The 136,548-nt window shown below is 45.1% G+C and overlaps 2 protein-coding genes across 6 annotated transcripts; both read right to left on the bottom strand.

Annotated features, from left to right (window-relative positions):
• Positions 1 to 30,905: 30,905 nt before the first annotated feature.
• LOC142908211 (uncharacterized) lies at positions 30,906 to 51,478 on the bottom strand. Of its 2 annotated transcripts, none has more exons than XM_076058552.1 (6): positions 51,358 to 51,478; positions 35,223 to 35,347; positions 34,130 to 34,202; positions 33,371 to 33,482; positions 33,213 to 33,264; positions 30,906 to 32,658 (listed from the first exon to the last, which is right to left on the bottom strand). In XM_076058552.1, exons 1-6 carry the CDS (start codon positions 51,421 to 51,423, stop codon positions 32,346 to 32,348), a joined length of 741 nt encoding a protein of 246 aa, XP_075914667.1. In that variant the 5' UTR covers positions 51,424 to 51,478; the 3' UTR covers positions 30,906 to 32,345. The 2 variants fall into 2 exon arrangements, with proteins under 2 accessions (XP_075914667.1, XP_075914666.1); XM_076058551.1 differs by having other exon boundaries at positions 51,334 to 51,475.
• A 2,083-nt stretch (positions 51,479 to 53,561) lies between these two features.
• LOC116958350 (dual specificity tyrosine-phosphorylation-regulated kinase 4-like) lies at positions 53,562 to 105,303 on the bottom strand. Of its 4 annotated transcripts, none has more exons than XM_076058555.1 (6): positions 105,185 to 105,303; positions 78,675 to 78,752; positions 71,501 to 71,561; positions 70,341 to 70,452; positions 66,961 to 67,012; positions 53,562 to 55,102 (listed from the first exon to the last, which is right to left on the bottom strand). In XM_076058555.1, the coding sequence occupies exons 2-5, from the start codon at positions 78,702 to 78,704 to the stop codon at positions 66,988 to 66,990; spliced, it is 228 nt and encodes a 75-aa protein (XP_075914670.1). In that variant the 5' UTR covers positions 78,705 to 78,752; positions 105,185 to 105,303; the 3' UTR covers positions 53,562 to 55,102; positions 66,961 to 66,987. The 4 variants fall into 4 exon arrangements, with proteins under 4 accessions (XP_075914670.1, XP_075914668.1, XP_032836800.1 ...); XM_076058553.1 differs by lacking the exon at positions 66,961 to 67,012 and adding an exon at positions 78,840 to 78,900 and having other exon boundaries at positions 105,185 to 105,277; XM_032980909.2 differs by lacking the exon at positions 66,961 to 67,012 and having other exon boundaries at positions 105,185 to 105,293.
• Positions 105,304 to 136,548: the final 31,245 nt, after the last annotated feature.

Here is a 136,548-nt window from a genome sequence, read left to right on the forward strand (position 1 = left end):
TCCGAGGGATTTCTGTACGACCCTAACAGCCCCGTGACCCACAAGAGAGACATCCCCGCCAATTTCTAGCGTTTGACGGGGTCTATCCGTGAAAAATATTAAAGTTTTTGAGTGCACATGCATTTCTGCTGCAAATGTCTCTGGAAGATTCATGCGGTTCGTATGCAATGTGGCAACACGAAAATGACCCGTTTTCCCATTCCGAGGGATTTCTTTGCGATCCTAACAGCCCCGTGACCCACAAGAGAGACATTCCCGCGAATTTCTAGCGTTTGACGGGGTCTATCCGTGAAAAATATTAAAGTTTTTGAGTGCACATGCATTTCTGCTGCAAATGCCTCTGGAAGTTTCATGCCGTTCGTATGTAATGTGGCAACACGAAAATTACCCGTTTTCCCATTCCGAGGGATTTCTGTGCGACCCTAACAGCCCCGTGACCCACAAGAGAGACATCCCCGCCAATTTCTAGCGTTTGACGGGGTCTATCCGTGAAAAATATTAAAGTTTTTGAGTGCACATGCATTTCTGCTGCAAATGCCTCTGGAAGTTTCATGCCGTTCGTATGCAATGTGGCAACACGAAAATGACCCGTTTTCCCATTCCCAGGGATTTCTGTGCGACGCGAACAGCCCCGTGACCCACAAGAGAGACATCCCCGACAATTTCTAGCGTTTGACGGGGTCTATCCGTGAAAAATATCAATTTTTTTAACTGCACATGCATTTCTGCTGCAAATGCCTCTGGAAGTTTCATGCGGTTCGTATGCAATGTGGCAACACGAAAATGACCCCTTTTCCCATTCCCAGGGATTTCTGTGCGACGCGAACAGCCCCGTGACCCACAAGAGAGACATCCCCGACAATTTCTAGCGTTTGACGGGGTCTATCCGTGAAAAATATCAATTTTTTTAACTGCACATGCATTTCTGCTGCAAATGCCTCTGGAAGTTTCATGCGGTTCGTATGCAATGTGGCAACACGAAAATGACCCGTTTTCCCATTCCGAGGGATTTCTGTGCGACCCTAACAGCCCCGTGACCCACAAGAGAGACATCCCCGCCAATTTCTAGCGTTTGACGGGGTCTATCCGTGAAAATTATTACATTTTTTGGGTGCACATGCATTTCTGCTGCAAATGCCTCTGGAAGTTTCATGCCGTTAGTATGCAATGTGACAACACGAAAATGACCCGTTTTCCCATTCCGAGGGATTTCTGTGCGACCCTAACAGCCCCGTGACCCACAAGAGAGACATCCCCGCCAACTTCTAGTGTTTGACGGGGTCTATCCGTGAAAAATATTAAATTTTTTGAGTGCACATGCATTTCTGCTGCAAATGCCTCTGGAAGTTTCATGCCATTCGTATGCAATGTGGCAACACGAAAATGACCCGTTTTCACATTCCGACGGATTTCTGTGCGACCCTAACAGCCCCGTGACCCACAAGAGAGACATCCCCGCCAATTTCCAGCGTTTGACGGGGTCTATCTGTGAAAAATATTAAAGTTTTTGAGTGCACATGCATTTCTGCTGCAAATGCCTCTGGCATTTTCATGCCGTTCGTATGCAATGTGGCAACACGAAAATGACCCGTTTTCCCATTCCGAGGGATTTCTGTACGACCCTAACAGCCCCGTGACCCACAAGAGAGACATCCCCGCCAATTTCTAGCGTTTGACGGGGTCTATCCGTGAAAAATATTAAAGTTTTTGAGTGCACATGCATTTCTGCTGCAAATGTCTCTTGAAGATTCATGCGGTTCGTATGCAATGTGGCAACACGAAAATGACCCGTTTTCCCATTCCGAGGGATTTCTTTGCGATCCTAACAGCCCCGTGACCCACAAGAGAGACATTCCCGCCAATTTCTAGCGTTTGACGGGGTCTATCCGTGAAAAATATTAAAGTTTTTGAGTGCACATGCATTTCTGCTGCAAATGCCTCTGGAAGTTTCATGCCGTTCGTATGTAATGTGGCAACACGAAAATTACCCGTTTTCCCATTCCGAGGGATTTCTGTGCGACCCTAACAGCCCCGTGACCCACAAGAGAGACATCCCCGCCAATTTCTAGCGTTTGACGGGGTCTATCCGTGAAAAATATTAAAGTTTTTGAGTGCACATGCATTTCTGCTGCAAATGCCTCTGGAAGTTTCATGCCGTTCGTATGCAATGTGGCAACACGAAAATGACCCGTTTTCCCATTCCCAGGGATTTCTGTGCGACGCGAACAGCCCCGTGACCCACAAGAGAGACATCCCCGACAATTTCTAGCGTTTGACGGAGTCTATCCGTGAAAAATATCAATTTTTTTAACTGCACATGCATTTCTGCTGCAAATGCCTCTGGAAGTTTCATGCGGTTCGTATGCAATGTGGCAACACGAAAATGACCCCTTTTCCCATTCCCAGGGATTTCTGTGCGACGCGAACAGCCCCGTGACCCACAAGAGAGACATCCCCGACAATTTCTAGCGTTTGACGGGGTCTATCCGTGAAAAATATCAATTTTTTTAACTGCACATGCATTTCTGCTGCAAATGCCTCTGGAAGTTTCATGCGGTTCGTATGCAATGTGGCAACACGAAAATGACCCGTTTTCCCATTCCGAGGGATTTCTGTGCGACCCTAACAGCCCCGTGACCCACAAGAGAGACATCCCCGCCAATTTCTAGCGTTTGACGGGGTCTATCCGTGAAAATTATTACATTTTTTGGGTGCACATGCATTTCTGCTGCAAATGCCTCTGGAAGTTTCATGCCGTTAGTATGCAATGTGACAACACGAAAATGACCCGTTTTCCCATTCCGAGGGATTTCTGTGCGACCCTAACAGCCCCGTGACCCACAAGAGAGACATCCCCGCCAACTTCTAGCGTTTGACGGGGTCTATCCGTGAAAAATATTAAATTTTTTGAGTGCACATGCATTTCTGCTGCAAATGCCTCTGGAAGTTTCATGCCATTCGTATGCAATGTGGCAACACGAAAATGACCCGTTTTCACATTCCGAGGGATTTCTGTGCGACCCTAACAGCCCCGTGACCCACAAGAGAGACATCCCCGCCAATTTCCAGCGTTTGACGGGGTCTATCTGTGAAAAATATTAAAGTTTTATGTGCACATGCATTTCTGCTGCAAATGCCTCTGGCATTTTCATGCCGTTCGTATGCAATGTGGCAACACGAAAATGACCCGTTTTCCCATTCCGAGGGATTTCTGTGCGACCCTAACAGCGCCGTGACCCACAAGAGAGACATCCCCGCCAATTTCTAGCGTTTGACGGGGTCTATCCGTGAAAAATATTACATTTTTTGAGTGCACGTACATTTCTGCTGCAATTGCCTCCGGAAGTTTCATGCCGTTCGTATGCAATGTGGCAACACAAAAATGACCCGTTTTCCCATTCCGAGGGATTTCTGTGCGACCCTAACAGCCCCGTGACCCACAAGAGAGACATCCCCTCCAATTTCTAGCGTTTGACGGGGTCTATCCGTGAAAAATATTAAAGTTTTTGAGTGCACATGCATTTCTGCTGCAAATGCCTCTGGAAGTTTCATGCCGTTCGTATGCAATGTGGCAACACGAAAATGACCCGTTTTCCCATTCCGAGGGATTTCTGTACGACCCTAACAGCCCCGTGACCCACAAGAGAGACATCCCCGCCAATTTCTAGCGTTTGACGGGGTCTATCCGTGAAAAATATTAAAGTTTTTGAGTGCACATGCATTTCTGCTGCAAATGTCTCTAGAAGATTCATGCGGTTCATATGCAATGTGGCAACACGAAAATGACCCGTTTTCCCATTCCGAGGGATTTCTTTGCGATCCTAACAGCCCCGTGACCCACAAGAGAGACATTCCCGCCAATTTCTAGCGTTTGACGGGGTCTATCCGTGAAAAATATTAAAGTTTTTGAGTGCACATGCATTTCTGTTGCAAATGCCTCTGGAAGTTTCATGCCGTTCGTATGCAATGTGGCAACACGAAAATTACCCGTTTTCCCATTCCAAGGAATTTCTGTGCAACCCTAACAGCCCCGTGACCCAAAAAAGAGACATCCCCGCCAATTTATAGCGTTTGACGGGGTCTATCCGTGAAAAATATTAAATTTTTTGAGTGCACATGCATTTCTGCTGCAAATGCCTCTGGAAGTTTCATGCCATTCGTATGCAATGTGGCAACACGAAAATGACCCGTTTTCACATTCCGAGGGATTTCTGTGCGACCCTAACAGCCCCGTGACCCACAAGAGAGACATCCCCGCCAATTTCTAGCGTTTGACGGGGTCTATCTGTGAAAAATATTAAAGTTTTTGAGTGCACATGCATTTCTGCTGCAAATGCCTCTGGCATTTTCATGCCGTTCGTATGCAATGTGGCAACACGAAAATGACCCGTTTTCCCATTCCGAGGGATTTCTGTGCGACCCTAACAGCCCCGTGACCCACAAGAGAGAAATCCCCGCCAATTTCTAGCGTTTGACGGGGTCTATCCGTGAAAAATATTACATTTTTTGAGTGCACATGCATTTCTGCTGCAATTGCCTCCGGAAGTTTCATGCCGTTCGTATGCAATGTAGCAACACAAAAATGACCCGTTTTCCCATTCCAAGGGATTTCTGTGCGACCCTAACAGCCCCGTGACCCACAAGAGAGACATCCCCGCCAATTTCTAGCGTTTGACGGGGTCTATCCGTGAAAAATATTAAAGTTTTTGAGTGCACATGCATTTCTGCTGCAAATGTCTCTGGAAGATTCATGCGGTTCGTATGCAATGTGGCAACACGAAAATGACCCGTTTTCCCATTCCGAGGGATTTCTTTGCGATCCTAACAGCCCCGTGACCCACAAGAGAGACATCCCCGCGAATTTCTAGCGTTTGACGGGGTCTATCCGTGAAAAATATTAAAGTTTTTGAGTGCACATGCATTTCTGCTGCAAATGCCTCTGGAAGTTTCATGCCGTTCGTATGTAATGTGGCAACACGAAAATTACCCGTTTTCCCATTCCCAGGGATTTCTGTGCGACGCGAACAGCCCCGTGACCCACAAGAGAGACATCCCCGACAATTTCTAGCGTTTGACGGGGTCTATCCGTGAAAAATATCAATTTTTTTAACTGCACATGCATTTCTGCTGCAAATGCCTCTGGAAGTTTCATGCGGTTCGTATGCAATGTGGCAACACGAAAATGACCCCTTTTCCCATTCCCAGGGATTTCTGTGCGACGCGAACAGCCCCGTGACCCACAAGAGAGACATCCCCGACAATTTCTAGCGTTTGACGGGGTCTATCCGTGAAAAATATCAATTTTTTTAACTGCACATGCATTTCTGCTGCAAATGCCTCTGGAAGTTTCATGCCATTCGTATGCAATGTGGCAACACGAAAATTACCCGTTTTCCCATTCCGAGGAATTTCTGTGCAACCCTAACAGCCCCGTGACCCAAAAAAGAGACATCCCCGCCAATTTATAGCGTTTGACGGGGTCTATCCGTGAAAAATATAAAAATTTTTGAGTGCACATGCATTTCTGCTGCAAATGCCTCTGGAAGTTTCATGCCATTCGTATGCAATGTGGCAACACGAAAATGACCCGTTTTCACATTCCGAGGGATTTCTGTGCGACCCTAACAGCCCCGTGACCCACAAGAGAGACATCCCCGCCAATTTCTAGCGTTTGACGGGGTCTATCTGTGAAAAATATTAAAGTTTTTGAGTGCACATGCATTTCTGCTGCAAATGCCTCTGGCATTTTCATGCCGTTCGTATGCAATGTGGCAACACGAAAATGACCCGTTTTCCCATTCCGAGGGATTTCTGTGCGACCCTAACAGCCCCGTGACCCACAAGAGAGAAATCCCCGCCAATTTCTAGCGTTTGACGGGGTCTATCCGTGAAAAATATTACATTTTTTGAGTGCACATGCATTTCTGCTGCAATTGCCTCCGGAAGTTTCATGCCGTTCGTATGCAATGTAGCAACACAAAAATGACCCGTTTTCCCATTCCAAGGGATTTCTGTGCGACCCTAACAGCCCCGTGACCCACAAGAGAGACATCCCCGCGAATTTCTAGCGTTTGACGGGGTCTATCCGTGAAAAATATTAAAGTTTTTGAGTGCACATGCATTTCTGCTGCAAATGTCTCTGGAAGATTCATGCGGTTCGTATGCAATGTGGCAACACGAAAATGACCCGTTTTCCCATTCCGAGGGATTTCTTTGCGATCCTAACAGCCCCGTGACCCACAAGAGAGACATTCCCGCGAATTTCTAGCGTTTGACGGGGTCTATCCGTGAAAAATATTAAAGTTTTTGAGTGCACATGCATTTCTGCTGCAAATGCCTCTGGAAGTTTCATGCCGTTCGTATGTAATGTGGCAACACGAAAATTACCCGTTTTCCCATTCCGAGGGATTTCTGTGCGACCCTAACAGCCCCGTGACCCACAAGAGAGACATCCCCGCCAATTTCTAGCGTTTGACGGGGTCTATCCGTGAAAAATATTAAAGTTTTTGAGTGCACATGCATTTCTGCTGCAAATGCCTCTGGAAGTTTCATGCCGTTCGTATGCAATGTGGCAACACGAAAATGACCCGTTTTCCCATTCCCAGGGATTTCTGTGCGACGCGAACAGCCCCGTGACCCACAAGAGAGACATCCCCGACAATTTCTAGCGTTTGACGGGGTCTATCCGTGAAAAATATCAATTTTTTTAACTGCACATGCATTTCTGCTGCAAATGCCTCTGGAAGTTTCATGCGGTTCGTATGCAATGTGGCAACACGAAAATGACCCCTTTTCCCATTCCCAGGGATTTCTGTGCGACGCGAACAGCCCCGTGACCCACAAGAGAGACATCCCCGACAATTTCTAGCGTTTGACGGGGTCTATCCGTGAAAAATATCAATTTTTTTAACTGCACATGCATTTCTGCTGCAAATGCCTCTGGAAGTTTCATGCGGTTCGTATGCAATGTGGCAACACGAAAATGACCCGTTTTCCCATTCCGAGGGATTTCTGTGCGACCCTAACAGCCCCGTGACCCACAAGAGAGACATCCCCGCCAATTTCTAGCGTTTGACGGGGTCTATCCGTGAAAATTATTACATTTTTTGGGTGCACATGCATTTCTGCTGCAAATGCCTCTGGAAGTTTCATGCCGTTAGTATGCAATGTGACAACACGAAAATGACCCGTTTTCCCATTCCGAGGGATTTCTGTGCGACCCTAACAGCCCCGTGACCCACAAGAGAGACATCCCCGCCAACTTCTAGTGTTTGACGGGGTCTATCCATGAAAAATATTAAATTTTTTGAGTGCACATGCATTTCTGCTGCAAATGCCTCTGGAAGTTTCATGCCATTCGTATGCAATGTGGCAACACGAAAATGACCCGTTTTCACATTCCGAGGGATTTCTGTGCGACCCTAACAGCCCCGTGACCCACAAGAGAGACATCCCCGCCAATTTCCAGCGTTTGACGGGGTCTATCTGTGAAAAATATTAAAGTTTTTGAGTGCACATGCATTTCTGCTGCAAATGCCTCTGGCATTTTCATGCCGTTCGTATGCAATGTGGCAACACGAAAATGACCCGTTTTCCCATTCCGAGGGATTTCTGTACGACCCTAACAGCCCCGTGACCCACAAGAGAGACATCCCCGCCAATTTCTAGCGTTTGACGGGGTCTATCCGTGAAAAATATCAATTTTTTTAACTGCACATGCATTTCTGCTGCAAATGCCTCTGGAAGTTTCATGCGGTTCGTATGCAATGTGGCAACACGAAAATGACCCGTTTTCCCATTCCGAGGGATTTCTGTGCGACCCTAACAGCCCCGTGACCCACAAGAGAGACATCCCCGCCAATTTCTAGCGTTTGACGGGGTCTATCCGTGAAAATTATTACATTTTTTGGGTGCACATGCATTTCTGCTGCAAATGCCTCTGGAAGTTTCATGCCGTTAGTATGCAATGTGACAACACGAAAATGACCCGTTTTCCCATTCCGAGGGATTTCTGTGCGACCCTAACAGCCCCGTGACCCACAAGAGAGACATCCCCGCCAACTTCTAGTGTTTGACGGGGTCTATCCGTGAAAAATATTAAATTTTTTGAGTGCACATGCATTTCTGCTGCAAATGCCTCTGGAAGTTTCATGCCATTCGTATGCAATGTGGCAACACGAAAATGACCCGTTTTCACATTCCGAGGGATTTCTGTGCGACCCTAACAGCCCCGTGACCCACAAGAGAGACATCCCCGCCAATTTCCAGCGTTTGACGGGGTCTATCTGTGAAAAATATTAAAGTTTTTGAGTGCACATGCATTTCTGCTGCAAATGCCTCTGGCATTTTCATGCCGTTCGTATGCAATGTGGCAACACGAAAATGACCCGTTTTCCCATTCCGAGGGATTTCTGTACGACCCTAACAGCCCCGTGACCCACAAGAGAGACATCCCCGCCAATTTCTAGCGTTTGACGGGGTCTATCCGTGAAAAATATTAAAGTTTTTGAGTGCACATGCATTTCTGCTGCAAATGTCTCTTGAAGATTCATGCGGTTCGTATGCAATGTGGCAACACGAAAATGACCCGTTTTCCCATTCCGAGGGATTTCTTTGCGATCCTAACAGCCCCGTGACCCACAAGAGAGACATTCCCGCCAATTTCTAGCGTTTGACGGGGTCTATCCGTGAAAAATATTAAAGTTTTTGAGTGCACATGCATTTCTGCTGCAAATGCCTCTGGAAGTTTCATGCCGTTCGTATGTAATGTGGCAACACGAAAATTACCCGTTTTCCCATTCCGAGGGATTTCTGTGCGACCCTAACAGCCCCGTGACCCACAAGAGAGACATCCCCGCCAATTTCTAGCGTTTGACGGGGTCTATCCGTGAAAAATATTAAAGTTTTTGAGTGCACATGCATTTCTGCTGCAAATGCCTCTGGAAGTTTCATGCCGTTCGTATGCAATGTGGCAACACGAAAATGACCCGTTTTCCCATTCCCAGGGATTTCTGTGCGACGCGAACAGCCCCGTGACCCACAAGAGAGACATCCCCGACAATTTCTAGCGTTTGACGGGGTCTATCCGTGAAAAATATCAATTTTTTTCACTGCACATGCATTTCTGCTGCAAATGCCTCTGGAAGTTTCATGCGGTTCGTATGCAATGTGGCAACACGAAAATGACCCGTTTTCCCATTCCGAGGGATTTCTGTGCGACCCTAACAGCCCCGTGACCCACAAGAGAGACATCCCCGCCAATTTCTAGCGTTTGACGGGGTCTATCCGTGAAAAATATCAATTTTTTTAACTGCACATGCATTTCTGCTGCAAATGCCTCTGGAAGTTTCATGCCGTTAGTATGCAATGTGACAACACGAAAATGACCCCTTTTCCCATTCCCAGGGATTTCTGTGCGACGCGAACAGCCCCGTGACCCACAAGAGAGACATCCCCGACAATTTCTAGCGTTTGACGGGGTCTATCCGTGAAAAATATCAATTTTTTTAACTGCACATGCATTTCTGCTGCAAATGCCTCTGGAAGTTTCATGCCATTCGTATGCAATGTGGCAACACGAAAATTACCCGTTTTCCCATTCCGAGGAATTTCTGTGCAACCCTAACAGCCCCGTGACCCAAAAAAGAGACATCCCCGCCAATTTATAGCGTTTGACGGGGTCTATCCGTGAAAAATATTAAATTTTTTGAGTGCACATGCATTTCTGCTGCAAATGCCTCTGGAAGTTTCATGCCATTCGTATGCAATGTGGCAACACGAAAATGACCCGTTTTCACATTCCGAGGGATTTCTGTGCGACCCTAACAGCCCCGTGACCCACAAGAGAGACATCCCCGCCAATTTCTAGCGTTTGACGGGGTCTATCTGTGAAAAATATTAAAGTTTTTGAGTGCACATGCATTTCTGCTGCAAATGCCTCTGGCATTTTCATGCCGTTCGTATGCAATGTGGCAACACGAAAATGACCCGTTTTCCCATTCCGAGGGATTTCTGTGCGACCCTAACAGCCCCGTGACCCACAAGAGAGAAATCCCCGCCAATTTCTAGCGTTTGACGGGGTCTATCCGTGAAAAATATTACATTTTTTGAGTGCACATGCATTTCTGCTGCAATTGCCTCCGGAAGTTTCATGCCGTTCGTATGCAATGTAGCAACACAAAAATGACCCGTTTTCCCATTCCAAGGGATTTCTGTGCGACCCTAACAGCCCCGTGACCCACAAGAGAGACATCCCCGCCAATTTCTAGCGTTTGACGGGGTCTATCCGTGAAAAATATTAAAGTTTTTGAGTGCACATGCATTTCTGCTGCAAATGTCTCTGGAAGATTCATGCGGTTCGTATGCAATGTGGCAACACGAAAATGACCCGTTTTCCCATTCCGAGGGATTTCTTTGCGATCCTAACAGCCCCGTGACCCACAAGAGAGACATTCCCGCGAATTTCTAGCGTTTGACGGGGTCTATCCGTGAAAAATATTAAAGTTTTTGAGTGCACATGCATTTCTGCTGCAAATGCCTCTGGAAGTTTCATGCCGTTCGTATGTAATGTGGCAACACGAAAATTACCCGTTTTCCCATTCCGAGGGATTTCTGTGCGACCCTAACAGCCCCGTGACCCACAAGAGAGACATCCCCGCCAATTTCTAGCGTTTGACGGGGTCTATCCGTGAAAAATATTAAAGTTTTTGAGTGCACATGCATTTCTGCTGCAAATGCCTCTGGAAGTTTCATGCCGTTCGTATGCAATGTGGCAACACGAAAATGACCCGTTTTCCCATTCCCAGGGATTTCTGTGCGACGCGAACAGCCCCGTGACCCACAAGAGAGACATCCCCGACAATTTCTAGCGTTTGACGGGGTCTATCCGTGAAAAATATCAATTTTTTTAACTGCACATGCATTTCTGCTGCAAATGCCTCTGGAAGTTTCATGCGGTTCGTATGCAATGTGGCAACACGAAAATGACCCCTTTTCCCATTCCCAGGGATTTTTGTGCGACGCGAACAGCCCCGTGACCCACAAGAGAGACATCCCCGACAATTTCTAGCGTTTGACGGGGTCTATCCGTGAAAAATATTACATTTTTTGGGTGCACATGCATTTCTGCTGCAAATGCCTCTGGAAGTTTCATGCGGTTCGTATGCAATGTGGCAACACGAAAATGACCCGTTTTCCCATTCCGAGGGATTTCTGTGCGACCCTAACAGCCCCGTGACCCACAAGAGAGACATCCCCGCCAATTTCTAGCGTTTGACGGGGTCTATCCGTGAAAATTATTACATTTTTTGGGTGCACATGCATTTCTGCTGCAAATGCCTCTGGAAGTTTCATGCCGTTAGTATGCAATGTGACAACACGAAAATGACCCGTTTTCCCATTCCGAGGGATTTCTGTGCGACCCTAACAGCCCCGTGACCCACAAGAGAGACATCCCCGCCAACTTCTAGTGTTTGACGGGGTCTATCCGTGAAAAATATTAAATTTTTTGAGTGCACATGCATTTCTGCTGCAAATGCCTCTGGAAGTTTCATGCCATTCGTATGCAATGTGGCAACACGAAAATGACCCGTTTTCACATTCCGAGGGATTTCTGTGCGACCCTAACAGCCCCGTGACCCACAAGAGAGACATCCCCGCCAATTTCCAGCGTTTGACGGGGTCTATCTGTGAAAAATATTAAAGTTTTTGAGTGCACATGCATTTCTGCTGCAAATGCCTCTGGCATTTTCATGCCGTTCGTATGCAATGTGGCAACACGAAAATGACCCGTTTTCCCATTCCGAGGGATTTCTGTACGACCCTAACAGCCCCGTGACCCACAAGAGAGACATCCCCGCCAATTTCTAGCGTTTGACGGGGTCTATCCGTGAAAAATATTAAAGTTTTTGAGTGCACATGCATTTCTGCTGCAAATGTCTCTTGAAGATTCATGCGGTTCGTATGCAATGTGGCAACACGAAAATGACCCGTTTTCCCATTCCGAGGGATTTCTTTGCGATCCTAACAGCCCCGTGACCCACAAGAGAGACATCCCCGCCAATTTCTAGCGTTTGACGGGGTCTATCCGTGAAAATTATTACATTTTTTGGGTGCACATGCATTTCTGCTGCAAATGCCTCTGGAAGTTTCATGCCGTTAGTATGCAATGTGACAACACGAAAATGACCCGTTTTCCCATTCCGAGGGATTTCTGTGCGACCCTAACAGCCCCGTGACCCACAAGAGAGACATCCCCGCCAACTTCTAGTGTTTGACGGGGTCTATCCGTGAAAAATATTAAATTTTTTGAGTGCACATGCATTTCTGCTGCAAATGCCTCTGGAAGTTTCATGCCATTCGTATGCAATGTGGCAACACGAAAATGACCCGTTTTCACATTCCGAGGGATTTCTGTGCGACCCTAACAGCCCCGTGACCCACAAGAGAGACATCCCCGCCAATTTCCAGCGTTTGACGGGGTCTATCTGTGAAAAATATTAAAGTTTTTGAGTGCACATGCATTTCTGCTGCAAATGCCTCTGGCATTTTCATGCCGTTCGTATGCAATGTGGCAACACGAAAATGACCCATTTTCCCATTCCGAGGGATTTCTGTACGACCCTAACAGCCCCGTGACCCACAAGAGAGACATCCCCGCCAATTTCTAGCGTTTGACGGGGTCTATCCGTGAAAAATATCAATTTTTTTAACTGCACATGCATTTCTGCTGCAAATGCCTCTGGAAGTTTCATGCGGTTCGTATGCAATGTTGCAACACGAAAATGACCCCTTTTCCCATTCCCAGGGATTTCTGTGCGACGCGAACAGCCACGTGACCCACAAGAGAGACATCGCCGACAATTTCTAGCGTTTGACGGGGTCTATCCGTGAAAAATATCAATTTTTTTAACTGCACATGCATTTCTGCTGCAAATGCCTCTGGAAGTTTCATGCGGTTCGTATGCAATGTGGCAACACGAAAATGACCCGTTTTCCCATTCCGAGGGATTTCTGTGCGACCCTAACAGCCCCGTGACCCACAAGAGAGACATCCCCGCCAATTTCTAGCGTTTGACGGGGTCTATCCGTGAAAATTATTACATTTTTTGGGTGCACATGCATTTCTGCTGCAAATGCCTCTGGAAGTTTCATGCCGTTAGTATGCAATGTGACAACACGAAAATGACCCGTTTTCCCATTCCGAGGGATTTCTGTGCGACCCTAACAGCCCCGTGACCCACAAGAGAGACATCCCCGCCAACTTCTAGTGTTTGACGGGGTCTATCCGTGAAAAATATTAAATTTTTTGAGTGCACATGCATTTCTGCTGCAAATGCCTCTGGAAGTTTCATGCCATTCGTATGCAATGTGGCAACACGAAAATGACCCGTTTTCACATTCCGAGGGATTTCTGTGCGACCCTAACAGCCCCGTGACCCACAAGAGAGACATCCCCGCCAATTTCCAGCGTTTGACGGGGTCTATCTGTGAAAAATATTAAAGTTTTTGAGTGCACATGCATTTCTGCTGCAAATGCCTCTGGCATTTTCATGCCGTTCGTATGCAATGTGGCAACACGAAAATGACCCGTTTTCCCATTCCGAGGGATTTCTGTACGACCCTAACAGCCCCGTGACCCACAAGAGAGACATCCCCGCCAATTTCTAGCGTTTGACGGGGTCTATCCGTGAAAAATATTAAAGTTTTTGAGTGCACATGCATTTCTGCTGCAAATGTCTCTTGAAGATTCATGCGGTTCGTATGCAATGTGGCAACACGAAAATGACCCGTTTTCCCATTCCGAGGGATTTCTTTGCGATCCTAACAGCCCCGTGACCCACAAGAGAGACATCCCCGCCAATTTCTAGCGTTTGACGGGGTCTATCCGTGAAAATTATTACATTTTTTGGGTGCACATGCATTTCTGCTGCAAATGCCTCTGGAAGTTTCATGCCGTTAGTATGCAATGTGACAACACGAAAATGACCCGTTTTCCCATTCCGAGGGATTTCTGTGCGACCCTAACAGCCCCGTGACCCACAAGAGAGACATCCCCGCCAACTTCTAGTGTTTGACGGGGTCTATCCGTGAAAAATATTAAATTTTTTGAGTGCACATGCATTTCTGCTGCAAATGCCTCTGGAAGTTTCATGCCATTCGTATGCAATGTGGCAACACGAAAATGACCCGTTTTCACATTCCGAGGGATTTCTGTGCGACCCTAACAGCCCCGTGACCCACAAGAGAGACATCCCCGCCAATTTCCAGCGTTTGACGGGGTCTATCTGTGAAAAATATTAAAGTTTTTGAGTGCACATGCATTTCTGCTGCAAATGCCTCTGGCATTTTCATGCCGTTCGTATGCAATGTGGCAACACGAAAATGACCCATTTTCCCATTCCGAGGGATTTCTGTACGACCCTAACAGCCCCGTGACCCACAAGAGAGACATCCCCGCCAATTTCTAGCGTTTGACGGGGTCTATCCGTGAAAAATATTAAAGTTTTTGAGTGCACATGCATTTCTGCTGCAAATGTCTCTTGAAGATTCATGCGGTTCGTATGCAATGTGGCAACACGAAAATGACCCGTTTTCCCATTCCGAGGGATTTCTTTGCGATCCTAACAGCCCCGTGACCCACAAGAGAGACATTCCCGCCAATTTCTAGCGTTTGACGGGGTCTATCCGTGAAAAATATTAAAGTTTTTGAGTGCACATGCATTTCTGCTGCAAATGCCTCTGGAAGTTTCATGCCGTTCGTATGTAATGTGGCAACACGAAAATTACCCGTTTTCCCATTCCGAGGGATTTCTGTGCGACCCTAACAGCCCCGTGACCCACAAGAGAGACATCCCCGAAAATTTCTAGCGTTTGACGGGGTCTATCCGTGAAAAATATTAAAGTTTTTGAGTGCACATGCATTTCTGCTGCAAATGCCTCTGGAAGTTTCATGCCGTTCGTATGCAATGTGGCAACACGAAAATGACCCGTTTTCCCATTCCCAGGGATTTCTGTGCGACGCGAACAGCCCCGTGACCCACAAGAGAGACATCCCCGACAATTTCTAGCGTTTGACGGGGTCTATCCGTGAAAAATATCAATTTTTTTAACTGCACATGCATTTCTGCTGCAAATGCCTCTGGAAGTTTCATGCGGTTCGTATGCAATGTGGCAACACGAAAATGACCCCTTTTCCCATTCCCAGGGATTTCTGTGCGACGCGAACAGCCCCGTGACCCACAAGAGAGACATCCCCGACAATTTCTAGCGTTTGACGGGGTCTATCCGTGAAAAATATCAATTTTTTTAACTGCACATGCATTTCTGCTGCAAATGCCTCTGGAAGTTTCATGCGGTTCGTATGCAATGTGGCAACACGAAAATGACCCGTTTTCCCATTCCGAGGGATTTCTGTGCGACCCTAACAGCCCCGTGACCCACAAGAGAGACATCCCCGCCAATTTCTAGCGTTTGACGGGGTCTATCCGTGAAAATTATTACATTTTTTGGGTGCACATGCATTTCTGCTGCAAATGCCTCTGGAAGTTTCATGCCGTTAGTATGCAATGTGACAACACGAAAATGACCCGTTTTCCCATTCCGAGGGATTTCTGTGCGACCCTAACAGCCCCGTGACCCACAAGAGAGACATCCCCGCCAACTTCTAGCGTTTGACGGGGTCTATCCGTGAAAAATATCAAATTTTTTGAGTGCACATGCATTTCTGCTGCAAATGCCTCTGGAAGTTTCATGCCATTCGTATGCAATGTGGCAACACGAAAATGACCCGTTTTCACATTCCGAGGGATTTCTGTGCGACCCTAACAGCCCCGTGACCCACAAGAGAGACATCCCCGCCAATTTCCAGCGTTTGACGGGGTCTATCTGTGAAAAATATTAAAGTTTTTGAGTGCACATGCATTTCTGCTGCAAATGCCTCTGGAAGTTTCATGCCGTTCGTATGCAATGTGGCAACACGAAAATGACCCGTTTTCCCATTCCGAGGGATTTCTGTGCGACCCTAACAGCGCCGTGACCCACAAGAGAGACATCCCCGCCAATTTCTAGCGTTTGACGGGGTCTATCCGTGAAAAATATTACATTTTTTGAGTGCACGTGCATTTCTGCTGCAATTGCCTCCGGAAGTTTCATGCCGTTCGTATGCAATGTGGCAACACAAAAATGACCCGTTTTCCCATTCCGAGGGATTTCTGTGCGACCCTAACAGCCCCGTGACCCACAAGAGAGACATCCCCTCCAATTTCTAGCGTTTGACGGGGTCTATCCGTGAAAAATATTAAAGTTTTTGAGTGCACATGCATTTCTGCTGCAAATGCCTCTGGAAGTTTCATGCCGTTCGTATGCAATGTGGCAACACGAAAATGACCCGTTTTCCCATTCCGAGGGATTTCTGTACGACCCTAACAGCCCCGTGACCCACAAGAGAGACATCCCCGCCAATTTCTAGCGTTTGACGGGGTCTATCCGTGAAAAATATTAAAGTTTTTGAGTGCACATGCATTTCTGCTGCAAATGTCTCTAGAAGATTCATGCGGTTCATATGCAATGTGGCAACACGAAAATGACCCGTTTTCCCATTCCGAGGGATTTCTTTGCGATCCTAACAGCCCCGTGACCCACAAGAGAGACATTCCCGCCAATTTCTAGCGTTTGACGGGGTCTATCCGTGAAAAATATTAAAGTTTTTGAGTGCACATGCATTTCTGTTGCAAATGCCTCTGGAAGTTTCATGCCGTTCGTATGCAATGTGGCAACACGAAAATTACCCGTTTTCCCATTCCGAGGAATTTCTGTGCAACCCTAACAGCCCCGTGACCCAAAAAAGAGACATCCCCGCCAATTTATAGCGTTTGACGGGGTCTATCCGTGAAAAATATTACATTTTTTGAGTGCACATGCATTTCTGCTGCAAATGCCTCTGGAAGTTTCATGCCATTCGTAGGCAATGTGGCAACACGAAAATGACCCGTTTTCACATTCCGAGGGATTTCTGTGCGACCCTAACAGCCCCGTGACCCACAAGAGAGACATCCCCGCCAATTTCTAGCGTTTGACGGGGTCTATCTGTGAAAAATATTAAAGTTTTTGAGTGCACATGCATTTCTGCTGCAAATGCCTCTGGCATTTTCATGCCGTTCGTATGCAATGTGGCAACACGAAAATGACCCGTTTTCCCATTCCGAGGGATTTCTGTGCGACCCTAACAGCCCCGTGACCCACAAGAGAGACATCCCCGCCAATTTATAGCGTTTGACGGGGTCTATCCGTGAAAAATATTAAATTTTTTGAGTGCACATGCATTTCTGCTGCAAATGCCTCTGGAAGTTTCATGCCATTCGTAGGCAATGTGGCAACACGAAAATGACCCGTTTTCACATTCCGAGGGATTTCTGTGCGACCCTAACAGCCCCGTGACCCACAAGAGAGACATCCCCGCCAATTTCTAGCGTTTGACGGGGTCTATCTGTGAAAAATATTAAAGTTTTTGAGTGCACATGCATTTCTGCTGCAAATGCCTCTGGCATTTTCATGCCGTTCGTATGCAATGTGGCAACACGAAAATGACCCGTTTTCCCATTCCGAGGGATTTCTGTGCGACCCTAACAGCCCCGTGACCCACAAGAGAGACATCCCCGCCAATTTCTAGCGTTTGACGGGGTCTATCCGTGAAAAATATTACATTTTTTGAGTGCACATGCATTTCTGCTGCAATTGCCTCCGGAAGTTTCATGCCGTTCGTATGCAATGTGGCAACACAAAAATGACCCGTTTTCCCATTCCAAGGGATTTCTGTGCGACCCTAACAGCCCCGTGACCCACAAGAGAGACATCCCCTCCAATTTCTAGCGTTTGACGGGGTCTATCCGTGAAAAATATTAAAGTTTTTGAGTGCACATGCATTTCTGCTGCAAATGCCTCTGGAAGTTTCATGCCATTCGTATGCAATGTGGCAACACGAAAATGACCCGTTTTCCCATTCCGAGGGATTTCTGTACGACCCTAACAGCCCCGTGACCCACAAGAGAGACATCCCCGCCAATTTCTAGCGTTTGACGGGGTCTATCCGTGAAAAATATTAAAGTTTTTGAGTGCACATGCATTTCTGCTGCAAATGTCTCTGGAAGATTCATGCGGTTCGTATGCAATGTGGCAACACGAAAATGACCCGTTTTCCCATTCCGAGGGATTTCTGTGCGACCCTAACAGCCCCGTGACCCACAAGAGAGACATCCCCGCCAATTTCTAGCGTTTGACGGGGTCTATCCGTGAAAAATATTACATTTTTTGAGTGCACATGCATTTCTGCTGCAATTGCCTCCGGAAGTTTCATGCCGTTCGTATGCAATGTGGCAACACAAAAATGACCCGTTTTTCCATTCCGAGGGATTTCTGTGCGACCCTAACAGCCCCGTGACCCACAAGAGAGACATCCCCTCCAATTTCTAGCGTTTGACGGGGTCTATCCGTGAAAAATATTAAAGTTTTTGAGTGCACATGCATTTCTGCTGCAAATGCCTCTGGAAGTTTCATGCCGTTCGTATGCAATGTGGCAACAAAAAAATGACCCGTTTTCCCATTCCGAGGGATTTCTGTACGACCCTAACAGCCCCGTGACCCACAAGAGAGACATCCCCGCCAATTTCTAGCATTTGACGGGGTCTATCCGTGAAAAATATTAAAGTTTTTGAGTGCACATGCATTTCTGCTGCAAATGTCTCTGGAAGATTCATGCGGTTCGTATGCAATGTGGCAACACGAAAATGACCCGTTTTCCCATTCCGAGGGATTTCTTTGCGATCCTAACAGCCCCGTGACCCACAAGAGAGACATTCCCGCCAATTTCTAGCGTTTGACGGGGTCTATCCGTGAAAAATATTAAAGTTTTTGAGTGCACATGCATTTCTGCTGCAAATGCCTCTGGAAGTTTCATGCCGTTCGTATGCAATGTGGCAACACGAAAATTACCCGTTTTCCCATTCCGAGGAATTTCTGTGCGACCCTAACAGCCCCGTGACCCAAAAAAGAGACATCCCCGCCAATTTATAGCGTTTGACGGGGTCTATCCGTGAAAAATATTAAATTTTTTGAGTGCACATGCATTTCTGCTGCAAATGCCTCTGGAAGTTTCATGCCATTCGTATGCAATGTGGCAACACGAAAATGACCCGTTTTCACATTCCGAGGGATTTCTGTGCGACCCTAACAGCCCCGTGACCCACAAGAGAGACATCCCCGCCAATTTCTAGCGTTTGACGGGGTCTATCTGTGAAAAATATTAAAGTTTTTGAGTGCACATGCATTTCTGCTGCAAAGGCCTCTGGCATTTTCATGCCGTTCGTATGCAATGTGGCAACACGAAAATGACCCGTTTTCCCATTCCGAGGGATTTCTGTGCGACCCTAACAGCCCCGTGACCCACAAGAGAGACATCCCCTCCAATTTCTAGCGTTTGACGGGGTCTATCCGTGAAAAATATTAAAGTTTTTGAGTGCACATGCATTTCTGCTGCAAATGTCTCTGGAAGATTCATGCGGTTCGTATGCAATGTGGCAACACGAAAATGACCCGTTTTCCCATTCCGAGGGATTTCTTTGCGATCCTAACAGCCCCGTGACCCACAAGAGAGACATTCCCGCCAATTTCTAGCGTTTGACGGGGTCTATCCGTGAAAAATATTAAAGTTTTTGAGTGCACATGCATTTCTGCTGCAAATGCCTCTGGACGTTTCATGCCGTTCGTATGCAATGTGGCAACACGAAAATTACCCGTTTTCCCATTCCGAGGGATTTCTGTGCGACCCTAACAGCCCCGTGACCCACAAGAGAGACATCCCCGCCAATTTATAGCGTTTGACGGGGTCTATCCGTGAAAAATATAAAAAATTTTAACTGCACATGCATTTCTGCTGCAAATGCCTCTGGAAGTTTCATGCCGTTAGTATGCAATGTGGCAACACGAAAATGACCCGTTTTCCCATTCCCAGGGATTTCTGTGCGACGCGAACAGCCCCGTGACCCACAAGAGAGACATCCCCGCCAATTTCTAGCGTTTGACGGGGTCTATCCGTGAAAAATATCAATTTTTTTAACTGCACATGCATTTCTGCTGCAAATGCCTCTGGAAGTTTCATGCGGTTCGTATGCAATGTGGCAACACGAAAATGACCCGTTTTCCCATTCCGAGGGATTTCTGTGCGACCCTAACAGCCCCGTGACCCACAAGAGAGACATCCCCGCCAATTTCTAGCGTTTGACGGGGTCTATCCGTGGAAATTATTACATTTTTTGGGTGCACATGCATTTCTGCTGCAAATGCCTCTGGAAGTTTCATGCCGTTCGTATGCAATGTGGCAACACGAAAATGACCCGTTTTCCCATTCCGAGGGATTTCTGTACGACCCTAACAGCCCAGTGACCCACAAGAGAGACATCCCCGCCAATTTCTAGCGTTTGACGGGGTCTATCCGTGAAAAATATTAAAGTTTTTGAGTGCACATGCATTTCTGCTGCAAATGTCTCTGGAAGATTCATGCGGTCCGTATGCAATGTGGCAACACGAAAATTACCCGTTTTCCCATTCCGAGGGATTTCTTTGCGATCCTAACAGCCCCGTGACCCACAAGAGAGACATCCCCGCCAATTTATAGCGTTTGACGGGGTCTATCCGTGAAAAATATTAAAGTTTTTGAGTGGACATGCATTTCTGCTGCAAATGCCTCTGGAAGTTTCATGCCGTTCGTATGCAATGTGGCAACACGAAAATGACCCGTTTTCCCATTCCGAGGGATTTCTGTGCGACCCTAACAGCCCCGTGACCCACAAGAGAGACATCCCCTCCAATTTCTAGCGTTTGACGGGGTCTATCCGTGAAAAATATTAAAGTTTTTGAGTGCACATGCATTTCTGCTGCAAATGCCTCTGGAAGTTTCAAAAAAAAAAATTCGTCTCCCCCCTCCTCTTTTCAGAACATAGATGGACTAGTCCTTATAAATAAACTGCGAAATCGCTGCGCGTGGCGCTAACGTTTTTTATAAGTAAATAAATACACCGTTTAAAAATAAATAAATTTATGCAAACCGACACACCTGAAGACGACCGTTTGTGTTATGGTCGAAACGTCGTGAGAATTTTTATTGTTTTATATATATTTTATTATTTTATTGTTTCACTTCAACGTGACTTTACCGAAATAACTAAGAATAAGTTTCATGCCGTTCGTATGCAATGTGGCAACACGAAAATGACCCGTTTTCCCATTCCGAGGGATTTCTGTACGACCCTAACAGCCCCGTGACCCACAAGAGAGACATCCCCGCCAATTTCTAGCGTTTGACGGGGTCTATCCGTGAAAAATATTAACGTTTTTGAGTGCACATGCATTTCTGCTGCAAATGCCTCTGGAAGTTTCATGCCGTTCGTATGCAATGTGGCAACACGAAAATGACCCGTTTTCCCATTCCGAGGGATTTCTGTGCGACCCTAACAGCCCCATGACCCACAGAGAGACATCCCCTCCAATTTCTAGCGTTTGACGGGGTCTATCCGTAAAAACTTAATAAACACAAGATCCAGGTCCGATTCAACAGAGTACATAAAATCCGTGATCTGGTTCCATCTGTAAAAGATGCTGTTCCAGACATACAGTACCCGGGCGTTTATAAACTAAAGTGCCTCTGTGGTAGTAGCTACATTGGAGAAACCAAACGACATATCTCGGACCGCATCCGCGAACATAAAGCAGACTTGAAACACGGCAGAACGAATTCCTCTGCCGTGGCAGATCACTGTTATAATTCAGTGGGCTCACATGACATTGACTTCTCCAAGACAGAGGTTCTTTGCAAACCAACCGGCTACCATGAGAGATTCGTTCATGAGGCCATCCACATATACAAACACAGAGACAATTTCAACCGAGAAGATGGATTCTGGCTTAGTAACCATTGGAAAGATGTTTTAAATTGTATTTTACGAGGACCTTCAGACTGCAGCTCTTTCGCTGGCACTGACTCTTAATACCTCTCACACCACGGTTAATGGTATGGTTTATAACATGGAGTATAACAGCGCCTCGCAGCTGTTTCTCCCCTCCTTCCATGGATGGACTCGTCTGTCTGAACAGGGCTCGTAGCTGTCCGTGGTGCTGAAGTGGAAGGTAAGAATCCACCCGTTTTTCACTATGTAACATTGTGATATAACATTGAGGTAGTTTATATTTTAGTTTTTATTGGTTTACTATATGTTATTCTTTATATAGTGTAGTGTATACCCAGTTAATGTTAATAGCTCAGCTTATTGAAGAATATATTGAGTACATTTATTATATTGATGTAATTTAGAATTAGGTTTTTCACATCGGTTTACTGTATGACAGTTGAGTTGTTGCAGCCCCCTTTGGCGTCCATGTACGAGGTGCCTCTGTAGATGTGTAGGCTTTGACTTTAACATCTATTTCTGTGACCAGTCACAAGCTAATCCCTTAGCTATTTCAATGCTAAATTACTAGTTGCCTCTGTGGATGTGTAGGTTTTGACTTTAACATAGCTATTTCCGTGACCAGTCACAAGCTAATCCCTCAGCTATTTGATATGCAAACCCCCTTTTGTCAAGGGCCTCACTTCTCCCAACCAGCTTAAAGTCGCTATGAATCTTAACAGCGTTCATTGAAGCTATGTGGATGTGTAGGCCTTTACTTTAACATTTATTTCTGTGACCAGTCGCAAGCTAATCCCTTAGCTATTTCAATGCTAAATTACTAGTTGCCTCTGTAGATGTGTAGGTTTTGACTTTAACATAGCCATTTCCGTGACCAGTCACAAGCTAATCCCTCAGCTATTTGATATGTATAATAACCATAAGTGTCCTGACTTTTGGGTCACCCTGTACAATAATAACCGAATGCGTCTTGACTTTTGGGCCACCCCATACAAAAATAACCCGATGTGTCCTGAATTTTGGGCCACCGTGTATAATAACCTTAATTGTCCTGACTTTTGGGCAACCATGTACAAAACTAACCCGATGTGTCTTCACAATTGGGCCACACTATACAATAATAACCCAATGTGTCTTGGGCCACCCCATACAAAAACAACCCGATATGTCCTGACTTCTCAGCCACCCTGTACCATAACTCTGTCTCCTTACTTTTGGGCCACCATGTACATTAACTCTGTGTACTGACTTTTGAGCCAGCCTGTACAATATTCCAATGTGTACTGATCTGTGTCCTGACTTTTGTGCCAGCCTGTACAAAAACTCTGTGTACAGACTTTAAGTCCATCCTGTATAATAACCGTGTTCTGACTTTTGGGCAAGCCTGTATAATAACCGTGTCCTGACTTTTGGGCAACACTGTCCAATAATAACCTGATGTTTCCTAACTTTTGGGCCACCCTATATAAAAAAAAACCCAATGTGTCTTGACTTCTGGGCCACCCCATACAAAAATAACCCGATGTGTCCTGACCTTTGAGCCACCGTGTATAATAACCTTAAGTGTCCTGACTTTTGGGCAACCATGTACAAAAGTTACCCGATGTGTCTTCACAATTGGGCCACACTATACAATAATAACCCAATGTGTCTTGACTTTTGGGTTGCGCCATACAAAAACAACCTGATGTGTCTTGACTTTTGGGCCACCCCATAAAAAAAGAACCCGATGTGTCCTGACTTTTTGGCCACCGTGTATAATAACCATAAGTGTCCTGACTTTTGGGCCACCATGTACAAAACTTACCCGATGTGTTTTGACTTTTGGGCCACCCAATACAAAAACAACCCAATGTGTCGTGACTTTTCAGCCACCCACTACCATAACTCTGTGTCCTTACTTTTGGGCCACCATGTGCAATAACTCCGTGTACTGACTTTTGGACCAGCCTGTACAATAACTCTGTGTACTAACTTTTAGGCCACCCTGTATAATAACCGTGTCCTGAATTTTGGGCCGTACTGTCCAATAATAACCTGATGTTTCCTAACTTTTGGGCCATACTGTACAATAATAACCCTATGTTTCCTGACTTTTGGGCCAGCCTGTACAATAACTCAAGGTGCCTGGACTTTTAAGCCACCCTGTCTAATTACCCTGTGTACTCACATTTGGGCCACACTGTACAAAAAAACCCTTGACATGTCTTGACTTTTGGGCTACCCTATACAAATATAATCTGATGAGTCTTGCCTTTTGGTCCATCTTGCACAAAAATAAGCCTGTGTCCTGACTTTTGGGCCACCTTGTACAAAAAAACCCGTTGAGTCCTGACTTTTGGGCCAACGTGTATAATAACCATAGGTTTCCTGACTTTTGGGCTACCGTTTACAAAACTAACCCGATGTGTCTTGTATATTGCGCCACACTATCCAATAAGAACCCAATGTGTCCTGACTTTTCAGCCACCCTGTATAATAACTCTGTCCTGACTTTTGGGCCAGCCTGTATAATAACCCTGTGTCTTCACTCTTGGGAACACTGTCCAATAATAACCTGATGTCTCCTGATATTTGGGCCACCGTGTATAATAACCATAAGTGCCTGTTGGGCAACCCTGTATAAAACTAACCCAATGTGTCTTGACTTTTGGGCCACCCCATACATTAACAACCCAATGTGTCCTGACTTTTGGGCCACCCTGTACAATAAATGTGTCCTGAATTTTGGGCCATCCTGTACAATAACTCTATGTGTCCTGACTTTTGGGCAACCCTGAACGATAATAACCTGATGTGTCCTGACTTTTTGGGCAACCTTGTACAAAAATAACTCGATGTTTCCTGATTTTGCACCACACTATCCAATAATAACCCAATGTGTTTTGACTTTTGGGCCACACCATACAAAAACCCGATGTGTCTTAACTTTTGGGCCACCCTGTAAAAAAAAGCCCGATGTGTCCTGACTTTTGGGCCACCATGTACAAAACTAACCTGATGTGTCTTAACAATTGGGCCACACTATCCAATAATAACCCAATGTGTCTTGGGCCACCCCATACAAAAACAACCCGATGTGTCCTGACTTTTCAGCCATCCTGTACCATAACTCTGTCTCTTTACTTTTGGGCCACGATGTACAATAACTGTGTCCTGACTTTTGGGCCACACTGTCCAATAATAACCTGATGTTTAAATTTCGATTCAAAGCTTTCATGACTGCAAGGATTCATCTTCTTTGGTTCTAGCGGTAAAGCCACGTAGAATGAGAATAAAATAATAAAATAACACAATAAAATTCTCACGACGTTTCGGCCACAACGCAAGTGGCCGTCTTCCGACCAGGAACACATTACCAGTGAACTCAAGCACGTACACCAGGCTCTCAGAGCTAATGGTTACTCCGACTACACAATCCGCAAAGCCATCACTCCAGTCAGAAAGAAGGATCCTCTTGTGGAGCCACTCAAAACCATCACCTCACCCTACATTGCAGGGGTCACTAAAAAGATCTCCAAAATCCTGAATAAACACAAGATCCAGGTCCGATTCAACACAGTACATAAAATCCGTGATCTGGTTCCATCTGTAAAATATGCTGTTCCAGACATACAGTACCCAGGCGTTTATAAACTAAAGTGCCTCTGTGGTAGTAGCTACATTGGAGAAACCAAACGACATATCTCGGACCGCATCCGCGAACATAAAGCAGACTTGAAACACGGCAGAACGAATTCCTCTGCCGTGGCAGATCACTGTTATAATTCAGTGGGCTCACATGACATTGACTTCTCCAAGACAGAGGTTCTTTGCAAACCAACCGGCTACCATGAGAGATTCGTTCATGAGGCCATCCACATATACAAACAGAGACAATTTCAACCGAGAAGATGGATTCTGGCTTAGTAACCATTGGAAAGATGTTTTAAATTGTATTTTACGAGGACCTTCAGACCGCAGCTCTTTCGCTGGCACTGACTCTTAATACCTCTCAAACCACGGTTAATGGTATGGTTTATAACATGGAGTATAACAGCGCCTCGCAGCTGTTTCTCCCCTCCTTCCATGGATGGACTCGTCCGTCTGAACGGGGCTCGTAGCTGTCCGTGGTGCTGAAGTGGAAGGTAAGAATCCACCCGTTTTTCACTATATAACATTGTGATATGACATTGAGGTAGTTTATATTTTAGTTTTTATTGGTTTACTATATATTATCCATTATATAGTGTAGTGTATACCCAGTTAATATTAATAGCTCAGCTTATTGAAGAATATATTGAGTACATTTATTATATTGATGTAATTTAGAATTAGGTTTTTCACATCGGTTTACTGTATGACAGTTGAGTTGTTGCAGCCCCCTTTGGCGTCCATGTACGAGGTGCCTTTGTGGATGTGTAGGCTTTGACTTTAACATCTATTTCTGTGACCAGTCACAAGCTATTTCAATGCTAAATTACTAAATTACTAGTTGCCTCTGTGGATGTGTAGGTTTCCGTGACCAGTCACAAGCTAATCCCTCAGCTATTTGATATGCAAACCCCCTTTTGTCAAGGGCCTCACTTCTCCCAACCAGCATAAAGTCGCTACGAATCTTAACAGCGTTCATTGAAGCTCTGTGGAAGTGTGGGCCTTTACTTTAACATCTATTTCTGTGACCAGTCGCAAGCTAATCCCTTAGCTATTTCAATGCTAAATTACTAGTTGCCTCTGTGGATGTGTAGGTTTTGACTTTAACATAGCCATTTCCGTGACCAGTCACAAGCTAATCCCTCAGCTATTTGCACAAGATAATCCCTTAGCTATTTCAATGCTAAATTACTAGTTGCCTCTGTGGATGTGTAGGTTTTGACTTTAACATAGCCATTTCTGTGTCCAGTCACAAGCTAATCCCTCAGCTATTTGCACAAGCTAATCCCTTAGCTATTTCAATGCTAAATTACTAGTTGCCTCTGTGGATGTGTAGGTTTTAACTTTAACATAGCCATTTCTGTGTCCAGTCACAAGCTAATCCCTCAGCTATTTGCACAAGCTAATCCCTTAGCTATTTCAATGCTAAATTACTAGTTGCCTCTGTGGATGTGTAGGTTTTGACTTTAACATAGCCATTTCTGTGACCAGTCACAAGCTAATCCCTCAGCTATTTGATATGTAAACCCCCTTTGTAAAAGTGCCTCACTTCTCCCAACCAGCTTAAAAGTCGATACTAATCTTAACATCGTTCATTGAAGCTCTGTCGTCCCGACAGGTCTGTTCCTTTAACCTGAAGACGGCCACTTGCGTTGTGGCCAAAACGTCGTGAGAAATATATTGTCATTTTATTATTTTATTCTCATTCTACGTGGCTTTACCGAAAGAACCAAAGAAGATGAACCTGATATTTCCTAACTTTTGGGCCATACTGTACAATAATAACCCGATGTGTCCTGACTTTTGGGTCACGGTGTATAATAACCATAAGTGTCCTGACTTTTGGGCCACCATGTTTAAAACTAACCCGATATGTCTTGACTATTGGGCCACACTATCCAATAATAACCCAATGTGTCTTGACTTTTGGGCTACGCCATACAAAAACAACCTGATGTCTTGACTTTTGGGCCATCCTGTACATAAATAACCCAATGTGTCTTGACTTTTGGCCTACCCCATAAAAAACAGAAGCCGATGTGTCCTGAAATTTGGGCCACCGTGTATAATAACCATAAGTGTCCTGACTTTTGGGCCACCATGTACAAAACTAACCCGATATGTCTTGACAATTGCACCGCACTGTCCAATAAAAACCCAATGTGTCTTGACATTTGGGCCACCCCATACAAAAACAACCTGATGTGTCTTGACTTTTCAGCCACGCTGTACAAAAAAAACCCAATGTGTCTTGACTTTTGGGCCACCCCATATAAAAATAACCCGATGTGTCCTGACCTTTGAGCCACCGTGTATAATAACCATAAGTATCCTGACTTTTGCGCCACCATGTACAAAACTAACCCGATATGTCTTGACTATTGCACCACACTATCCAATAATAACCCAATGTGTCTTGACTTTTGTGCCACCCCATACAAAAACAACCCGATGTGTCCTGACTTTTGGGCCACCCTGTACAATAAATCTCTGTGTCCTGAATTTCGGGCCATCCTGTACAATAACCCTATGTGTCCTGACTTATGGGCCACCCTGTACGATAACCCTGTGTCCTGACTTTTGGCCCACACTGTACAACAATAACTCGATGTGTCCTGACTTTTGGGCCACCTTATGCAATAACCCTGTGTCCTGACTTTTGCCCACACTGTCCAATAATAACCTGATGTTTCCTAACTTTTGGGCCATACTGTCCAATAATAACCTGATGTTTCTTAACTTTTGGGCCATACTGTACAATAATAACCCGATGTGTCCTGACTTTTGGGCCACCATGTACAAAACAAACCCGATATGTCTTGACTATTGCACCACACTATCCAATAATAACCCAATGTTTTTTGACTTTTGGGCCACCCCATACAAAAACAACCCGATGTGTCCTGACTTTTAAGCCACCCTGTACCATAACTCTGTGTCCTTACTTTTGGGCCAGCCTGTACAATAACCCTGTCGTTACTTTTGGGGCACCATTTACAATAACCCGTGTCCTGACTTTTGGGCCAGCCTGTACAATAACCCTGTGTGTACTGACTTGTGTCCTCACATTTGGGCCACACTGTCCAATAATAACCTGATGTTTCCTAAGTTTGGGCACACTGTACAATAATAACCCGATGTGACCTGACTTTTGGGCTACCTTGTACAAAAATAACTCGATGTTTCCTGATTTTTGGGCCACCGTGTTTAATTACTATAAGTGCCCTAACTCTTGGGCCACCCTGTACAAAACTAACCCGATGTTTCCTGATTTTGGGCCACACTATCCAATAACCCAATGTGTCTTGACTTTTGGGCCACCCCATACAAAAACAACCCGATGTGTCCTGACTTTTGGGCCACCCTGTACAATAAATCTGTGTCCTGAATTTTGGGCCATCCTGTATAATAACCCTATGTGTCCTGACTTATGGGCCAGCCTGTACGATAACCCTGTGTCCTGACTTTTGGCCCACTCTTTACAACAATAACTCGATGTGTCCTGACTTTTGGGCCTTGTGCAATAATCCAATGTGTCCTGACTTTTGGGCCACACTGTACAACAAATAATGCGGCAAGGAATCATCCTAAAGTGATAAAGTAGTTTAGAAAGACTCAGCATCTTAATCAGATGTACCCTGTTATAGAAACGAGAAAGGGATATCTGCCCACATGTACAGGGAAACACTGATCTACTGGAGCAAGGGGGGGGGGGGATTCTTCCGGAAAAACAATCCCAAGGAGGAAGAAATCATCACGCCCAGGTATTTGCTGGAGACCACTTGAAGGCCACCAAGCCATCCGGGGACTGGGGGGACACAGATGATTGGGGCATCAACTCTGATTTAATTACATTTAATTTGTATCCCGAAGCACATCCACATTCCGTCACTAAGACCAGAACGGCCCACGCTGTCTGGCACCCACCTCCCACCTTCACGGAGCTCTGGAGCCAAGGAAGCCTCCAGAGAAAGATGCTGAAGGAAAGCGCTGGCGCGTTCACGGAGGATCGCAGCTTCCCGGGTCCGCGCTGCCAGGGTCACCTTGTAGGGGAAGTGTGGCCACCGAATCGAGAACTTGGAAACTGGTGAGACGGAGCGTTGTGGGAGCGGAACGCAAGGAGGGGGATGGAGGTCAGACGTTCCACGAGAGGAGGCGAGTCACGTCTGAATACCCACGGGACGTAGAGCATGAGGCTCGCTGAAACGGGGGCTTCCATGCAAAAGAATCGACGAGAAAAAAAAACAAGGAAAGAATCGAGCGTGTTGTGAGCATTGATAGACAGTGGAAAAGTATCAAGAGGCGTGAGAAGGGAGGGTTGCTTGCTACAAGGGGTAGAAAGAGGTCCCTTCATCGCTCCTTCTCTTGTGATTAGCCTGCTCTTTCTCTCCATCGCGACGCTCAATGTTTACTTTCAGCCGGAACGCATCGGATCGCTGCACCTGGAAAAATTTTGCCATGCCACATCCATCTCTCTTTATTTGGTCTTCAAAATTTTGTATAAATCTTTTTATAGACTTATAAGATCATGAGGACAATAATGAAACATTATTATGGATAGGCATACCTTACACTCTAGCCTTACGCCAATATTTCCCACTCCGAGCCAGCCTACAGTAGCATCCTGGAGGGAATGTAGAGCGAGGAATGTGCAAAACGTCTCGAGGCTGTGAAATGGAGAATTGGGGGGCGTGCCTGGCGCTGTTTAAAAGATACCCCCCCCCCCATCAGAAACCTCTTCCCTGCAGCTGCCCCATGACAGTGCTATGGTGAGCGAGTGGATGACTTGAGCACCTGCCAGCAAAGGGATTCAGAGAAGCGTCATGGCAAATGTAAGAAGGGAGGACTTGCGCGTGTGACAATACTTGTTTCGCACAGTACAAGTACATGGTGCAATACGTGCGTTTGGGAAGCGGTGACGCAGTGTTTAGTGCATCATGCTACAAACCCGGCGATCCAAGTTCGATTCCCATCCACGGCACGCATCAGTGGCGAGCGACATTTGGACCGATCCCCCAGCACCCATGCTTTGCTAACTCGCACTCACCAGCGTGGTGAAATATGGTCAAATTACCCCCATTACTGACGCAACATACGGGAGGGGCCTTCGTCTGTTGTTGTGCTGAGAATAACTGCAATGGATTTTATTTTGACGAATGTTGCAATATCCTGCATTCGGGGAGCGGCGGTGCAGTGATTCGTAGTCTCAAGTTGCATCTCCAAGAGGGTCCTGAGGGCGAGGGCAGGAGCTGAATTGGTCGTCGTGTGTGGCAGGAAACTGGAGTGCCCGAAGAAAGTCTACGCATATGCAGGGGATAACACTCAAGGAACTCATTTTATTTTTTTGTTTATCACAGACAGTCCCAAAGACCTAAATACACAAAACAGCCAGCGAAAAACATGACTATTAAATGTGTCACCGATATGAGTTAATAAGTGTCTTGAATCGAGCACGGTTATAGAAATATTGGAAAGACAGGGGGTAATGTTGCTGTGTATCTGTGCGTATATTGTAGCGTTCCAAATTTTAATCAGGAAGAACCTGTGGGTGTGTGAGGAAATTCCACTTCAGCCTTTGCAGTCTGTCGCGAGAATGATAAAATGCACCACGTGACACCCAAGTGTTCACCCAAAGGTGGTAACGAGACAATGACACAGACACAAATCTGCAGCCTTCTCAAGTGATATCATTTTGCCGAGTTCATTCCGAGCCTACGTCGCTCCCCCATTGGTTGTGTAAACACAGCGGAGTCTCCCAAGAACTTGTAAACAACCCGCCGAGCCCTCCCAGCCACCTAGGGAGAGAAGACGCCACCGTCGTGTTTTCCGAACGAGCCTGGCGACACACAGCTCAGCGACGCGAGCCTTCGATTGACAACAAGCCGCAGGAGCCCAATCAGCGGACTCCTTCACGGCATCGCAGCGATGACTACAGCCTCAAGCTAAACAATCGCAGAACCTGCAGACCGCTGTGAAATGGAAAGCGCGGTTCATCGTAAAGACGAAACCGTGCACATTTTCCTTGGATTAGCCCTCGTTTACAGAACATAACTACGTGTAATGCACGTACAGGAGAACATATGTCCGTGTCTCTCGAGCACTTTGAGCATTGTGTTTAAGGAACTACCCTCCTCGCGGCGGTGTGTATTAATTTAGAAAAATGTCAGGATAGTTTTTCAACTGGTTTTGTGCACGAGTGGTTTTAGTCAAATCCATTATCTATACAATAGTTTTGCGTTGCCAGACGTGACATGTTGCCTCCCCCACGAGCAGCTTCCATTTGGGAAAGATGAGTGCACAGACACTCCTGGGCTTAAACACGTTTATAGCAAAGTAATGGCAGTGCTGCCTAAACGCGGAACAAAAATACATTAATTTATAACACCGGCCCATCCTTCATAGTGGAGATAGCCTGGTGGGACAGTGGGTTTGTGGATTATTCAGTCACCTGGTCTTGAGTCTGAGCCTAGCTGGCAAGGTTATAGGGTTATTTGGTGGATCAGTATGTTGGCAGCGAGTTACTAGGTTAGAGTGTTTATTGGATCAGTAGGTCAGCTGGTGATCCGGTGGATTGGCTTGTAGTCAAATGGGTCGATTGACAGGTCAGAGTTTCACCAAGTCGGTGTATTGTATTGGCCTCGGTGTCTTATAGAGTCAGAGGGTGGGCAAGTTGGGTGTCGGGTTCATATATATAGTCGCGTTGCGAAAGTGTTTTATTGGGTCATAGGATGGGGTGGCGAGTTATCGGTCTGTAAGTTATTTGGTCAGTGGGTCAGGATGATGCATGTCGGGTAATTTACTCGGTGGGGGCACCCGTAGGCTGGCGGTCGGTCGGGGGTCGTCCGTCGAGTCGGTGGTTCGGCGGTTCGGCGGTTCGGCGGCCGCGACGTCATCCAGCCGTCTGTGCGAGCGTGGGTCTCGGCACTCCTCCGAGAGCAGCACGTGAACATGGAGCAGCCCGTCGGCGAGACGGGTCTTCTCCTGCTCGTAACTCTGTACCAGCCGCTTGCCGGAATTGACCAGAGCCTCGGCTCGCACTGCCATCTCCTCCTCGTAGCGCTCACTCAAACTGCGGAGATATGCCAGTGCTGGTGTCACGAGCGTGGCGGCACCGGCAGCACCCCAAACCGAGCGGAGCCCAGACTCTAAACGCACTTGGGCCGACCGGACCATGGCCCTGACTTTAATAAACAACACAAAACTAGCTCCGACCCTAACCACACGATCGTTACTCACGCCACGCGATACGCACCTGATAAAAGCGCCAAGGGTGCGTGCGTGAGAAATTATTTCCGACCGTTTTTTTTTACATTTAGGCACATGGTGGCGATGGTCAATTAGACACTGGTGCGACAGGTTGGTTTGCGCGTCATCCCTACCATGCGAGACCGGGGCTAACAGAGCACACAAATTGAGAAACGATACGAATGATAACGAGACCATACAAACTATCTAATCCGGAATCGAATAGTGGCCTCGCATTGAGAGTAGTTGAGTTGCTGGAGAGGGAGTGGGGTGGAATGCCGGACCCTCATGAGCACCACACGAAGCCGAGAGCAGAATAAAAGCGCGATACTGCCGTCGGTAGCATCAGCGCAACTGGCTTCACGACCAAGACCGCACCTCATGGGTTGCTTCCACTTGCTCAAGAGGATGCCGAGCGTTTCTTGACAGTCTAATTGGGGACAGGGAAAACACAGGGGTTGTCAGAAGTTGCTCCACTCGGAATGAGGAAACTGAGAAGTTATGGGAGTGGAGTGGAGGGGGAGGGCATTCGTTACCAAAGAGGACGTCGCTGATAAGTTCCATTTCCTCATTGGGGTTTCCTTCCGGCTCTCCGTGCACAACCGCGAGGCTGAGCTCACCCGAATCCTGGGCCGTGCCACCCGCGCTCTGTGGTGGCGAGGTGTGGGCAGGGAGCCATGTCACTCAAACGATCGCTCAGTCACCAACTCAAGAGGACAGATTCCTCCTATCACCTTAAGAGACCGCCGGGGCAAATGCTGTGAGCGAACATCTGTTAAGGCCAGGACGGCACACGAGGGGGTGATGTGGCCAGCACTGCCCCGATCGCCTTTCTCTCTCCGGGGCTGATGTTTACACACTGCACTGGGTATTAATTTAAGGCCGAGTCGGCCAAGGGAAGGCCCAGGACCGGTTCATATAACCGTTGTTGGTGTTGACCGTGAGCGGAAATCGAACTCGGGTCGCTAGGTTTGTAGCGCAGTGCTCTGCAATGCTGGTCTCCACTCTTACACGCACAAAGGCACTACTTCAACATACGGTCAATCGCATAAATTAATTCACTTGATCCCCTGCACTCGCATAATTACTCACACTTGTCCACTATCACACACTCCTTCACATGTCGCTCACATAAGTGAGTGATGACTGGGGATGGAGTTAAGTGACTGATGATGGTGAGTACTGTAGTAAGCCATGTATGGGGCTGGTGATGATGAGCCAAAGTGATCGATGATGGTGATGAGTGGTATCTATAGGTTCAGTGATGTGTGCCACTGTGCGGTCATCCACTTAACCTCCTCCAATGGCTGGACGTCCGTGCCATCGTCCGTGTGTGTGAGCATTGTCTTGGGGTATCCTTGATCTCCCCTGTTATTTAGCACATAAGGAAACACAAAGACAAAGATCCCCTCTCTTTCGTTCTTTCGGTAAAGTCACGTAAGTATAAAATAAATCAAGATGTTTCGGGCGCAACACAAGCGTCCGTCATCAGGTGGGAAAGCATGGTCTGCTGCTGAGGCAGACTGGTTTAAAAGGTTTGAAATGGGTGTAGCCCAAGGGTCATAATGAAGTGGCCGGGGCTAGTGATGTTAATGTGAGAAATTAGCATGTAACTATAAGATAGGAGAGCGGCTTCCTCGACGAGGGCACGGAAGTGGCTATGCTAATGCTAATTCCTCACATTAACATCACTCGCCCTGGCCACTTCTTTATGACCCTTGGGCTACACCCATTTCAAACCTTTTAAAACAGTCTGCCTCAGCAGCAGACCATGCTTTCCCACCTGATGACGGACGCTTGTGTTGCGCCCGAAACGTCGTGATTTATTTTAATTTATACCTACGTGACTTTACCAAAAGAACCAAAGAGATGGATTCCTGCAGTCACGAAAGCTTCAAATCAAAGATCCCCTGTATAGTCTTAACCAGACTGTTGGGGCAAGTGCTATTAGCAAGCACACGAAGGGAGTGGGTGGCCAGAACTACGTCCGGCTGACTGTCTCCCCAGTGACCAACCCTTGCCTCCAAAGAGCTGATTCGGACGAATGGCCAATTGAGAGAACAGCTGATGGGGAGCAGGTGACCAGGGTGGGTAGCTGAACGGTCAGCTGGATGAGTTCTGAACATGCTGCAGGTTGGTGTGTAGAGACAAGGGTGAAAGGGTGATTGATAATAACAAAATGTTAAAACTGCCTTCTGTTTACCTTACTGAGTCTCAAGTCGTCAAGCGGGTATCGTGTACAATGCACTAGAAACCAGTTCTGAACCGTCACACTGGTGGCAAGAGGCTGCCGACTTAGGGACGTTTTCCCCAGCTCCAATTCCGAGTTGGGCCAACTGTAAGAAGGGAGGAAGCACACTCCATTTGGGCCGGCCGCGACCGTTTTACCAGTGGTCGAGATCCTCCCGCGAGCTCAGGGAGGCCAGCTCAGGGCGCTGGGAGTCGGCCACGGCGAGGGTCTGGAAGTACGGGGACCCCCGCCGTGGGCGGCCGCCAGATGGGACGCTGGATCGCTGCAAGGCAACAACGACGACAGGGAGGACGATGATGAGGGTGACAGGTGCGAGCAGCAGCGGCAACAACCGCGACAGAAACAACTGACGGGGAATTGGCGCTCGCGTAGCAGATAGCGCACCATGCTTCGGACCTGGCTTATAATAGTTGCGCATTTACAAATGTACCAACTTACTTAGATTCAGATGTATACGAGAACCTGGCGTGGCGTGTAGTGAACATCAGCACGGGGGAGATGAAGGCGGCCGGCCGTGGCGCTGGCCAAACCACCTTCCTTGTGTGCAGTGCCGTCCTTCGTAGGTGCTCACTAATAGCACTTGACCCAACATTCTGTGTAGGCTACAAGACCTTTGTCTTTATGCGTGTACATGTGTGCGAGTGTGCACGTGTGTGCAAGTGTGTAAATGTACAAGTGTGCCAGTATGTGTGTGTACGTATACAATGTAGCATTTGTAGAGAGTGTAAAGTGGAGAGTTTTCCATATCTGGGCAGTGTGCTTATTACCAGCTCCGGTTTGACAGCAGAGGTCTCACTCTGAATCAGTCAGGCGGCATTCTCTATTAATCGGGTGTGTAATGCTGTGTGGAAGCTACCTGGTCTGTCGCTCCACATGAAACTTTGGATCGTTTCAGCCACAGCCATGCCCTGCCTTCTCTGTGCTTGTGAAATGTGTACCCCTCTAATGGAACATCTGCGCCGGTTAGAAACATTCAGGCTGGCCTGCCTACGGTTCATCCTTGGTTTAACTAGGCTGGATTGTGTGAGGAGCTCACAAATTCTTGAATGATCTGGACACAGTCCCATCAATGAGCTCCTCCGGCAGGCAGCGTTGCATTCGCTGGGTCATGTAGCCCGCATGCCCCACCACCACATGCTCAAGCTGCTTCTGTTTGTCCATATAGAGGGGGCTAAAAGAGCAACGGGCTTGAGCAGAGATGGATTGATGCAGTACGGGAGGATGTGGAGCTGAGCGGTGTTAAGATCGGCCTCTATGCAGGAGGCTCGCGAAAGACGTTACTGTGCAGTTGGAGGCAGTCGTCCTAAACAACATCTCAGGGCAGAGGAGCGACGCTCACAACAATTAACGAAGCGCTGGGCAGCTAAAATGCAGCAAGTTGACACAGTAAGGGACACAGCTGGTGCATCTACCAGTCATCTCAGTCAACCCATGGCACCTGGGTCTGTCCCGTGACCTCGTGTCAGCGAATCTTCGACACTTCACGTGGCCTCAAAGTGCACCTAGCCTGGCACAGGTGCCGTGGTGACATCACCGCCACTTAGTGGGGAATAGCGGCTGTTGTTATTGTTGAGTGTACATGTGTGTATGAGTGTGTACGTATGAGTGTGTACGTGTGAGTGTACATGTGTATGAGTGCGCACGTGTGTGTGTGTGCGTGTATAATATTTGGCCGTGATGCGGCCAAGCGGTAGTGCTGTATTAACCATAGTAATAATAATAACACTGTGGTGTGGTAGTAACCGCAGTAGTTGTAATACCGCTGTGGTGTGGTAGTAATGGTAGTGCTAATAATAACACTACGGTGTGGTAGTAACCACAGTAGTAATAATAACAACACATGACTTAAAGCTTTTGTAACGGCAGGAATTCATATTCTTTGGGTCTTTCGGTAAAGCCACGTAGATAGAAAAATAATAAAAATAACAAGCAAGCGTCATCAGGTGAAAAATATAGTGGGAGAGCTGCTGAGGCAGGAAAAATATATATGGCGGGAGCGCTGCTAAGGCAGGGAGTTATAAAGGTTTGAGATGGGTGTCGCCCAAGGGTCAGTGGGCGGGGCGAGAGATTAAATTTGCATGTAAATGTAAGATCGGAGAAATCTTGACAAACGAAGCTGTGGGGGTGGCCATTATAGTGTGAGAGATTAGCATGTTAATGTAAGAAATTTGCTTGTAAATGTAAGCTCGGAGAGAGCTCGGAAAGAGCCATCACCACATGGAGGTGGAAAAGGATGGCAAGCCGCCATTCACTAACACAGCTAACGGTGTCTGTGTTAGTGAATGTAACTCAGAAAGTTGAAAATAACTGCTAACATAGGTAGGTAGGAAGGGAACAACACAGCCAGTTATGACCTAAACTGGTTAATAACGTCCTTCCAATGATTGCTCAGTTTGTACCCATCTCGATTTAAATTGTGTCTATGTTTATATATCTGGTTGGCTTCATGAACGAATCTTTGCTGATAGCCAGTGGGTTTGCAGAGTACCTTCGTCTTGGCAAAATCTATTTTGTGTGTGCCTACAGCGTTAAAATAATGATCAGCCATGGCAGAGGTATTGGTCCTGCCCTGTTTCAGATCTGCCTTGTGTTCACGAACCCAGTCCGAGACATGTAGCTTAGTTTCCCCATTGTAACTGCTGCCGCAAACACAGCTTAGTTTGTAGACACCGAGGTATTGCGTCTCAGGGATCACATCCTTCACAGATGGGATCAAATCACGAATTTTATGTACTGTGTTGAATCGTACCTGGATCTCGTGTTTGCTCACGATTTTGGAAATATTTTTGGTGACCCCTGCTATGTATGGCAAGGTGATGGTTTTGATTGGGTTCTCAGATGGTTCTTTCCCAACGGTTGGGGTGATAGCTTTACAGATTGTGTGGTCTGAATATCCATTATTATTCTATGGTACAGTGTACCTCGGTATACGTCGTTAATTAGTTCCAGAAGGTAGGAGGACTTATACCGAAAATGACGTATACCAAACTAATTTTTCCCACAAGAAAAGGGAAAGGAAATAATCCATTCCAGAGTATAACAAATTATATTTTATTTGGCATATTATACATTAATGGGGTTGTATAACATAATCTAGACACTACTTAGTACTAAAATGCAGACATAAATTAAAATAAATGCATAAATACATTAAAATAAATGCATAAATACATTAAAATAAATTGAAATAAAAATAAAATGTAAAGTCACTTTACCTTGCTGAGAGGAGTTGATAGCCTACGAGGATGGTGGTGAGGAAGGGGAGGAAATGTTTTTTTTTGGAAGGAGAGTCCCTTTCCATTCAAACTTCAGGAAGCTGAAATTATGGGGTTTTTCTCTTTCTTTTCTAGACTTGGATCTGGTTGAGGCTCACCAGGTTTGAGTTTTACTAAAAACCTGTTCATTGAAGTTTTGTTTTTGTCTTCTTCTAAGAAAGTTCCTGAAGTGTGACATTGTCTGGTCATTCCACAAAATACTGTTACACAGAGAGTTATAGCAAGGGTTGTGCACTGAACGAGATCTACTGTACAGGCAGACTGAGGATCGGCGCTTTGTCTCAGTCGTGAACGGGGTATACGCGGGGACGCGGTGACTCATCCCGACCCATACAAGTTCTAGCAAGCGCGTCGTATCCCAAGCAAGACGTCGTATCCCAAGACATTTTTTTCTCGTCAAAACATGACGTATACCAAATTAGACATTCCAAAGCGGTCGTATACCAAGGTACCACTGTATAGAGTTTTGATGAGGTAATGCTTCTGGGATGGATGGTGGTGGGAGTCAGGTTTTAGGTAGGCATCCATATGGGTGGCTTTCCTGTAGACAGTGTCCCATTGAGCCATCAGGTCTCTTTTGGATTAAAACATCCAATAATGGTAACTTGTCATCCTTTTCCACCTACATGGTGAATTTGATGGCTGGGTGCATGGAGTAGGCCATGTGGCCAGATGACGAACGTATCATCTACCATCTACGAATCTCTTCCACAAGAAAGGACGTAGGGTGGATGCCTGGATGGCATCTGTCTCAAATTTCTCCATGAAATATTGGCTACAACTGGAGATAAGGGAGAACCCATTGGGGTACCTTCAACTTGTTTGTAGAATGTTCCTTTCCTGGTGAAGTGTTGGTGAGGCAGTGTCTAACCAGGGCCGGGACACATCAGCATTCAGTCCTTGTTGGACCAAATCTTCAATGATTGCAATGATGTCAGGCACAGGAACATTGGTAAACAAAGATACCACATCGAAACTGACAAAAGCAAATCACCTGGAGATAGTGAGATGTTCTTAATTGAAGACATCAAGTGAGTTGAGTTTAGTAAAGCTGAGGTGGTCTCACCAGTGAATGGTTGCAAGGTCTCAGACAGAAATCGGGCCAGTTTGTAGGTGGGTGATAGACTGATTCGACATCTTTAATCGATCCAACCAAGCAGCTTTCCTTAAAACCCTCTGCTGCTAGACCACACAGATTTTATGGCTTACCAAAAATCCATAAAGAAGGTACACCACTCCGTCCTATCGTCTCCACCATTAGCTCACCCACCTCCAAACTTGGCCGCATTGGGGCTCTGCAAGCCTCTCCTCAGCGTGCCTGGTAAGGCGATGTTGAACAATCCTTGCCAGGACCTTTCCCGGCACACTGAGGAGTGAGATGCCCCTGTAGTTCTTACAGTCTGTGCGATCCCCCTTCTTAAAGAGGGGGACCACAAGGGCATCCTTCCAATCCTGCAGAACCCGTCCAGTGGTCCAGACTGTTGTTATGACTTCATGTAGGGCAGTCTGTGCACAAACGCCACCCTCCCTCAGCATTTCACTTGGGAGATCATCTCTGCCCGGTGCCTTTCCTGGTCTGTGACTCTGGATCGCCTTTAGTACTTCCTCAAAAGATGGCACCTCAGCCAGCCACTCACAGGGGGTTACTTCTTCTTACAATATTTGAGACACCACAGCCTCAGCAGGGTCATCCCAACTTTGTCCCACGATGTTTTCCATGCCGAGGGATTTCCCCTCCCCCAGGACTTTACCGAAATGCTCAGCAAATCTGCAAACCTGTTCCTGGGGGTCGGAGATTGGATCACCGTTTTCCCCTAATGATGGTAATAGGTGTGACACTGCAGGTAACTTTTTGATAGAGTTAAATAGTGACTTGTGATCGCGGGCCATTGAGGCAGACTCCATCTCCTCAGAAACCTGCGACCACCACCCATCCTTGCAGTGCTTCACGGCTCTCCGAACCTCTGAGCGAAGGCTGCGGTAAGCCTCCTCATTCTCTGATGTGGGATGCTGTAGACGATGAGAGTGGGCCTGTTGCTTTTTCTCTGCCAGCCTGAACACCTCATCTGTCAGCCACGGTCTCTGGGGAGGTCTGGACCGTGTACCCAATGCAGCCATTGCTGCTGCATGAGTCATAATCCTTAACCTTGCCCATTTACCCTCGACATCTGGAGGAGTTGGGGGCAATGCCAACCCCAGCTGCAAACGATGATTACATTCTCGCTTGCAACTTTCATCCACTAGGTGAGACCATGCCACCTTAGGATTGAATGGGATCCTGGGTATACACCCACCACCGGAGTGGAAGAATGACAGGCGCATCTTACAGATCACAAGTCGATGGTCAGTAGGCAGATCAGCTCCACGGTAGGTCCTGGTGTCAAGGAAATGGGCCCGCATCCGCTGTTCCGTCACTACGTAGTCCAGCAGATGTTCTTGCTTGGACCTGGCATGGATCCATGATGTTGTGTCGATGCGCCGATGCCGGAACAGCGTGTTGGTAATTACAAGCCCATGGGCTGCACAAAAATCTAGCAGGCTCCTCCCGTTTTTATTGGGCTGATCGGGCTCATGCCTTCCAATCACTCCAGACCAGATGCCAGCATCATGACCAACTCGGGCATTGAAGTCGCCCAACAGGATGACTCCCGAGAGGCCACTTTAGCTAGCACCTGTGACAGGACGTCATAGAAGGCATCTGACTCATCGGCCTTGCCTGCATCCCTCCACGGATGTTCGTCTTCGTGGGGGGAGCATAAGTAACCACGACCACTACTTCTCGCCCTCCGGTTGATGGGAAGGCGAGCCCAAAGTAGTCTGGGGCTTACCGCTTCCCACACTTCACCGCCAAGCTCCCACGCCCCCTCCATTCTTTTGTTCAGAAGAAGAGCCACTCCTTGTTGTTTGGTAGTGTCCTGCCCCGAGTAGAGGACTGTCCACCCCTCATTGTGGCAAGAGCCAGAACCGGTCCACCGGACCTCCTGAATAGAGATCCAGGCGGTACTGGTCCAGCTCCTGACAGATGAGTGGCAGCCTCTCCTCCAAAGTGAGTGTTCGAACATTCCACGTGGCCATTCGTAGTGGCTTTTTGTTGTTTCTGGAGGAGCCCCGAGGGTAAAGATTCAATCTCCTGGCTCCGCCAAATAGGGTTTGGCCAGGAGACATCATAGACGCCTGTCCCCACGAGGCCTCCGGCACAAGCTTATTAATTAGATATTTTATCCGTGGCTTTGTGGTAATTAATTGAAGGTGGAGGGGTTACCAGCCCCTCGCACCCATCCAGAGCCCCCATTTAGCCGCTGTGGTGGTTACAAACGCCATGAGGGGAAAAGCCAATCTAAATTGGCCCTCCCCCCCACGGCACTGCCCACCACAGCATTGCCGTCCGGCACCACGAGGAGGTAGGGGGTTCTTTTTGCCGGACTACTACGGTGTGGTAGTAACAGAAGTAGTTATAATAGTTATACTACGGTGTGGTAGTAAAAAAAGTTATAATAGTTATAATACAGTGTAGTAGTAACAGTAGTAGTTATAATAATACTATGGTGGTAGTTATAATAATACTACGGTGTGGTAGTAACAGTAGTAGTTATAATAATACTATGGTGTGGCAGTAGTTAAAATAACACTATGGTGTGGTAGTAGGTCGTAGTTATAATACTAGTACGGTGTGGTAGTATCATTAGTAGTTATAATATTTATCATAACACTACGATGTGATAGTAACAGTAGTAGTTATAATAGTTGTAATAATGTGTGGTAGTAACAGTATTAGTTCTAACAACACTACGGTGTGGTAGTAACAGTAGTAGTTAAAATAGTTATAACAATACTACGGTGTGGTAGTAGTTATAATAATGTAGTGACATAGGACGTCAATACTGTGTTGGCCCATATGGGGACTGGAGGTGGGTGTCATGGAGGTTGTGTTAGGCCATGACACTCTACGTGAACTCACAAGACACGTGACCGGACAAAGGGGGGCTAGGGGCCCCAAGGGGGAGCTCGATGGGGTTACGTGGTTGAGGATCCGGACCTTCCCGAAGGTACGAGAAGAGAGGCGTGGCCTGGGCGGAGCCAGCCATGCCACAGCGGTTATAAGGGGGGTGTGAACGCAGAGCTGGGGCAGTTCAACTCCGGAGTGAAGACGTCATCATCGGTCCACAAGTCCCCGATCGTCGTTCATGACCAGGCAGCCCGTTGCCTGCCTTGGTCATGCTGTGTCGTGTTCCCAGAGTGTTAGTGAGATTAGGAAGGTGGTTACTGTTATAATAAATAGTGTTGCCTCCAAGTTGTGTGCACCTAATTCGAACCCACTACAATAATAACACTAGTAGTGTAATGAGCGACTTCGGCGACACGTCGTGTAGAGCAGGGGTCCCCAACTCCCGGGCCGCGGACCGGTACCGGTCCGTGGCCTGTTAGGAACCGGGCCACACAGCAGGAGGTGAGAGCAATGAGTCTGCGCGTGGCCCGCCCATGATTTTATTTACCACTTCCGTCCGTGCCTGTTTCCTGCACTGCGCACTTGTCTCAGTCACGGTGTTGGTAAGCACAAAAGCTCTAACCCCTAGTAGCCACAATGAGTAAAAAAACAAATGTCGCTAGAGAGCTTCTTTGAAAAGGGAGAAAGACCCAATGATGACCCCCCCCCCCCATGTGGGAGTAACAGTAGTAGTTATACTAGTTATAATAACACTACCATGTGGTAGTAACAGTAGTTATAATAACACTACGGTATGGTAGTAACAGTAGTAGTTATGATAGTTATAACACTACGGTGTGGTAGTAACAGTAGCAATTACAATACTATGGTGTGGTAGTAACAGTAGTAGTTATGATAGTTATAATAATACTACGGTGTGGTAGTAACAGTAGTAGTTATAATATCACTATGGTATGTAGTAATAGTAGTAGTTATATCAGTTATAATAACACCACGGTGTGGTAACAGTAGTTATAATAACACTACAGTGTGGTAGTAACAGTAGTAGTTATAATAACACTACGGTGTGGTAGTAACAGTGATACTAGTAGTAGTAGCAGTAGTAGTAACAACACTATGGTATGGTAGTAACAGTAGTAGTTATATTTATAATAATACTATGGTGTGGTAGTAGCAGTAGTAGTTATGATAGTAATAATAACACTACGGTGTGGTAGTAACAGTAGTAGTTATACTAGTCATAATACTATGGTGTGGTAGTAACAGTAGTACTTATGATAGTTATAATAATACTACAGTGTGGTAGTAACAGTAGTAGTTATATCACTACGGTATGGTAGTAACAGTAGTAGGTATACTAGTAATAATAACACCACGGCGTGGTAGTAACAGTAGTAGTTATTATAATACTACGGTGTGGTAGTAACAGTAGTAGTTATAATGTCACTATGGTATGGTAGTAACAGTAGTAGTTATGATAGTGATAATAATACTATGGTGTGGTCGTAACAGTAGCGGTTATAATAGTTATAATACTACGGTGTGGTAGAAACAGTAATAGTGATACTAGTAATAAGAAAACTACGGTGTGGTATTAACAGTAGTAGTGATACTAGTTATAATACTATGGTGTGGTAGTAGCAGTAGTAGATATGATAGTTATAATACTACTATTGTGTGGTGGTAACAGTAGTAGTTATAATAAAACTACGGTGTAGAAGTAATAGTAGTAGTTATAACACTATGGTGTGGGAGTAACAGTAGTAGTTATACTAGTTGTAGTAACAGTAGTAGTTATAATAACACTACGGTATGGTAGAAACAGTAGTACTTATGATAGTTATAACACTACGGTGTGGTAGTAACAGTAGTAGTTATAATACTATGGTGTGGTAGTAACAGTAGTATTTATGAAAGTTATAATAATACTATGGTGTGGTAGTAACAGAAGTACTTATGATAGTTATAATAATACTACGGTGTGGTAGCAACAGTAGTTATAATAATACTACGGTGTGGTAGTAACAGTAGTAGTTATGATAGTTATAATACTATGGTGTGGGAGTAACAATAGTAGTTATAATACTATAGTGTGGTAGTAACAGTAGTACTTATGATAGTTATAATACTACGGTGTGGTAGTAACAGTAGTAGTTATAATATCACTACGGCATGGTAGTAACAGTAGTAGTTATACTAGTTATAATAACACCACAGTGTGGTAGTAACAGCAGTAGTTATGCTAATACTACGGTGTGGTAGTAACAGTAGTTATAATAGTTATAATACAACTACGGTGTAGTAGTAACGGTAGTGGTTATAATAGTTATAATACTATGGTGTGGTAGTAACAGTAATAGTGATAATAGTTATAATAACACTACGGTGTGGTAGTAACAGTAATAGTGATACTAGTTATAATAACACTACGGTGTGGTAGTAACAGTAGTAGTTATAATAAAACTACGGTGTGGTAGTAACAGTAGTAGTTATGATAATTATAATACTACGTTGTGGTAGTAACAGTAGTAGTTATAATATTATGGTGTGGTAGTAACAGTAGTATTTATGATAGTTATAATAATACTATGGTGTGGTAGTAACAGTAGTACTTATGATAGTTATAATACTACGGTGTGGTAGTAACAGTAGTAGTTATAATATCACTACGGTATGGTAGTAACAGTAGTAGTTATACTAGTTATAATAACACCACGGTGTGGTAGTAACAGTAGAAGTTATAATAACACTACGGTTTGGTAGTAACAGCAATAGTTATACTAGTTATAATACTATGGTGTGGTAGTAACAGTAGTAGTTAAAATACTATGGTGTGGTAGTAACAGTAGTACTTGTGATAGTTATAATAATACTATGGTGTGGTGGTAACAGTAGTACTTATGATAGTTATAATAACACTACGATGTGGTAGTAACAGTAGTAGTTATAATAACACGACGGTATGGAAGAAACAGTAGTCGTTATGATAGTTATAATAACACTACGGTGTAGTAGTAACAGTAGTAGTTATAATAGTATGGTGTGGTAGTAACAGTGGTATTTATGAAAGTTATAATAATAGTAGTTATGATAGTTATAAAACTACTATGGTGTGGTAGTAACAGTAGTAGTTATAATAAAACTACGGTGTAGAATAGTAGTAGTTATAATACTACGGTGTGGTAGTAACAGTAGTAGTTATAACACTATGGTGTGGGAGTAACAGTAGCAGTTATACTAGTTATAATAACACTACGATGTGGTAGTAACAGTAGTAGTTATAACACTACGGTATGGTAGAAACAGTAGTTATGATAGTTATAATAACACTACGGTGTGGTAGTAACAGTAGTACTTATGATAGTTATAATAACACCACGGTGTGGTAGTAACAGTAGTTCAAATACAACTACGGTGTAGTAGTAACAGTAGCAGTTATATAAGTTATAATACTATGGTGTGGTGGTAACAGGAATAGTGATACTAGTTAAATAATACTACGGTGTGGTAGTAACAGTGGCGGTTATAATAGTTATAATACAACAGTGTGGTAGTAACAGTAATAGTGATACTAGTTATAATAACACTACGGTGTGGTGGTAACAGTAGTGATACTAGTTATAATAATACTATGGTGTGGTAGTAGCAGTAGTAGTTATAACAACACAATGGTATGGTAGTAACAGTAGTAGTTATATTTATAATACTATGGTGTGGTAGTAGCAGTAGTATTTATGATAGTTATAATACTACTATGGTGTGGTAGTAACAGTAGTATTTATAACACTACGGTGTAGAAGTAATAGTAGTTATAATACTAGAGTGTGGTAGTAACAGTAGTAGGTATAATACTACGGTGTGGTAGTAACAGTAGTAGTTATAATACTATGGTGTGAGAGTAACAGTAGTAGTTATACTAGTTATAATAACACTACGATGTGGTAGTAACAGTAGTAGTTATAATAACACTATGGTATGGTAGTAACAGTAGTAGTCATGATAGTTATAATAACACTATGGTGTGGTAGTAACAGTAGTTATAATACAACTACGGTGTAGTAGTAACAGTAGCAGTTATAATAGTTATAATACTATGGTGTGGTAGTAACAGGAATAGTGATACTAGTTATAATAACACTACGGTGTGGTAGTAACAGTAGTAGTGATACTAGTTATAACACAACGGTGTGGTAGTAGCAGTATAAGTTATAACACTACGGTGTGGTAGTAACAGCAGTTATAATACAACTACGGTGAAGTAGTAACAGTAGCAGCTATAATAGTTATAATACGGTGTGGTAGTAACAGGAATAGTGAAACTAGTTATAACACTACGGTGTGGTAGTAACAGTAGTAGTGATACTAGTTATAATAACACTACGGTGTGGTAGTAGCAGTAGTAGTTATAACAACACTATGGTAAGGTAGTAACAGCAGTAGTTATAATATCACTACGGTATGGTAGTAACAGTATTAGTTATGATAGTTTTCATAACACTACGGTGTGGAATTAACAGTAGTTACAATACAACTACGGTGTAGTAGTAGCAATATAAGTGATAATAGTTATACTACGGTGTGGTAATAACAGGAATAGTAATACTAGTTATAATAACACCACGGTGTGGTAGTAACAGTAGTAGTTATAATAACACTACGGTGTGGTAGTAACAGTAGTAGTGATACTAGTTATAGTAATACTATGGTGTGGTAGTAGCAGTAGTAGTTATAACAACACTATGGTATGGTAGTAACAGTAGTAGTTATATTTATAATAATACTATGGTGTGGTAGTAGCAGTAGTAGCTATGATAGTTATAATACTACTATGGTGTGGTAGTAACAGTAGTAGTTATAATAACACTACGGTGTAGAAGTAATAGTAGTAGTTATATACGACAGTGGTAGTAACAGTAGTAGTTATAATACTACGGTATGGTAGTAACAGTAGTAGTTATAACACTATGGTGTGGGAGTAACAGTAGTAGTTATACTAGTTATAATAACACTACGATGTGGTAGTAAAAGTAGTAGTTATAATAACACTACGGTATGGTAGTAACAGTAGAACTTATGATAAGTTATAATAACACTACGGTGTGGTAGTAACAGTAGTTATAATACAACTACGGTGTAGTAGTAACAGTAGCAGTTATAATAGTTATAATACTACGGTGTGGTAGTAACAGGAATAGTGATACTATTTATAATAACACTACGGTGTGGTAATAACAGTAGCAGTGATACTAGTTATAATAAGACTACGGTGTGGTAGTAACAGTAGTAGTGATACTAGTTATAATAACACTACGGTGTGGTAGTAGGAGAAGTTATAATAACACTACGGTGTTGTAGTAACAGTAGTTATAATAATTATAATACAACTACGGTGCAGTATCTTCTTGGTTCTTTCGGTAAAGTCACGTAGAAGGGAAATAATACAATAATCAAAAATAAAACATCATAAAATAAAATTCTCACGACATTTCGGCCACAACAGAAGCAGCCGTCCTCACCCATCTTGAAATACACTGCCAAGCTTAGCAGTGTTCATTGGAGCGCTGTCTTTCCGACAGCTCTGTTTCTTCACCTGAGGACGGCTGCTTGTGTTGTGGCCGAAACGTCGTGAGAATTTTATTTTATTATGTTTTACTTGTATTATTTTATTTCCCTTCTACGTGACTTTACCGAAAGAATCAATAAGATGAATCCCTGCAGTCACGAAATATTTAAATCGAAATTTTACGGTGTAGTAGTAACAGTAGCAGGTAATATAGTTATAATACAACGGTGTGGTAGTAATAGTTATAATACTACAGCGTGGTAGTAACAGTAGTAGTTATAACACTATGGTAGGGTGGTACAAGAAAAAGTGATACTAGTTATAATAACACTATGGTGTGGTAGTAACAGAAGTAGTGATACTAGTTATAACACTAAGGTGTGGTAGTAACAGTAGTAGTTATAATAACACTACGGTGTGGTAGACACAGTAGTAGTTATAATAGGTATAATACTACGGTGTGGTAATAACAGTGATAGTTATAATACTACGGTGTGGTAGTAATAGTGATACTAGTCATAATAACACCACGGTGTGGTAGTAATAGTAATAATACTACGGTGTGGTAGTAACAGTAGTAGTTATGAGTTATAATAATACTATGGTATGGTAGTAGCAGTAGTAGTTATGATAGTCATAATAACACTACGGTGTGGTAGTAACAGTAGTTATAATAGTTATAATACAACTACGGTGCAGTATCTTCTTGGTTCTTTCGGTAAAGTAACGTAGAAGGGAAATAATAAAATAATCAAAAATAAAACATCATAAAATAAAATTCTCACGACGTTTCGGCCACAACAGAAGCAGCCGTCCTCACCCAGCTTGAAATACGCTGCCAAGCTTAGCGGTGTTCATTGGAGCGCTGTCTTTCCGACAGCTCTGTCTCTTCACCTGAGGATGGCTGCTTGTGTTGTGGCCGAAACGTCGTGAGAATTTTATCTTATTGTTTTATTCGTATTATTTTATTTCCCTTCTACGTGACTTTACCAAAATAACCAATAAGATGAATCCCTGCAGTCACGAAAGCTTTAAATCGAAACTTTACGGTGTAGTAGTAACAGTAGCAGTTATAATAGTTATAATACTACGGCGTGGTAGTAATAATAGTTATAATACTACGGCGTGGTAGTACCAGTAGTAGTTATAACACTACGGTAGGGTAGTATAAGAAATAGTGATACTAGTTATAATAACACTATGGTGTGATAGTAACAGAAATAGTGATACTAGTTATAACACCAAAGTGTGATAGTAACAGTAGTAGTTATAACACTACGGTGTGGTAGTAATAGTAGTAGTTATGCTAGTTATAACATTACGGTGTGTTAGTAACAGTAGTAGTTATAATAACACTACAGTGTGGTAGTAACAGTAGTAGTTATAATAACACTACCGTGTGGTAGTAACAGTAGTAGTTATAATAACACTACAGTGTGGTAGTAACAGTAGTAGTTATAATAACACTAGTGTGGTAGTAACAGTAGTAGTTATAATAACACTACAGTGTGGTAGTAACAGTAGTAGTTATAATAACACTACAGTGTGGTAGTAACAGTAGTAGTTATAATAACACTACAGTGTGGTAGTAACAGAGTAGTTATAATAACACTACTATGTGGTAGTAACAGTCGTAGTTATAATAACACTACCGTGTGGTAGTAACAGTAGTAGTTATAATAACACTACGGTGTGGTAGTAATGGCAGTAGTTATAATAACACTATGGTGTGGTAGTAATAGTTATTCTAGTTATAATAACACTACGGTGTGTTAGTAACAGTAGTAGTTATAATAACACTACAGTGTGGTAGTAACAGTAGTAGTTATAATAACACTACGGTGAGGTAGTAACAGTAGTAGTTATAATAACACTACAGTGTGGTAGTAACAGTAGTAGTTTTAACACTACCCTGTGGTAGTAACAGTAGTAGTTATAATAACACTACAGTGTGGTAGTAACAGTAGTAGTTATAATAACACTACAGTGTGGTAGTAACAGTAGTTATAATAACACTACCGTGTGGTAGTAACAGTAGTTACAATAACACTACAGTGTGGTAGTAACAGTAGTAGTTATAATAACACTAGTGTGGTAGTAACAGTAGTAGTTATAATAACACTACAGTGTGGTAGTAACAGTAGTAGTTATAATAACACTACGGTGAGGTAGTAACAGTAGTAGTTATAACACTACAGTGTGGTAGTAACAGTAGTAGTTATACCACTACCGTGTGGTAGTAACAGTAGTAGTTATAATAACACTACAGTGTGGTAGTGACAGTAGTAGTTATAATAACACTACGGTGTGGTAGTAACAGTAGTAGTTATAATAACACTACAGTGTGGTAGTAACAGTAGTAGTTATAATAACACTACCGTGTGGTTGTAACAGTCGTAGTTATAATAACACTACCGTGTGGTTGTAACAGTAGTGGTTATGATAGTTATAATAATACTACCAAGAGGCGGCCGGTGCCAAACTCAGAACGGAGCCCCGCCAATGCCTCGAGCGGCATCGCGCGGACAGCAGCGGCAGCAGCAGCGCCCCCGACTCGCGAACGAATACCTGGAGGTCAATGAGCGGAACGCATCGAGACAAGTCGACAGCGGTGGCTCTGTGCATCGAAATACAGACAAGGAACCACCACCACCACCGCTGTCAACCCACACGGTTTAGCCGTATTCTTGTACTGGAAAATTGAGTTTTCAAGCCCATGCGGCGTACAGCCGTTTCAATGCGGGCAAAACGAATGTGCCTATTTGTTAGTGTTTAAATTTCGATTTAAAGCTTTCGTGACTGCAATGATTCATCTTCTTTGGTTCTTTCGGTAAAGTCACGTAGAATGAGAATAAAATAATAAATTGATAAAATAACACAGTAATATTCTCACGACGTTTCGGCCACAACACAAGCGGCCTTCATACTAACACTGTAGTGTTATTATGTTAGTGTTTCTCCCTTGTGATGGGACTTTGGAGGTCTAAATTGTCCCGTAATAAGGTCGGGCACTGATAATTATTATGGGTTGGCAGCTATGTCACACGCTCGCACTGATTGATTTTAAAGACGTTGTTGATTGTCACTGCGGGGGCCACCGAGGGCAGAGTCCGTCTCCTCCTAATCCTCAGCGGCAGTCCGGTCTCTGGGGGAGGTTTGGACCGCGTTGCCTAAGCAGTCATCGCAGCAGCCACCACAGTCGTGAACTTATTTCCCCTCAGGATGAGCCGAGACCCGGCCACTGCGGGTTGGAGAGGGGTCCTGGGTAGGCGGCCACCACCGCAGTGGAAGAACTGATTACTGGAGGTGTGTAAAAGAGCTTTGTGGCTCATCGGATTCCTCCAGTATGGATACAGATCCTGAACCCTTACACAAACTCACACGCAGAAAGAGAGAGGCAGATAGAGAGGAGTCGTGAGGAGGTGGATTGATCGTGCTGACAGAGGCAAGGGAGTCGCTCTCACCGACGTCTCCTCAGGGCTCCTCACCGACGTCTCCTCAGGGCTCCTCATCGCCGCCTCCTCCTCCTCCCTCTCCCCTCCTTGCGCCGCCATTGCGGTTGCGAGTTTCCCGCCCTTTTTTCCCGAACGCCCGCGTGGCGTGACGTCACTAGTTTACCTTTAAGGTCATGTACGCCGTGACGTCATTTATAGTTTAAACAAGACAAGCGCGGAACGTGACATCCTGAAACAACCACGCGAAGCAAATACAAATGTAGAGGATATCTCAGCCATCCCATAGCTGTCAACACATACGGTTTACTCCGTATTCTTGTACAGGGAAACTAAGTGTTCAGTTCCTTACGGCTTACAGCCGTTTCATTGCAGGCAATAACAACATACGGCCAAAAAAAGTCGTGGGATAACTTTTTCATGCGGGTCTTTCGGTAAAGTGACGTAGAACAAAAATAATAACAAAAAATCGTCATCAGGAAGATAAAAGGAGGGGGAAAGCTGCTGAGGCAGGCTGTTTTAAAGGTTTGAAATGGGTGTAGCCCAAGGGGCCGTCCATAAATGACGTCACTCGAGTTTGGACTATTTTTGACCCCCCCCCCCTTCGTCACACGGCGTAACAAAAAGTCAGACCCCCCTAAAATATGACGTCACAAAGCTCTGCCCCCCCCCCCCCACAAAAAATCTGCTTTAAGCTATTATCATTGTAGTGCGTATTTTATGTGCTGCTGCACTCTGATGTTGTAGGAGTAAACATTTATTTCAAAAAGAGTATTTATTAAAAAGTCTATTTAATTAAGTAGAACGTATTCTTGGTTCTTTCGGTAAAGTCACGTAGAAGGGAAACAATAAAATAATAAAAATATAAAACAATACAATTCTCACGACGTTTCTACTGCAACACAAGCAATCATCATCAGGTGTGAAAACTACGTGACTTTACCGAAAGAACCAAGAATATGAATCCCTGCAGTCACGAAAGCTTTAAATACAAATTTAAGTTGAACGTGTTGCCTATATTTATTTAAAGTTGCGCATTTTGATGTGACGTCACATTTCTCAACCCCCACCTCCCGTCACACATCGTCACAAATGTCTGACCCCCCCTCCCCAGGTGCGTGACGTCATTTATGGATGGCCCCCAAGGGTTACAAACTACATGGGCGGGGCTAGTGATGTTAAAAGTGAGAAATTTGCATGTTAATGTAGGTTCGGAGGGGGACTTCCACACCGAGGGCGCGGATGCGGCTATTGTAATGAGAGATTAGCATGTCAACGTAAGATCGCAGAGCTGCTGCCACATCGAGGACGTGAGCGAAAGTGGCTTTGTTAGTGTGAGACATTTAACCTGATAAAGTAAAATCAGAGTCGAAAATAACAACATCAGAAGGTAGGATGGAAACATCACAGTCAATTATGACTTCAACTGGTTAATAACGTCCTTCCAAATGATTGCTCAATTTGTACCCATCTTCTCGGTTGAAATTGTCTGTGTCTATATATCTGAACGGCTTCATGAACAAATCTTTGTTGATAGCCAGTGGGCTTGCAAAGTACCTTCGTCTTGGAGAAATCAATTTTGTGTGAGCCCACCGCATTAAAACAATGATCAGCCATGGCCGAGGTATTGGTCCTACCGTATTTCAGATCTGCCTTATGTTCACGAAAGACCCAATTCCTGCAGTCATGAAAGCTTTAAGTCAAGATATAACTTTTTTTAGTTTTACTCTGGAGAGGAGCGATCCCCATACGTGCATCCACATATCAAGCAAGTAGCAGCATCAGCATGCAAGATCACAGACAGCAGCATAATAAGCAGCATCATTGACACTGTGAGGGATGACGTCCGCCCCACCGCCCTCGCTGGGCAGGTGGGGTGCAATGTTTGCCCCCTCCACTCCCTCCTCCACTGCGTAGATCGGTCCCCGCTGGGCCCCCGCCGACCGGGTGATCGGCCCCCCCGTGTTAGCGCCCCCTCCGAGGGACATCGCTAAAACGCTGGCTCACCGCCGCACGGGGTTATTCCACACGCGCACACACGCTAACACTAATGCTACGGCGGCGACGAGCACGCGCGCGTGCCCCTGACGATAAATTTAACACACACGCGCGGCTGCACGGACGCGCGAGCGTCGGCGGTCGTTTATGTTTTTAATACACGCGCGCCTCACACACACTCAAATTACCAACACCACGCCGACGTTCCACCCACCCACACAGAAATCACACCGCACCCAAACTCTGTACTAAAGTTTATTAATGGCGCAAATACACACTACCTGGGGGGAATATTTTGCGAGAAGAGCTCAGCCTAACTCTGCCTACGAACCCAGTCACTCAAACGTCTTGCCACGTACCTCGAAGCTGTACTCACGGCGTCGCACGGACGCTGGGAGAGTCGGAGGGAGAAGGACGAGAGAAAACTTTACCTATCACTGCCTCGTAGCAGCACTCGCTGGCATCACACGGATGCTGCGAGCGGCACGAGGAGGGTCTTGACGGCCCGGAGGTTGAAGACAAGAGCTCTAAAATCGTCCTGGGCTACTCTTTTTATTCTCTAAACTTCAAAGGCCCAGGGTGACGTTGTACCACACAGCCAATCGTGCGCTTACCTGCGCCATCGTCCCTCTCAACCATCTCTACCGTGGCCTAAGCCCCTCATTTCAAATGCCCTGTTTGCTATAGTCCACGGCTGCGGTCGCTGGCCACCCATTGTCCCTCGTTGCCCATTGTCTGGAAGGGCGCTTGCACTTTTCTTGCCTAATATTCCAGCCTCCGTCCTTCCCCCAATGTTGTGAGTAACTCTTCTTTGGTTCTTTCGGTAAAGTCACGTAGAATGAATAAAATTGTATGGGCGCAGAAAGAAAAGGTTCCCTGGGCCAACCACAATGAGTTACTCACAATTTCGATTTAAAGCTTTCGTGACTGCAATGATTCATCTTCTTTGGTTCTTTCGGTAAAGTCACGTAGAATGAGAATAAAATAATAAATTGATAAAATAAAATAACACTACGTGGGTGCAAGTGCTGTGTGTGGGTGTGTGTTCAGTGCAGGGGCCAGGGGGGAGTTGTGGCGCTTGCGGATTTGCTTCGCGGTTGTGGCACCACAACACCAATTATCAAAATTAATAAGTAAAACTTTTTTGATTAGTAGCATAATTTTTGTCGATTTGTCTGTGTTTCTCCCTTGTGATGGGACACTGTAAGATGAACTTTGAGATTTATAATGGGCACGGGGTGACCAATAAGGTCTGAATCGGTATGTAATAAGGTAGGCACTGATAAGGGGTTGACAGATTGCCATCCTCACACACTCGCACGGCACAAACAACACACGACATCACAATCCCCACACACATCAATCACCCACACTGAGGGTATTTGATGGCATAGACAGTCCCATTTAGTGAGCTCATCCTGCAGGCGATGCTGGTTGGCTAGGTCATGGTAGCCCGCAAGCCAAGCCACTGCATGTCTAGCAGCTTTTGGGTGCGGCACGGGATTGACAAGAGGACCGATGTGGGACAGAAGCAAATGAAGATGATTCGATTTGCTGATGATTGGTACCAACGTTGCCAAGATAGGCCTCTGTGGAAGTGGAGCATGAAAGATCCTACTGGGCGAGTGGGGAGGGCAGCATGGTGGTGGTGGTCGTAATCGCGGTGATGGTCATGGTGGTCGTGGTGGTGGTGGTAGTAGTCCTGCAGATGGCTGACCCTGGTTCCTGCAGCCAGCTGTTGGCCAGTGCCTGTTCAGGTGTCAGGCGCTCGGCCGGATCCCACCTGTTGTGATGCACAGACACACGTGGAGAGGTTGAGAATGATTGAAGACTTCACGTTCATCTCCAAGTAGCTCTATAAACTTACAGAAGCAGCAGCAGTGTTCTGCGGTTGTCAATACCATCTTAGACCATCTGCTGCTGAGAAGGCCATCAGATATTCCACTTGTGCTCCCCACTGTACTACCTCGCTGAATGTTAGCCACCCGATGCTCTGCTCATTGTGAGCATCTCTCCTGTGTCTCCTGTTGCTGGAGGGCAACTGCCTCCAACTCCCCAAATGCTTCAAGTGCATCTAGCCTGGAAATGCCCAGAAGTGTCTTTCATGTACATCCTCTTACAGAGGGTGATTTTGATATTGCTGGTACCAGTTCTTGGCAAGTGAAATCAGGTTCATATTCTCCTGTACCGCATCAGTCCATCTCTTATCTATCCTTTGTTGTGCCCGGTGAGCCCGCTCTATCTGGCTAAACAATGCTGCATGGGCAGCTGGCCAAATAGATGGGAATGTTGTTGTATATGTCGGTTGTGAAAATTTTGATGAAAATTATAAAAAATTAAATGAATTTTGAGAAAATGCGTAATTATCTGAAATTATGTTTATTGATGTAATTATGCGCATAAATTATGTTAATTCGAGAGATAATCGCATTAATTTATGCGAGTGGGTGTGATTATGCTAACGCAAGCCATTATGATAATTAGGCCCCGCCTCGCTGACGAGGATCGGATTATCAATCGGGATCATGCAATTAATCATATTAAGTTATGCCAGTGTGATGCAAGCATGCAAGAGTAACTCGGCTTCGTTTCCTAGGTTCGTATTAACGCTCGGTAATACAATTATTCTTGCTTTAACATTTACTGATTGTGTATTAGTGTGTTTATGTCAGGTCTCCAAATTCGAATCTCAACGCAGAATATAGTTCTTATAAATAAGATTATGCATGAACTCAGGAAGAAACCCCCAGACACTTCTGTGCTAAGCAATTTTATTCTAAACAAAACCTTAACTTTGTGATATGCAAACTTTCAAGCTTGGAATAATCAACACAGTATCACACAGTAAACATCAACGATTGCGTTGTTTCACTTTGGCAACTGTACATATGATTAATTCCACCGCGTAATGCGAGCTCAATTGTTGATAGGGAGAGTCTTTAAAACATGCATGCACGCTATTCTAAACAAAAACCTTAATACTATAATATGAATTATTATACTTGAAATTGCCAACACAGTACTACAGGTGATGTTCATTTCATTGATCCATCTCAACCCTCAATAATCACGTTGTTGATTGGGTAACGGAACCATCGATTACTTCCTCTGAGTACCACGAGCATACGGAAAATATGAATAAAAAGTCCTTAAAAATGCATCCGACGATATTCATGCGAAAAGCAATCAAAACAATTATTATTCCCAAAGGCACAAATATACGACAATAGATTCATCGGCAAGATTATATCATTAGTGAAATGTCTTGGAGTAAGGGCGGGCTACGGTGTGCGTGCTCCCCCACTAGCGATCCTTATCTTGGGCGAAACTTTAATCAATTTGTGGGCAAGATCGCCTGATAAAGAAACCGGTTTAACACGATATTCTCCCCGTGAGCGGAGAGCTTCGTGGCGAAGGTTTCAAGGGTTTAATTTATATTGATTAATCTATTGGTAATTTATGCGATTGGAAGTACAAATTACAAAGAAAAATATTAATGCACTTAACACGACGTATTCTCATCACTCGGTGAGCCGCAATGCCTTCGCGGCCACTGATTGTTCACGTACTTGATGATTAGGCTTCTCGTTAATGATTCGTGTATATGTTGAGTGATATGGATTGGGTCGAGTGGGCCAGTGTTCGGAATCAATTCTTTGCGTCAAGCAGACACCAGGTGATGTGGTGGCAGTGTGGGGCAGAGTATCATACGCATAGTCGATTCTTCTTTCACGGCAGTCGGGTTCGGCCCACACTGGTGGACGAATTGACACGGTGCGCTGTAGGCGCGATGATCCGTCGGCAGATGGCGCTCGCAGTTCGTCCGCTTGCAGACGGGTCAGTGCTCGCCATTGGCGCGCTCTCTGGCGATGAATGATGGCTCCGTTCGTTGATGGCCGGTTTGGTCAACGTTTGACCCTTTCCGCCCTCTGGTGGCTGATGTTGGAATTCTCGTCGGCTTCGCGAGTCTGCAGCGACTCTTGAGAATCGAGGCTCAGAGCGGAGTGTTTTTCGAGCGATACTTCTTCTGATGGTGTTGTTCTCGCACGGCATTGCATGTCGCTAAGTAGCGAGTCTCGCCATTCTGGCGAGTTGTAGAGTCTTCTTCTGCGTCGGTGGTGCTGATCTTCTGATGGCCGTCGTCTTCTCCGCTGGTTGCCGAGATGATTTCAATGCTCGCGGGCCTCTCTTTTATGTCAAAATTTCTCCTTCTGGCTCCAAAGGGGCGGAGCTCCTTTTGATCTAGCTGTGTATCGTGGGGTTGGGATGTGTGTGTTGTTGTATATGTCGGTTATGAAAATTTGATGAAAATAATAAAAATTAAATGAATTTTGGAAAAATGTGTAATTATCCTAAATTACGTTAATTGGTGTAATTATGCGTATAAATTATGCTAATTCGAGATATAATCATATTAAATTTCAATTTAAAGCTTTCGTGACTGCAATGATTCATATTCTTTGGTTCTTTCGGTAAAGTCACGTGAACTTTACCGAAAGAACCAAAGAAGATAATCATATTAATTTATGTGAGTGGGTGTGGTTATGCTAATGCGAGCAGTTGTGTTAATTAGGACCTGCCTCGCTGACGAGGGTTGGATTATCAATCGGGATCATGCAATTGATCGTATTAAGTTATGCCAGTGTGATGTAAGTATGCCAGAGTAAGCTCCGCTTCGTTGTTTAATTTCGTATTAAAGCTGGGCAATACAATTATTCTCGCTTTAACATTTACTGAGTGTGTTATGTTAGGTCTCCAAATTCAGATCTAAATGCAAAATAAATTTCAGGAAAGAACACGCAACCACTTCTGCGTTAATCAATTTTATTTTCTAACTAAACCTTAATTCTAATATAATATGCGAACTCTCAATCTTGGAATTTCAACACAGTATCAACACAGTATCATCAACGACTGCGTTGTTTCACTTTGACAACGGCACATGTGATTCATTCCACCGCGTAACGCGAGCTCAGTTGGTGAGAGTCGTTAAAAACATGCATACGCTATTCTAAACAAAAACCTTAACTTTATAATATGCAAATTCGTATACTTGAAAATTGCCCACACAGTACCATTCATTCATAGACCTTCAAGGCAATTCTTATCACGCTGTTTCACTTTGGGTATCAGAGCAATTCATTCTTATGCAGTGTAACACGAGCACGTGCGGCAATTATGAACGAAAGGTCCTTAAAATTATGCGACAATATTCATACGAAAAAGCAATCAAAACAGTTATTCCCAAAGGCACAAATATATCAATAGATCCATCGGCAAGATTATATGATTACAGAAATGGCTTGGAGTGAGGGTGTGCGATGGGGTGCGTGCTCTCCTCCGAGATCCTTATCTTGGGCCAACTTTTAAATGTGGACCAGATCACCTGATAAGGAAGCCGGTTGGATACGCTATTCCCCCCGTGAGCATAGCTCCGTGGCGAAGGTGTCAAGGATTAATTCGTATTGATGGATCTGTTGGTAATTTATGCGATTAGAAGTACAACCCAAAACAAAAGAATAAAGGAGGAAAAATTATTACTGTACTTTTAAACGACGGATGGTTATCACTTGGTCTGTCGCAATGCTTTTACAGCCACTGATGGTTCACGTCTTGAGGATTAGGCTTTTGTTAATGACTCGTGTATATTTTGAGTGATATGGATTGTGTTGAGTAGGCCAGTGTTCGGAATTAATTATTTATGTCAAGCTGTCGTGTGGTGGGGGCAGTGTGCATCATACGTATGGTTGACTTTTCTTTCACAGCAGTTGGTTCGGGCCACACTGGTTGGTGAGGTGGCACGGTGCTGTAGGTGCAGTGGCCCGTCGGTAGATGGCGATCACAGCTCGCTCGTAGCAGCTGTTTCGGTGCTCATCCTTGTCGCCCTCTCCGTCGGTAAATGGCGCTGTAGGTGCGGTGGTATGCCGTCGGCGCTCTCTGGTGGCTGATGCTGGGATTCTCATCAGCTTCTTCTGATGATGTTGAATTCGCACGACGTAGCTAAGTAGCGAGTCTCGCCATTCTGGCGAGTTGTAGAAACTTCTGTGTCGGTGGTGGTTGATCTTCTGATGGTTGATCTTCTTCTGCAGGGATGAGTTGAGCTGGTCCACTGGTCGCTGAGCTTGTCCGCTGGCTGATGAGTTGATTCCAATGCTGGAGCGTCTTACTTTTATGTCAAAATCTCTCCCCTTGGCTCCTCCTTACAAGGCGGAGCTCCTTTTGATTTAGCTGTGTGTCGTGGTCTGGAGTGTGTGTGTCTGTAAGCTTGATCATTCATAGAATTTTATTGTCCGATATCCTGAGCCAAGAGATAGCCTCTCGGTTGTTAGAATTTTGTACTCCTTGGTGTTTGCAAGGTTATATAAACGGAATATAGTTTAAGGTGAACCACGATAGCATTAATGTTCTGTGTGATATTACGTATTAATATTATTTTACTTTAACTTAAGACTTGCTCGCCTGGATTTTGCTGACGCACGCTGCGCATTCTAAGAAATTTCCCCTCCCCGCTTGTGCGGGGTGTGCCATTTGTCTGGCGTGTGGTGGGGGGGAAGCGTTGTTTATTGGGTCATAGCTCTCCCGTGAATGCAGATGGCCTGCGATAATTCCTTGTCTTCTGGTGTTATCTTTGCTCTCTCATGCTGTAGGAAGACAAAGGCGGCCGCAGGCTCTTTGGAACACAGTTTATCCTGGTTTCGTAAGCTTGAACCGTTTGATTCATCCCTTCTGTATAACCCTGGGTTTAATACTGCATCATCATTATTGTTAATGCTCCCCAGGATTTGTGATTTAACATTGTATTAACTTGCTCTCTGTCTGTACCCGGTTGGGTCTGTGCTGTTATGTCATCATTTACTTTATTTTATTTTTGATGTCCTGAGGTTAGAGAATTCGCTTTGACTTAGGCATAACTCGGACTGCCAGGATTATTTCTGACGCTTCGGTCAAGTTGTGTAGAAATTATTTAAAGGTGAAAATGACATTTAGTATTGAATTAATAACTGGGTAATGGTTCATTGATGTAGCTTGTGGCCTGGTTTTTTTAAAATTGGAGTGTGAGGATCGATAATTTTAGATTATTCCTGTTGTTGAATTTTGAACTTTAACATTACTTTAATAGCAATGAAGGGGAAAATGGTTCAGCTGTTGGCGTCATTTTGTCTGCGCTGACGAAGGGGGGGGGGGGTCCTGGGGGTCTGGAATTTCCCGTTACCTCTTGGCGACCCCAGAGTTTATGCGTAACATCAATTTGATGGTTGTTTGCGAAATCATCCCCTGGCAATCTGGCGATTCCACTGATAGCCGCTAACCTTTCCTGGCCCCAGAGTTTATAATTTATTGATTTGTATTGTTTTTTTTTTACGATTTCCATCTGTGGTTTGCTGTGCTCTGGTATTGCGTGTTTTGATTCATTATTTCTGTTAAAATATATATCGGCAAATATTCTTATTGATATTAATTGTGGGAAAAGGGCCATATACAACAATGTCCGTGGGTGTGTATGTGTGTGTCATTTATGGCATGGTTCTGTTCGTTGCCTTCCTCAAGCCATAAACCATCAGAAGAAACAGATGCTCCAGATTGCCCCGAAGGCATCCCTTTGTCTGCGTTATACAATCTGGGGGGAGGAGCGAGCCTTCCGTCCGATCGAGCCCTCGTTCCTCGACGCCCACATTTCTCAACGCACCAAGGGTGGGTTGAGGCTTTTAAAGTTTTACATTTATTTTATCGATTTAAAGCTTTCGTGACTGCAAGGATTCATCTTCTTTGGTTCTTTCGGTAAAGTCACGTAGAATGAGAATAAAATAATAAAATAATAAAATAAAATAGCACAATAAAATTCTCACGACGTTTCGGCCACAACACAAGTGGCCTTCTTCAGGTGAAAGGAACAAACCCTCAACTTCAGCACCACGGACAGCTACGAGCCCCGTTCAGATGGACGAGTCCATCCATGGTCGGAACGGAGGAGGGAGGAGAGAGACAGCTGCGAGGCGCTGTTATACTCCATGTTGTAAAACATACCATTAACCGTGATGTGAGAGGTATTAAGAGTCAATACCAGCAGAAGAACTGCGGTCTGAAGGTCCTCGTAAAATACAATTAATTAAGAACCGAAATGGGATAAAACATCTTTCCAATGGTTACTAAGCCAGAATCCATCTTCTCGGTTGAAATTGTCTCTGTGCTTGTATATGTGGATGGCCTCATGAACGAATCTCTCATAGTAGCCTTGTTGGTTTGCAAAGAACCTCCGTCTTGGCGAAGTCAATGTCATGTGACCCCACTGAATTACAACAGTGATCTGCCACGGCAGAGGAGTTCGTTCTGCCGTGTTTCAAGTCTGCTTTAATTAATGCTGTTGAATCAGAGATGATTTTGTTCGTTTTGGTAACCAGGCTGTTGGTGGGATCTCTTTTTATTTTTGTATAGCTGCCATCGTTGAGTAGTTCTTGAATTTTGTTGTTATATTCTGTTTTGTCCATGATGACAGTGGCATTGCCCTTGTCGGCTGAGAGGACGACAATTTCATCTCTCTTTTTTTATTGAGATAATTCAAAGCGTTCATCTTTGCTGATGTTGATAGGTGGCAACTTAGCGTTTTTGAGGGTTGCAGCGATTTCAGATCTTGCTACACCTGCAGAGATGTGACTCAAGCCCTTGAGTGCAACGTCGACATGGGCAATGATATCATTAACCGGTATGTGTCTCGGTGTGACAGCAAAGTTTAGATCTTTAGCTAAAACGGATTTCAGGCCATCAGGATTGGAACTGTTACTGCGATTAATTACGACTTTGTTAACGTCTATCTTTTCGGTGTGTGGATCCGATTTTTTTGTTGGAGAGGTGATTGAATTTGGAAATCAAATTGTCCCTACATTTGGTCGACATAGTGGCAGCAAATATGACTACCTCTTCGGCTGCCTTGTTCACCACCATCCATCCCAGAAGAACTCCCTCATAAAGACTCTATACAATAGAGCCCAATGCATTTCCGACCAGGAACACATTACCAGTGAACTCAAGCACGTACACCAGGCTCTCAGGGCTAATGGTTACTCCGACTACACAATCCGCAAAGCCATCACTCCAGTCATGAAGAAGGATCCTCTTGTGGAGCCACTCAAAACCATCACCTTACCCTACATTGCAGGGGTCACTAAAAAATCTCCAAAATCCTGAATAAACCCAAGATCCAGGTCTGATTCAACACAGTACATAAAATCCGTGATCTGGTTCCATCTGTAAAAGATGCTGTTCCAGACATACAGTACCCGGGCGTTTACAAACTAAAGTGCCTCTGTGGTAGTAGCTACATTGGAGAAACCAAACGACATATCTCGGACCGCATCCGCGAACATAAAGCAGACGTGAAACACGGTAGAACGAACTCCTCTGCCGTGGCAGATCACTGTTATAATTCAGTTGGCTCACATGACATTGACTTCTCCAAGATGGAGGTTCTTTGCAAACCAACAAGGCTACCATGAGAGATTCGTTCATGAGGCCATCCACATATACAAGCACAGAGACAATTTCAACCGAGAAGATGGATTCTGGCTTAGTAACCATTGGAAAGATGTTTTAAACCATTTCAGTTCTTAATTGTATTTTACGAGGACCTTCAGACCGCAGTTCTTCTGCTGGCATTGACTCTCTATTTTACGAGGACCTTCAGACCGCAGTTCTTCTGCTGGCATTGACTCTTAATACCTCTCACATCACGGTTAATGGTATGTTTTACAACATGGAGTATAACAGCGCCTCGCAGCTGTCTCTCTCCTCCCTCCTCCGTTCCGACCATGGATGGACTCGTCCGTCTGAACGGGGCTCGTAGCTGTCCGTGATGCTGAAGTTGAGGGTTTGTTCCTTTCACCTGAAGAAGGCCACTTGTGTCGTGGCCGAAACGTCGTGAGAATTTTATTATTTTATTCTTTTATTATTTTATTCTCATTATACGTGACTTTACCGAAAGAAACATTTTTATTTTATCATATTTTGGTACCATACCACTCGCAGTTACGATTCTGTCTGTGACTCAAGGTATTGTAGTAGTTTTCCATCGTGGTATTTGATTTTCATTTTCACGAGGAGATGATCTCGAGCGTATGTAAATTCTTATCAAGTGCTGCGGGAAGACAAAGGTGGTCGGGAGGTTCTCTTTCTCTCTCTGGTTGGCTCTCGGTTTAGCCTGCATAAATATTATTTGGGTCTGTTTCAGGGTTTATGATTTACCCCGTCATCCTGACCCTTTCCCAGGGTTATTAATTTTCGTTTCCCCATCTGTATACGGAGATTCGCGTTGTTATGATGGAGTTTTTTTTATTTTTTTGATATCCTGAGTTTAAGGTGTAAGTTCCTTGACTGTTGGAATTTGTATTCCTTGGTGTTTGCAAGGTAGGGTAACGGGCAATGTTGTATACAGGCCCCTTTTCCATCTTAATGTTAACAAGTAATTTTTCGATTTAAAGCTTTCGTGACTGCAGTAATTCATATTCTTAGTTATTCTTCCCTTCAACGTGACTTTACTGAAAGAACTAAGAATAAGTAATTTTTCAATACATATAGATACATATTTCTATTGTTTTTTTTTAATGATTAAAAACAACCCCAACCCCGGCCCTCAGCATGGCATGTGGAGGTCATGGACGGGCCATGGAATTAAATAAATAATTACTCCCAGGGTCAGAGGTCACCAACCAAGTGCTGGACAGCGAATTCCAAGGGATTGAGGTAAACACCCGAAGGTCAGGCCATTATCACAGGCTGTGTGCACGGGGGGAGGAGCTAATTTAAACAACCGCACGTCTGAACGTGAAAAGGCCGTTGACCTGAAATTAGGAATAACAACTCCCATAGCAGAAGGTGGGATGGCCTCGGTGAAAGAATAAGAGTTTTGTATATCTGTCAAGGACGCAGACTCAGCTGAACAGCATAAAGCTGCGTGGTTGACGTAAGCGGAGCCAGGGTCACCAGAAGTTTGCCTTAGCCTCGACATAGTTAAGTCAAAAAGCTAATTTATTCTGCATTGCTATTAAAGTAATGTTAAAGTCAGAATTTAACAACAGCGTAGGCTAAAGTTATGGGTCTTCACACCCACTCCAATTAAACCAGGCCACAAGCTACATCATGTAATCATCACCCGTCTATTAATTCAATATGAAATATTATTGCCATACTTTAATAATTTCTATACAACTTGACCCGAAGCATATGACAATCAGAATTTTCCTAAGTCAAAATGAATGCTATAACCTCCAGACATAAGCGAATCATAAGCAGAGTTAATATAAGGTTAGAGAGGAAAAAAACAAGCGCACCGCAAACTGCAAACATAAGCTAAGAGCTGGGAAAACCCAACCCAGCAACAGCGAGCCGAGGTTTAGACAGGTCATCAAATTAAATAAAGAATAACTCCCGGGGTCAAGGGTCACAGATCAAGTGCTGAAGCAGGCAGAAGAAAACCAGAACTGACTCCAAGGTTGACATTTCCTCACCTACATGGAGTGACTGAAATTAATGAGGCCTTGAATTGGCGGCGTCAGCAAGACAGCGAACCTCGCGTGAGCAGGAATAAGGGCAGGGGCTTGGAATGTCAGTGCATGTCAGCGAAAACCCAATTAAGTAAGATAAAACAATACATTATTTCATCCGTAACATTCACGTTGGCGCTATTCACCGTGAACTATACTACGCTTACACAAACATAAACTGCATGACTTGGGCGATGTTAAACCCAGGGTCGGAGAGGAAGGGAGATCCCGGCCGTCTTTGTCTCCCCGCAGCGTGGGGTAAGAGTGTGTATACGCTCGGGAAAACACGAGTCAAAACACCACAACGGGAAGCTAACCCAGACCTTGGGTTACATACAAAATCATAACTGTGGAACTGTGATTAAATGAAATGTTAACTTAACACTTTTTAACCATTCCCTTGTGTGTCGGGGACATGATGCAGGGAGGGAAGCTTGCCCTCCCTCTCGTGCCGGCAGACAGAGCGGCAGACAGAGAGACGCCTCCTTCAACGATTTGTAACGTCTGGTTGTTTTACTTTTGGTGTTTTATAGAAGGAGGGTGACAGCGGAATATGCCGTGGGTGATGCACACAAGGACACACATTGACACACGTATGGACACACACACATACGGACAGATCATGACACAGCAAAATCGAAAGAAGCCCCGTCTTGTGGGCAGGATCCGAGTGAAGGGATTTTTTGCATAAAAGAGGACCCTGCAGCATTGAAACCTCAGTTCGACCGGGGGGTCGACTCAGGAGCGAGCTGCGACCAGCGGATCGGCTCAACTCATCCGCAGTTCGTCTGGAACTCAGCCGAGTTCGGTCGGCTCACCGGAGCCGGCCATCGGGGCTCGACTCATCGGAGCGGCTCCCCATCTCATCTGCAGGCGGGCAAGACCCGCTTGACGGCTCAACTCGCCCCTGCGTGGCTCAGCCTCTGCCGACGCGGAGGTCTCTGCTGCCACCGGGGTGGTGAGGGTCGCTGTTTGGCGACGAGGCTACGCGCACACCGTGCATCGCCAGCGCGATTGCGCAACCTGGTCAACACTCAATACCGCACGCTGCGAGCGAGCTGTGGGCGCCATCTACCGCCCGAGTTCCGAACTGCAACAGCGTATCAACTAGGCATCCGAACCAGTTCACCACGGTGACCGACGAATCGACTGATACGTATGACGCGCACCGCCCCCTCACCACACGACAACCAGGCGTCTGTTTGACACAAAGAATCAACTCTGAATACTGACTATTCAAAACAATTCATATCACTCAAACATACACATGGGTCCTTCACCAGCAGTCACTACTCAAGTCCATAGGCCATCAGTGGCTGTGAAGGCACCGCGGCAGATCGAGTGAACACTCCGTCGCTTATAAGTATATTCGTAATATTTCCTCCTTAATATTTAGTGGGCTGTACTCTTAATCGCATAAATTCCCAACAGATCCATCAATACGAATTGATTCTTGACACCTTCTTCCGCAGAGCCACGCTCACGTGGGGAATGGTGTGTCCCACCAGATCCTTATCAGGCAATCTGGTCCACAGTTAATAAAACTTGGTATAAGATAAAGATCTTTGGAGAAAAAGAGCACACCATCGCAGGCCCTTACTCCAAGCCATTCTATAGTCAGATAATCTGCCGATGTATCTGTTGAGATTTGTGCCTTTAAGAATAATAACTGTTTTTGATTGTTTTTTTTAATATCGCCGTATAATCTTTCAAGTACCTTTCGTTCATAATCGCCACACGTATGCGCGTACTCCACAGAATACTCAACTGTTCCGTGACCCAATGTGCTAACAACGTGATAAGGGTTGCATATGATCAATAAGGAGTGCGGTACTGCGTGAACAATTCAAGTATAATCATTTATTATAAAGTTAAGGTTTTTGTTAGACTAGCTGGCAAGCATGTTTAAGGACTCTCTCTCTCACTAACAACAATCGCTTTATGCGGGATCCATGTGCTGTTGTCAAAGTGAAATCGTACAGTCATTGATGATACTGTGTTGATACCGTGTTGAAGTTCCGAGATTGAGAGTTCACATACTATATTATAGCTAAGGTTTAATTAGAAAATAAATTGATTAATACAGAAGTGGTCGTGTGATTCTTACCTGAAATTTTTGCATAAGATCTGTATCCTACGATGAGATATGAACTTGGGACCTAAAACATAAAAACACTAATCCACTCAATAAATGTCAAAGCGAGAATCATTGTATTATACTGATCGATAATACGAAGTTAGACGAAGCCAAGTTGACACTAGCATAACTGCATACGATTGATTGCATTATCCCGACTGATAACACCACCTCGTCAATGAGGCGGGGCCTGATTATCATAAAGGCTATCATTCACATAACCACACCCATTCGTATAAATTAATACGATTACCTCTCGAATTAGCATAATGTATATGCATAATTACACAAATTAACATAATTTCGGATTAATTATGCAACTCTCATCTAATTTAATTTTCATTATTTTTCATCAATTTTCACACACCCACATATACAACAGCAAGGTGTATCGTAATTGAAGGTGAATAACGTTAGCATTAATGTTATGTATGACACTATGTGTATTGTGTGGTTGGGCTTCGCTGTTAATTACTTGTCCGCTCAGCTTCACTGTCTGGAAGCTGCCAGGGGAATTCCTTTGATCTAACTCTCGTGTTAATTCCTGCTCTTTAGCGCTGCGGGAAGACAAAGGCGGCCGGGGTCTCTCTGGAACACAGTTCATCCTGGTTTCGTAAGCTTGACCCGTTTGCCTAATCTCTTCTGGACAACCCTTGATTTAACACTGCATCATTATTCTTATTCTTGGTTCTTTCGGTAAAGTCACGTTGAAGGGAAACAATAAAATAATAAAATATATTATTTATTGTTTTATATATATTTTATTATTTTATCGTTTCTCTTCAACGTGACTTTACCGAAAGAACCAAGAATATCAATCACTGCAGTCACGAAAGCTTTAAATCAAAATCATTATTCTTGTTTATGTTCCCCAATATTTGTGATTTAACATTGTATTAACTTTTGCTCCTCGCCTGTATACGAGGGTCCGGGCTATTATGTATGAGTTATCATTTATTTTATTTTATTCCTGATGTTCTGAGGTTAGAGAATTTGTTATGACTTAGGAATAACCCTGACTGCCAGAACTATTCTTGATGCTTCGGTCAGGTCGTGTAGAAAATTATTGAAGGTGAACATAACATTTAGTGTCGGATTAATAAATGGGTAATGATGCACTGATGTAGATTGTGGCCTGGTTTTGAATTTGAGTGAGTGTGAGGATTGATAAGGTTAGCTTATCCTTGGGTTGACTTGTGAACTTTTAACCGTTGTTTTAGTAGCAACGGAGGGGAAAATTGTTCAAACTCGCTTTTGCGCTGTAGGCATCACCCTGTCTGCGGGTCGACGGAAGGGGGTGGGGGGTCCCTGAAGCCTGGAATTCCCTTGGTGTTTCTCCCCCCCTGTCTCCTTCTGATCTGGTTTATTACCTTTTATGGTTCATCTCCTGGATGCCTGGTGTTCGAGAGGAGGCCCCCGGAATTTATTATTTATTTTTTCTGACCTTTTTACGACCTCCGTCTGCTGCGCTGGGATGAGGTAGTGGGTGTTTATTTATTTATTTCGGTTACTATTTAAAATATATCGGCAAATATTATTATTGATATTCATTGTGGAAAAAGGGCCGTATACAACAATGTATACTCTTTGGTTCTTTCGGTAAAGTCACGTAGGTAGATCACAACACAAGCAATCGTAATCAGGTGTGAAACAAACACAGCAGGAGGACGGCTGCAGTCCTCTTCCTGTGTGTGTTTCGTAATGCTGCGCAATTGAATCAATCATACAGAAAAGACAAAGACACACCCAATACACCTATACACACACAAATACAATGATCCTCCATATAGTCTTAACAGACTGCTGGGACAAATGCTTTTAGCGAGCACCTTTGAGGGCTGGCACAGCATAGGAGGGGGAGGGTAGCCAGCACCACGCACGCACCCCACCTTTGTCTCCCCAAATACAGCACCAAGTGCACACACACAACAACAACCGCCATTCGCCACTAAGTGGCGGTGACGTCACCACGACGCTTGTGCCAGGCTATGTGCACCCTCAGGCCTCAGGGTGCACACACACACACATATACACCCACTTCTCAACACACCCATATACACACACAGACGCAGCGGTGACGTGGTGTAGCAGTGGCGTGTTCGCTGCTTGTTGCAAGAGGTTCGTCATCGAATCCAGCGGCTGCCCTAAATAATATTGCGGGTGTATTCACCGTAAATATATGCTCCTTTTGTCAATTTCTTGGTCTGTATGTGTAATAAGAGTTCGCCACCTACAGGACGACTGGGGGGTTATTGCAGATCCGTGCTATGTTGTCTCACATCCAATCAGTAAGGGGGATCCCATCTGGGTGAAAGGTCAATGGGCGGAGCTAGCGGGAAGCCTCGAGAGCCCTCTAGAAGGTTCTGAAATGGGCGTGGCTAGAGGCGGTGCTTAGCCCTCGCTGAGAGGGATGAGCAGAAACAGCACAGGACTCTGGGTCGTCGGTGTGAAGAGCCCTGGGTCCCAACGTCTTCACCGCCTACGCTACCACCATCAGCCATGTGACAGGCTCCGCCAGCAGAGCCTTCTCTCTCTCCGACACGCCGTCAGCCAGTGGCGAGGCGGAAAGAGAGCGAGTGCCACGGCGGCATGAGGCAAGCGTGCACCGCGTCCCGAGAGCAAGAAAGAGACAGCTGCGAAGGAACGAGGGATACACGTGCTGTACTGCAACTTAAGAATAAATATACAGACGAAGTTTGAACCGTGTCGGAGACGTTTATTACATATGTAGTGTTGACAAAGGAGGCAGAGACTTCTTCATAGGCAACACTGTTTATTTACTCTAACGTCAGAGAACGTCCCTAACACAGAGAGGTAACGGCCTCTCCCACCCGATAGCCTAGAGGATACGTCCTCATACTTAGTGTGCCCTCACACTATAGTCTGCTTAACGGGTACCGCCAATGGGCCGTTCGGACCTGGCACTGACAAGGGCCGGAGGTCGGAAGTCCCAGGGCACTATCTCGATGTCTTGAGTCTTGAGGTGAGTGCGGACTGACTCATGCTGGGAGAGCTGCCCTGTATATCCTTGTCTCTCCCAACCGTCCTGTCTCGAGAGGGTCTGGGTCCAACCGTTGGCCCCTCCAGCCCCCTCCCTCAGTGGACTCTGGCCCCCTCACCCCTGGACAACGGTTATTGTAGTCGTGACTCATACAATACTGCTATGCAGGTAAGTATACATGTTGCGTGTAACAATGCCGCTACACATATGTAAGCATGTGGGTCTCTGTGTAAGTGTGTGTGACTATGGATCTCTATGTAAGTGTATGTGACTCTATGGGTCTCTATGTAAGTCTATGTGACTATGGGTGTATCTTGGAGGAGAGTGACAGGAGCAGGGGGGTTCTTACCGTAGGTAGCTGGAGACGAAGTCTACCAAGGTGGGGTCGTGGGTGGCGAGCGCCTCGTGGAGCGGGTAGCTCCCTGAGACTATTCTCTCATTCCGAGGTATCCCCGAGCCGTCTGTGGGAATGACGAGATGCAGGAGGAACACTGTCACAAACCACATCGGCCTCGCATAGCCGCCAGCGTAGAAACGCAAAAAAACGTAGCATGATGACTCGGCGCGGGGTTGGGATCTGCCAATACCACCCTGAGTTTTTACTGCGGTATGAATTTTTTCCGTTAAATATTTTGAGCCGTTTGATTTGCAATTGCCGGTTAAATATCCCCGTGACATTATTCCTAAGGAGTAGACCATTGTGTGCAAACGTCATGATCCGAATTAGAAAATTTACACTGCCAATGACTTAATTGGGATGAGACATGGCGATATTGACTCTGACTTGCAATTACTGCTGACTTCGTCTGTGATTTCCTGAACCTCCGATTAGCACTGTTGGCTTCATATGGTGGGAAAGAAATTCAACGTACATACATAGCCAGGCACTTTCGGAAGAACGCACATACTAAATACACTACATTTTTTAAATTAACTATTATGTTCAACCCTATAGGATCAATAGATGGGCTTTATTAACTTTAATTTAACTTCACAATTCATATTTTTACCATTTGAAACCTATAGCCCAAACAACCAATGTGAATCACAATGGTGCATTAGATATCATAAAGCATTGGTGGTGGGAAAGATCTAGGAATATTTTTTTCCGTCGGGCCAAGATCTGTTTGATATTGTGTCGTAATACCCTCCACCATCCAACGCAGCCAAACAAAACAAATGGTCATGACATGTTGTATAAGCGTTTGACGTCGACTTCGTGGATTTTGTTCTGATTTATGACCTCGTGTTCTGAATATGTTTGATGCAGTGTCGAGCGAAGCGCCATTATCTCGTTGGCAAATTTGGTTGTTGTGAGGATTTCTCTTCAACGTGTCCCAGTGGTTGAGCTGAAATGACCATAATTGGTGTGTCGTTCTGAAACGACCATAATTGGCGTGTTGTTTCAAAACTTGTGGATGTGGCCATTGAATTTGTTTTAGCTTTTTGGGTGGCGGATGGTCCTAAGGACACAAACATAACCAAATTTCACCCTCCCTTGCAACTCACCAAAGTATTGATCCTTGCAGGGAGCAGTATCCCACACAAACCGAGGAGGCACCCCCAGGAACTACACACGAGTCACACAAAGACAAAGGTCCCCCATAAAGCTTTAACAGATTTTTGCGGAAAGTGATATTAGCAATCACCACATTAAGGTAATCGTTTCAGGCTGTGCCAATCTAGGGGAGACCCAGGACTGGTTTAGATAATCGTAACTGACGTTGATAGTCAGTGGAAATGGAACTCGGGTCGTGCACTAACCACGACACTACCGTTCCCCATGGTTTAGGCAAGGCAGCGTTAATGGCACGATCCGGCCTTAGGCCATTCGCCACTTGTTTCAGTGCTTCTAATCCGACTGGATAATTCAAGGATTATTAACTGTAAAATACTCTGCACCGTCTACTTCATTCACAGCGCGGATTGGAGACCCCATGACGTCACTGGAAGATATTTAGCGATTGTGGTCCCGGTCATAGCCCAAATTTGCCAAGTTACTAGCAAATTAATAAACTGTAGTTACACAGCTGCAGCTGCAGCAATCATTGCTTTATACTGGCAAGCTGACGCTCGTTTGTAGGTCAGCTTCTGGGTCGTATTGTGCCACACAAGAACAGCTGTCAATGGGCGTGCCCAATCAGCTGCTTGACAAAAGATGTGGTGAAAGGCATTGCATGCAAAGTGCTCTGAGACGCTCAGAGTAAATGGTGCTCTCTGAAAACCCAATAAGTATCTAAAAAAACAACCACGAGTGATTGCAGCAATCCCTGGCCAACCGTGAATTCAGCAAGTGGGAAGTTTGAGTATATGGAGATTTTTTTCTGCATACCTGCTTACCAACAGCAGCCTTCGAAATTTGAGTATCCATGGGTAAGGTGTTAAGCAAGTCACATGACATATGTATTACCTCATTGCATCACCGCATGACATCATGGTATTGCGTAAAGCCATTAAGGACGTACTACGTATCGATAAGGTTTTTGTTATTCATATTTTCTTCTGATTCCGGGAAAGGGTTTCTTTTGCCCTTAATCATAGTGAGTGGTGAAGTTGAGAGAGAGTTGCGTCTGTGGCTTTGAGGAAGAGGGAGGTTGAGCCTCTGCCCCTCCTCCTTCTAACGAGCCCTTCCCCCATCATCTTATTGTCATCGTCGTCAATATTAAAGGCATGTAAAGTTAATTTCATGTTTATTTATGTTTTATTATGGTATTGTGTCATGTACTGTATTTTATTCGGTGTTTAGTTAGTAAGCAGGTAGTTTAGTTAAGCTATGATGCGTCTGACCGTGGCCGTGGTTCTTCTAACCACTTATTTCCCATAGCCCCTGGACTTTACCAACCGTGGTTTTGCCGACCGTGGCATTTTACAGGAACCTAACCCCCCTGGGTTGGCGAGGGATTGCTGTATTTAGCAAGTAGATTGGCACAGCCAATATGATACATTGGTTTGATTCTCATTCGTTGTTCCTATGGGGTCATGACAGCTGTTTACGAATCTGGGCAACGTGACAGGGTCATTCTGACTTCCTGCAACTTGTCTTGCAGATGCTTGACACCGTTTAAAGCGATGCATCTTTTTATATATAAAACTCTCTACGCGCAATTGCGAGGGATTTGGTTCCCGAATGGTGGGCTTTACGTCGAAACCAATTTGCCAGCCGGCACGCCCTAAAGCCCCGCGGTGGGAATAGGCTATTCCTTTTTCATGCCCGTCACCTTTCAATTAGTTAAATTAGCGTTTTTTAGTGGGATTCCGATATATTTATTTATTGCGTGCCATCGGCCGTACCAACTCATGCCAATTGCGGCGGGGGGGGCGGACCCTTCCAAGTGATGCGCGTTCGGTCGAGCTCACGGGGGACATTTTCTTTTACGCGTCTAACATGCAATAAATATACACAGTGTGATGTCCTCTTCGCCCCCCCCCTCTCACCAACACGATGCTTGCAGTTACTGCTAGAAAGCCCGTACATATTCATATTATTACAGCACTTACATAGCATTATTGTAGTATTATTGATTACTATTATTAAACAAATACGTTGCCAGATATTACAATAATCATGTTTGTGTGCACAAAACTAATTTTTCATTATTAGGTTGCTAAATATTCCGTTTTTTTACTATGCTTTTATGACGCTGCGACGGTCTATTGCCAGTCTGTGATGTGGCCTGCTGCCTGCTGATTAATTAACGTCAGTGCACTGCCACTCTATTATCTACACTGCTAATTTTACTTTTTACCATTATGAGTGTATGCCAGTCTATACTCTGTTGCCTGCTTCTTTACCTCACTCGGTGTACTGCCAGCCTTTCATGTCGACTGTATTCTGCTTTTTCAACTGCTGCCCGTATTGCCAGCTTTTTATGTCGACTATGCCAATGCTTATTTCATTGAGTCGGCGTACTGGCAGTATATAATCTAAACTGTAGCCTGCTTCTCAACTTACCTGTGCGTACTGCTGCTCTTTAATTTACACTTATTTCTGCTTATTTCTTCAATGCATTTCTATTGTTTCGAATGCTCACGTCACGCTATTTACTGATACGTAGTACTGCGATACTGATAGCTGTGCCATCATCGGGGATTGCTGTGCACGTCAATGTGTGTGTGTGTGAGTCGATGTGTGTGTGTTTAAGTCCATGTGTGTCTGTCTTTTTTGAACGGACAACGCCCGATGAGTGTGTACGTCGAAGTGTTTGTGTGTGTGTCAGTCCAAGTGTGCATGTCAGTCCATTTGTGTCCGTATCAGTCGCTGTGTGTGTGTTAGTCCATGTGTGTGTGTTAGTCAATGTGTGCATGGCTCCATCTGAGTGTGTAAGTCAATGTGCGTTTGTGTGTCTATATGTGTCAGTCGATGTGTGTGTGTGTGTGTCGATGTGTATGTGTGTGTCAGTCCATATGTGTGTGTGTTAGTCCACAAGTGTAAGTCCATACATGTGTGTGTGTCGCTCGATGTTTGTGTGTGTAACTCAATGCATGTATGTGAGTCGATATGTGTGTTAATCCATGTGTGTGTATCTAAAGTGGATGTCTATGCGTGTGTAAGTCCATGTGTTTGTGTGTGTGAGTCGATATGTCTGTGTGTGTCAGTCCATGGGCGTGTGTTAGTCGCTTTGTGTGCGTGGCTCCAAGTGAGTCAGTGTAAGTCCATTTCTTTGCGTGTCTGTAGGTCCATGTGTGCGTGTCAGTGAATGTGTGTGCTTTATTGACCTGGTCAAGGCCTATGATACCATCAGCATTCCTGGCCTCTGGGTTGTTCTTCATGCTTTCAGAGTCCCTCACCCTTTGCTCACGATCCTTAAGGACCTTCATGATCTTCTTGGTTCTTTCGGTAAAGTCACGTAGAAATGAAATAAAATAATAAAAATAAAACATAATAAAATACAATTTATCACGACGTTTCGGCCACAACACAAGTAGCCTTCCTCAGGTGAAGAGACAGAACTGTCGGGAAGACAGCGCTTCAGTGAACACAGCCAAGCTTTGGCCGCGTCTTTTAAGCTGGGGGGGAGGAGCACAGTGCCTTGACCAAGGAGTTTACATATTCACAGAAGCATTTAGCATTGAAGTAACTATGTTAATGTGTTGGATTAGCATGACGTTAAAGTCAGAAATTAGCATGTAACTGGGGGATTAGCATGATGTTAGTGTGAGGGATTAGCATGTAACTATGTCGGAACTATGTCGGAAAAAATGGCGGTTTCTTTTTTCTTTTCAACGTTAGCACCACTGTGGTTAGCACCACGGAAAGCGACGAGCTTTGTTCAGATGGACGAGTCCATCTATGCTCGGAACGGAGGAGGGGGGAGAGAAGAAACAGCAATCATGCGCTGCTCTGTCCTGTGTTGCGTTACTACTATGCTACAAACTAGACTACTATACATTACAATATTATACCTTCCAATCTAAACTACATTGTATAATATCGTATACACAGCCCTAACGTTGAAAAGAACAAAGAAACCGCCACTTTTTCCAACATAGTTCGGACAGTTACATGCTAATCCTCACACTAACATCATGCTAATCCCCCAGTTACATGCTAATTTCTGACTTTAACATCATGCTAATCCAACACATTAACATAGCTACTTCAATGCTAAATTCTTCTGTTGATATGTAAACTCCTTGGTCAAGGCGCTCTGCTCCTCCCACCCGGCTTAAAAGATGCGGCCAAAGCTTGGCTGTGTTCACTGAAGCGCTGTCTTCCCAACAGTTCTGTCTCTTCACCTGAGGAAGGCTACTTGTGTTGTGGCCGAAACGTCGTGAGAATGTTTTATTTTATTATGTTTTATTTTCATTATTTTATTTCAATTCTATGTGACTTTACCGAAAGAACCAAGAATATGAATCCCTGCAGTCACGAAAGCTTTAAATCGAGACCTTCATGATGGTGAGCGGCCCCATGTCAAACTACATGGCCGTCAGTCAGAGCCATTCCCTCTACACCTTGGGGTGGGACAGGGATGTCCTTTGGCTCCCACATTATTTAACATATCTTTTGACCACGTAGTTCGTGATTGCCTTCAATGGCTGTACCGGAGGAATTGCCATATGGTAGAGATACAATGGGAGGCTGATCGATGCCCGGGTGCGGTCAAGGGATGGCTCCCTATTATTGCGCCCCCCCCCCCCACCAAAATACAAAAGTCTATTTTTATACTTTTTGCATTGTGTACAGTCTGGAAGCTACCCACATGCCAAATTTCAAGTTTGTTGCATGTTGGGAAGTATGCTAAGCATTTTGAACAGACACACATTCACAAATTTCTCTTTTATATATATAGACTAGCTTTACTACCCGGCTTCGCCCGGGACTTGGATTCACCATGCCCGGCCGCCTTTGTCTCCCCAGTGGCGATGTTCACACACACCAGTTACTCGTTTGAGGCTGAGTCGGCCTAGGGGAGGCCCAGGACCGGTTCAAAAAATCGTCACCGGTGGTGGTCGTGAGCGGGAATCAAACTCGGGTCGCCGGGTTCGTAGCGCAGCATGCTAATCACTACACTACCGCTCCCCCCACACACAGACGGCATGCTAATCACTACACTACCACTCCCCCCACACACAGACAGCAGGCTAACCAATACACTACCGCTCCCCCCACACGCGCGCGCGCCCATAGGTACACATACACGCGCTTGCTGCAGACACACACATCTTTAAGGGTGCGTACGGCAGTAAACGACTGAAACAATAAAGTAATGCTGCGCAAAGAACGCCTTAGACCTGCAACACATTTGTATTTCACTTTACCCGCGATCAGCAGGCACACTCCGTTACGCTTCCGCACACCGGTAAGGGTCACATGACAGATGTGACGTCATAACTCACTTGCCGTGCAAAAAATATTTGCATTATTGAGCACACCCCCCCCCCCCCCCAAAAAAAAAATATACTAAAGTGTATTTTTATAATCTTTGCATGGTGTGCAGTCTGGAAAGTACCCACATGCCAAATTTAAAGTTTGTTGCATGTCGGGAAGTACGCTAAACATTTTGAACAGACACACATAATCACAAATTTCCATTTTTTATATATAGAGATAGATAATTTTGTACTAAACTTAAAATTAGTCAGAATTAAATATCTTTGCTGGTGACATTGTCATGTTTGTATCAGATAAATCTCCAAAGTCAAACAGAATCTCCAACATTGACTTGATTCAACATCAATTGTCATCACTAAAATTTATCCTAAATCCCCAAAGAACTAACATGTTACGTAGGTGAAAATAAAATAACACCTACGTGACTTTACCCAATAGAACCAAAGAGTATGGATCCTAGCAGTCACAAAAGCTTTAAATCTAGAATTAACTAACATGTTATTTTCATCAAACAAGAGTCTAGTTTAATTCGCTTAACTTATTACGGATATCAGAAAAAAAACATGATTGAACAGAGTGCTCCAAATATTCGGTTTTATTGATTCAAAACTTACATTACAACCCCATATTGAAACTTGATTTCAAGCTTTCGTGAGTGCAGGAATTACTCTTTGGTTCTTTCGGTAAAGTCACGTAGAAAGAAAAGAAAATAAATTAAATAATAGCATACGACGTTTCGATTGCAACACAAGCAATCATCATCAGGTACAAATGAAAGAGAAAACAAACCTAGTAAACTTAGAAATATAATGCAATACAACACAGAGAGTCGGCTAACAAAACAGTCAACACCCTACTTGGCTGATTACGTTCTTTTAAAAATTGATAAATTTGAGAGAGAGAGAAAACACAGACACGGAGACGCATAGACACAAAAGCAGAGAGAAATAACACAGACACACAGAGAGACACACACACAGGCACACAGAGAAACAATGTCTCTGTGTCGAGGCCTTAAATAGAGAGAGAGAGGGGGGCAGAGAGAGAGGGTGGTAGATAAATTAGCATGTCAATGAGAGATTTGGAGCTTTCGTGACTGCAGGAAATACTACAACACGAGGACACACCAAGAGAGAACAACACACTTAAAACAAACTTAGTAACATTTGGAAATGTAATGCAATGCAACACAGAGAGTCGGTCAACACACAATTAACGTATAGCCTGGTTGATTACGTTCTTTCAAAGACTGCTACATTTGAAGTTAAGTGGAAATTTGAGAGAGACAAGACACAGACACGGAGACACAAAGACAGACACACAAGCAGAGAGAGACGACACAGAGACACAGAGAGAGAGAAAACAAACTTCAAACCTCCCCGTAGAGGTGGTTAAAACTTGATTTGGAGCTTTCGTGACTGCACGAATTACTCTTTGGTTCTTTGGGTAAAGTCACGTAGAAAGAAAATTAATTCCCATAACCCAAGGCCCCCACTTGGCGTTTTAAAGATTAAATGGCTATCAATAGGAATTGTGGGTGATGGCTCTTCCACAAACCCACACATTTTGTGGGTCATGAAGGATTTGTAAAAACAGATTCTGTTTAAATACTAGAATCTGTCACAAAAAAATGTAAGTGACTTATTTTCTAAATTCTTCCAATTTGTTCTAAACTTCTGCACAGTGCAGCTATCGATTTCTTTCAACAATAAATGATAAAAAAAAATATGACATGAATTATTCTCTGGATTCAGCTCATCAAAGCCTGGACAAATTATTTTCAATGTCATACAACGATACAGGCCCATGGCACAGGACACGCTGTGAATAGCGGCAGTGAGGGCTCACCTTGACGAATGCCTCAAACACGTCCAGCATGGCCACGCGATGACCCCCTTACAACGCAAACTGACGCCGCTGACGAGCCTGCAAACGCACAATGGGAGCATTGTGGCAGGGTTGGTGGATCGAACGGAGAGAATCTTGTTTCGGTGTGTGGAGTAGGTTGCTGACCTATAAGTAGAGTGTGATTGTGTCATCCTCACAGGTGGGCTTTCTCTGGGCAATCTGGTTCCTACCACATGCACATGAATAAGCATTAATGAACTGGACGCAAAAGTGAAGAAAAATCCTCAACAACCCTTCGTTATCATCACCTATCATCATCAACACCCATCATAATCACCACAACACACCACCACCCACCCATAACCACCACTTCTCATCATCACCACGATCACCACCAAAACCCACCCATCATCACTCTCACTAACTCACTCTCTCTCATGCACTCTGCCACACTCACGCCCTGTCACGCACTGTCACACACTCACTCTCACGCATTCTGTCACACTATCAAGCACTCTGTCAAACTCTCACTAATCCTTAACATAGAGTGTGTTCACATTCAGTTCAGGTTATCGCTGTGAATTTTTCACAATTGTCTCGACCGTGGTGTTCACATAGTCTGGCACACGGATTTACCACACATAATACTGAAAATGAAAATAACACGTATGACATCATCGCATGTGTTCTGGCATGTATGCTGTGTAGCTCTTCCAAGTGTTTTCGGATTGTACCTCGTGTAGATAGAAACAAAAGTAAGTTCCTGAAGAAGCTCCCAGAATTTTTTTTATTTAAAGCTTTCGTGACTGCAGTAATTCATATTCTTAGTTCTTTCGGTAAAGTCACGTTGAAGGGAAACAATAAAATAATAAAATATATATACAACAATAAAAATTCTCACGACGTTTCGACCATAACACAAACGGTCGTCATCAGGTGTGTCGGTTTGCATAAATGTATTTATTTTTAAACGGTGTATTTATTTATTTATAAAAACGTTAGCGCCACGCGCAGCGATTTGGCAGTTTATTTAGAAGGACTAGTCCATCTATGTTCTGAAAAGAGGAGGGGGGAGACAAAAAATGTAATGTATGCTGTCTGAAAGCCACTGTAAGCGTGACCAATCAATTAAGACCTGAAATGGTTTATCAAATCTTTCCAATGATTGCTAAGCCAGAATCCATCTTCTCGGTTGAAATTGTCTCTGTGCTTGTATATGTGGATAGCCTCATGAACGAATCTCTCATGGTAGCCAGATGGCTTACAATGAACCTCTGTCTTGGAAAAGTCAATGTGATGTGAGCCTACTGAATTATAACAATGATCTGCGACGGCCGAGGTGTTGGTCCTACCGTGTTTAAGGTCTGCTTTGTGTTCACGAATGCGGTCCGAGACATGGCGTTTGGTTTCTCCAATGTAACTACTACCACAGAGGCAACTTAGTTTGTAGACACCAGGGTATTGTATGTCCGGAATCACATCTTTTACAGACGGAACCAGATCACGGATTTTATGTAATGTGTTGAAACGGACCTGGATCTTGTGTTTATTCAAGATTTTGGAGATCTTTTTGTGATCCCCGCAATGTAGGGTAAAGTGATGGTTTTGAAAGGCTCCTAAAGAGGGTCCTTCTTCATGGTTTGAGTGATAGCTTTGCGGATTGTATAGTCGGAGTAACCATTAGCCTTAAGAGCTTGGTGTACGTGCTTGAGTTCACTGCCTATGTGTTCCTGGTCGGATATGCATTGGGCTCTATGATGCAGAGTCTTGATGAGAGAATTCTTCTGTGATGGATGGTGGTGGGAATCCGGTTTCAGATAAGCATCCGTATGGGTAGCTTTCCTGTAGACAGAGTGGCTCATTGAACCATCAGGTCTCTTTTTAATTAGGACATCCAAAAAAGGTAGCTTGCCATCTTTTTCGACTTCCATGGTAAATCTGATGGCTGGGTGTATGGAATTGATGTGGTCGAAGAATTGGTCTAGAGCAGGCCGGCCATGTGGCCAGATGACAAAAGTGTCATCCACGTACCTCTTCCATAAGGTTGGGCGCAGAGTGGCAGTCTGGATGGCGTCAGTCTCAAATTTCTCCATGAAAATGTTAGTTATAACCCGAGATAGGGGGGAGCCCATTGGGGTGCCCTCAGTTTTTTTGTAGAAAGTTCCATTCCAAGTGAAGTATGTATTGGTTAAACAGTGTCTCACCAGGGGGGGTACCTCAGTGTTTAGTCCTTGATGAACCAAGTCTTCAATGATTGCGATGGTGTCAGGTACAGGAACCTTGGTGAATAAGGAAACTACATCAAAACTGACAAGCATGTCGTCTGGGGACAGGGAATACCCTTGATTGTCGATACCAGATGAGTAGAATTTTGTACCGCAGAGGTGGTTTTTCCAGTGAAAGGACGCAGGATTTCAGACAAAAAACGAGCCAGTTTGTAGGTGGGGGAGTTGATAGTAGGGACGAAGGGGTGTATCTACTTTATGTATTTTTGGTAAGCCGTATAATCTTGGTGGCCTGGCAGCAGAAGGTTTCAACGAAAACTGTTTAGATTGATCAATTAATGCGGTTGAATCAGAAATTATTTTGTTGGTTTGTGTGACGAGGCTGTTGGTGGGTTCTCTTTTTATTTTTGTATAACTACCATCGTCGAGTAATTCTTTAATTTTGTTGTTGTATTCTATTTTATCCATGATGACAGTAGCATTGCCCTTGTCAGCTGAGAGGACTACAATATCATCCCTTTTTTTAAATTTATACAATTCAAAACGCTCATCTTTGCAGAGGTTGCTAGCTGGCATCTTAGCGTTTTTGAGGGTTGCAGCGATTTCAGATCTTGCTACGTCTGCAGCGATGTGACCCAGGCCCCTGAGAGCAACCTCTACTTGGGCAATTATATCATTAACTGGTATGTGCTTAGGTGTAACTGCAAAGTTTAGACCTTTAGCTAAAACGGATTTCAAACCATCAGAAATAGAACTGTTACTGCGTTTAATTACGACTTTATTAACGTCTAACTTTTTGGTGTGTGGGTCCGGTCTTTTGTTGAAGAGAAGGTTAAATTTGTAAATCAGGTTGTCCTTACATTTGGTCGACATAGTAGCAGCTGAAGAGGCAGTCATATTGTCTACATGTTCCCAATCCGATGTGGACATTGTTGCCATCAATGAAAAGTGTGATTTGTAGAGTGTCTTGTCTAACTGATCTAGTTCGGTGCGTATAAGTATGATTTTTTCTGAGATAAGAGCTAAGCTAGTTTTGAAAAGAATTCGTTTCGCATTATAAGAAGTTACAGCAGCAGAGGTCAGTGTAAATGCGATTGGTATTACCCCAGAGTCGCGGCATCTCTTCAGAAAGGTGAGAGACTCGATCAGCTGAGCCTTCTTATCCCGGAGTTTGTTGAAGGATCTTAAAGTTATGTGAAAACCCTCCCCGTAGAGGCGGTTAAATTTTGATTGAAAGCTTTCGAGACTGCAGTAATTCATATTCTTAGTTCTTTCGGTAAAGTCACGTTGAAGGGAAACAATAAAATATATATAAAACAATACAAATTCTCACGACGTTTCAACCATAATACAAACGGTCGTCATCAGGTGTGTCGGTTTGCATAAATGTATTAATTTTTAAACGGTGTATTTATTTATTTAAAAACGTTAGCGCCACGCGCAGCGATTTGGCACTTTATTTAGAAGGACTAGTCCATCTCTGTTCTGAAAAGAGGAGGGGGGAGACGAAAACTTTAATGTATGCTGTCTGAAAGCCACTGTAAGCGTGAACAATCAATTAAGACCTGAAATGGTTTATCAAATCTTTCCAATGATTGCTAAGCCAGAATCCATCTTCTCGGTTGAAATTGTCTCTGTGCTTGTATATGTGGATAGCCTCATGAACGAATCTCTCATGGTAGCCAGATGGCTTATAAAGAACCTCTGTCTTGGAAAAGTCAATGTCATGTGAGCCTACTGAATTATAACAATGATCTGCCACGGCCGAGGTGTTGGTCCTACCGTGTTTAAGGTCTGCTTTGTGTTCACGAATGCGGTCCGAGACATGGCGTTTGGTTTCTCCAATGTAACTACTACCACAGAGGCAACTTAGTTTGTAGACACCAGGGTATTGTATGTCCAGAATCACATACAATACCCTGGTGTCTACAAAATAAGTTGCCTCTGTGGTAGTAGTTACATTGGAGAAACCAAACGCCATGTCTCGGACCGCATTCGTGAACACAAAGCAGACCTTAAACACGGTAGGACCAACACCTCGGCCATGGCAAATCATTGTTATAATTCAGTAGGCTCACATGACATTGACTTTTCCAAGACAGAGGTTCATTCTAAGCCATCTGGCTACCATGAGAGATTCGTTCATGAGGCTATCCACATATACAAGCACAGAGACAATTTCAACCGAGAAGGTGGATTCTGGCTTAGCAATCATTGGAAAGATTTGATAAACCATTTCAGGTCTTAATTGATTGTTCACGCTTACAGTGGCTTTCAGACAGCATACATTACATTTTTCGTCCCCCCTCCTCTTTTCAGAACATAGATGGACTAGTCCTTCTAAATAAACTGCCAAATCGCTGCGCGTGGCGCTAACGTTTATTTTCTAAATAAATAAATACACCGTTTAAAAATAAATACATTTATGCAAACCGACACACCTGATGACGACCGTTTGTGTTATGGTCGAAACGTCGTGAGAATTTTTATTGTTATATATATTTTTATTTTATTTTATTGTTACCCTTCAACGTGACTTTACCGAAAGAACTAAGAATATGAATAAGCTCCCAGTAGGTGGAGATAAACGTCGGACATCGTGTCGAGCAAACCCGTGGTTCATCTCGAAATCACATTGGAGAGCTATTTAAGACTTTTTTTACCTGGAAACATTAGTCTCACGCCTCTTTGTCGTTAGTGGACCAGCTGGGGTCATTTGATGAATTCCATGATCTAAAACACATTCCTTCGGAGGGAACTGGTAGGAACGTTGGGTTGCTCAGCCAATGGCCAGGGTCAACGGCGGCGTGGTGTATTCCGCAAATATGCCCGACTGTGAGGGCGGGCACAAGCCGGCGTGAGTAGGTTAAACATTGAGTTTTATAAAGGCACCACGGGGTGACCAGCCCCTCCCCACCCAGCCCCTCCCCACCCAGCCCCTCCCCACCCTCCCCACCCAGCCCCTCCCCACCCACCCCTCCCCACCCAGCCCATCCCTCCCCACCCTCCCCTCTCCACCCAGCCCCACCCCTCCCATTTTTGGATGCACGACGGACGGACGGACACAATAATCCCCTGTGGGCTGGTGTAACCAGGAGGTTCCTACCAGTATTAAGTTCTAACGATTATTTCGTATTGCATCGTTCATGAATAATTGCATCTCACAATCGCTGAGGAAATACAGACCAAGATGGAAGGCTGCCAAGTGGTGAGCAGACACCAATAATTGCAATGCAGTTCTGTATATACGGAGATGTGTTTAGCCAATTGGTGTTCATGCTACATGTGGGAGCAAGCACTCGATGCCATACAGAAGGGAGATATTTATATCAAGCAATACTTTGGTTTAACACGTAGGCTTTCGCGACCAATATTATTCATAATAAAGGTTTTTGGGTTAGATCGCGTTTATTTATAAATGTGTCGTAACCCTCCACCACCCGACACGGCCAATCAGCAAAAAAAGTGTCACGTTGACAAAAGACAAATAATTCACTACTTCAGCCCACCGGTGTGTTGAAGAGTTAATCCACATTTACAGTTTGAGTACGACGTTTCGCTGGTAAATACATCCAGCATCATCGGGCAATTCGCCAGAATGGTAAAGCCCTCGCTTGCTCCCGGTTTTATATAGAGCAGCAGGGTGATGTCATCACTTAACTCATATCAGGTGCAGTGATTAGAGGCGGAGGGGGGGGGGTATTGTAATTATATAATCGATTAGTAATCAGTCATTGGTTATGATTAGTAATGAGTTGTAGATTAGTAATTCTTTCAATCAAAATGTAATGTGTATTATTTAATAATACGCTTCCAGGCCACACTAAGCCGGTAGCTGTCAGAGCGATTAAAGTTATTCTTGTTCCTCTCAATTTCAATGGATTTTCTAATTAGTCTTTGCCAGTAATAATTAGTTTTACACACCACTGCAACATTGTCAAAATCAATTGAGTGTCCTTGTTGACAAGCATGTTCTGCCACTGCCGATAGTTGTGTTTGAGATAATTTAATATTTCTCTGATGTTCTTTTAGTCTTACGCTGATGTTACGTCCCGTCTGCCCAATGTAGCAGCTGCCACATGAACAATTAATCCGATATACACCTTCTGTTGATAGTTTAGGTAATGCATCTTTAGTGCAAGATACTAGTTTTTGAATTTTGTGTACTGTACCAAATCTTACTGTAATGTTTTGCTTTTGCAAAACACGGGCTAATTTGTCAGTTACTCCTGAGATATATGGAATTTTTATTGTTTTAACAATCTGGTCGCTTTCAGCAGTATTGCTTTGCGATCGTGATTTGGCATTCAGTGCTCTGTTAATTTGAGCATTATTGTAGCCATTCTGTCGTAGTGCGTCTTTAACGTGTTTAATCTCTCTCACTAGACTCTCACCATCTGACACTGTTTTGGCCCGATGTATGAGCGTCTTGATAAGAGAGGATTTCTGAGCTGGATGATGATGTGATTCTGCATTCAGATAGGCATCAGTGTGCGTTTGCTTTCTGTAAACGCTGTGTGTTATTTTACCGTTTAGGCTATGTCCAAGCAAAATATCTAGGAATGGGAGTGTGTTATTCACCTCCATTTCCATGGTGAACTGGATGGCCGGGTTTTGTGCATTGAGATGATTTAGAAAATCATTAAGTGTATCTTTACCATGTGGCCAGACAACCAAAGTGTCATCCACATACCTAAACCAAAAGGATGGTTTTAATGTGCTCGAGGCAAGTGCTCTTATTTCAAAGTTTTCCATGTACAAATTTGCTATAGCAGGGGATAAAGGAGAACCCATTGCTGCTCCTTCCTTTTGTTTAAAGAAATCCCCTCTCCATAAGAAGTAAGTGTTATCTAAACAATGGCCAGCAAGTTTCGGAATATCTTTTGGTAAACCGGTATTCTTTACTAGTGTATCAAGTAATTTAAGCGATTCGTCCACTGGAACCTTAGTGAATAGAGAAATCACATCAAAACTTACCAGAATATCATCAGGAGTAAGTTTAATATCTTTAATCACATTCACAAGATGTTCTGAATTTTTTTATGAATGAAGATGTCTTACCGATGTAGGGCTGTATTTCTTCTTTGGTTCTTTCGGTAAAGTCACGTAGAATGAGAATAAAATAATAAATTGATAAAATAAAATAACAATAATATTCTCACGACGTTTCGGCCACAACACAAGCGGCCTTCATCAGGTGAAGGGAGCGAGACTGTCTGGTAGGACAGCGCTGGAGTGAGAGAGCCACGTTCAGATCACGGCTTTTAAGCTGTGTGAGAGGAACAAAGAGCCTTGACGAAGGAATTAGCATAAAATTTAGCATTGAAAAGGCTGAATGATTAGCTTGTGACTGGTCACAGAAATAGCTATGTTAAAAGTTAAAGCATACACATCCGCAGAGGCACCCATTGTTAAAAGGAATTAGCATAGAATTTAGCATTGAAATAGCTAAATTAAGGCATTCGCTTGTAACTGCTACAGAAATAGTTACGTTGAAGTCAGAGCATACACATTCACCGAGGCACTTAGTACAAATCAAAACAGGAGAATTTAGCATTGAAATAACTAGGCGAATTTAGCATGCAAATAACTGGGTGATTTGCTAGTGACTGGTCACAGAAATGACTACAAATCTGAGCTATTCACAGTACTATATAGTGAACCAATAAAAACTAAAATATAAATTACCTTCATGTTATCAATAAACTCTATATTCTCCAATCAGCTAAGCTACCAACCATAAGTCGTTATATAACACAATGCTATATGGCGAAAAAATGGGTGGATTCTTACCCTCAAATTTCCGTACCACGGATAGCTACGGGCCCCGTTCAGACGGACGAGTTCGTCCATGGTCGGAACAGAGGAGGGGGAGAGAGACAGCTGCGAAGCCCTAGTATACTCCATGTTGTAAACCATACCATTAACCGTGGTGTGAGAGGTATTAAGAGGCAATGCTGGCGAAAGAGCTGCGGTCTGAAGGTCATCGTAAAATTACAATTAATTAAGAACAGAAATGATTTAACACATCTTTCCAGTGGTTACTGAGCCTGAATCCATCTTCTCGGTTGAAATTGTCTCTGTGCTTGTATATGTGAATGGCCTCATGAACGAATCTCTCATGGTAGCCAGTTGGTTTGCAAAGAACCTCCGTCTTGGAGAAGTCAATGTCATGTGAGCCCACTGAATTGTAACAGTGATCTGCCACGGCAGAGGAGTTCGTCTTACCGTGTTTCAAGTCTGCTTTATGTTCGCGGATGCGATCCGAGATATGTCTTTTGGTTTCTCCAATGTAGCTACTACCACAGAGGCACTTTAGTTTGTAAACGCCCGGGTACTGTATGTCTGGAAGAGCATCTTTTACAGATGGAACTAAATCACGGATTTTGTGTACTGTGTTGAATCGGACCTGGATCTTGTGTTTATTCAGGATTTTGGAGATCTTTTTAGTGACCCCTGCAATGTAGGGTAAGGTGATGGTTTTGAGTGGCTCCACAAGAGGATCCTTCTTCATGACTGGAGTGATGGCTTTGCGGATTGTGTAGTCGGAGTAGCCATTAGCCCTGAGAGCCTGGTGTACGTGTTTGAGTTCACTGGTAATGTGTTCCTGGTCGGAAATGCATTGGGCTCTATGGTATAGAGTCTTGATGAGGCAGTTCTTCTGGGATGGATGGTGGTGGGAATCCGGTTTCAAGTAAGCATCTGTATGGGTAGCTTTCCTGTAGACAGAGTGGCTCATTGAACCATCATGTCTCCTTTTAATTAAGACATCCAGAAAGGGTAGTTTGCCATCTTTTTCGACCTCCATGGTAAATCTGATGGCTGGGTGTATGGAATTGATGTGGTCGCGGAATTGGTCTAGAGCAGGCTGGCCATGTGGCCAGATGACAAAGGTGTCATCAACGTACCTCTTCCATAAGGTCGGGCGTAGAGTGGCAGTCTGGATGGCGTCAGTTTCAAATTTTTCCATGAATACGTTGGCTACAACCGGAGATAGGGGGGAGCCCATTGGGGTGCCCTCAGTTTGTTTGTAGAAAGTTCCATTCCAGGTGAAGTATGTGTTGGTTAAGCAATGTCTCACCAGGGGGGGTACATCAGTATGCAGTCCTTGATGAACCAGGTCTTCAATGATAGCGATGGTGTCAGGTACCGGGACTTTGGTGAACAAGGACACCACATCAAAACTGACAAGCAGGTCGTTTGGGGACAGGGAAATGTCTTTGATTGTCGATACCAGGTGAGTAGAATTTAGTACCGCAGAGGTGGTTTTTCCAGTGAAAGGTCGCAGTATATCAGCCAGAAAACGTGCCAGTTTGTAGGTGGGGGAGCTGATAGTAGAGACGATGGGACGAAGGGGTGTATCTTCTTTGTGTATCTTTGGAAGGCCATATAATCTTGGTGGTCTGGCAGCAGAGGGTTTCAACAAGAACTGTTTGTTCTCATCAATTAATGCTGTTGAATCAGAGATAATTTTGTTCGTTTTGGTGACCAGGCTGTTGGTGGGATCTCTTTTTATTTTTGTATAGCTGCCATCGTTGAGTAGTTCTTGAATTTTGTTGTTATATTCTGTTTTGTCCATGATGACAGTGGCATTGCCTTTGTCGGCTGAGAGAACGACAATATCATCCCTCTTTTTTAATTGAGATAATTCAAAACGTTCGTCTTTGCTGATGTTGCTAGGTGGCAACTTAGCGTTTTTGAGGGTTGCAGCGATTTCAGATCTTGCTACGTCTGCAGAGATGTGACTCAAGCCCTTGAGTGCAACGTCGACATGGGCAATGATATCATTAACCGGTAAGTGTCTCGGTGTGACAGCAAAGTTTAGACCTTTAGCTAAAACGGATTTCAGACCATCAGAAATGGAACTGTTACTGCGATTAATTACGACTTTGTTGACGTCTATCTTTTCGGTGTGTGGATCCGATTTTTTGCTGGAGAGGTGATTGAATTTGGAAATCAAATTGTCCCTACATTTGTTCGACATAGTGGCAGCCGAAGAGGTAGTCATATTGTCTACATGTTCCCAATCCGATGTAGACATTGTTGCTGTCAATTTTAAGTGTGATTTGTAGAGTGTCTTGTCTAACTGATCGAGTTCGGTGCGTGTAAGTCTGATTTTTTCCGAGATAAGAGCGAAGCTAGTTCTAGCTAGAATTCGTTTTGCATTGAGAGAAGTTGCAACAGCAGAGGTTAGTGTAAATGCGGTTGGTATTACCTTAGAGTCGCGGCATCTCTTCAGAAAGGTGAGAGACTCGATTAGTTGAGCCTTCTTATCCCGAAGTCTGTTGAATGATCTTAAGGATGTGTGGAATCCCTCCCCGTAGAGGCGGTTAAATTTCGATTTAAAGCTTTCGTGACTGCAATGATTCATCTTCTTTGGTTCTTTCGGTAAAGTCACGTAGAATGAGAATAAAATAATAAATTGATAAAATAAAATAACAATAATATTCTCACGACGTTTCGGCCACAACACAAGCGGCCTTCATCAGGTGAAGGGAGCGAGACTGTCTGGTAGGACAGCGCTGGAGTGAGAGAGCCACGTTCAGATCACGGCTTTTAAGCTGTGTGAGAGGAACAAAGAGCCTTGACGAAGGAATTAGCATAAAATTTAGCATTGAAAAGGCTGAATGATTAGCTTGTGACTGGTCACAGAAATAGCTATGTTAAAAGTTAAAGCATACACATCCGCAGAGGCACCCATTGTTAAAAGGAATTAGCATAGAATTTAGCATTGAAATAGCTAAATTAAGGCATTCGCTTGTAACTGCTACAGAAATAGTTACGTTGAAGTCAGAGCATACACATTCACCGAGGCACTTAGTACAAATCAAAACAGGAGAATTTAGCATTGAAATAACTAGGCGAATTTAGCATGTAAATAACTGGGTGATTTGCTAGTGACTGGTCACAGAAATGACTACAAATCTGAGCTATTCACAGTACTATATAGTGAACCAATAAAAACTAAAATATAAATTACCTTCATGTTATCAATAAACTCTATATTCTCCAATCAGCTAAGCTACCAACCATAAGTCGTTATATAACACAATGCTATATGGCGAAAAAATGGGTGGATTCTTACCCTCAAATTTCCGTACCACGGATAGCTACGGGCCCCGTTCAGACGGACGAGTTCGTCCATGGTCGGAACAGAGGAGGGGGAGAGAGACAGCTGCGAAGCCCTAGTATACTCCATGTTGTAAACCATACCATTAACCGTGGTGTGAGAGGTATTCAGACCGCAGCTCTTTCGCCAGCATTGCCTCTTAATACCTCTCACACCACGGTTAATGGTATGGTTTACAACATGGAGTATACTAGGGCTTCGCAGCTGTCTCTCTCCCCCTCCTCTGTTCCGACCATGGACGAACTCGTCCGTCTGAACGGGGCCCGTAGCTATCCGTGGTACGGAAATTTGAGGGTAAGAATCCACCCATTTTTTCGCCATATAGCATTGTGTTATATAACGACTTATGGTTGGTAGCTTAGCTGATTGGAGAATATAGAGTTTATTGATAACATGAAGGTAATTTATATTTTAGTTTTTATTGGTTCACTATATAGTACTGTGAATAGCTCAGATTTGTAGTCATTTCTGTGACCAGTCACTAGCAAATCACCCAGTTATTTGCATGCTAAATTCGCCTAGTTATTTCAATGCTAAATTCTCCTGTTTTGATTTGTACTAAGTGCCTCGGTGAATGTGTATGCTCTGACTTCAACGTAACTATTTCTGTAGCAGTTACAAGCGAATGCCTTAATTTAGCTATTTCAATGCTAAATTCTATGCTAATTCCTTTTAACAATGGGTGCCTCTGCGGATGTGTATGCTTTAACTTTTAACATAGCTATTTCTGTGACCAGTCACAAGCTAATCATTCAGCCTTTTCAATGCTAAATTTTATGCTAATTCCTTCGTCAAGGCTCTTTGTTCCTCTCACACAGCTTAAAAGCCGTGATCTGAACGTGGCTCTCTCACTCCAGCGCTGTCCTACCAGACAGTCTCGCTCCCTTCACCTGATGAAGGCCGCTTGTGTTGTGGCCGAAACGTCGTGAGAATATTATTGTTATTTTATTTTATCAATTTATTATTTTATTCTCATTCTACGTGACTTTACCGAAAGAACCAAAGAAGATGAATCATTGCAGTCACGAAAGCTTTAAATCGAAATTTAACCGCCTCTACGGGGAGGGATTCCACACATCCTTAAGATCATTCAACAGACTTCGGGATAAGAAGGCTCAACTAATCGAGTCTCTCACCTTTCTGAAGAGATGCCGCGACTCTAAGGTAATACCAACCGCATTTACACTAACCTCTGCTGTTGCAACTTCTCTCAATGCAAAACGAATTCTAGCTAGAACTAGCTTCGCTCTTATCTCGGAAAAAATCAGACTTACACGCACCGAACTCGATCAGTTAGACAAGACACTCTACAAATCACACTTAAAATTGACAGCAACAATGTCTACATCGGATTGGGAACATGTAGACAATATGACTACCTCTTCGGCTGCCACTATGTCAAACAAATGTAGGGACAATTTGATTTCCAAATTCAATCACCTCTCCAGCAAAAAATCGGATCCACACACCGAAAAGATAGACGTCAACAAAGTCGTAATTAATCGCAGTAACAGTTCCATTTCTGATGGTCTGAAATCCGTTTTAGCTAAAGGTCTAAACTTTGCTGTCACACCGAGACACTTACCGGTTAATGATATCATTGCCCATGTCGACGTTGCACTCAAGGGCTTGAGTCACATCTCTGCAGACGTAGCAAGATCTGAAATCGCTGCAACCCTCAAAAACGCTAAGTTGCCACCTAGCAACATCAGCAAAGACGAACGTTTTGAATTATCTCAATTAAAAAAGAGGGATGATATTGTCGTTCTCTCAGCCGACAAAGGCAATGCCACTGTCATCATGGACAAAACAGAATATAACAACAAAATTCAAGAACTACTCAACGATGGCAGCTATACAAAAATAAAAAGAGATCCCACCAACAGCCTGGTCACCAAAACGAACAAAATTATCTCTGATTCAACAGCATTAATTGATGAGAACAAACAGTTCTTGTTGAAACCCTCTGCTGCCAGACCACCAAGATTATATGGCCTTCCAAAGATACACAAAGAAGATACACCCCTTCGTCCCATCGTCTCTACTATCAGCTCCCCCACCTACAAACTGGCACGTTTTCTGGCTGATATACTGCGACCTTTCACTGGAAAAACCACCTCTGCGGTACTAAATTCTACTCACCTGGTATCGACAATCAAAGACATTTCCCTGTCCCCAAACGACCTGCTTGTCAGTTTTGATGTGGTGTCCTTGTTCACCAAAGTCCCGGTACCTGACACCATCGCTATCATTGAAGACCTGGTTCATCAAGGACTGCATACTGATGTACCCCCCCTGGTGAGACATTGCTTAACCAACACATACTTCACCTGGAATGGAACTTTCTACAAACAAACTGAGGGCACCCCAATGGGCTCCCCCCTATCTCCGGTTGTAGCCAACGTATTCATGGAAAAATTTGAAACTGACGCCATCCAGACTGCCACTCTACGCCCGACCTTATGGAAGAGGTACGTTGATGACACCTTTGTCATCTGGCCACATGGCCAGCCTGCTCTAGACCAATTCCGCGACCACATCAATTCCATACACCCAGCCATCAGATTTACCATGGAGGTCGAAAAATATGGCAAACTACCCTTTCTGGATGTCTTAATTAAAAGGAGACATGATGGTTCAATGAGCCACTCTGTCTACAGGAAAGCTACCCATACAGATGCTTACTTGAAACCGGATTCCCACCACCATCCATCCCAGAAGAACTGCCTCATCAAGACTCTATACCATAGAGCCCAATGCATTTCCGACCAGGAACACATTACCAGTGAACTCAAACACGTACACCAGGCTCTCAGGGCTAATGGCTACTCCGACTACACAATCCGCAAAGCCATCACTCCAGTCATGAAGAAGGATCCTCTTGTGGAGCCACTCAAAACCATCACCTTACCCTACATTGCAGGGGTCACTAAAAAGATCTCCAAAATCCTGAATAAACACAAGATCCAGGTCCGATTCAACACAGTACACAAAATCCGTGATTTAGTTCCATCTGTAAAAGATGCTCTTCCAGACATACAGTACCCGGGCGTTTACAAACTAAAGTGCCTCTGTGGTAGTAGCTACATTGGAGAAACCAAAAGACATATCTCGGATCGCATCCGCGAACATAAAGCAGACTTGAAACACGGTAAGACGAACTCCTCTGCCGTGGCAGATCACTGTTACAATTCAGTGGGCTCACATGACATTGACTTCTCCAAGACGGAGGTTCTTTGCAAACCAACTGGCTACCATGAGAGATTCGTTCATGAGGCCATTCACATATACAAGCACAGAGACAATTTCAACCGAGAAGATGGATTCAGGCTCAGTAACCACTGGAAAGATGTGTTAAATCATTTCTGTTCTTAATTAATTGTAATTTTACGATGACCTTCAGACCGCAGCTCTTTCGCCAGCATTGCCTCTTAATACCTCTCACACCACGGTTAATGGTATGGTTTACAACATGGAGTATACTAGGGCTTCGCAGCTGTCTCTCTCCCCCTCCTCTGTTCCGACCATGGACGAACTCGTCCGTCTGAACGGGGCCCGTAGCTATCCGTGGTACGGAAATTTGAGGGTAAGAATCCACCCATTTTTTCGCCATATAGCATTGTGTTATATAACGACTTATGGTTGGTAGCTTAGCTGATTGGAGAATATAGAGTTTATTGATAACATGAAGGTAATTTATATTTTAGTTTTTATTGGTTCACTATATAGTACTGTGAATAGCTCAGATTTGTAGTCATTTCTGTGACCAGTCACTAGCAAATCACCCAGTTATTTACATGCTAAATTCGCCTAGTTATTTCAATGCTAAATTCTCCTGTTTTGATTTGTACTAAGTGCCTCGGTGAATGTGTATGCTCTGACTTCAACGTAACTATTTCTGTAGCAGTTACAAGCGAATGCCTTAATTTAGCTATTTCAATGCTAAATTCTATGCTAATTCCTTTTAACAATGGGTGCCTCTGCGGATGTGTATGCTTTAACTTTTAACATAGCTATTTCTGTGACCAGTCACAAGCTAATCATTCAGCCTTTTCAATGCTAAATTTTATGCTAATTCCTTCGTCAAGGCTCTTTGTTCCTCTCACACAGCTTAAAAGCCGTGATCTGAACGTGGCTCTCTCACTCCAGCGCTGTCCTACCAGACAGTCTCGCTCCCTTCACCTGATGAAGGCCGCTTGTGTTGTGGCCGAAACGTCGTGAGAATATTATTGTTATTTTATTTTATCAATTTATTATTTTATTCTCATTCTACGTGACTTTACCGAAAGAACCAAAGAAGATGAATCATTGCAGTCACGAAAGCTTTAAATCGAAATTTAACCGCCTCTACGGGGAGGGATTCCACACATCCTTAAGATCATTCAACAGACTTCGGGATAAGAAGGCTCAACTAATCGAGTCTCTCACCTTTCTGAAGAGATGCCGCGACTCTAAGGTAATACCAACCGCATTTACACTAACCTCTGCTGTTGCAACTTCTCTCAATGCAAAACGAATTCTAGCTAGAACTAGCTTCGCTCTTATCTCGGAAAAAATCAGACTTACACGCACCGAACTCGATCAGTTAGACAAGACACTCTACAAATCACACTTAAAATTGACAGCAACAATGTCTACATCGGATTGGGAACATGTAGACAATATGACTACCTCTTCGGCTGCCACTATGTCGAACAAATGTAGGGACAATTTGATTTCCAAATTCAATCACCTCTCCAGCAAAAAATCGGATCCACACACCGAAAAGATAGACGTCAACAAAGTCGTAATTAATCGCAGTAACAGTTCCATTTCTGATGGTCTGAAATCCGTTTTAGCTAAAGGTCTAAACTTTGCTGTCACACCGAGACACTTACCGGTTAATGATATCATTGCCCATGTCGACGTTGCACTCAAGGGCTTGAGTCACATCTCTGCAGACGTAGCAAGATCTGAAATCGCTGCAACCCTCAAAAACGCTAAGTTGCCACCTAGCAACATCAGCAAAGACGAACGTTTTGAATTATCTCAATTAAAAAAGAGGGATGATATTGTCGTTCTCTCAGCCGACAAAGGCAATGCCACTGTCATCATGGACAAAACAGAATATAACAACAAAATTCAAGAACTACTCAACGATGGCAGCTATACAAAAATAAAAAGAGATCCCACCAACAGCCTGGTCACCAAAACGAACAAAATTATCTCTGATTCAACAGCATTAATTGATGAGAACAAACAGTTCTTGTTGAAACCCTCTGCTGCCAGACCACCAAGATTATATGGCCTTCCAAAGATACACAAAGAAGATACACCCCTTCGTCCCATCGTCTCTACTATCAGCTCCCCCACCTACAAACTGGCACGTTTTCTGGCTGATATACTGCGACCTTTCACTGGAAAAACCACCTCTGCGGTACTAAATTCTACTCACCTGGTATCGACAATCAAAGACATTTCCCTGTCCCCAAACGACCTGCTTGTCAGTTTTGATGTGGTGTCCTTGTTCACCAAAGTCCCGGTACCTGACACCATCGCTATCATTGAAGACCTGGTTCATCAAGGACTGCATACTGATGTACCCCCCCTGGTGAGACATTGCTTAACCAACACATACTTCACCTGGAATGGAACTTTCTACAAACAAACTGAGGGCACCCCAATGGGCTCCCCCCTATCTCCGGTTGTAGCCAACGTATTCATGGAAAAATTTGAAACTGACGCCATCCAGACTGCCACTCTACGCCCGACCTTATGGAAGAGGTACGTTGATGACACCTTTGTCATCTGGCCACATGGCCAGCCTGCTCTAGACCAATTCCGCGACCACATCAATTCCATACACCCAGCCATCAGATTTACCATGGAGGTCGAAAAAGATGGCAAACTACCTTTTCTGGATGTCTTAATTAAAAGGAGACATGATGGTTCAATGAGCCACTCTGTCTACAGGAAAGCTACCCATACAGATGCTTACTTGAAACCGGATTCCCACCACCATCCATCCCAGAAGAACTGCCTCATCAAGACTCTATACCATAGAGCCCAATGCATTTCCGACCAGGAACACATTACCAGTGAACTCAAACACGTACACCAGGCTCTCAGGGCTAATGGCTACTCCGACTACACAATCCGCAAAGCCATCACTCCAGTCATGAAGAAGGATCCTCTTGTGGAGCCACTCAAAACCATCACCTTACCCTACATTGCAGGGGTCACTAAAAAGATCTCCAAAATCCTGAATAAACACAAGATCCAGGTCCGATTCAACACAGTACACAAAATCCGTGATTTAGTTCCATCTGTAAAAGATGCTCTTCCAGACATACAGTACCCGGGCGTTTACAAACTAAAGTGCCTCTGTGGTAGTAGCTACATTGGAGAAACCAAAAGACATATCTCGGATCGCATCCGCGAACATAAAGCAGACTTGAAACACGGTAAGACGAACTCCTCTGCCGTGGCAGATCACTGTTACAATTCAGTGGGCTCACATGACATTGACTTCTCCAAGACGGAGGTTCTTTGCAAACCAACTGGCTACCATGAGAGATTCGTTCATGAGGCCATTCACATATACAAGCACAGAGACAATTTCAACCGAGAAGATGGATTCAGGCTCAGTAACCACTGGAAAGATGTGTTAAATCATTTCTGTTCTTAATTAATTGTAATTTTACGATGACCTTCAGACCGCAGCTCTTTCGCCAGCATTGCCTCTTAATACCTCTCACACCACGGTTAATGGTATGGTTTACAACATGGAGTATACTAGGGCTTCGCAGCTGTCTCTCTCCCCCTCCTCTGTTCCGACCATGGACGAACTCGTCCGTCTGAACGGGGCCCGTAGCTATCCGTGGTACGGAAATTTGAGGGTAAGAATCCACCCATTTTTTCGCCATATAGCATTGTGTTATATAACGACTTATGGTTGGTAGCTTAGCTGATTGGAGAATATAGAGTTTATTGATAACATGAAGGTAATTTATATTTTAGTTTTTATTGGTTCACTATATAGTACTGTGAATAGCTCAGATTTGTAGTCATTTCTGTGACCAGTCACTAGCAAATCACCCAGTTATTTGCATGCTAAATTCGCCTAGTTATTTCAATGCTAAATTCTCCTGTTTTGATTTGTACTAAGTGCCTCGGTGAATGTGTATGCTCTGACTTCAACGTAACTATTTCTGTAGCAGTTACAAGCGAATGCCTTAATTTAGCTATTTCAATGCTAAATTCTATGCTAATTCCTTTTAACAATGGGTGCCTCTGCGGATGTGTATGCTTTAACTTTTAACATAGCTATTTCTGTGACCAGTCACAAGCTAATCATTCAGCCTTTTCAATGCTAAATTTTATGCTAATTCCTTCGTCAAGGCTCCTTGTTCCTCTCACACAGCTTAAAAGCCGTGATCTGAACGTGGCTCTCTCACTCCAGCGCTGTCCTACCAGACAGTCTCGCTCCCTTCACCTGATGAAGGCCGCTTGTGTTGTGGCCGAAACGTCGTGAGAATATTATTGTTATTTTATTTTATCAATTTATTATTTTATTCTCATTCTACGTGACTTTACCGAAAGAACCAAAGAAGATGAATCATTGCAGTCACGAAAGCTTTAAATCGAAATTTAGGGCTGTATTTGTTTGGTTATATATTTTGCTAATTTATAAGTGGCAGAGCCAATTGTACTGACTATGGGTCGCAATGGGATGCCGATTTTATGAATCTTTGGTAGCCCATAGAGTCTAGGTGGTTTTGAGGCCCTTGGCTTAATTAGGTATTGCTCATTCTTAGGGATTAATGAATTTGCAATTATTGCAGTGGTCTTACGTTCTAAAGTATTAGTTGGATCTCGTTTAATTTTAATGTAGGTACTTTCCTCTAGTAAATTTCTAATTTTATTATCATAATCGGCTCGTGACATCACTACAGTAGTGCAGCCTAATTATTACTGGCAAAGACTAATTAGAGAATCCATTGAAATTGAGAGGAACAAGAATAACTTTAATCGCTCTGACAGCTACCGGCTTAGTGCGGCCTGGAAGCGTATTATTAAATAATACACATTACATTTTGATTTAAAGAATTACTAATCTACAACTCATTACTAATCATAACCAATGACTGATTACTAATCGATTATATAATTACAATACCCCCCCCCCCTCCGCCTCTAATCACTGCACCTGATATGAGTTAAGTGATGACATCACCCTGCTGCTCTATATAAAACCGGGAGCAAGCGAGGGCATAACCATTCTGGCGAATTGCCCGATGATGCTGGATGTATTTACCAACGAAACGTCGTACTCAAACTATAAATGTGGATTAACTCTTCAACACACCGGTGGGCTGAAGTAGTGAATTATTTGTCTTTTGTCAACGTGACACTTTTTTTTGCTGATTGGCCGTGTTGGGTGGTGGAGGGTTACGACACATTTATAAATAAACGCGATCTAACCCAAAAACCTTTATTATGAATAATATTGGTCGCGAAAGCCTACGTGTTAAACTGACTAACCTCTATGGGGAGGATACTTTTCTTAAAACCAGAAAATTGGAGAAGCTTCGCATTAAGCGGATGAAATTGATATCTTCACTGGCGTTCCTCAAAAGGTGCAGAGATTCAAAGGTAATACCAAACACAGTTAAAATAACACATCACATAAAGTCTTCTAAAGCTAACCAAATACTACACAAAGCTAGCGAATTATTATTAATAGAGAGAATACAGCACAATAGGAGTGAATTATCTTACATTTCGGAATCGCTAAAGCAGTTACACTTAGATATAAGCAATAGTGTATCTATGCATTATTGGAATATAATCGATAACATAACACAACAATCGGCTGATAATGTGTTTAAACTAACAAAAACTAACCAAATTAATACATTTTCTAGACTACATAATAAACAAATCCCTACTGAAAACCAAAAATTTAAAAACAAAACTGTACTGAACTTGACCAACACTGTATTAACCGGTGACATGGTCTCTATCCTTTCTAAAGGCCTTAACTTTGCCGTTACCCCACGGACAATTCCAGTGGATGAGATAATTGCTGAGGTAGAATCAGCAGTTAGACTCCTTCCACATAATGAGGCAGAGATGACTAGACATGAGGTTGCTAAAATAATTGAGAATAGCAAAGTTCCAAAAGTAAATATTAGCTCTAACGAGGCAAAAGCCTTAAGAGAGCTGCGTGTAAATAAGGATATCCAAATCCTAGCAGCTGATAAAGGCCGCACTACTGTAGTGATGTCACGAGCCGATTATGATAATAAAATTAGAAATTTACTAGAGGAAAGTACCTACATTAAAATTAAACGAGATCCAACTAATACTTTAGAACGTAAGACCACTGCAATAATTGCAAATTCATTAATCCCTAAGAATGAGCAATACCTAATTAAGCCAAGGGCCTCAAAACCACCTAGACTCTATGGGCTACCAAAGATTCATAAAATCGGCATCCCATTGCGACCCATAGTCAGTACAATTGGCTCTGCCACTTATAAATTAGCAAAATATATAACCAAACAAATACAGCCCTACATCGGTAAGACATCTTCATTCATAAAAAATTCAGAACATCTTGTGAATGTGATTAAAGATATTAAACTTACTCCTGATGATATTCTGGTAAGTTTTGATGTGATTTCTCTATTCACTAAGGTTCCAGTGAACGAATCGCTTAAATTACTTGATACACTAGTAAAGAATACCGGTTTACCAAAAGATATTCCGAAACTTGCTGGCCATTGTTTAAATAACACTTACTTCTTATGGAGAGGGGATTTCTTTAAACAAAAGGAAGGAGCAGCAATGGATTCTCCTTTATCCCCTGCTATAGCAAATTTGTACATGGAAAACTTTGAAATAAGAGCACTTGTCTCGAGCACATTAAAACCATCCTTTTGGTTTAGGTATGTGGATGACACTTTGGTTGTCTGGCCACATGGTAAAGATACAATTAATGATTTTCTAAATCATCTCAATGCACAAAACCCGGCCATCCAGTTCACCATGGAAATGGAGGTGAATAACACACTCCCATTCCTAGATATTTTGCTTGGACATAGCCTAAACGGTAAAATAACACACAGCGTTTACAGAAAGCAAACGCACACTGATGCCTATCTGAATGCAGAATCACATCATCATCCAGCTCAGAAATCCTCTCTTATCAAGACGCTCATACATCGGGCCAAAACAGTGTCAGATGGTGAGAGTCTAGTGAGAGAGATTAAACACGTTAAAGACGCACTACGACAGAATGGCTACAATAATGCTCAAATTAACAGAGCACTGAATGCCAAATCACGATCGCAAAGCAATACTGCTGAAAGCGACCAGATTGTTAAAACAATAAAAATTCCATATATCTCAGGAGTAACTGACAAATTAGCCCGTGTTTTGCAAAAGCAAAACATTACAGTAAGATTTGGTACAGTACACAAAATTCAAAAACTAGTATCTTGCACTAAAGATGCATTACCTAAACTATCAACAGAAGGTGTATATCGGATTAATTGTTCATGTGGCAGCTGCTACATTGGGCAGACGGGACGTAACATCAGCGTAAGACTAAAAGAACATCAGAGAAATATTAAATTATCTCAAACACAACTGTCGGCAGTGGCAGAACATGCTTGTCAACAAGGACACTCAATTGATTTTGACAATGTTGCAGTGGTGTGTAAAACTAATTATTACTGGCAAAGACTAATTAGAGAATCCATTGAAATTGAGAGGAACAAGAATAACTTTAATCGCTCTGACAGCTACCGGCTTAGTGCGGCCTGGAAGCGTATTATTAAATAATACACATTACATTTTGATTTAAAGAATTACTAATCTACAACTCATTACTAATCATAACCAATGACTGATTACTAATCGATTATATAATTACAATACCCCCCCCCCTCCGCCTCTAATCACTGCACCTGATATGAGTTAAGTGATGACATCACCCTGCTGCTCTATATAAAACCGGGAGCAAGCGAGGGCTTTACCATTCTGGCGAATTGCCCGATGATGCTAGATGTATTTACCAGCGAAACGTCGTACTCAAACTGTAAATGTGGATTAACTCTTCAACACACCGGTGGGCTGAAGTAGTGAATTATTTGTCTTTTGTCAACGTGACACTTTTTTTTTGCTGATTGGCCGTGTCGGGTGGTGGAGGGTTACGACACATTTATAAATAAACGCGATCTAACCCAAAAACCTTTATTATGAAGCAATACTTTGCTGGACTGCATTCTGCTGGACAGCCAGGGTATTGCATGTCAATGTCCAACGCAAGGGACATCACCGCCACCTTTCATCAACCAACCATCATCACTAGTTATCATCAGCAATCATAACCACCACCCATCATTACCACAAATCATCACCATCCATCATCACCACCACCAATAACCATAATCAAAATCATCACCCATCCATGATCACCAACAACCATCATCATCATCACCCATGATAATAACCACCACCCATCATCATCATAGCAAACAACCACCCATAATCCCCACAACTTATCATCATCATCACCACCACCACCACTCAACACCACCCATCAACATTGCCACCAATAACCACCAACACCTCTCATCATCATCACCACCACCCATCATCACCACCACCCATCATAAATCATCATCACCACCACCCATCATCATCACCACCACCTATCATCACCACCCATCATCATCATCGCCACCCATTATCATCATCACCATCCATCATCACCACCCATCATCATCACTACCACCCATCATCACTACTACCCATTATCATCATCACCACCATCCATCATCACCACCCATCATAATCATTACCACCCATCATCACTACTACCCATCATCATCACCACCACCCATCATCAGCATCACCACCACCCATCATCATCACCACCACCCATCACCACCACCTATCATCACCACCCATCATCATCGCCACCCATTATCATCACCACCATCCATCATCACCACCCATCATCATTACTACCACCCATCATCACTACTATCCATCATCATCACTACCACCCATCATCACCACCACCCATCATCATCACCACCCATCACCATTACTACCACCCATCATCATCACTACCACCCATCATCATCACCACCACCCTTCATCATCATCACCACCACCCATCATCTTCACCACCACCAACCATCATCATAACCACCACCCCCCATCATCACCACCACCCATCGTCATCACCACCACCCATCATCATCATCACCACCACCACCCATCCCCATCATCATCATCACCACCACCCATCATCATCACCACCACCCAACATCATCACCACCACCCATCATCATCATCATCACCACCACCCATCATAAATCATCACCACCACCCATCACCACCAACTATCATCACCACCCATCATCATCATGGACACCCATTATCATCATCACCACCATCCATCATCACCACCCATCATCATCACTACCACCCATCATCACTACTACCCATTATCATCATCACCACCATCCATCATCACCACCCATCATCACTAAACACCCATCATCACTACTACCCATCATCATCACTGCCACCCATCATCATCACCACCACCCATCATCATCACCACCACCCCCCATCATCACCACCACCCATCGTCATCACCATCACCCATCATAAATCATCATCACCACCAGCCATCATTATCACCATCATCAGCCATTATCACTATCACCACCCACCATCACCACCACCCATCATCATTACTACCACCCATCATCACCACCACCCATCATCATCACCACCACCCATCAACATCACCACCCATCATCGTCACCACCCATCATCATCACCACCCATCATCATCATCATCACCACCACCCATCATCACCACCCACCATCATCATCACCACCCATCATCACCACCATCAATCACCATCACCACTACCACCCATCATAATCACTACCACCCATCATCATCACCACCCATTAACATCATAATCACCACCACCCATCATCACCACCACCACCCATCATCATCACTACCACCCATCATAATCACTACCACCCATCATAATCACTACCACCCATCATCATCACCACCCATCATCATCATCACCACCACCCATAAACATCATCATAATCACCACCACCCATCATCACCACCACCACCACCCATCATCATCACTACCACCCATCATAATCACTACCACCCATCATCATCACCACCCATCATCATCACCACCACCCATCATCACCACCACCCATTATAAATCATCATCACCACCACCCATCATCATCATCACCACCCATCATCATCACCACCACCCATCATCATCACCACCACCCATCACCACCACCTATCATCACCACCCATCATCATCATGGACACCCATTATCATCACCACCATCCATCATCACCACCCATCATCACCACTACCACCCATCATCACTACTACCCATTATCATCATCACCACCATCCATCATCACTACCACCCATCATAATCACTACCACCCATCATAATCACTACCACCCATCATAATCACTACCACCCATCATAATCACTACCACCCATCATCATCACCACCCATCATCATCACCACCACCCATCATCACCACCACCCATTATAAATCATCATCACCACCACCCATCATCATCATCACCACCCATCATCATCACCACCACCCATCATCATCACCACCACCCATCACCACCACCTATCATCACCACCCATCATCATCATGGACACCCATTATCATCACCACCATCCATCATCACCACCCATCATCATCACTACCACCCATCATCACTACTACCCATTATCATCATCACCACCATCCATCATCACTACCACCCATCATAATCACTACCACCCATCATAATCACTACCACCCATCATCATCACCACCCATCATAAATTATCATCACCACCACCTATCAACACCACCACCCATCATCATCACCACCCATCATAGATAAACACACACACAGCTACGGACATAGATTCGAAAACTGACACAGACACACATAATAGACACGCACAAATGTACAATATCTTTGTATATTTGTGTGTAATAAAAAACACATAATACCCATGCCAGGCTAGGTGCACATAGACCAATCCATGACACAATAAACTACACGCACAGTAACTCACAATCACACTACTACCACCACCACCATAAACCAATTAGATTGTGTTTATACGTTTTAAATGTAATTTATGAAATACAAGTTAATTAATCATTCCAATTATACAAAAATAACGATTATCCAATATGAAGCCTGAGGCCTAGGCGTATGCCAGGCCTAAAGGCCTCTCTTCAGTCCTCGCCGCAGGAACGGCGACATCAAAGACAGCACAGAGCGAGGGCGCAAATGTTAAATTTCTGCAGCATAATGTGGAATAATTGGAGACTAGAAACACTGCGTACACACAGCTACACAACACGCACACATAGACGCCACACTTTCTCTTGAGAACAGAACTCCACACTCGCCCACGCTGTGTAGGCCAGGAAGAAAACGTACCAACTCCACTCACCCACCCACTCAATCTCTTACCCACTCACCCACCCACTCAATCTCTCACCCACTCAATCTCTCACCCGCTCAATCTCTCAACCACTCAATCTCTAACCCACTCAATCTCTTACCCACTCACCCTCACTCACCCACTCAATATCTCACCCACTCACCCTCACTCACTCACCCACCCACCTCCCCACTCAATCACTTACCCACTCATCCACCAAATCAATTTATTACCCACTCACCCTCACACGCACTCACCCACCCACCAACTCAATCTCTTACCCACTCACCCTCACACCCAGACACTCACTCACCCACTCAATCTCTTAACCACTCACCCTCACCCACCCACTCAATCTCTTACCCACTCACCCACTCAATCTCTCATTCCACTCAATCTCTTACCCACTCAATCTCTCACCCACTCACCCTCACTCACCCACCCACCCACTCAATCTCTTACCCACTCACCCTCACACTCACTCACCCACTCAATCTCTTACCCACTCACCCTCACACCCTCACATCCACACACTCACTCACCCACTCACTCACCCACTCAATCTCTTACCCACTCACCCTCACTCACTCACACTCACTCACCCACTCAATCGATCTCTCACCCGCGCTGTGTAGACCACGGCGTCTGGAGGCAGAATCCAGGCCCCCGCTGTTTCCGGTCACGTGCGTCACGTGCACCACCAGCACTCAACCACGTCATACACCAGCCGGGCGCGTGGGGGCGGAGCCTCGTGGTAGTGACGTCACATCTGGTACGTCAGAGCCACGCTTCCGCTCACAGTCTATATAAATGCGAACGAGGCAGCAGCAGAAGCATTTGGAGAGCGAATCGACGACGAGGTGAGCGTCTCTGTTGTGACATCCTGAAGGATTCTGCCATCTTCAACGCCACCACCACCACTGCCGCCAAGGACCCAATCATGGAAAAGTGGGATACAGATGAAGATTGGGATACAGAGGAAGAGTGGGATACGGATGAAGAGTGTGATACAGAGGAAGAATGGCAGACGGCCGACGAGTGGGATATGGAGGAAGAGTCGAGTATGGATGAAGAGGGGGAGATGGCAAAAGAGGGGCAGGATGGGCAAGTGCAGCAGGTGGAGATGGAGGTGGTGGAGGAGACAGAGGAGATCGAGGTTATGGAGGCAGAGGAGGAGCTGGAGGCGGTGAAGCCGGCACTGAAGAAGAAGGGGAAGAGCAAGTGGAGGAAGTCGCTCCGTGCGTTCCTCCACCGCGTGCTCCTCTGTGGAACGGCGGCTCCAGAAGATTAGGGTGGGGTGGGGGGAGTTGGGGGACCACGGCTGGACTGGCAGGAGGCTGGACAACTGATGTTGGCTGGGCAGGACTGGAGGAACAACCACGACTACGAGACCTGCTCACATTTAACATTGCCCCCCACACACCCCACACACCCCCCACCCCCCACACACCACCCACCCCCACACCCCACACACCACCCACCCCCACACACACACAAATATACACCCTACAAAGATCCCCCGTTTCGCCTTACCAAGACTGTTGGGCAAGTGCTGTTAGCAAGCAGCTATGAAGGCCGTCACGGCGCTGGAGGGGTGGGTGGCCAATACCATGGCCGGCCGCCTTTGCCTCCCAAGTGACGATGTTTACAGACCGCACTGGCTACTCATTTGAGGCCAAGTTGACCTAGCAGAGGCCCAGCACCGGTTCGGATAATCGGCACTGTTGTTGGCCGTGAGTGGGAATCGAACTCGGGTCGCCGGGTTCGCAGCACAGCACGCTAAACGTTGCGCTACTGTTCCACACATCCCATACACACACGTGCCCCCACACACACAGACAAGCGCCATGCACCACACACGCCACTCCGCACACAAACACGAGCACCCCGCCCGCCCACGCGAACGAACCCCGCACATACCCTGCACACCTACACGCATACCCCCACACACTCACCCCACACGCACGCCTAACATACACATTGGACTAGCCCAGAACCGTAGCCAGCCCCATCCCGGACCCTTCCATGCTGGTTTTCATCTAGGCGGTCCTCAGACGATGACCTGGCCACGGTGTCCAGGACATGGAAGGGGCAGGCTGCCCCGGGGCTGTGGGAGTTGGAGGGAGGGCCTGGTGGTGGTGGAGACGCAGACCAAGCCAGACGTGCGGCAAATCCCAGGGCCATCCGTTAGCAGTGAGGATAAATGTGATTAGAAACGCTACTGTCGTTGATGTGCATTGTATTTAAATATTTTCTTAAATAAACACATTAAGAACATTTACAACAGTGTGTCATGTCTTGCAATTGCGGATTGTGCTGCCGTTTTCCATTCATGCTATGTTGCTGTTACGGTAAATGGGGTGCGTGGAGTGCATAGGGTGCGTGGAGTGCATGGGGTGGGTGTGTGGGTAGGTTTATATTTGTGTTGGTCGGTGTCTTTGTAGTTGTAGGGAGTCCGAGTCGCAGACGTCTTGGGAGCAACACGTTTTATGAAACTCTTAGCACAACAAACTCTCGGATGGTGATCACCCAACTAACCACGCTACGGCGGAACTAGACACGGTTCCACTATCCCGGTCTGACCACAAGCTGGGTCCCAGAACGCGTGGCTGGAGGCTTCTTCAAGCTTGACGTGGATCTCACACCCACACACTCACCCACTCAATCTCTTCCCCACTCACCCTCACTCACCCACCCACGCAATCTCTTACCCACTCACCCTCACACACTCACTCACCCACTCACCCTCACACACTCACTCACCCACTCACCCTCACACACTCACTCACCCACTCACCCTCACACACTCACCCTCACTCACTCACCCACCCACCCACTCAATCTCTTACCCACTCACCCTCAAACCCACACACTCACCCACAATCTCTTACCCACTCACTCACACTCACCCACTCACTCACACTCACCCACTCAATCTCTTACCCACTCACCCTCAAACCCACACACTCACTCACCCATTCAATCTCTTACCCACTCACCCACTCAATCTCTTACCCACTTACCCACCCAATCAATCTATCACCCACTCAATCTTTCACTCACTCAATCTCTTACCCACTCAATCTCTCACCCACTCACCCTCACTCACTCACCCACCCACTCAATCTCTTACCCACTCATCCACCAAATCAATTACCCACTCACCCTCACACTCACCCACCCACTCAATCTCTTCCCCACTCACCCTCACTCACCCACTCAATCTCTCACCCACTCAATCTCTCACCCACTCAATCTCTCACCCACTCAATCTCTTACCCACTCAATCTCTTACCCACTCAAGCTCTTACCCACTCACCCTCACACACTCACTCACTCACCCAATCACCCTCACTCACTCACCCAATCACCCTCACTCACTCACCCACCCACCCACTCAATCTCTTACCCACTCACCCTCACACCCACACACTCACTCACCCACTCAATCTCTTACCCACTTACTCACACTCACCCACTCAATCTTTTACCCACTCACCCTCACTCACTCACCCACTCAATCTCTTACCTACTCACCTCACTCACTCACACTCACTCACTCTCTTACCCACTCACCCTCACTCACTCACACTCACTCAATCTCTTACCCACTCACCCTCACTCACTCACACTCACTCACCCACTCAATCTCTTACCCACTCACTCACAAACACCCACTCAATCTCTTACCCACTCAATCTCTCACCCACTCAATCTCTCATCCACTCAATCTCTTACCCACTCACCCTCACGCCCACACACTCACTCACCCACTCAATCTCTTACCCACTCACCCTCACTCACCCACTCAATCTCTTACCCACTCACCCTCACACCCACACACTCACCTACCCACTCAATCTCTTACCCACTCACCCTCACTCACCCACTCAATCTCTTACCCACTTACTCACCCACTCAATCTCTCACCCACTCAATCTCTTACCCACTCATCCACCAAATCAATTTATTACCCACTCACCCTCACACCCACACAACTCATTCACCCACTCACTCACCCACTCAATCTCTTACCCACTCACCCTCACTCACTCACACTCACTCACCCACCCACACAATCGATCTCTCACCCACGCTGTGTAAACCACGGCGTCTGGAGGCAGAATCCAGGCCCCCGCTGTTTCCGGTCACGTGCGTCACGTGCACCACCAGCACTCAAACGCGTCATACACCAGCCGGGCGCGTGGGGGCGGAGCCTCGTGGTAGTGACGTCACATCTGGTACGTCAGAGTCACGCTTCCGCTCACAGTCGAGAGGAATGCGAACGAGGCAGCAGCAGAAGCATTTGGAGAGCGAATCGACGACGAGGTGAGCGTCTCTGTGACATCCTGAAGGATTCTGCCATCTTCAACGCCACCACCGCCGCCAAGGACCCAATCATGGAAGAGTGGGATACAGATGAAGATTGGGATACAGAGGAGGAGTGGGATACGGATGAAGAGTGTGATACAGAGGAAGAATGGCAGACGGCCGACGAGTGGGCTATGGAGGAAGAGTCGAGTATGGATGAAGAGGGGGAGATGGCCAAAGTGTGGCAGATGGCAAAAGAGGGGCAGGATGGGCAAGTGCAGCAGGTGGAGATGGAGGTGGTGGAGGAGACAGAGGAGATCGAGGTTATGGAGGCAGAGGAGGAGCTGGTGGAGGAGGACCTGGAGGCGGTGGAGCCGGCACTGCAGAAGAAGGGGAAGAGCAAGTGGAGGAAGTCGCTCCGTGCATTCCTCCACCGCGTGCTCCTCTGTGGCACGGCGGCTCCAGAAGATTAGGGTGGGGGGGGGGAGGTGGGGGACCACGGCTGGACTGGCAGGAGGCTGGACATCAGTTGGCTGGGCAGGACTGGAGGAACAACCACGACCACGAGGACCTGCTCACATTTACCATCGCCCCCCACACACCCCACACACCGCCCATGGTACTGGCCACCCACCCCTCCAGTGCCGTGACGGCCTTCATAGCTGCTTGCTAACAGCACTTGCCCAACAGTCTGGTAAGGCGAAACACGGGATTTTTGTAGGGTGTATATTTGTGTGTGTGTGGGGGGTGGGTGGTGTGTGGGAAGTGTGGGGTGTGTGGGGGGCAATGTTAAATGTGAGCAGGTCTCGTGGTCGTTCCTCCAGTCCTGCCCAGCCAACTGATGTCCAGCCTCCTGCCAGTCCAGCCGTGGTCCCCCACCTCCCCCCCCCACCCTAATCTTCTGGAGCCGCCGTGCCACAGAGGAGCACGCGGTGGAGGAACGCACGGAGCGACATCCTCCACTTGCTCTTCCCATTCTTCTGCAGTGTCGGCTCCACCGCCTCCAGCTCCTCCACCAGCTCTGCCTCCATAACCTCGATGTCCTCTGTCTCCTCCACCACCTCCATCTCCACCTGCTGCACTTGCCCATCCTGCCCCTCTTTTGCCATCTGCCACACTTTGGCCATCTCCCCCCTTCATCCATACTCGACTCTTCCTCCATAGCCCACTCGTCGGCCGTCTGCCATTCTTCCTCTGTATCACACACTTCATCCGTATCCCACTCCTCCTCTGTATCCCAATCTTCATCTGTATCCCACTCTTCCATGATTGGGTCCTTGGCGGCGGTGGTGGTGGTGGCGTTGAAGATGGCAGAATCCTTCAGGATGTCACAGAGACGCTCACCTCGTCGTCGATTCGCTCTCCAAATGCTTCTGCTGCTGCCTCGTTCGCATTCCTCTCGACTGTGAGCGGAAGCGTGACTCTGACGTACCAGATGTGACGTCGCTACCACGAGGCTCCGCCCCCACGCGCCCGGCTGGTGTATGACGCGTTTGAGTGCTGGTGGTGCACGTGACGCACGTGACCGGAAACAGCGGGGGCCTGGATTCTGCCTCCAGACGCCGTGGTCTACACAGCGTGGGTGAGAGATCGATTGAGTGGGTGAGTGAGTGTGAGTGAGGGTGAGTGGGTAAGAGATTGAGTGAGTGTGTGGGTGTGAGTGGGTAAGAGATTGAGTGGGTTGTAATATCTTACCCACTCACCCTCACACCCACACTCACCCACTCAATCTCTTACCCACTCACCCAATCTCTTACCCACTCACCCTCATACCCACACACTCACTCACCCACTCAATCTCTTACCCACTCAATCTCTTACCCACTCAATCTCTCACCTACTCAAACTCTCACCCATTCAATCTCTTACCCACTCACCCTCACTCACCCACTCAATCTCTCACCCACCCCCCCACTCAATCTCTTACCGACTCATCCACCAAATCAATTTATTACCCACTCACACTCACTCACCCACCCAATCTCTTACCCACTCATCGTCACACCCACACACTCACTCACCCACTGAATCTCTTACCCACTCATCCACCAAATCAATTTATTACCCACTCACCCTCACACTCACTCACCCACCCACCAACTCAATCTCTTACCCACTCACCCTCACACCCACACACTCACTCACCCACTCAATCTCTTACCCACTCACCCACCCACTCAATCTCTTACCCACTCACCCACTCAATCTCTCACCTACTCAATCTCTCACCCATTCAATCTCTTACCCACTCACCCTCACTCACCCACTCAATCTCTCACCCCCCCCCCCACTCAATCTCTTACCGACTCATCCACCAAATCAATTTATTACCCACTCACCCTCACACTCACTCACCCACCCACCCAATCTCTTACCCACTCACCCTCACACCCACACACTCACCCACTCACACCCACACACTCACTCACCCACTCAATCTCTTACCCACTCATCCACCAAATCAATGTAAGTAGGTGGCCCATTAAGGTAAGGTAGGTGGCCCATTAAGGTAAGTTGCCCGTTAAGGTAGGTGGCCCATTAAGGTAATGTAGGTGGCCCGTTAAGGTAAGGTAGGTGGGTGGCCGGTTAAGGTAAGGTGGGTGGGTGGCCCGTTAAGGTAAGGTGGGTGGCCTGTTAAGGTAAGGTGGGTGGGTGGCCTGTTAAGGTAAGGTAGGTGGGTGGCCCCTTAAGGTAAGGTAAATGGGGGGCCCGTTAAGCTAAGTGGCCCGTTAAGCTACGTGGCCCGTTAAGGTAAGGTTGGTGGCCCGGTAAGGACGGTAGGTGACCCCTTAAGGTAAGGTTGGTTGCCCGTTAAGGTAAGTTGCCCGTTAAGGTAGGTGGCCCATTAAGGTAATGTAGGTGGCAAGTTATGGTAAGGTAGGTGGGTGGCCCTTTAAGGTAAGGTGGGTGGGTGGCCCGTTAAGGTAAGGTGGGTGGCCTGTTAAGGTAACGTGGGTGGGTGGCCCTTTAAGGTAAGGTAGGTGGGTACTCATTGAAGGCTGAGTGGAGCGAGCGGAGGCCCATCATCGGTTCCGATAATCGTCACTGGTGTTGAATCGAATTGAGGATAATGGTTTCATAGCGCAGCACAATGACTGCTATATTACCGCTCCCCACACACATGCTTGCATACACACACACAACCACACACACTCACACACAGCAAGAACAGCTGCCATTCGTCCCTCAGTGGCGGTGACATCACCAGGGTGCTTGTGCCAGGCCAGGTGCACTTCGAGATCACGTGCAGTGCCAAAGGCTCGCTGACAGGTCACAGGACAGAAGACTTTTATTTTACTAGGTAAGGCCCACTGAGCTACTTAGATACTTTTTCAGAAGCGATCTGGCTACAAATGATAGCTCAGCGAATTTGCTTATCATGTGCAAATGTATAGCAGCCAAACACTCTAAAAGCATGTTTCTAAATTTAGAGGGAAAAATCGGAGGACCCAGAGAAAAATTCATGTGACCAAGGAGAGAAATGTATGGAAACTCCAAACATACAAACATCAGGATCGGGATCGTACCCATAACCTCCTGTATACCATGCCAACTTGCTGCATTTTAGTGACTCGACACTCTGCTCATTGTCGTGAGCGTCGCTCTTCTGCCCTCTGTTGTTGGAGGGTAACTGCCTCCAACTGCCCAATAGCGTTCTTCATGACATTGCGAGTCTTAAGCAAGTCTACTCAGCTTCACATCCTTCCCATATTGCAACATTCCATCTCTTCTCCAGGCCGTGCCGTGTCTGTTTAACCCCCTCTATCCGGCGAAACAGAAACTGCCTGGGCATGTGTAGCACTTCAATTAGAGCTATATATATACTAAATGGGTCGCACTACTTACCTGCAGCTGCAGACAGGGTCCACCAGGGGCAATACCTCGGACCGGAATAGGGGCCGCTAGATTCCCCAGCTCCGAGGCAAGGGGGGAGGGGGGGGCTGCGGGGTGTGCTGGGATCCCTCGGGACCCCCCTTGGAACTCTCTGTAAGGGAGGCGTGGCCGGGGGCGGGCACGCCTCCGGAGCTGTATAAAAGCCGGACCTCTGGAAGGGTCGAGCCAGTTGAAGACTGAAGACCAGCTAGCCAGGACCCTGGGACTCCCCTGACCCACCGTCCTTGTAAGGGCCGGGTCTGAGTGGGCCAGTGGTGCAACCCTGGAACCCTCGGGGCCCAACATCCTGGTAAGGGCCGGGACGGAACGGCCCAGTGGTCGGGACCTGTACCTTGGCTGGGTCAGGTCAGAATAGCCTCCCCTAGGTCACCCTTAGCCGGAGGATCCAGAGACCATAGCCCCAATAGTAGGGCACGCCAGTCCGGAGGCAGTACCTCCTTAGGCAGCGGGTGAAGGGGCCGTTACCCCTTCAAGTGTTAGGGTTCGCTACGTGCTGTATCGTAGCAATTGTTAATAAACATGTTGCCTCTAACCGTCCGATCTTTCAAGGATTTGTGTGCTCCTCGCACAAGCCAGCCTGGTTAAACACAATATGGATCATAGGCAGGTCATCCTGATAATTTCAAACCAGTGAAGATATTCTATGAGAGGGGTCCACATTCCGCAAGCAAGGAGAAGGGAGGGCAAAACTGTTGCCGAAAATACCGGGATCTTCGTGTGGAGTAACAGACCAGGTAGCTCCACACAGCGTTAAGCAGTTGATCCAAAGACAATGCCGCTCGACTGATTCGGAGGGAGATCTCTGCTGCCCAACTGGAGTAGGTCATAAGCACACTGCCCAAGTATGGACACTTCTCCAGGTGCTTAATTTGGTGGGGCTGATGGTAAGGCCTATCTCTTAGTGGCATGCTGCAGGTTCAGCAGCAGAACCTCCAACTCATCAGTATGCAGCAACCACCAGGTAATCACTGTGCATAACATGGTTAACCCATTGTATCTGTACCAGATTAAAATTCCACAGGTACAGCCATGGAAGGCTTCTCGAACTATGTGGTCGAAGATGATGTGAACAATGTAGGAGCCAGATGAGCTGCCTGTCGCACTCCAAGATGAACAGGGAATGGCTCCCGACTTGTGTTGCTCATGAGCGGGAATTGAACTCGGGTAGCCAGGTTCGTAACTCAGCACGCTAACCGCTACACCACCGCTCGTACACCGACACACATACTCATGCATGCAGTTGAGGTCACTTTCTCTGAGAAGTCTCATGGAAGCTGCAACCAAAGTCCGTTACCCGCACGGTCCCAGCCACGGGGTCCTTGACCGAGATGTTGCCCTAGACCAGGGGTCGGTAACGAAAATAACAAGAGATTTTTTTTTTTATTCGGTAAAAAAAACTCAAATCTTTCAAGAGCCGTAATACACTGTGTGGTGAATACGAGACGGTGGTCCTGAATAAATAACGTTACGAAGCAGTCCTTAAAGAGCCGCACGCGGCTACGGAGATGCAGGTTACCGATCCCTGCCCTAGATGAAGAGCGGCAGAAGTCGTTCACGCTCAGAGGTTACGATAATCAAAATTTCGGGAAGCAGAGGATGGCTCATTTAAAAGGTGTCCAATGAGGTAAAGGTCTGTTGACTTTAGAAAAGGAAGTATTTTTTTCTCATGGCTGCCACTCGAGGTGCCCCTTTTAAATGTGATAAGATGAGATTCATGTTACATATTGCACGTAAAGAAGCTGTTACATGAAACCCGAAGCTGAGAGCTGTGAGTGCGAGTTAACGATTAAGCAAATCAAATACACAGCATGGATTTAGCAATGCTTTCCATTGCGTTTTGCATTTGACAGTATTCAAATAGCACCACAGAAGTCGCTGGATGGTAATGTGCATTTTCAAATCGTGCTTTTTCCTTTGGGTTGTCTCTCCAAATGTGCTGCAATTCTTTGCTCGATGTGGCCGCTTTTCTCTCTGGTGAGTCCCCAATAGCACCACAACTTTACACGAAAGTGTCATTATTCATATTGGATCATCATAAGCAGATTTGATCATGACTCTCCCGCTGCAGACAGATTAACAGAGTTAACAAATTTACTATTTGATTGATGTGGTCGCTCTTCTCTGCGGTGAGGCTCTCATAGCAGCGCAATGTTAAACTGGAGTTGTGCTGCCCATCGTGTCCACTTACCGGCTTGAGGTCTCCATGAATGATCCTCTTGTCACGGAGGTGGCTCAGGCATTTGAGGATTGACTTGGTGTATTTTTTCACCAAGCCAATATTCAACCTGCAGACTCCCGCCGCTTTTATGACATTGTGGAGACTGCACCTGTGAAATAGGTAACAATACAAAGTCAGTGGTATCCTGTGAAATGTTGTTATTCTGCTTGTCCCCCACGCAAACCCTCACCGAGTCTCAAGACTCTTGTTCAAGAGGGTCCAGCTAAATTTGTCAGAGTGGTAGGCGATGTTGCTGTGTGTAATTCCGAGGGAGAAATTTGCAGGGAATTTTTCAGCATTTGGGATGCTTGGCCATTCCCAGTAACATTGTGTGGCTTAGTTTTAGCTGCAGAAAGAAACCTGAGAAGCCAGAGAGAAACCCATGCATAAGCAGAGGAGAACATACAAACTGCACACAGAAAGGAACCTGAGTGAGAAAACAATCGCAGTCTTTTTCGTATTGTGGTCACAGGCACGCTCCATGTCTGTACATTACCCGGAGTATGGCGGTGACCACCTATGAAAACCAGATAAAGGGTGAGCACTAATAGAGTATTTCTTACTCTAAGGCACAAGTGTGTCACCCTGCCAGTTGAGGGGGCATGGCAATGTAAAAGTGGGCAGGGCTGCTGGAGAAAAGGGAGTTGTGGGGATGGTTTAGTTGTATATTTTTACGTGTTTGGGTGATTTGTTTACCTTTCTTTTACTTTGCACTCCTATCGTGTGTGTTGTATTGTTTGTTGTTGTAAAGTTCTTACCCGCCCCTACTGGACATCTGTAAAAAAGAGCTTTACAGCTCATCGGATTCCTCCAGTAACGTGGCAGCGTCAGTGTGATCATAATGTGTGGTATCACGAGCAAGTCAAATAGAGGACCCTAGCGGATTTGCGGTAGGTACCTCATGAACTCCATGACAATGAAGTTGTGCCTCCAAAAGTGGAAGGAGTGGAGAAGTTTGACGACGTTGCCGTTGTGCTCATCGTCGCTGCTCTGCAGCTCGAACAGAATTAGCAGCTCCTTCTCCTGGTTCTCCGAGACGCTGCACAGAGGAAGGACCCCATTTATCAATCATGATCAGCAATAACGTGGATGTGTGATGCACCACACGGTTGTCACTCGCTTTTGAAGACAGATAACTCCGCAGATGGCCGAGGAACCAGAAACAAGCGTGAAGGCAGCAACAGCCAGGAGGGGAGCCAGTGCCAACAGTTTCCCAACCTCTGCGGCTCAAAAGCCATGCTGGCTCGGAACACGGTCCTAGGCATGCACAGAATTTCCATGAGCTGAGCCGAACCATGGCTGAGCCGCTTATGTGTCTGTGAAAGCAACTGAGTGATACCGGCCAATCCAGAGTGATTCCATGACAAAGAATAGCGCAAGGCTTCAACGAAGGAAGGCACGATGTCTCATGGACACCTTGTGCAACAGGTTCACAGTCAGGGGTCATGTTGGTCATGTGCGATCCCAGTTGAGTCAATTGTGGGTAATTTTCAGCATTGGAATGTTTGGCCAACACCGCTTACATTGCGTGTAAGTGTGGGAAGTCACTGGAGAATGCAGAGGAAACCCATCTAGAACAGGGTCGAATTCATACAAACTCGATGAGTGAAGCACCCTGGTCAGGATTTGAACCCTGGATCTTCTTGCTATGAGACACTACTTGCTATGAGGCATAAGTGTAACTAACCACTGCGCTGTCACCCAGCTGCCCACGATAGTAAAATGAACGATGACAGCCTCATTGTGATGCGTGCCACTTTGAAGTTTCACCTGAATGCATTTCTGAATATCTTGATGCCCCCCTGGGTGTTGGTCTTGTGGTCCACGCACTGCAGGACCTGGCCGAAGCCTCTGTGGCCAATCCTGCGCAGCACCTCATACCTGAAGTACAGGTGCTCGTGTTTGACCTGCAACAATCACATAATCGCACGACGATTAATCAACGCTCATTCAGTGCTCATTAGACAAAGAAAACAGAGACCAAATCCATGCTGCGATCAGAACACTGGCTGTAGAATAAGCCTCGCTTTGTCAATTATAGTGAAAGATGATATGTCTTGATTCTCGTCTGCTGTGCCGGATAACAGGGCGTCAGATGAAATTTGGGCGGCAGGGTGGTGCAGTGGTAACACTCACGCTTCAATGCAAGGAAGGGATTCTGGGTTTGATTCTTGACCCAAGCACCCCTTTCTGCGTGAAATTTGTGTGTTCTCCCCCTGCTCTGCAGAGTGTGAGTGCATGTGGCGAATACCTGAACCGGTCCTGGGCACCCCCTAGGTCAACTCAGCCATAAATGAATACCTGGAGCAGAGTGTAAACATCAACACTGGGGAGACAAAGGCAACCGGCATGTGCTGCTGGCCACACCACCCGCACATAAGACGTGTGGGCCTTCATAGGTGCTCGCTAACAGTACTTGCCCCAACAGCCTGTAAAGACTATACGGACAATATTTGTCTTTATCTTTGTATTGTGCAAGTGTGCGTGAGTGTGTGGACTTTGTACGTTCTCCCCCTAGTTTTGCGTTTCCTCCAGATTCTCCGGACTCTTAACGAATTATAATGGTCATCTATCGCATCATAGCCATCGTTCTTGGAGCCCACTGCTTGATTGTGCATCCCAAGATACCAAACCTCACGCGTGGACAGGACCTCCTTTAACTGGCCGTCACTCAGTAGGTGACCGTAGAGTTGCATGATGTCTGCAGGCAAGAACAACAGCAGCAGTATTGTACAGTAGAACTCTTAATGATGTTAATTGGTTCCATGAAACTGGTCATTAAGTGATTTGGTTGTGAAGCGAGCATAGGAAATACACGTCCAAGGCTCAATTCGTTCTGAGAGCATCGAAAGTTACCCCCTTTGCACACAAAAAACATACTTTATCATATTTAAACAATATATATTAATACATGAAGGTTCTAACAACATTATAAACACATACTGTAATATCGAAAGAAACCTGGTTTCTTTCGCGACCACGTGTTTGCCTCGTAAGATGTAGAGCTTCCAGCTTGAGATGTTGAGCTTCAGCTGGTGGACATGGAGCTTCAGCTTGTAGAATGCAGTGACCCCGGTCCCTCTCAGGGTTCCGCCTTATATCCCCTCACAGGTCGTGGCCACTCCGCCCCTGGCCCCGTCCGCCTTTTGGAGCCTTTTAGCTCCCCCTTGATCCCTCTCGAAAGCTCTCCCTGGACACGTGATCACCCCATAGTCCCCCGACTTGGGGGCCTCTCTGTGTCTGCAGGGTCAACCAGAGTGCCATGGCCCGAGGCAACCCTGTCCTTGGGCTGACACTCTCCCGCTCCCCCTCGTGGGAGACTGCACTGCACGCTATGCGTGGTGCCTGCGCTATCCCAGCGCTCACCAAGCCCCGCTAGGGCTGGTACTACACCCACCACGGGACGTACACGATGACAATGCATCGCACGCCACGGCCCTTCCGGGCCAGCACCATATAGTGACATCCCCGATGTCACTACACCTACAACAAACAGCCCATCGTTAACAGGGGAATGGTCGGTAAGCGAACACATTGGGCGCTATGGAGGTCTGTCATTAAGCGATTTGTTAATAGAGATGGTCGTTAAGAGGAGTTGTACTCTACACTACTTACACTACACTATACACTACTATACACGACACTACTGTATACCACTACAATACACGAAACTACTATACACTACACTATACACTACCTTAAACTACTATACTTTATGGAGGCCTGTTGTTAAGTCAATAACCGGGGTGGTAGTTAAGAGAGGTTCTACTGTATTGTTAATGATGATGCTCGTTTACCCAGGAAAGCCTCAACGTGTCTCACGAGGCTCCTGTCCGTGCTTTCGCGGCAGGGAATGGTGGGGCCGGGGGGGCATGTTCCTGTGTGGGACCCCGACTGCCGAGTCACTTGCCAGGTGACCTTTGTAGCAATTTGAAGTTTGGCCGATAATACTCCACACACGGTAGCAAAATGGCCTGCGCCGCTCACTTGGAAGTGGACGTTAAAGATCCCGCGACGTCACTCATCACGGTCTAGGTTTGGCCCAAATATAAAAAGTTACACCAGAAATCACTCAATTGGGACAAAGACAAAGATCCCCGGAATGGAACAAGAGGGGGCGTGAATGCCAAATGTGCTAATAAATTCGTGTTGATAATAATAAAAATTATAATTAATTGTTATTGGCGAGATCACCTTCGGGCAATTTGCTGACGAGGGGCATGCGCACTGGACGGTTGATGGTCGCAGTCTGGGTCACCTCCCTGTGCAGCTCTCCCAACAGCTGCTTTGGGTGGGGCTGCTCCATACACAGAGACAAAGGGGCAGGTGAGTGAGTGGTGAGTGAGGGGTGAGTAAGAGGTGGGTGATTCTTGAGTGATTGGTGAGTGCGTGATGGTTAAGCGAGTAGTGAGTGAGGGGTAAGGGGTGAGTTATGTTTGAGCGATTGGTGCGTGAGGGGTGAGTGACTGTTGGGTGATGGTTGAGGGGTGGCTGATGGTTGAGTGGTGAGTGAGTGGTGAGTGATGGTTGAATGATTGGTTGGTGAGTCAGGGCAGGTGATGGTTGGGTGATGGGTGAGTGAGGGGTGAGTGATTCGAGAGCTCCCCTACCTGCAGCACCTCCAGCTCCTCCACCACCTCCAGCTCCTCCATCTCTGTCTTATCCACTGTCTCCTCCATCCACCACCACCTCAAGCTCCTCCATCCCTTCCCATTCCTCCTTCTCCATGTCCCCATCATCCAACTTTTCCATCATTTGCCACTCTTCAGCAGTCTCCTCCTCTTCGGTTGTCTGCCACTCTTCCTCCGTATCGCTGCCCGCCCCCTATAAGAGACTGGGACAGATCGCGTAAGGGAGCCACGCTGCCCAGCGTGGGGGGTGTTCAACATGGGGGTCAAGGGCCCAGGTGCTCGTGCCGCTGCTGCTCACCAATGGCTTAAGCTTGGAGGCGCCATTGGGCCGCACGCGTGGCAAGGCCGAGCAGCTGGTGGCCAAGGTGCGCGTCCCCTTCTCCAGCAGCAACTGCATGGTTGGCATGCCGCTCCACCAGCTCGGAGACCTCATGTGCATCTTCAACCCGCCCGAGCTAAGCTGTCAGATCGCGGTCAAGACCCTGGGATGAGCTCCCACTCGAGAATGGTCCTCCCCTGGCTGCTGTTTGTGCTGCTACTGGGCTGTTTAGGATCAGTAGAGTGGACTGCTTCTTCATAATAAAGGTTTTTGGGTTAGATCGCGTTATTTATAAATGTCGCAACCCTCCACCACCCGACACGGCCAATCAGTAAAAAATGTGTCACATTGACAAAAGACAAATATTTAACTTTAGCGCACTGGTGTGTTGAAGAGTGGATCCACGAAATTTACAATTTGAGTTGTACGACGTTTCGCTGTAAATTACATCCAGCATCTTTGGGCGATTTGGCAGAATAGTGAAGCCAGACACACATAATCACAAATTTCCCTTTTATATATAGAGATAGATAATTTTGTACTAAACTTAAAATTAGAATTAAATATCTTTGCTGGTGACATTGTCATGTTTGTATCAGATAAATCTCCAAAGTCAAACAGAATCTCCAACATTGACTTGATTCAACATCAATTGTCATCACTAAAATTTATCCTAAATCCCCAAAGAACTAACATGTTACGTAGGTGAAAATAAAATAACGTGACTTTACCCAATAGAACCAAAGAGTATGGATCCTAGCAGTCACGAAAGCTTTAAATCTAGAACAGTGGTTCTTAACCTTGTTGGAGGTACCGAACCCCACCAGTTTCATATGCGCATTCACCGAACCCCTCTTTAGTGAAAAATAAAATGTGATTTTTTTCAAATTCAAGACATAGATATGTTTTTTACTGGTACACAAAATGAGCCATGCATGAACATTACCTTGTTCAAAGAATAAAACCAACACAATGCATAAACTCACAAAAAATTACATACCTGGAAATCAATGTGACTTCTGCTGTTGCCTTTGAGAGATCAGTTCAGATATGCGTGGCTTCACCTTGGCAAGTGCCACTCTCATGTCATTTTCACAGCAAAGTCTGTTCCTTTTCTTCGTTTTTATGTCCAGCATCCTCGAAAAGGATTGCTCACAAAGATATGTTGTAACAAATGGTATAAAAAAATCCAGGGCTTTCTTAGCAATAACTGGATACTTGTTCATTTGTCGACACCAAAACGTTGAGAGCGTTGTTGTTCTGAAGAGTTGCTGCTGAACCTGGCTCTGCTGAATTTCAATGATTTCGTCGAGGAATTCATCATTGACATCTGCTGTTTCAACAGCAAACGTGAACGGCTGTCTCACCCATGCTGGATATGACTCTTGTAGGGAAATATCCGTCGAGAGACTTTGCAAGCTCATCTAAGTGCGTGGCAATTGTTTGCTTCAGTTCCGTGGATACAGAAATATCTCCGATTCCAGACACATCTTCGATCTTACTTGCACAGTCGTCCAGAAGCGGGAAGTTTGCGAAGTTATTGTTCTCTGTTCGTCGTTTCCATAACGGTAGCTTTTTTTGAAAAGCCTTCAGGTGTTCTTCCGCTTCCATGATATTGACTCCACCACCCTGCATCTGCTGATTGAGATGATTGAGAGCTGCGAATATATCAGCCATGTACGCTAAAATGAGAATGAACTCAGGATGTTTGAAGCAATCTGCATGGCAGTGTTGGTGCTCTTGCAAAAACAGGGCTAATTCCACACGCATGGCAAAAACACGATTCAGCACCTGTCCCCGGGATAACCACCGAATATTAGAATGGAGCAGAAGTACCTCAAATTCAGAGCCCATTTCTTTACACAGCTCACTGAAGATGCGGTGCCTCAGAGCACTTTTTCGCACATAGTTCACACATTCCACCACAGTTTTTAATACTTCTGCCATTTTTGGAGGTAAGGTTTTTGTTGCCAACGCATGCCTGTGCAGAATACAATGCGTCACAATGATGTGTGGTGCATCGGCCTTTACTAGCGCACCAAAACCAGACTTTCTTCCCAGCATGACTGGAGCTCTGTCCGTACAAACTGCAGAAACCATATCCCATGAAAGATTGTTGTCTCTGAAGAAGTCATCCACAAGCTTCTTCACATCGGCTGCCTTCGTTGTTGTTGTAAGAGGCTTACAAAATAAAAACTCTTCTTTTATCATGTCGTCTTTCACATAGCGTACAAAAACAGCAAGCTGGCTTAGATCAGAAACGTCTGTGGTTTCGTCGAGTTGAAGGCTGAATTTTGCCGGGCTTGAAATCAGATCCGCGACTACTTGAGCCAAGATGTCTTTACTCATGTCTTCTATTCTGTCACTGACGGTGTCATTTGAAAGGGGAATTTGGGATAATTTACCTTCGGCCGCTGTTCCGAGTATCAGATTCGCCATCTTTAATGCAGCTGGTTTCACAAGTGTTTCACCAATGGTGTGTGGCTTGCCCTGCTTTGCGATCAGGTAAGCAACTTCGTACGATGCTGTCAGGATCGGTTTGTTAACAGGTACAAATCCAAGAGCAGGCAGAGTGGCCCTTTCATCGAATCTGGCTCTCTTCACCCTGAATTCAGCAAGTGTTGTGTTCTTGTATTCCCCGTCTCCATGCAGCTTCAAGAAGTGTTCCTTTAGTTTTGCCGGTGCAAGACTAGAGTTGCTCAACTTGGCGTTGCAAATCATGCAGATAGGACGCTCACTCCCATCACGTTCCGTGATACATGAGAATCCATGTTGTACATATTCGTCCGACCACTTTCTTCTTTTGCCCGACATAGTATGGATAAAATATTAAAGAAATCACACGACGTACGACAACAACAGTCACACGTTGACTACTGAGTACACACTAAATTTCCCGCAGCGCTGATTGGCCAAGCAGTGTAGCATGATCATCTGCAGCCAGTGATGGCCAAGCGGGCCGTGTGTGTCATCACAAATTTACACAATAATTCAAGTGTGTCCGGACCTCCGTGGCGGGGGCTCTGCCGAACCCCTGAGATCGACTCACCGAACCCCTGGGGTTCGATCGAACCCAGGTTAAGAACCACTGATCTAGAATGAACTAACATGTTATTTTCATCAAACAAGAGTCTAGTTTAATTCGCTTAACTTATTACGGATATCAGAAAAAAAACATGATTGAACAGAGTGCTCCAAATATTAGGTTTTATTGATTCAAAACTTACATTACAACCCCATATTGAAACTTGATTTCAAGCTTTCGTGACTGCAGGAATTACTCTTTGGTTCTTTCGGTAAAGTCACGTAGAAAGAAAAGAAAATAAATTAAATAATAGCATAAGACGTTTCGATTGCAACACAAGCAATCATCATCAGGCACAAATGAAAGAGAAAACAAACCTAGTAAACTTAGAAATACAATGCAATACAACACAGAGAGTCGGCTAACAAAACAGTCAACACCCTACTTGGTTGATTACGTTCTTTTAAAGATTGATAAATTTGAGAGAGAGACAAAACACAGACAGGGAGACGCATAGACACAAAAGCAGAGAGAAATAACACACACACAGAGAGACACACACACAGGCACACAGAGAAACAATGTCTCTGTGTCGAGGCCTTAAATAGAGAGAGAGAGGGGGGCAGAGAGAGAGGGTGGTAGAGAAATTAGCATGTCAATGAGAGATTTGGAGCTTTCGTGACTACAACACGAGGGCACACCAAGAGAGAACAACACACTTAATAAAAACAAACTTAGTAATATTTGGAAATGTAATGCAATGCAACACAGAGAGTCGGTCAACACACAATTAACGTATAGCCTGGTTGATTACGTTCTTTCAAAGATTGCTAAATTTGAAGTTAAGTGGAAATTTGAGAGAGACAAGACACAGACACGGAGACACAAAGACAGACACACAAGCAGAGAGAGACGACACAGAGACACAGAGAGAGAGAAAACAAACTTCAAACCTCCCCGTAGAGGTGGTTAAAACTTGATTTGGAGCTTTCGTGACTGCACGAATTACTCTTTGGTTCTTTCGGTAAAGTCACGTAGAAAGAAAATTAATTCCCATAACCCAAGGCCCCCACTTGGCGTTTTAAAGATTAAATGGCTATCAATAGGAATTGTGGGTGATGGCTCTTCCACAAACCCACACATTTTGTGGGTCATGAAGGATTTGTAAAAACAGATTCTGTTTAAATACTAGAATCTGTCACGAAAAAATATAAGTGACTTATTTTCTAAATTCTTCCAATTTGTTCTAAACTTCTGCACAGTGCAGCTATAGATTTCTTTCAACAATAAATGATAAAAAATATATATGACATGTATTATTCTCTGGATTCAGCTCATCAAAGCCTGGACAAATTATTTTCAATGTCATACAACGATACAGGCCCATGGCACAGGACACGCTGTGAATAGCGGCATTGAGGGCTCACCTTGACGAATGCCTCAAACACGTCCAGCATGGCCACGCGATGACCCCCTTACAACGCAAACTGACGCCGCTGACGAGCCTGCAAACGCACAATGGGGGCATTGTGTGATTGTGTCATCCTCACAGGTGGGCTTTCTCTGGGCAATCTGGTTTCCTACCACATGCACATGAATAAGCATTAATGAACTGGACGAAAAAGTGAAGAAAAATCCTCAACAACCCTTCGTCATCACCTATCATCTATCATCAACACCCATCATCATCACCACAACACACCACCACCCACCCATAACCACCATTTCTCATCATCACCACGATCACCACCAAAACCCACCCACCATCACTCTCACTAACTCACTCTCTCTCTCATGCACTCTGCCACATTCTCACTCACTGTCACGCACTGTCACACACTCACTCTCACGCATTCTGTCACACTATCAAGCACTCTGTCAAACTCTCACTAATCCTTAACATAGAGTGTGTTCACATTCAGTTCAGGTTATCGCTGTGAATTTTTCACAATTGTCTCTACTGTGGTGTTCACATAGTCTGGCACACGGATTTACCACACATAATACTGAAAATGAAAATAACACGTATGACATCATCGCATGTGTTCTGGCATGTATGCTGTGTAGCTCTTCCAAGTGTTTTCGGATTGTACCTCGTGTAGATAGAAACAAAAGTAAGTTCCTGAAGAAGCTCCCAGAATTGTTTTATTTAAAGCTTTCGTGACTGCAGCAATTCATATTCTTAGTTCTTTCGGTAAAGTCACGTTGAAGGGAAACAATAAAATAATAAAATATATAAAACAATAAAAATTCTCACGACATTTCGACCATAACACAAACGGTCGTCATCAGGTGTGTCAGTTTGCATAAATTTTTTTATTTTTTAAAGGTGTGTTTATTTATTTATAAAAAAACGTTAGCGCCACGCGCACCGATTTGGCAGTTTATTTAGAAGGACTAGTCCATCTATGTTCTGAAAAGAGGAGGGGGGAGACGAAAAATGTAATCTATGCTGTCTGAAAGCCACTGTAAGCGTGAACAATCAATTAAGACCTGAAATGGTTTATCAAATCTTTCCAATGAATGCTAGCCAGAATCCATCTTCTCGGTTGAAATTGTCTCTGTGCTTGTATATGTGGATAGCCTAATGAACGAATCTCTCATGGTAGCCAGATGGCTTACAATGAACCTCTGTCTTGGAAAAGTCAATGTGATGTGAGCCTACTGAATTATAACAATGATCTGCGACGGCCGAGGTGTTAGTCCTACCGTGTTTAAGGTCTGCTTTGTGTTCACGAATGCGGTCCGAGACATGGCATTTGGTTTCTCCAATGTAACTACTACCACAGAGGCAACTTAGTTTGTAGACACCAGGGTATTGTATGTCCGGAATCACATCTTTTACAGACGGAACCAGATCACGGATTTTATGTAATGTGTTGAAACAGACCTGGATCTTGTGTTTATTCAAGATTTTGGAGATCTTTTTTGTGATCCCCACAATGTAGGGTAAAGTGATGGTTTTGAAAGGCTCCTCAAGAGGGTCCTTCTTCATGGTTTGAGTGATAGCTTTGCGGATTGTATAGTCGGAGTAACCATTAGCCTTAAGAGCTTGGTGTACGTGCTTGAGTTCACTGCCTATGTGTTCCTGGTCGGATATGCATTGGGCTCTATGATACAGAGTCTTGATGAGAGAATTCTTCTGTGATGGATGGTGGTGGGAATCCGGTTTCAGATAAGCATCCGTATGGGTAGCTTTCCTGTAGACAGAGTGGCTCATTGAACCATCAGGTCTCTTTTTAATTAGGACATCCAAAAAAGGTAGCTTGCCATCTTTTTCGACTTCCATGGTAAATCTGATGGCTGGGTGTATGGAATTGATGTGGTCGAAGAATTGGTCTAGAGCAGGCCGGCCATGTGGCCAGATGACAAAAGTGTCATCCACGTACCTCTTCCATAAGGTTGGGCGCAGAGTGGCAGTCTGGATGGCGTCAGTCTCAAATTTCTCCATGAAAATGTTAGCTATAACCCGAGATAGGGGGGAGCCCATTGGGGTGCCCTCAGTTTTTTTGTAGAAAGTTCCATTCCAAGTGAAGTATGTATCGGTTAAACAGTGTCTCACCAGGGGGGGTACCTCAGTGTTTAGTCCTTGATGAACCAAGTCTTCAATGATTGCGATGGTGTCAGGTACAGGAACCTTGGTGAATAAGGAAACTACATCAAAACTGACAAGCAGGTCGTCTGGGGACAGAGAAATACCCTTGATTGTCGATACCAGATGAGTAGAATTTTGTACCGCAGAGGTGGTTTTTCCAGTGAAAGGACGCAGGATTTCAGACAAAAAACGAGCTAGTTTGAGTTTGTAGGTGGGGGAGTTGATAGTAGGGACGAAGGGGTGTATCTACTTTATGTATTTTTGGCAAGCCGTATATTCTTGGTGGCCTGGCAGCAGAAGGTTTCAACGAAAACTGTTTAGATTGATCAATTAATGCGGTTGAATCAGAAATTATTTTGTTGGTTTGTGTGACGAGGCTGTTGGTGGGATCTCTTTTTATTTTTGTATAACTACCATTGTCGAGTAATTCTTTAATTTTGTTGTTGTATTCTATTTTATCCATGATGACAGTAGCATTGCACTTGTCAGCTGAGAGGACTACAATATCATCCCTTTTTTTAAATTTATATAATTCAAAACGCTCATCTTTGCTGAGGTTGCTAGCTGGCATCTTAGCGTTTTTGAGGGTTGCAGCGATTTCAGATCTTGCTACGTCTGCAGCGATGTGACCCAGGCCCCTGAGAGCAACCTCTACTTGGGCAATTATATCATTAACTGGTATGTGCTTAGGTGTGACTGCAAAGTTTAGACCTTTAGCTAAAACGGATTTCAAACCATCGGAAATAGAACTGTTACTGCGTTTAATTACGACTTTGTTAACGTCTAACTTTTTGGTGTGTGGGTCCGGTCTTTTGTTGAAGAGGAGGTTAAATTTGGAAATCAGGTTTTCCTTACATTTGGTCGACATAGTAGCAGCTGAAGAGGCAGTCATATTGTCTACATGTTCCCAATCCGATGTGGACATTATTGCCGTCAATGATAAGTGTGATTTGTAGAGTGTCTTGTCTAACTGATCTAGTTCTGTGCGTATAAGTCTGATTTTTTCTGAGATAAGAGCTAAGCTAGTTTTGAAAAGAATTCGTTTCGCATTAGAAGAAGTTACAGTAGCAGAGGTGAGTGTAAATGCGATTGGTATTACCCCAGAGTCGCGGCATCTCTTCAGGAAGGTGAGAGACTCGATCAGCTGAGCTTTCTTATCCCGGAGTTTGTTGAAGGATCTTAAAGTTATGTGAAAACCCTCCCCGTAGAGGCGATTAAATTTTGATTTAAAGCTTTCGTGACTGCAGTAATTCATATTCTTAGTTTTTTCGGTAAAGTCACGTTGAAGAGAAACAACAAAATAACAAAATATATATAAAACAATAAAAAATTCTCACGACGTTTCGACCATAACTCAAACGGTCATCATCAGGTGTGTCGGTTTGCATAAATTAATTTTGAAAACGGCATATTTATTTATATATATAGAAAAATAACGTTTGCGTCACGCGCAACGATTGGCTGTTTGCCAGGACTAGTCCATCTATTTTTTGAAAAGAGGAGGGGGGAGACGAAATTTGTTTTTATGTATGCTGTCTGAAAGCCACTGTAAGCGTGAACAATCAATCAAGAACTGAAATGATTTATCAAATCTTTCCAATGATTGCTAAGATAGAATCCATCTTCTCGGTTGAAATTGTCTCTGTGTTTGTATATGTGGATAGCCTCATGAACGAATCTCTCATGGAAGCCAGATGGCTTACAAAGAACCTCCGTCTTGGAAAAGTCAATGGCATGTGAGCCTACTGAATTAGAACAATGATCTGCTACGGCCGAGGTGTTGGTCCTACCGTGTTTAAGGTCTGCTTTATGTTCACGAATGCGGTCCGAGATATGGCGTTTGGTTTCTCCAATGTAACTACTACCACAGAGGCAACTTAGTTTGTAGACACCAGGGTATTGTATGTCCGGAATCACATCTTTTACAGACGGAACCAGATCACGGATTTTATGTAATGTGTTGAAACGGACCTGGATCTTGTGTTTATTCAAGATTTTGGAGATCTTTTTTGTGATCCCAGCAATGTAGGGTAAAGTGATGGTTTTGAAAGGCTCCTCAAGAGGGTTCTTCTTCATGGTTTGAGTGATAGCTTTGCGGATTGTATAGTCGGAGTAACCATTAGCCCTAAGAGCTTGGTGTACGTGCTTGAGTTCACTGCTTATGTGTTCCTGGTCGGATATGCATTGGGCTCTATGATACACCACCAACAGCCTCGTCACACAAACCAACAAAATAATTTCTGATTCAACCGCATTAATTGATCAATCTAAACAGTTTTCGTTGAAACCTTCTGCTGCCAGGCCACCAAGATTATACGGCTTACCAAAAATACATAAAGTTGATACACCTCTTCGTCCCATAGTCTCTACTATCAGCTCCCCCACCTACAAACTAGCTCGTTTTTTGTCTGAAATCCTGCGTCCTTTCACTGGAAAGACCACCTCTGCGGTACAAAATTCTACTCACCTGGTATCAACAATCAAGGGTATTTCCCTGTCCCCAGACGACCTGCTTGTCAGTTTTGATGTAGTTTCCTTATTCACCAAGGTTCCTGTACCTGACACCATCGCAATCATTGAAGACTTGGTTCATCAAGGACTAAACACTGAGGTACCCCCCCTGGTGAGACACTGTTTAACCAATACATACTTCACTTGGAATGGAACTTTCTACAAACAAACTGAGGGCACCCCAATGGGCTCCCCCCTTTCTCCAGTTATAGCTAACATTTTCATGGAGAAATTTGAGACTGACGCCATCCAGACTGCCACTCTGCGCCCAACCTTATGGAAGAGGTACGTGGATGACACTTTTGTCATCTGGCCACATGGCCGGCCTGCTCTAGACCAATTCTTCGACCACATCAATTCCATACACCCAGCCATCAGATTTACCATGGAAGTCGAAATAGATGGCAAGATACCTTTTTTGGATGTCCTAATTAAAAAGAGACCTGATGGTTCAATGAGCCACTCTGTCTACAGGAAAGCTACCCATACGGATGCTTATCTGAAACCGGATTCCCACCACCATCCATCACAGAAGAATTCTCTCATCAAGACTCTGTATCATAGAGCCCAATGCATATCCGACCAGGAACACATAAGCAGTGAACTCAAGCACGTACACCAAGCTCTTAGGGCTAATGGTTACTCCGACTATACAATCCGCAAAGCTATCACTCAAACCATGAAGAAGAACCCTCTTGAGGAGCCTTTCAAAACCATCACTTTACCCTACATTGCTGGGATCACAAAAAAGATCTCCAAAATCTTGAATAAACACAAGATCCAGGTCCGTTTCAACACATTACATAAAATCCGTGATCTGGTTCCGTCTGTAAAAGATGTGATTCCGGACATACAATACCCTGGTGTCTACAAACTAAGTTGCCTCTGTGGTAGTAGTTACATTGGAGAAACCAAACGCCATATCTCGGACCGCATTCGTGAACATAAAGCAGACCTTAAACACGGTAGGACCAACACCTCGGCCGTAGCAGATCATTGTTCTAATTCAGTAGGCTCACATGCCATTGACTTTTCCAAGACGGAGGTTCTTTGTAAGCCATCTGGCTTCCATGAGAGATTCGTTCATGAGGCTATCCACATATACAAACACAGAGACAATTTCAACCGAGAAGATGGATTCTATCTTAGCAATCATTGGAAAGATTTGATAAATCATTTCAGTTCTTGATTGATTGTTCACGCTTACAGTGGCTTTCAGACAGCATACATAAAAACAAATTTCGTCTCCCCCCTCCTCTTTTCAAAAAATAGATGGACTAGTCCTGGCAAACAGCCAATCGTTGCGCGTGACGCAAACGTTATTTTTATATATATATAAATAAATATGCCGTTTTCAAAATAAATGTATGCAAACCGACACACCTGATGATGACCGTTTGAGTTATGGTCGAAACGTCGTGAGAATTTTTTATTGTTTTATATATATTTTGTTATTTTGTTGTTTCTCTTCAACGTGACTTTACCGAAAAAACTAAGAATATGAATTACTGCAGTCACGAAAGCTTTAAATCAAAATTTAATCGCCTCTACGGGGAGGGTTTTCACATAACTTTAAGATCCTTCAACAAACTCCGGGATAAGAAAGCTCAGCTGATCGAGTCTCTCACCTTCCTGAAGAGATGCCGCGACTCTGGGGTAATACCAATCGCATTTACACTCACCTCTGCTACTGTAACTTCTTCTAATGCGAAACGAATTCTTTTCAAAACTAGCTTAGCTCTTATCTCAGAAAAAATCAGACTTATACGCACAGAACTAGATCAGTTAGACAAGACACTCTACAAATCACACTTATCATTGACGGCAATAATGTCCACATCGGATTGGGAACATGTAGACAATATTACTGCCTCTTCAGCTGCTACTATGTCGACCAAATGTAAGGAAAACCTGATTTCCAAATTTAACCTCCTCTTCAACAAAAGACCGGACCCACACACCAAAAAGTTAGACGTTAATAAAGTCGTAATTAATCGCAGTAACAGTTCTATTTCCGATGGTCTGAAATCCGTTTTAGCTAAAGGTCTAAACTTTGCAGTCACACCTAAACACATACCAGTTAATGATATAATTGCCCAAGTAGACGTTGCTCTCAGGGGCCTGGGTCACATCGCTGCAGACGTAGCAAGATCTGAAATCGCTGCAACCCTCAAAAACGCTAAGATGCCAGCTAGCAACCTCAGCAAAGATGAGCGTTTTGAATTATATAAATTAAAAAAGAGGAATGATATTGTAGTTCTCTCAGCTGACAAAGGCAATGCTACTGTTATCATGGATAAAATAGAATACAACAACAAAATTAAAGAATTACTCGACGATGGTAGTTATACAAAAATAAAAAGAGATCCCACCAACAGCCTCGTCACACAAACCAACAAAATAATTTCTGATTCAACCGCATTAATTGATCAATCTAAACAGTTTTCGTTGAAACCTTCTGCTGCCAGGCCACCAAGATTATACGGCTTACCAAAAATACATAAAGTTGATACACCTCTTCGTCCCATAGTCTCTACTATCAGCTCCCCCACCTACAAACTAGCTCGTTTTTTGTCTGAAATCCTGCGTCCTTTCACTGGAAAGACCACCTCTGCGGTACAAAATTCTACTCACCTGGTATCAACAATCAAGGGTATTTCCCTGTCCCCAGACGACCTGCTTGTCAGTTTTGATGTAGTTTCCTTATTCACCAAGGTTCCTGTACCTGACACCATTGCAATCATTGAAGACTTGGTTCATCAAGGACTAAACACTGAGGTACCCCCCCTGGTGAGACACTGTTTAACCAATACATACTTCACTTGGAATGGAACTTTCTACAAACAAACTGAGGGCACCCCAATGGGCTCCCCCCTTTCTCCAGTTATAGCTAACATTTTCATCGAGAAATTTGAGACTGACGCCATCCAGACTGCCACTCTGCGCCCAACCTTATGGAAGAGGTACGTGGATGACACTTTTGTCATCTGGCCACATGGCCGGCCTGCTCTAGACCAATTCTTCGACCACATCAATTCCATACACCCAGCCATCAGATTTACCATGGAAGTCGAAATAGATGGCAAGATACCTTTTTTGGATGTCCTAATTAAAAAGAGACCTGATGGTTCAATGAGCCACTCTGTCTACAGGAAAGCTACCCATACGGATGCTTATCTGAAACCGGATTCCCACCACCATCCATCACAGAAGAATTCTCTCATCAAGACTCTGTATCATAGAGCCCAATGCATATCCGACCAGGAACACATAAGCAGTGAACTCAAGCACGTACACCAAGCTCTTAGGGCTAATGGTTACTCCGACTATACAATCCGCAAAGCTATCACTCAAACCATGAAGAAGAACCCTCTTGAGGAGCCTTTCAAAACCATCACTTTACCCTACATTGCTGGGATCACAAAAAAGATCTCCAAAATCTTGAATAAACACAAGATCCAGGTCCGTTTCAACACATTACATAAAATCCGTGATCTGGTTCCGTCTGTAAAAGATGTGATTCCGGACATACAATACCCTGGTGTCTACAAACTAAGTTGCCTCTGTGGTAGTAGTTACATTGGAGAAACCAAACGCCATATCTCGGACCGCATTCGTGAACATAAAGCAGACCTTAAACACGGTAGGACCAACACCTCGGCCGTAGCAGATCATTGTTCTAATTCAGTAGGCTCACATGCCATTGACTTTTCCAAGACGGAGGTTCTTTGTAAGCCATCTGGCTTCCATGAGAGATTCGTTCATGAGGCTATCCACATATACAAACACAGAGACAATTTCAACCGAGAAGATGGATTCTATCTTAGCAATCATTGGAAAGATTTGATAAATCATTTCAGTTCTTGATTGATTGTTCACGCTTACAGTGGCTTTCAGACAGCATACATAAAAACAAATTTCGTCTCCCCCCTCCTCTTTTCAAAAAATAGATGGACTAGTCCTGGCAAACAGCCAATCGTTGCGCGTGACGCAAACGTTATTTTTCTATATATATAAATAAATATGCCGTTTTCAAAATTAATTTATGCAAACCGACACACCTGATGATGACCGTTTGAGTTATGGTCGAAACGTCGTGAGAATTTTTTATTGTTTTATATATATTTTGTTATTTTGTTGTTTCTCTTCAACGTGACTTTACCGAAAAAACTAAGAATATCAATTAGATTGTGTTTATACGTTTTAAATGTAATTTATGAAATACAAGTTAATTAATCATTCCAATTATACAAAAATAACGATTAACCAATATGAAGCCTGAGGCCTAGGCGTATGCCAGGCCTAAAGGCCTCTCTTCAGTCCTCGCCGCAGGAACGGCGACATCAAAGACAGCACAGAGCGAGGGCGCAAATGTTTAATTTCTGCAGCATAATGTGGAATAATTGGTGACCAGAAACACTGCGTACACACAGCTACACAACACGCACACATAGACGCCACACTTTCTCTTGAGAACAGAACTCCGCACTCGCCCACGCTGTGTAGGCCAGGTAGAAAACGTACCAACTCCACTCACCCACCCACTCACTCACCCACCCACTCAATCTCTTACCCACTCACCCACCCACTCAATCTCTTACCCACTCAATCTCTCACCCACTCACCCACCCACTTAATCTCTCACCCACTCAATCTCTCACCCACTCAATCTCTTACCCACTCACCCTCACTCACCCACTCAATATCTCACCCACTCACCCTCACTCACTCACCCACCCACCTCCCCACTCAATCTCTTACCCACTCACCCACTCACTCACCCACCCACTCAATCTCTTACCCACTCATCCACCAAATCAATTTATTACCCACTCACCCTCACACTCACCCACCCACCCACTCAATCTCTTACCCACTCACCCTCACACCCACACACCCACCCACTCAATCTCTTACCCACTCACCCTCACACCCACACACCCACCCACCCACTCAATCTCTTACCCACTCACCCTCACTCACTCACACTCACTCACCCACTCAATCGATCTCTCACCCGCGCTGTGTAGACCACGGCGTCTGGAGGCAGAATCCAGGCCCCCGCTGTTTCCGGTCACGTGCGTCACGTGCACCAGCAGCACTCAACCACGTCATACACCAGCCGGGCGCGTCGGGGCGGAGCCTCGTGGTAGTGACGTCACATCCGGTACGTCAGAGCCACGCTTCCGCTCACAGTCTATATAAATGCGAACGAGGCAGCAGCAGAAGCATTTGGAGAGCGAATCGACGACGAGGTGAGCGTCTCTGACATCCTGAAGGATTCTGCCATCTTCAACGCCACCACCACCACTGCCGCCAAGGACCCAATCATGCAAGAGTGGGATACAGATGAAGATTAGGAAACAGAGGAAGAGTGGGATACGGATGAAGTGTGTGATAGAGGAAGAATGGCAGACGGCCGACGAGTGGGCTATGGAGGAAGAGTCGAGTATGGATGAAGAGGGGGAGATGGCCAAAGTGTGGCAGATGGCAAAAGAGGGGCAGGATGGGCAAGTGCAGCAGGTGGAGATGGAGGTGGTGGAGGAGACAGAGGAGATCGAGGTTATGGAGGCAGAGGAGGAGCTGGTGGAGGAGGACCTGGAGGCGGTGGAGCCGGCACTGCAGAAGAAGGGGAAGAGCAAGTGGAGGAAGTCGCTCCGTGCATTCCTCCACCGCGTGCTCCTCTGTGGCACGGCGGCTCCAGAAGATTAGGGTGGGGGGGGGGGGGAGGTGGGGGACCACGGCTGGACTGGCAGGAGGCTGGACATCAGTTGGCTGGGCAGGACTGGAGGAACAACCACGACCACGAGGACCTGCTCACATTTACCATCGCACCCCACACACCCCACACACCGCCCATGGTACTGGCCACCCACCCCTCCAGCGCCGTGACGGCCTTCATAGCTGCTTGCTAACAGCACTTGCCCAACAGTCTGGTAAGGCGAAACACGGGATTTTTGTAGGGTGTATATTTGTGTGTGTGTGGGGGGTGGGTGGTGGGTGGTGTGTGGGAAGTGTGGGGTGTGTGGGGGGCAATGTTAAATGTGAGCAGGTCTCGTGGTCGTGGTTGTTCCTCCAGTCCTGCCCAGCCAACTGATGTCCAGCCTCCTGCCAGTCCAGCCGTGGTCCCCCACCTCCCCCCCCCACCCTAATCTTCTGGAGCCGCCGTGCCACAGAGGAGCACACGGTGGAGGAACGCACGGAGCGACTTCCTCCACTTGCTCTTCCCGTTCTTCTGCAGTGTCGGCTCCACCGCCTCCAGCTCCTCCACCAGCTCTGCCTCCATAACCTCGATCTCCTCTGTCTCCTCCACCACCTCCATCTCCACCTGCTGCACTTGCCCATCCTGCCCCTCTTTTGCCATCTGCCACACTTTGGCCATCTCCCCCCTTCATCCATACTCGACTCTTCCTCCATAGCCCACTCGTCGGCCGTCTGCCATTCTTCCTCTGTATCACACACTTCATCCGTATCCCACTCCTCCTCTGTATCCCAATCTTCATCTGTATCCCACTCTTCCATGATTGGGTCCTTGGCGGCGGTGGTGGCGTTGAAGATGGCAGAATCCTTCAGGATGTCACAGAGACGCTCACCTCGTCGTCGATTCGCTCTCCAAATGCTTCTGCTGCTGCCTCGTTCGCATTTATATCGACTGTGAGCGGAAGCGTGACTCTGACGTACCAGATGTGACGTCACTACCACGAGGCTCCGCCCCCACGCGCCCGGCTGGTGTATGACGCGGTTGAGTGCTGGTGGTGCACGTGACGCACGTGACCGGAAACAGCGGGGGCCTGGATTCTGCCTCCAGACGCCGTGGTCTACACAGCGTGGGTGAGAGATCGATTGAGTGGGTGAGTGAGTGAGTGAGGGTGAGTGGGTAAGAGATTGAGTGAGTGTGTGGGTGTGAGTGGGTAAGAGATTGAGTGGGTTGTAATATCTTACCCACTCACCCTCACACCCACTCACCCACTCAATCTCTTACCCACTCACCCACCCACTCAATCTCTTACCCACTCAATCTCTCACCTACTCAATCTCTCACCCATTCAATCTCTTACCCACTCACCCTCACTCACCCACTCAATCTCTCACCCACCCCCCCACTCAATCTCTTACCGACTCATCCACCAAATCAATTTATTACCCACTCACCCTCACACTCACTCACCCACCCACCCAATCTCTTACCCACTCACCCTCACACCCACACACTCACCCACTCACACCCACACACTCACTCACCCACTCAATCTCTTACCCACTCATCCACCAAATCAATGTAAGTAGGTGGCCCATTAAGGTAAGTTGCCCGTTAAGGTAGGTGGCCCATTAAGGTAATGTAGGTGGCCCGTTAAGGTAAGGTAGGTGGGTGGCCGGTTAAGGTAAGGTGGGTGGGTGGCCCGTTAAGGTAAGGTGGGTGGCCTGTTAAGGTAAGGTGGGTGGGTGGCCTGTTAAGGTAAGGTAGGTGGGTGGCCCCTTAAG

This window comes from Petromyzon marinus (assembly GCF_048934315.1).
Source record: "Petromyzon marinus isolate PM22_M1 ecotype Great Lakes invasive population chromosome 76 unlocalized genomic scaffold, UKy_Petmar_22M1.pri1.0 chr76_unloc.3, whole genome shotgun sequence".
NCBI classification, from domain to species: Eukaryota; Metazoa; Chordata; class Hyperoartia; order Petromyzontiformes; family Petromyzontidae; genus Petromyzon; species Petromyzon marinus.

What these genes read in the sequence shown, in the direction of transcription:
- LOC142908211 (XM_076058551.1), bottom strand. Translation starts at nt 51,423, where the DNA reads ATGGCGGCGCAAGGAGGGGAGAGGGAGGAGGAGGAGGCGGCGATGAGG. An exon ending in GGAGCCCTGAGGAGACGTCG is followed by an intron (nt 35,348 to 51,333) that starts GTGAGAGCGACT and finishes GTTGCCTTGCAG; the next exon opens with CGATCCAGCGTCCCATCTGG. An exon ending in CGGGAGGATCTCGACCACTG is followed by an intron (nt 34,203 to 35,222) that starts GTAAAACGGTCG and finishes GCTAAATAACAG; the next exon opens with GGGAGATCAAGGATACCCCA.
- LOC116958350 (XM_032980909.2), bottom strand. Translation starts at nt 78,704, where the DNA reads ATGCTGGACGTGTTTGAGGCATTCGTCAAG. An exon ending in TGTTTGAGGCATTCGTCAAG is followed by an intron (nt 71,562 to 78,674) that starts GTGAGCCCTCAC and finishes ACTCGTGTGTAG; the next exon opens with TTCCTGGGGGTGCCTCCTCG. An exon ending in TTCGTCTCCAGCTACCTACG is followed by an intron (nt 55,103 to 70,340) that starts GTAAGAACCCCC and finishes GCATCACAACAG; the next exon opens with GTGGGATCCGGCCGAGCGCC.